Source organism: Strix aluco, chromosome 1 (genome assembly GCF_031877795.1).
Source record: "Strix aluco isolate bStrAlu1 chromosome 1, bStrAlu1.hap1, whole genome shotgun sequence".
Lineage (NCBI taxonomy): Eukaryota > Metazoa > Chordata > Aves > Strigiformes > Strigidae > Strix > Strix aluco.
In genome coordinates, this window is record NC_133931.1 from 53,658,372 (window position 1) to 53,766,690 (window position 108,319).

Here is a 108,319-nt window from a genome sequence, read left to right on the forward strand (position 1 = left end):
TCAGTTGTCCTTAACATAGTGTGTGAATAGAATTTTGTTTCAGATATTATGATAATGATGGTATTATTTAAGTTCTAACTTTCTGTTCTTTTGTTGTACTCAATAAGTTTAATTTGACAGCTACAGAAGTTTTCTGACAGGTGGGTAGTATTTCTGCTTTCTTCTGCTGTCCTCTTTCATTTTACCTTTACAAACTCTTACTTTTTCTTCTGTTAACAGCCTAGTCCTTATCAAATCTCAGTTCCTTCTCTTTAGAAGCTTTTATCTTTTGTGATCTTTCTCATGTTTTTATCTAAAACAATAGTCTTCTAATTAAGCAAAACTGTGAACCATACAGAACAATCATGTTCCTTTAAAATATGTGCTTATTTAGAGCCTACGTTTTCTCTTGGCTGCCTGAATACCTGTTTGTCTCTGCTTCTGTAACTGACTGTTCTTGTGTTTATTGGTATCTGCAGGTTCTTTACCATATGAAGCAGTTAGTTGACTGAGTAAATGGAAGCAAAATAAATGTCATTTCCAAGGACTAATACTAACCCCGTGGTAGTGAGTTAAAGAATCAAGGTCACAACAACCTTCCTTCACGTACTGGCAAATGTAATATTCAGAAAGTAAAGTAATTTAATAAACATCTACGTTTGTAATGTGCGCAACATGCTTTTGTTATTGGGCTGAACTATTGGTCTGTAAGTCAGTTAAACTGAAGTGACTAGAACCAGCTCAGGCTTCGACCTAGATTCTGTATAATACTATGGGGATTTTTATGTTGTAATATAACATAGATTAACATTGGCCAGTGCTTACTAGGTAATAGGTCTTCGCATTTTAAAATGGAGGTAATTTTTCAATGCTTCTTGAACGTGGCTCCTATGTGATATTTGAAGTCAGGTAGTCAGTTATTTTTGATTTGTATTCTGGAATATGGCTTTAAAATTTAGCCAATAGACACTAGAACACAATTACTGCTCTTGAGTTTATTTTTGTTTCTTTTTTTATGAGAATGTAAAGTTTTAATCAGAATCTACCACTGGCACCTGCACATTTCAGTAGTATGAGTTGTTTGTAAATTTTTTGGCTTTTGTATGGATACAGCTCCCTCATTGCTAGTGTATCTTGTACAGTTTACTTAATACGCCTTAAGTTTATGTATTTTTATACTTAATAAAACTTATTAAACCTGTTTCTCTGAAGGATAGATTCTTACTGCAAGTATAGAAACATGACATAAAAAGCACAATTAATTTGATTTTCCTAGAAGAACTAGAAAATTATCTTAGCAGCAGATACTGATTCCCTGACTCTCCTTGCTATTAAACATGCATTGTGTAGAAGAAAAATAAATATAGAAACACGTTTCCTATAAATTGCAAAAGAATAAAAATTGTCTTAACCTTTTTAAAAATAGATGGCTTTTTAGAAACTCTAAGCAACAGAGGTCCAAGCTACTTTGACAACTGAATTATGCGCACAGGTATCCCTTTAGCATTAATCTTCCCAACCAACCTTTTGCTATCTTAAGCATTAAAGGACTGTTTCCTTTACATGACCACTTTTCCATCTGACTTTTTTTTAACCTAGTTATAAAAAAATAACACTTGATGCTGTAGAAGCATGGTGGAGCTCTGTGTATAGCTTTGTTCTCTTCCCTGGAGTATGCTATTTTTCAAATTTTGTTGTCAGAAACTCACATCACTGTGAGTACTTCTTGAAGGCATCATAGGAGCCTGATAAGGCTTTTTTTCACTTTGTGGCTTGTTCAGCTCACATGTATGAGGCTACTCAGATCCTTCTCACTGGCAAAACCAATGTACAGTTCTGCGTGTCTGTGCAAGACTTTAGTTCCAAGCTGGATAGTAACATGTTATACTTCTAGTATTTTGTGCACTTTGGCCTTTAATGGGAGCTCTCATCCCTGCTCCACCTTTTGTGGTAGAACTGAAAGCCATGTATATATTTTTACCATCTTATTTCTGGAAAGAGTACAAAATAAGAAAAGGCCAAGAGCTGAAGGCATTCCCTCTGCAACAAGAAGGAGGAAAACTCCCTGCAGCAATGCTCTATAGTAAAAAGGAAATCCATAGTCTTTCAAGCCAAGTGACTCTATGCAACGCAATGGAGACAGTACCCTTGTCCACAGACTACTTGCCTGTCTCTATAGATTTTTTGGGATGTAGATATTCTGAGCACTGCAAAAAAACTGAGATTAAATACATTATCTTTCCACTCCTCTCTGGGGTGCACTGTTTTGTTTTAATACTGGAAACCTTAGCGTCTACTTCTGAGTCAGTTAATCTTCCTCTTTTAGCAGTAGTATAGAACAGGGAATTGACTTGTTTTTTCAACACTTGTTCTCTCCAGATTTTTGGCTGTGAAAGGGTCCTAGCATGATGAAATCATGTATTGAGGTCTTTTTCCTTGCAAAGATCTCCACCACATAGGGCTATTGTATATTCATTGGAGTTTTACATTTTAGGTTCTTTTTTAAAATTTTTAGATCGTGTCCATTCCTTTTGAAGGCATGGAAGGAGCACAGAAGACACATACAGCCCTCAGTGTCCTCACTGGATGATGGACTATTGATGCTTTAGCTAATGGCATAGCTCAGGGAAGTGCACCGACATATTCAGTCCTGTATCAGGAGAGTGGCAGAGACTGCTCAGTCAGCCCGAGAAAACTTAATTTTGCAGGCTTTTTCTGTAGAACTTGATTTGTTTACAGGATTTTTCTAGCAGATGTCAGTTTGCATCAGTATAACAGCAAGATCTGGCAGAAGAGTATCTGCATGCAGTTTCGCCATCTGTTTCTCAGATTTGCAGATTAAAAATTTACTAGAGAAATAAAAGGCAACTGTTACTTATCACAGGTCAGAGAACAGTAATGATTGCAAAGGAGAGAAAATGCTCTAGATTACTGCTCACAGTTGAGACTGTCTGTGGTACTGGTCTGTCGATAGGCTACTACATAAAACTTTACAGGTGCCAGGTCTGTTGTACTCCACTGCCCTCGGGAGAGTGGACCTTTTGTGAATCCCAGTTCATAAGGGTCTACCAGTCCCGGTATTTGTCTGAAGTAGAGAGGATCACAAGTCTGTCTACAGGATGATTGACTGTGTTGTCCCTTCATTCTAGAAGTCCTTATCAACAGCTTTGTGATAACAAGGAGTCTTTGTGATGTGTGGTCTGTATAGTGTTGGGTTGGATTTGTGTGTGACGGGGTTTTGGTAACAGGGGAAGGGGCTACAGAGGTGGCTCCTGTGAGAAGCTTCTCAAAGCTCCCCCAGCCCCAAGTCTGACCCACCTTTGGCCAAGGCTGAGCCCATTAGGGACAGTGGCTGCGCCTCTGTGAGAATCTATTCAAGAAGGGGACCTGGGAGGAGGAGAAGTTGTGAGGGAGATACCTATACAAACGCTGAGGTCAGTGGAAGAAAGTGGTGGGGGGGGGAGAGTGAGACCCCCCTGCAGCCCGTGGTGAGAGGGCAGGCTGTGCCCCTGCAGCCTATGGAGGTCACCGGTGGAGCAGATGCTGACCTGCAGGCCGTGCCGGAGCAGGTGGCTGCGCCCAAAGAAAGCCAGGACTCTGAGGGAAGCCTGCGATGAAGCAGTCTGTTGCTGGGAGGACTGCAGCCTGCAGCAGGGACCCACACTCGATCAGTTCATGGTGAGCTGCAGACTGCAGGAAGGACTCACATTGGAGGAAGTCTGTGGAGGGCTGTCTCTCATGACACTGACCTCATGCTGGAGCAGTGGAAGAATGAGAGGGGTCCTCCCCCTGAGGAGGAAGGAGCGGCAGAGACAACGGGTGATGAACTGACTGCAACCCCCATCCCCTGCCCCCTGCGCCAGCTGAGAAATCGGCAGCAAAGTTGAGCGTGGAAAGAAGGGAGGGGTGGGGGAAGGTGTTTTTAAGATGTGGTTGTATTTCTCAGTCCTACTTTGTTTGATTGGTAAATTAGGTGGCGGTGGTGGTGTTCAAAATAAATTGATGTTCTTTTTCTTCCCCGATGGAGTCTGTCTTTTGCCTGTGACTATAACTGGTGAGTCATCCCTCTCTGTCCTTGTCTTGGTCCCCAAGCCTTTTGTTGTGTTTCCTTCTCCCCATCCCTGAGTGGGAAGGAGTGAACAAGTGGCTTCGTGGTGCTCAGTTGCCCTCTGGGCTTTAACCACTACAGGTGTTTTCCCTAGCACCTCATGCATGAGATCACAATTTTAATTGGCAGTGTCTTATCTAATCAGCATTTTAGCCTTAAGAATCCTTTGCACAGGACTAAGATTTAAAAGGCACATGAAATTATCTGCTACTCCAATTTCACCTCCACTAAAATATTTACCAGTTTGGCAAGACTCCAAAGCAGAAGGAAAAACAGGTGGTGATGGAAAGTGTATAAATATTTTGAAACAAGTAAAATGTATGGAATATTGTTTCACTATTCATACACCCAGACTCATAATAGTGAATGCTTTTCTATTAGAAGAGATCACATGGCCCTTCTGAGAACACTGAACACTAGCAGAGTCACACGTGACTACTGGTGCACCCAGCGAAAGGAAAGTCCTTCACCATTCTGCCAAGAAAAGAGCATCTGGAGTTACCAGTTCTAATTATCTGGCAGGCCTTAATTAGCAACGGTCATTACATTGTATTTTAAGTGCAGGAGGACACTAAAGTAATGGGCTCTGCTTGACTAATGCTGTATAGTGACTTACTGTCCTCTCCCCCTCCCAAGAGTTTGGCCATCAGCTGTAAGAAAGTCATAAGGAAGCTACAGAATAGAGTGATGCAAGATAAGAAAGGGAAAACTTCAGCCAGAGGTTGCACTGTTCAGACAAGTGTAGGCGTTTTAAGAGGAAAACCACCAACTTGAAAGATATAAAATTGTAAAGGAATAAACAAGAAATCAGAGAATGGCAATTCAGCATTGCTGAGGATCTCTTCCAGCAACCAGCAAAGATCAACCTTTCCCATCTGACTGATTACTCAGAAAATATTCCTCAGTGTTACATCATGGATGCTGAGCACACAAATACTTAGCCTAGGAGCTCCTTAAATCCTAGCTGTCTTTTTTGTGCGCTACAACAAAAACTCTGTGATATATGCTTACAGAATCTCTGCACGGCAAAAGGTGCCCACAATGAGAAAGACAGGGCAATGTTTAGTGTGTCACCGTCCCAAAATCTGGAGTAAGGGGCAACGCCATGCAGAGACATTTAAATGACTAAGCAGTCAACCAGTCTTGCCTGGCCTTTTGGTGTGACACTCCATGGTGTGACGGTCTGATGAAACCATAATTAAATGTCTCAAACATCTGATAGAGGACTTTGGTAAAGGAAATGTTTTTTATGGAAATGCCAAGGCTGTGCAGGTAATGACAGGAACACGTGGCGAGAGGAGGGGGATCCTGCCAAGGTGGACCACACTTTTCGGAGGCAGAACTTCCCTATCTTCAGTGACTTCGTAAAGAGCCAATACAGAAGCTGTTTTCATGACACCTGTGCCAAAAGGAAAGGTGAGACAGTAGTCACACCTGCAGGGAGAGGGGAGTAACTCCCCAACAACCCTCAAGCCCACAGACCCAGAAGAATCCGAAGGTACAAACTACGCATGCACCAAAGCAAGGAGAATTGTAGAAGCATAGCCTGCACATGTTGCCTAATTAGCCAAATGAGTCCAAGTGCCCACCCAGAGGAGGGGGCAAGGAATTATAAGAGGACACGAGTCAAAGCCCCAGGTGGCTGCGCCCCACTTGAACTGGGCCCTTAGGTGAGCTGGACCAATGCTGGAACCAGGACTGGTGAAGTTTTTGGTTTGTTTTGTTTTTTAAATCCTTCTCTCTCTCTCCCTACCTCTCTTGCTCTCTTTTCCTTTCCTTTTTTCTCTCATGCTGTATCTCTGCATATAAGGCTTGTTGGGGCATGTTATAAGACCTGCCACTAGTCAGTGTGTGTTGAAAGGTCTGTGGTTTGTCAGTGTATGTTATGAGGTTTTACAGCTTGTCGCAGAGGTTGCAAGGCTTACTGACAGAGTTTCATGCCAGTATCTGTTGTGAATGAATACAAATGGAGTCTTGTGAATTGGAGAATCCCTGGTATTGTTTCACCTTAATTCTTACCTATGAGTCGGCGGATCTGAGTCGTCGCCCTGAGAAATTGGGAGCTGATATACGGTGCCGCTGCTACTGGAGCTGGTGATGAAGGCACTCCTTGATGATTCGGGAGAAAGCAGCCATTAGTCCAGGGTAAAAGGGAAGAGTGAGAAAACACTGCCAAAAGCCAAGGTGATGGGAAGAGTAAAAGGAGAAAGCAGCCTTGCATAAAGAAAAGCATATAGTAATGATGCTCAGATACAAAAAGACTGTAAGATACTCAAATAAGATCCTGTAGCAGCAATATTGGAAGAGGAGCTGCTGCAAGTATGCTTGAAATTACAAGACCAACACACCTCTCAAGACCCCCTGACTTTGCTAGTGTATAGAAACCAGTAACGTTATTTTTATTTTTGTATTTTATTGCAATGTATATAACTTCATTTACATTCTTTTCCTAGCTACCCACTGTGGTCTTACCCATTTGTAAAATATCTTGAAACCTGTAACTCCTTGCCTAGTGGAGATAAAACAGGCCTTGGACAGTCTGGTAAACTCCCTGAGTGCATCCATGATAACAGGAACCTAAAAATTCAAGATAAGCACCTGGGAAGACACCAATGTCAAGATAAGTGACTGGAAGCTGGTTAAAACTAACCACCTTGAAACAAACAGGAGCTGAAGGACGGATGAGCTAACTCCATGACCGTATATGGACACGAGAAGCCCAAAGTTCAACTAGCGGACGGTATGAGAAAGGCTATGTGGACCCCCAGGAGGAGGGGAAGACCCTCACTCTATTTTTTACTAGGCATGCTCGGACTATGTAAATGAATTCTGAGAACTCATTAGCATAAGACTACCTCTTCCAGGGAATCTGATGAATAGGTATGCTTTTTGTATATGTTAGTCAGAGCGTGTTGTTAGTAGTCGGAGCACTCGTGGTGGAGTAAACCCCAGTGCTGCCCGGCGCTGCAATAAAGAATACCTGCTTAACAGATATATTGGATTCTGACCATTGAGTGAACCTCTTTGTTTCGATATCAACTTGAACTGAAAAGTATCATGTCCCACACACGTAGTAAGACCTTTTCTGTGACAATGTTATTGATGAAGTTTTCCTGTTTCTTACACATCTTACAGCAGAGAATAATATATTTGATTCCAGTCTTTGACTTGGAGGGACTTCTTCAGACACGGTCAAAAAAAAAAAATCTTTGCGAGCACAACAGCAACGGTTCTATTAAAATATTAATGTTTGAAGACATCAATCTTACACTCTATCAGCCTTTCCACAAATTAAAAACTGTTTTCTCCCAATGTGTTTTTGTCAGATATATGTTTTCACGTACTTGTTCATTCACGTTTCTTTGTCTCGCAGAGGAAAGAAGATTTAAACATTTGGTCCATCCTCATTGATTTCCCATGAGAGGTGACAGGTACTCACAAGATGCAGTGGATTGATATCAAACTTATTTCATGACCACTAGTACTGGGTCTGGCTGAGCCGGAATTGGTTTTCCCCTGTAGCAGCCCTCATGGTGCTGTGTTTTATGTTGGGAGCTGGCAGGGTGTTGATAGCACACTGGTGTTGTGGCTACTGCTGAGTAGTGCTTACACAGCACCAAGGCTCTTTCTGACATTTCCCCCCCACAGTGGGACGGGGTGGGCAAGATCCTGGGAGGGGACACAACCAGGACAGCTGACCCAAACTGACCAAAGGGATATTCCAGACCATATGACGTCTGCTCAGTATAAAGCTGGGAGAAAGGAGGAAGAGGGTGGGGTCACCCTTGGTCCTCTGAGGCAACCACTACGTGTATTGGAGCCCTGCTTCCTGAGAAGGCCCGACATCGCCTGTTAATGGGAAGTAGAGAATAAATTTGTTTTCTTTTTTTTTGCTTCTGCGCACAGACCTTTGCTTCGCTTTGCTTATATTAAAACTGCTTTTGTTTTACCGACAAGGGTTGGCTATCTTATATTCTTTCCCCTCTTTGCCCTGTTGAGAAAAAAGGAGAAGGGGGGGAAAGTGATAGAGCGACTTGGTGGGTACCTGGCATTTAGCCAAGGTCAAACCACCACAGTCTTTTTTTGGCACCCAACGTGGGGCACGACAACAGCAGTTTTATATAAATTGTGCTATAGCTATAGCAGTTATTAAGCAACAAGCTCTTGTGCTGGTCACAGGTTTGTTTATTGTTCTGGTTATCTTTATTTTGCTAAGCTCGGGAACATGCTGGAAGAAATTGGGAACATCATGAGTGGTTTTATTCTGCAAGCTCCCGAAGTACTTATTAATCCTTATGTTAGCTCTTTGATACTGTTCATTAATGCTATTTGCCTATTGTGGGCTGTGTGGAGCTCGTTAGGTTTTTGGTGTAAGAGAAGGCAAATTTTGGGTGAGAAAATACCAAAATGTGCCCTGAGGCGGCCTGTCCCTGGGTGGCAGGGGGAGTGGAAGGATTTGGGCAGATTCCTAGGACAGTTATCACCTCCTGTAGCCTGGGATCTTACCCCTGAACAGGCAAGCAACCCCGCAAAATTGACACAACACCTGATAGAAGGGTGCCTTGTCTATCCCAATGAAAATCAGCAACTCCTAGCGTTGTACTGGGGCCTGGCCTGTGCTTACTGAGCTGCAGTTCAGTGCTCTCAAAGGACTGTGGTGGAGATGGGGACTCAAACAACAACAACAACAACAGAGATTGCCCCAGTAGTAAAAAAGAAACAGTGGACAAGGAGAACAACAGGTCCATACCCTCGGTTAATAAGGGAGGAGAAAGAAGAGGAAGAAGCAGGTCCTTCAGCAAAGGGGTCAGAAGAGGGAATAATAGAACTCAAACAGGAGGCAGAAACTACCCGGTCCCTGATGTCATCAGAACTGCGAGATCTGCGGAAAGACTATAGCCGCCAGCCGGGTGAGCGGATTGCTGCCTGGCTGCTTCGATGCTGGGATAATGGGGCTGATGCTCAACAACTGGAAGGTAAGGAAGCCCAACAGCTGGGTTCCCTTGCTAGAGATCGAGGAATTGAAAGGGGAATTGGAAAAGAAACAGGAATTTGCAGTCTGTGGTGATGGCTCCTTTCAAGTGTTAAAGCAAGATATCCTTTCAAGGAAGATCTTACGGACAACTCCCCAGGGAAGTGGACTACTGCGGATGAAGGTGTCGGTACCTGAAAGAACTAGCAGTGCTGGAAGTCATCTATAGTGATCCAGATAATGATGAAGCCCCTAAAAATCCAGAGGATGTCCTGTGCACACGGGCCATGTGGAGGAAGGTGATTAAAGGTGCGTCATCTTCATATTCTGCCAGCTTGGCTGCGATGTACTATCCAGAAATGGATTTGGGAGGACTAAGATGTACACCAACTGTGCAGGCAGTCTCTTCCTGGCTTCAGAACTTTGAAGAGAGTCTTGGTACCTCCTCATCTCTACCGGCAAGTGCCTTAGATGTCAGGAGCACCCCAAGAAATCAGTTCTCTTCCACCCCAGTCAGAGGGAAAGGGCGCATGACACGTGGCGAACTTTGGTTCTTCCTGCGTGTCCAGGGGGAGGACATGAGGAAGTGGGATGGTCAACCCACCTTCAAGTTGGAAGCTCGTGTACATGAATTGTGAGGAAAGACCCCTGCCAAGAAGACAACATCCAAGAAGGTTGTTAATGTAGCTGGTGTGAAACTGCAGTAATCAGCCATCTCCCAGATACAGGAAGACTGAGATCAACTCCCTTGGCCCTGATGAAGGAGTCTCCGGCCTGGCACGGCAAGGGTCAGACAGTGAATACTCTGACCAAGAACAGGAATAGAGGGCCCCTGCCTCCAGCCAGGAGGACGAAAGGGATGATAGGATGTATTGGACAGTGTGGATTCGATGCCTGGCACATCAAATCCACAGAAGTACCAGGCTTTAATCGACACCGGGGCACAATGTACATCAATACCATCAAGTTATAGAGGGGCAGAACCTATCTGGATCTCAGGAGTGACAGGGGGATGTCAAGAACTGTCAGTACTGGAGGCCGAGGTTAGCTTGACTGGGGACAAGTGGGAAAAACATCCCAATGTAACTGGCCCAGAAGCCCCTTGTATCTTGGGCATTGACTACCTCAAGAGGGGGTATTTCAAAGACCCAAAAGGATACCGATGGGCTTTTGGTGTGGCCAGTGTGAACACAGAGAAGGTCAAACAGTTGTCTAATCTGCCTGGCCTCTCGGAAGATCCTTTTGTTGTAGGACTGTTGCAAGTTGAAGAACAACAGATGCCAATTGCTATGAGGACCGTGCACCGACAGCAGTATCTCACAAACAGAGACTCTCTGGCTCCCATCCAAGAACTGATCCGTCAACCGGAGAGCCAAGGTGTCATCAGTAAGACACATTTGCATTTTAATAGCCCAATATGGCCAGTGTGAAAGTCTGACGGAGGGTGGAGGTTAACAGTAGACTATCGTGGCCTGAACGAAGTGACGCCACCACTGAGTGTTGTTGTACCAGATATGTTAGAGCTGCAATATGAGCTGGAGTCAAAGGCAGCCAAGTGGTACGCCACAATCAACATCGCCAATGCATTCTTTTCAATTCCTTTGGCAGAAAAGTGCAGGCCACAGTTTGCTTTCACGTGGAGGGGTGTCCAATATACCTGGAATCGACTACCCCAGGGGTGGAAGCACAGCCCCACTATTTGTCATGGACTAATTCAAACTGCACTGGAAAAGGGTGATGCCCCTGAACATCTACAGTACATCGATGACATCATTGTGTGGGGCAACAAGGCAGAAGAAGTGTTCAAGAAAGGACAAAAAGTAATTGAGATTCTTCTGAGAGCTGGGTTTGCCATAAAGAAAAGCAACGTCAAGGGACCAGCACAGGAGATTCAGTTCTTGGGAATAAAATGGCAAGATGGACACCGTCATGTGCCTATGGATGTTGTCAACAAGATAGAAACTATGTCTCCACCAACCAACAAGAAGGAAACACAAGCTTTCTTAGGACTTGTGGGATTTTGGAGGATGCATATTCCAAGTTACAGTCAGCTGGTGAGCCCTCTCTATCAAGTAACCCGAAAGAAGAACAATTTTGAGTGGGGTCTTGAGCAACAACAAGCCTTTGAGCACATCAAACAGGAGATAGCTCGGGCAGTAGCTCTTGGGCCTGTTCAGACCGGACCAGCTGTGCAAAATGTACTTTACACATCAACTGGGGAGCACGGCCTCAGATGGAGCCTCTGGCAGAAGATACCAGGTGAAACTCAGGGTCGACCATTAGGATTTTGGAGCCAGGGATATCAAGGATCAGAAGCCCACTACACTCCAACTGAAAAGGAGATACAAGCAGCATATGAGGGGCTTCGAGCTGCTTCAGAAGCTCTTGGTACAGAAGCACAGCTCCTCTTGGCGCCGCGATTGCCTGTATTACATTGGATGTTCAAAGGAAACATCCCTTCTACGCACCATGCAACCAGTGCTACCTGGAGTAAATGGGTAGCGTTAATCATGCAACGAGCTCGACTGGGAAAACCCAACCGTCCAGGAATCCTGGAAGAGATCATGGATTGGCCAGAAGGTAGAGATTTTGGAGCACTGCCTGAGGAGGTGGCTCGTGCCCAAGAGGCACTGCCATATAACGAGTTACCAGAAGATGAAAGGCGGTATGCTCTGTTTACTGATGGATCCTGTCGTGTGGTAGGAAACCATCGAAAGTGGAAAGCTGCTGTGTGTGGAGTCCCACAAGACAAGCCGTTGAGGCCACTGAAGGAGAGGATGAGTCAAGTCAGTTTGCAGAAGTAAAAGCGATCCAACTAGCCCTAAAGATTGCTGAACGAGAAAAGTGGCCAGTACTGTATCTCTACACTGACTTCTGGATGGTGGCTAACACCCTGTGGGGGTGGCTACAGGAGTGGAAGAAGACCAATTGGCACCGCAGAGGTAAACCCATCTGGGCTGCTGCATTGTGGCAGGACATCGTTGCCCAAGTGGAAAACGTGACTCTAAAGGTACGTCATGTAGATGCTCACGTGCCCAAAAGCCGTGCCACCGAAGAACATCAAAACAATGAGCAAGTAGACAAGGCTGCCAAAATTGAAGTAGCTCGGCTGGACCTGGACTGGGAGCGCAAGGGTGAGCTATTTGTAGCTCGATGGGCCCGTGACACATCCAGGCATCTCGGGAGAGATGCAACGTACAGATGGGCTCGTGATCGAGGGGTGGACCTGAGCATGGAGGCCATCTCACAGGTCACTCATGAATGTGAAACATGTGCTGCAATCAAGCAAGCCACACGAATAAAGTCTCCCTGGAACAGAGGGCGATGGCTGAGTTTTCAATATGGTGAGGCCTGGCAAATTGACTATATTGGACTATTGCCACGAACACGCCAAGGCAAGCGCTACATACTCAGCGTGGTGGAAGCAACTACTGGTTGGCTTGAAACGTACCCTGTAAATCATGCCACTGCCCGAAATACCATCTTAGGTCTTGAAAGGCAAATTTTATGGCGACATGGTACTCCTGAAAGAATCGAATCAGACAATGGGACCCATTTTCGAAATAATCTCATAAACTCCTGGGCAAAGAAACACGGCATTGAGTGGGTGTATCACATCCCTTATTACCCACAAGCGTCTGGAAAGATTGAAAGATACAATGGACTGTTGAAGACTATGTTGAGAGCATTGGACAATGGGGGATGGAAGCACTGGGTTATAAATTTAGCAGAAGCCACTTGGCTAATTAACACCAGAGGATCTGTTAACCGTCCTGGTCCTGCCCAAACCAAACCCCTTCATACTGTGGGAGGAGATAAGGTCCCTGTAGTACACACAGGGAAATGGCTGGGGAAGGCAGTGTGGATTGCTCCTCCCTTGGGAAAAGGCAAGCCCAGTCGTGGGATTGTTTTTGCTCAGGGACCTGGATGTACTTGGTGGGTAATGAGGGAGAATGGGGCTACTCAGTGTGTGCCTCAAGGAGATTTAACCTTGGGGGGAAAATAATCTGTGGGCTGAGTTGTATGTTGCAGGAAGTGATGGAGGAAGTAGGAACGACGAAGAGTGAACCAGATACATGCGATGATGACCCAAACCTAGCCGGTGCTGGAGTCCAACAGTCAAACATACTGCTCCTGTCCTGAACATACATCTTGACAGATGGGAGCCAAGTCACTGAACATCTGGAGGAGTGAAGAAAGCTTACAGAATGAATAAATGAGTGTTATGTGGGACCTGGGCATGACATATATGGTATGGAATAAGGGGTGGAGACTGTACCGGGTCTGGCTGAGCCAGAATTGGTTTTCCCCTGTAGCAGCCCTCATGGTGCTGTGTTTTATGTTGGGAGCTGGCAGGGTGTTGATAGCACTACTGCTGAGTAGTGCTTACACAGCACCAAGGCTCTTTCTGACATTTTCCCGCCCACAGTGGGACGGAGTGGGCAAGATCCTGGGAGGGGACACAACCAGGACAGCTGACCCAAACTGACCAAAGGGATATTCCAGACCATATGACGTCTGCTCAGTATAAAGCTGGGAGAAAGGAGGAAGAGGGTGGGGTCACCCTTGGTCCTCCGAGGCAACCACTACGCGTATTGGAGCCCTGCTTCCTGAGAAGGCCCGACATCGCCTGTTCATGGGAAGTAGAGGATAAATCTGTTTTCTTTTTTTTTGGTTCCGCGCACGGACCTTTGCTTTGCTTTGCTTACATTAAAACTGCTTTTGTTTTACCGACAAGGGTTGGCTATCTTATATTCTTTCCCCTCTTTGCCCTGTTGAGAAAAAAGGGGAAGGGGGGGGAAGTGATAGAGTGACTTGGTGGGTACCTGGCATTTAGCCAAGGTCAAACCACCTCACCACTGCATTTTTGGATGCAGTCATCTGTCCCTGGTAGGTGAATGGCAAGAGCTTCTTGCTAGTTCACTTCTCAGAGAGGTTCCCTGGTATTGCTATGGTTTCCCTCAAAGAGTTCCATGACAATCCTAGGAGAGCTGTCAGGCTAAATCCTACAAGTATCTACCTAGTCTGGTGTCCTCCTTCCAAACACAGCTTTGGAAAATGATGCAAAAAACTCTACAACAACGAGATAATGGGATGACTTGCTTTCCAACTTAAACTATTCCTACTCAGTAATATTTAGATATTTTACCCTAAGGACAGAGTACATGATTTGTATGTCTCCTGGCAAAAATTTCATTATTTATTTTTTCTAGTTCTTTATCTCCTTTCTATTCATATGAAGGAAAATTGTTTTAAATATCACTAAATTATTAATTCTCATTATATGAAAACATATTTTTCAGTTCAATCAAATTTTTTTTGAAAAGTATATCTTCCTATCAGTTCTACATGTTTTTTAACATTGTTTCATGTCCCTTTTTGCTTTATAAGATAGACTGGAAGTTCCTGATTATCTTTCCTGGTTTTATACTTTTAACTGTAACATTTTCTTAGTTCAGAAATCCCAGCTCTTAGGCACACTTTCCATGACTAGTTATATCCTATCAGTAGTCATCAGAGCCATTATTTCCATTGGATTTTAAATGAGCATGTCACATTGTATTCTTGTTAACGAAGTACACAATGAACAGTGAGAATTTACATGAGTTTGACTCACAAAGCCTGACTGACAGAGTTAATTTTGACCACAGGAGGGTGAACAGCTCATTGTCCCTCCCCCTCCTCCCCCATCTCCCTGTGTTGTCTTCAATTATTAAAAATATAATCTAATCTCTTATCATATCTGTCAGATATCTCAGAACTGTGGACTGTCTTTACAGTCCTCTCAACTTGACTAACTGGATTGTGTTTCAGAAATTTTTTCAATTGCTCACTCATTTTTTCAAGTTGCTGAGAAATGAAAAAAAAAAAATAGCAGATAGCACTTCAGTCACCCACTTCCCATCTACATACACATTATGATGACAATTCACTGTTTATTTCTATTCTTTGTTTTCTGTCTCTCAGACGGTTTTCTGGGTAATTACGCTGTCAGTTCAAGTAATGATGCTGTTTCTTTCACACCACAGGGGTTCTCACTAAGGTACTTTTTGTACGGGGCCATGTCAAAGGTCTGTGGAGTTCTAAACAAGATGCCACAGGCTCCTCTTCTTAGATGCAACACTTTTGTTACCTTAAAGAGCAGCACTTTCTGTTAGATAATTGGGAGTTTGTAGGTTTGTACCTGCAAAGCATACATAGGCAGTAGCATCCAGTATCGCTCAATAGACTATGCCACTGCAACAAGCCCTACTAGAGGGGCTGTGCGCTTTATTCTAGTGAAGACACGGTGATTTTCATTACATTACATGTATACAAAATACTTACTATATAAAAATGTCCAGTGCTGGAACTTGGTTCATATTCTCCCTTAATACAAAGAAATCAGATACTTATTCTTTGAATGAAAAAATTAGATACAGGAAGGATAGAATGATACATTCTCACACATACATAAAAACCACATTCCTGAGCATCATCTGAAACATCAAATGGCAAGATGAACAAATAATTGGTTACTGCTACTATTAATTTTGAAAAATAACGTGACATCTGACTTTAAAATCCAGTAGATCAGTATAAGCAATATTCCTTTTTCTAGCAAAAAAGTTCTTTTCCATGAGGACTGAAAATGATTACTTAGTTCTTAATAGAACAAAATACTTCACACAGCAGAATTAAAACTTTGCAACTGCAGGCACTCTTTAAACCAGCTTGCAGGTAGGCTGAATAATGAGGGCCTTATTTTCATGCAAGTGAAGTGGTGAAGTGCCTGCATTTCAGTTAGAACCATCCTTCTCTGCATTGGCATATTAATTTTGAAACTAGATTAAATCACCTTTTTTTTTTCCTCAAAGTAGTTAGTATTCTAAAATGGAAGTGCTATCTCAAGTCTAGAAATATTTTACAAGTATGCTGAAAACCAAAATTCTGTTTAACGAACTCATAAAGTAATGAGGTTTGTCATCAAGTCATCGTTTTGAGGGGCTCTGAGTCACATCCTATATAAAAATTCTCAAGAGACCCTTCCTCTCTTAACTGGGTAGCACAAATGCTCTTTGTTCTCGCAAAACTCCGCAGTGCTCATTTCCACTATGCAATTTGCTTTCTTGTACTGTAACTGCATGAACCTCAGTTCTTGCATGACGGGGTTTTTTTCTGTCGCCACAATCCTTTCCTTTCAAAGCTAAGAGTCCTTTAGCAGCTGCAGTTTTCTGAGCATTCCTGTTTGTACATTTTCTAGACAAGCAGGACAGAGCACGTAGAAGGAAGACTCTGTTCCTTCAGTTTTCTCTTGCAGTTCTTGTTCCTATCCTAAGAAGACTACACAGCTATACTGGGTCTCGGTGAGCCGGAATTGGTTTTCCCCTGTAGCAGCCCTCATGGTGCTGTGTTTTATGTTGGGAGCTGGCAGGGTGTTGATAGCACACTGGTGGTGTGGCTACTGCTGAGTAGTGCTTACACAGCACCAAGGCTCTTTCTGACATTTCCCCCCCCCACAGTGGGACGGGGTGGGCAAGATCTTGGGAGGGGACACAACCAGGACAGCTGACCCGAACTGACCAAAGGGATATTCCATACCATATGACGTCTGCTCAGTATAAAGCTGGGAGAAAGGAGGAAGGGGGTGGGGTCACCCTTGGTCCTCCGAGGCAACCACTACGCGTATTGGAGCCCTGCTTCCTGAGAAGGCCTGACATCGCCTGTTCATGGGAAGTAGAGAATAAATCTGTTTTCTTTTTTTTTGCTTCCGCGCGCGGATCTTTGCTTTGCTTTGCTTATATTAAAACTGCTTTTGTTTTACCCACAAGGGTTGGGGTTTTTTTCCTATCTTCTTTCCCCTCTTTGCCCTGTTGAGAAAAAAAAAAAGGGGAAGGGGGGAAGTGATAGAGTGACTTGGTGGGTACTTGGCATTTAGCCAAGATCAAACCACCACAACAGCCTACATACCCCTTGAACACTGCTAAATGAGATCAGTGAACATGCAACTTTGTTCAAGAAAGCTTGAAAGTAATTAATTTACAGGTGGGGGGGGCACAACATAATCTTTTTAGAGGGCCTGAAAGTCAAATGTCCAGCCATGTATCTTCTAGAGCTCAATCCGTACAAGCAGTTGTATCAGACAATGAAAATATCACCCTCAAATTAAAGACTGACTACAAATAATAATGATTGCACTTAGAACATCTGTGTATTCTTAGACCAGAGACTTCTCTCAGAAATGACAGCAAATACTTAGGTAACTTGTGTTATGCTCAACTGACAGTACTGAAAGGCTATACATAAACTCAGAACATAAGAACAACATGCAGCATGAAAGCATGAACCGCAAATACGAGAACACACAAAACTCAGAACACATTCAGACTTAACCTCATCAGAAGTGTAAGCTGCCCCTTCCAGAAACACGAATACATAAATTGTGATTACTGAATTTTTCTCTAAGCTCATTTATAAAGTGTATCCCAACTATGTCCTTATTGTTTACAACAGGAGGAAAACCTATTAGTTTACCCTACAATGAATGATAAAAGATCCTGAGAGTTTCCTGACAAGTATGTTTTGCTTAAAGACTGTGAAGACTGTTTTTCTTACTTGAATTATTTCCGTTATTATTCAGCTGCAGTTTTCCAGCTACTCTAGTTCCACCATTCTTCTATAATGGTATGATGCAGAAGTCATTCAGGTTCTGCATATACAAAACTCAAAAGCTTTACAGTGGTTTCAATTGAAATGCGATTTTTAAGACTGTAGGCAACACACCAACTCTTCCCTTCAGAGGATAAAAGTGTTTCAAGCATTAAACAGAATAAACAACAGCTTATGGATCTCCATTTACATCGAGGCTGGCCAACTAGGCCTTCACGCCACCTGACTGCAGCCGGACTCTGCCGCGCCAGCCCCAGGGACGAGCCTCTCCCTAACTCCACCGCTACAACCGACGGGCCGGGCCGGGCCGGGCCGGGCCGGGCCGGGTCGGGTCGGGTCGGGCCTGTGTCCGCCAGGCGGCGGGAGACCGCGGCGGCCGTGCCCACGGCGCGGGCCCCTCGCCGCCACGACCCCGCCCCCGCCCCCGCCCCCCGCGGGAGAGGCGGCGAGCGGCGGCCTCGGGCGCCTCAACCGCCAGAGCAGCTCCGGCAGCCGGGCGGAGCACGCGGCCCCGCCGCCTACGCCCCGCCCCGCCCCTCCCGGCGGCAGGGCGGCGGAGCAACGGGCGTAAACCCGTTCCGAGGTCGCAGCGCCGAGATTCGCTTTCGCTTCCAGGCCGCTCGCCGCCCCGCCCCCAGCGGCGCCACCGCCGCCCCCCTCCCCTTCGGGGCCTCCGCGGCGCTGCTGCCCCAACCTCCCGCCTGGCTCCTCCTCCTTCCCCGGCTGGGGCTTCCGGGGAAGCGCCAGGCGGGGGAGCTCGCGGGCCAGGCAACAGATACCGCCGTTGCTGCCGCTGCCGCCATCGCGGCGGGACGGTTTCCGTCTCCTCAGCTTCCCAACATGGCAGCGGCGGCGGGAGGAAGCCGTGGAGGTCGCAGGCCGGTGCTGCTGACGCCTCGCGGCAGCGGGGACCGCACTGTCTTTCTCTTTGACCGCCGCCGGGAGCAGGCGGATCCGGACGAGAAAGTGCTCAGCTACGGCAAGGACAACTACCGCGGCTTCCGCAGCGCCGTCTGCCAGGTACCGGGGGCCGGGGAGGGGGAGGGAGAGCGCGGCGGCGGGGCCAGCCGCGGCGTTCATGCCCCTCCGGCAGGGGGGGGCAGGCGCGGCCGAGGGGGCCCCGCGTGCCACCGCCGTTCCGCCCGCGCGCGCGGCCGGGCCTCGCGGCGCGGGGGGAGGGGGTGGGGGGTGGCCGGCACGTGCCGCAGCCCCACGTGCGAGGGCAGGCGCGAGGGGGGGGCGGCCCCAGCGGCGCGCGCCCAGCCGGTGGCCGCTGAGCGGCGGGGGGGGGCGTGGGGCGAGCGGTGTCCTCCGGCCGCCCGGCGGGGCGCCAGCCGCCGCGCCGACCTGCTCCCCCCAAACTTTGTTGCCGGGACAGGTTGGGCGGGCGTCCGGGGGAGTCCGGTCCCGCTCCGTGGGCGTCCCCTTCCCCCGGGCACCGGGCCTGCCACGCTAAAAACGCCCGTCCGGGGCGGCCGGCGGCGCGGCGGGAGCAGCCCCTGGCGGCGGACGGAGGGGAAGCGGGCGGCCCGGGAGCTCCCCCGCGCGGGGAACCGGCGGCGGCGGCCGGGGGGCGGCGTCCTGGGGCGCGGCGCTCGCCGAGCCGGGCCGGCGGCGTTTCTGCTGTCCAAGGTGTCGGCGTGAAGGGCCGGTGGTTTCCCGCCTTGAGGCCGGTGACCGCCTCTCCGCAGCGCGCGGTGGTGGCTGCCATTTCGGTACTTTGCCTGCGTGGTGCTTCGCTCTCTCGTGTATTCTTTCAGTTCTCTTTCCTTTCGTTATGCAAAATAAAAACTGACTTCTGCCTTCAGATCTCTTGGAGGTGGAGATTTCTTTCCACGTACGGGCTGTTTACTTTGGTTTGCTGGTGAGACCAGTAGGCAACGCCCATTTACTGTCAGTTTCGTTTCCTGAGGGAGGAATAAATGCCATGAACCTGTTAGCTGCCCACCTATGTTTTATATTGTGAAGCGTACAGGAAAGTTAGCTGTAATTTGTGCACTAATTTAGTCTGATAAAACATTCTGGTTTAGTTTCTTTATCCAGTGCAATTTGCACTGTGTTCTCTAGGATATAAATTCTTGGGGGAAATTGCTTTGTTTGTCCTATGCCTGGACAGTGTTTAAGATAATGGTTTCCTACTGCGATGGAAGCTCTGGGTTATCAAGGGCAGCAGGAATAGCTGTCACACTTGACTACTTCCTCCTTGCACAGTTCTACTTCGCTGTTCAAAATGGCATATTTATATTCTGTTAGAGGTACCGAATCTGTGCTATTACCTAAGGTCCTACTACTCAGCACTAACTTGGCTGTGGAGTGTTGGCACATCCCCTGACCTGGTCAGAGCCCCTAAAGTTCACAAGACTGAAAGAAACAAGTAACTGAATGGAATAAAGAAATCTGTACACTTTGTGTAACTTCTCAAATTACATTGTATAGTGGGGTGGATTCATGGCCTCCTTAGTGGAGCATCATTATAGGGTTCATATCTCCTGTAAGTATTACGTGATCTCCTCCAAGAGTCATCATAATGGATCCCATCTCAACAGTACCTAGCAGATGAATTTCAAGGATACTTCATATTTTTGGTATTCGTGGCAAACGTGATGATTAACCCATCTTTTTTCTTATTTTTTGTAATAAATTGGCGGGCTGAGGTTAACACTAATTTGCAACTTGTTACAAACAACAGAGTCTTTCTTTTCATAGCTTTTTTTATATGCGCTCTACACTCCAGTGACTTCTGCTTCCATGCATCCTCATGATGTTCAGTAATTCACAGAGCTTTGTATTTGCAGTCTTATACAGAAAAAAGCCATCATCAGAGGAGATGACAAATCCTGGGTACAAACAGCTTCAGGGTTTTCTTATCTCAAAAACACATTGACATTGTGGAGTCAGTACTTCAATGCCATTAGGCGGACTGCTCAGGTGTGCAACATAGTGTTTGAAAAGTCTGGTGCTGCAAAGCAGAACTTGGTGTGTTTGGATTTGGTGCCTGTGAAAGTACAATTTTCAAGTATCATTTTTTACTGTGTCAACACCATAATCCTTATCACCAATCCTGGTGGCTGTTTTGGGGCGTTAAGGATAGTAGTCAGTGCTCTTATAAACTTGTACAACAAGAACCTCAAATGATCTTTCCCTTAGAGAAAGGCCTTCTCCAATAACGTGTTGACTGTCTGTGAATTCAGTCAGGGATGCCTCTGTCACAGCTAATTTCAGTGTGGTGACTCTTTGCACCTTGGAGCTTTTGTTGCCTTAAATATGGGACATCTAACTCTGAAAGCATGCTGAGATGGCTTGGTGTGACCAGTAAATGCTGGTACAGTGAAAACTGGGCAGGCTGGGGTCCAGGAAGCTTGACATCTGATGTCTCCTATGCCAACAGTGTACGGGTTCTCGTTAGGCTTCTGCAAGAATGTTCTGGCATCTCAGTGCCTCTGGGAGTTCTGCGCAGTTTGTGTTTCTGAGGGTGCTGTACTCCAAAATGCTGGATTTCTGTCATCTTGAAAGTTGCAACTAACTGCTTTGAGGGAAAAGGTGATGAATGGGTTCACCTGATTGGGACAGACTTTCCCCACTTCATGGTGCTGAAAACGTGTCAGGGAAGTGGTGAAAGTTCAGGAAGAAATATTCTTTTGATAAGCAAGTTTTGAATTGTTGAGACAAGGACAAAGGGGAATGTTGTACTCGCTTTTCTCCAAGGAAAGCTATTAGAGACCATCTGAGTGAGTGATCAGGCAAATGCTGCATAGCTAGCAGTGTTGTTTCCACGGGTATCTCGTCCGGTGGCTCAACCTCAGTAAAGGCTCAGCTTTAAATCGACTTTCACTGGCAGTTTGTCATGCGACTGGATGATGCTATGCAGCAGTGAGGGTGCACATACACTTTACAGTCTGCCAACTGGGCTGTGGGGGTGATAATGTCTGTCATTAAATAAAGAAATATTAAGCTGTTGGAATTATTTCTGCATAAGAGAATTCCTTTGGATATAACTGGATATGTAGGAATTAAGGGAGAATGTAAATCTTGAAAAAATAATTAAATTAAACCTGATCGCAGTATATGGTGATTCTGAGTTGAAAATACTTGAATGCCTGAAGGCATGGTCTTAGGCTGCTACTTCTGAGACTTACGGTTTTTTGTAATACAGGAAAATAATCTCTCTGCTTGTGTAGCAAAATAACTGATTCTTGAGACAAAAGATTCAGCCACTGAGAGGTTGATTTAGGAGCCAATTCCTGTCCTTTCTGTCATCATATAAAATAGTCATTATTATTAATTATCTTTATTAATTTTTGAAACTTTTATTTTTTTAAGCAAATATTTGTTGTCACCTTATGATTTTCTTTTGCTGTCCCCTAACAACAAGTTAGTGCATGGCAGTGTGATTGGATGTGGCTTTCTATACTGATAAGTTAGCCTCTCCTTCTGAGTGTGTGTGTGTCAAAGATTTAAAAAAAAAATCTTACAAAAGAAGTTGGAGCATATATAGTCTGCATTCTTCCTTGCAGTGTTCAATCCTAGAGCGGAAACCTCTTAATTAAAAATGATCTGTTAGCTTGATTATTCCATTTGAGCACTGGCAAGCATATGTGGAGCAGTCATGTAGTTTCAGGCACCAGAACCATGAAGTTTTAAGGTGAATAAGTGAATTAAATACGCAGTTTTACCTTTTCTTGGGAGTACCAGTGCTTGTACACCTTCCTGTTGTCTTCTGTTAGGTATATGCCCCACTGCTTGTCCCTGATGTTTAGAATATAATTGGGACGTATTTACCTGCAATGAGCAGAATGGAGCTAAGCTTTATTGGCAGCTAATCCTAGATCCCTTGCTCACGTTTTCCGGGTACACAGTGAAGCTGGGGCACTTCAGTTTGTTGCTAAGCAGGCAGGAATCCTTCCAGGCATTTACAGAGGTCATGCTCCTTTTAAAGCAGAAAGGTATCTGTGCTGAAAACTGCCCAGAAGTTTTGCTAAGTGTGAAGAGGTTTTTGACAGGTGAAGTACCAGTCTGAAGAGAGCAAATGGTACTAAAATTAATGTTACTACTTAAATAGGAACTGAACACATCTGTAAATGCTTTTTTTAATTCTTTTGAAACTTTCCATCATCACTGTGACCTCCTTGTTTGAAGAAATATATATAGGAAGTATAGATCTGTTATCTGCATAAAAAATAAATATCTGTAATTTAACTAAATATTCAAAATTCAGACTTCACAATAAAACAAAATATTTTGGTCTTAATCTTTTTTGTCACATCTTTTGTTGAGCTTCCCATTATATTCTAACAGCCTACCTGCTATTTAAACATTATTTTGCTGGTCCACCAAAATAAATTCCAGTGTATCAATAAACTAAAAGGCAAGAAAGGATGTTCATTAAGAGGGAGTATGGAGAAGCAGCATAGCTGTGGTGAAAACTCAAGAAATAAGTGTAACTTCATTTTGTGTGTGTGAATATTTGCTTGCCAGTGCCTAATAAATAATGTATAATGAAATTGTTTGTGATCAATGAAGAAATGTTAGCAACTACTGCTGTTTGTATCACCAGAGGGTAACTCTTAAATGTATTTAAGAGGTATTTGGATTATGAACTGAGATACTGCTCTGATAAATTTGCTTAACAAAAGTACTTCCGTTCTTGATAAAATCATTCCATCTTGCAATAATTACATTTTTGTATTATAAAACCTATGTTCGCTTACTTACTTTTCAAGATTCTGTATAGCCAGAAACTAAAAATAGATCTATTTTAAACATGCTGTGCATACATGAAACAGGTTTTTCCCTGATTTTTTAAAGAAGCTGTTGGAGGTACTGTAAGGTATGTATAGGATGCAACAATATTGTGAGTTTTTTCCAAAACTATCATACTGTATTTCAGGCTTCACTGAAATGTTTGTGTTACAGCGTCTTCGTTACTGACACATTTCAGTGGGAGGAAGGATGCAGTCTGCATACCTTTGTGCACTTAAATACTACCTTACTATGTGTTGACTGATTTGGAAAGCCATGTGGTTTTTTCAGTTCCTGCTCAAATTGGAGTGCTGGGAGATGCAGTCAGATGCAGAGTATCTGCATTCCTTTAGCATTAGTTATCCAGGTAGAAGTTCTTGGATGTGATCAAATATTTTCTGTTTCTGAAGAGTGGCTTCCGAATTCTTGTTACTTTAACAAGTGATGCCATACAAAATATGTTCATGGTGGAAGCTGTATGGAGTTGATGTCAAAATTTTGGCTGATAGCTGCACTTATTAATTTTTGTGACTGTGCTTTTAGACACAATGACTTGTGAAGGTCTGGTGAAAGTTACTATATTTGTCTAGACTCTGAATAAGTCTAGTAGGCACAGTGTGATCTTTGCATAAATTCTGGGGTCCCCAGCTTCTTTCCACTTGTTAAAGCTTGCAAATCTTGAAAAGATGTCTGAGTTAGCTCATTGTTTTGGACAAAATTTCTTTGATTTATGTATGTGGCTTCTGTAGAGAGCTTCTGTCATGCAATTTCCCTCTCTTCTTTTTCTCTGTTTTTCCACCCAAATTATGATAAAGGTTTTCTTTAAGATACCACATAAGAACTTCTTCTATTACTGGATATTGTGGTATGTCGCAATGTTCTTAGTGTTTTGGTTGAACCATCTGTTCACTTCTTAACACCTTTCATTGATATCTTTTTAAGTATTTAGAAGTGTATCAATTGAACTTCTGAAAGTAGTGAAACGTTTAAGTAGACAGAGGACAACGCACTTCAAGTTCTGCAAATGTTGTCTTCTGTAATTTGCTCTTTAGATGGAGGTGACTCCATCAATAAAGGATGGTTGGGAAATCTTTCAGAATACTAGTGTTCACTGCTGGTTTTTATCTGTAGGTTGTCTCTAGTGACCATCAGCCCAGAAGATGTGGGTTACTGGACGATCCTATATTTGTGTAATAGACACTCTTTGCTTTGAGCTCCAAGAAATCCTTAGAAATAATTTCTCCTTTTTTGAATGCAACTGCTTTTTAGAGACTTTTGGATCCACTTTCTGTTGGTGTCCAAAGATTATATATGTTTGTGTCCTGACATTAGGCAAGCTCATTCAGATTATGATTAAAGATGATTGTTATCATACATGCTCTGCTACCATGAGTGCTCAGTACCAGATCCTTGCTACTAGATCCTGGCCAGGTTGTCAGGAGACCAGCTGACCTGACAGTGGACTGGAAAAGTTTATCTGATTAGCACTCTTATGAGCTACATAGAGTTCTCAGTTACCTCCAGCAAAGTCTTTGTTGCCACTTAATTTGTTTACATTTTAGTTTTTCTATTTGCTAATCTGTATGAATAATTGAGAGAGATGATGCAAATATCTCAGTATCCATAAGCACTACCGAAAGACAGTTCTTGGTTTGAAAATCCTTTTCCTTAAATGCGTTTTGTAGTTTCATCCATTTGTTGATCTAAGAGATTTCTCTCAATTTGGACTGATAATTCCCTTTACTGTAGGATAAAGCAGGATAGCTAACTGATAAACATACATCTTTCAGGTGACAAATTGACAAATAGCATGGGACATGCAGTTAATCACATGCAAAGTTACACAAGGCAGCAGGCCTCTCAGAGTTTGGATGTGGCATTTAGTTTCCTTTTTTAGATTCCTGAACAAGTTCCTGCAAAGGAGCAGCTGGATCAATGTGAAATACTCAAAATAAAGCCGTATTGCTTTTTATCACCTTAGGTAGCTGAGCTATGTAGGTAACTTTTTTGTGAAAATCAGTAGCTGTGAAGGACAGCATGGAAAATGCCATTGCCAGATCTCTTTACGTTTAATTTATACAGTTCAGGTCCCCTTTAAGAGGTTTGCATTGACAATACAATTCTACTAGCCAGAAAATTATTTCTGGCCTAGATGCCACGTGGAAGGTGGCTGCATGGCTGTTATGTCTCTGTTACCCCTTGGCTACATTGCCAAGCGCAGAGGCCAGTTCTTCACATCATTCTCATGCATCTGCCTGCTGGGAACAGTTACTGTAGGACAAGACAGAGCACTTTAAAGATATGGAAGTTGCTTATTGTAGGAAACAGTTGTTTATATTGGAAAAGTTTGTATTGCAAGGGGTTAAAGGTGTCTCTAAAGATATTGTAGTTTCGGTTTTGCCGTTTTATGTCTGTCATGTGTGAGACTGTTCCATTCCTTTAGTTTGAAAAGTCGGCACCAGAAATGATTGGTTTATGGTAATAGACTGGAGGACCACTGGAAGCAGACCAATGATTCTGTGCTTACAGTGTGTTATTTCTCCTTCACTTACCACTTCAAGCCTATCCATGTTACTGCATGCTGTGATGGTATAAACACAAAGTTGAACATTTGGTTGTTGAACATCCTTTCCAAGGCAGATGGTAAATCTAGAGGCGAAATCTATGTTGACTTCATGTTAAATGTTCTAGTTGGTCTAGAAGCCAGGTAAACCTCACAGTGAACGTTCAGATCAAATAGCATCAAAATTTGCTTTGGTGTTTATGTGTTAATATGTGAAAGAGAAAAAAAACTTGAGGCCTGTTTGAAGGAGTCTTAGCTGCTGAGGAGTTGTCTGTGATTTGTGGGCTTGTGTTTCAAAATTTTTTTTGTTTATAAAGAAAACCTGTGACTGAAGCAAGTTTATAAATTGAACTTTGCCTCTCTGATTCAGATTTAAGGGTTAGAGAGATCACAATTCATTCACACATATATCGTACCTGTAAATTGCTCTGTTGAAAGTTCCTTGGGCATTTGGCATTCGTTTGGCTGTTTCAAACCTTTTAGCATTATGTTAATCTTATGTCATAATCATCCCCCAACAAATTGGGAGCTGTTAGCTTTATTTATTTATCATGAAACATAGGCAGTGCTCCAGACTGAGCCTCCAGTTTATAAAGAATGCATTTCTTTTGTTTGAACAAAGACAGCTTTTTGGCTCACTTATCATTTCATAGGTATAATGACTGACATTCCGCTGCAGGCAAAACAGGCTCATCTCAGGGAATTTTTCTTATTTTAACATGTTGCCAATTAACACAAACATTTGATTATTGATTGGGGGGTCAATTAAACAAACACTTAAGGAAATGCCTTTCCTTCTTTTTCCCCAAGCTCATCTTCTGTCATACACCTCTCTTCCTCCATTCCTAGTCTAATCTTCCCTTGTTTTCCCCATGCACAACGCTCGGTCAATCCGAATTCCTTCTGTGAGGCAACAAGCTGTGTGAGAGGTTAGGGCCATGTGCAGGGTTTCCTTCTGTTGCTGCTCCTCCTCCATGCTCTTCACTGGTTTTCTTCTGCTCTGGTGGGTTGTCTACAGGCCACAGCCCTGTGGGAGTAGTAGAACAGAGAGGGGAGACTCCCTGCCCTGACATGGATCCGCCATGGGCCCCAGCACCTTTGGAGCCATCCCTGCTCTGGCTTAGAGCACCTCCTTTCAGTGTGTCTCCAGTGGTGTCCCTAGCAATGTCTCCTCTGATGCATCTCCTCTGTTGCTTCTTGATTGTCTCCTCTATTTCTTTGCCATTATGTTTGAACAGAAACACCATGTGCTTTTCTGGTTGAAATTTTGGTGCACAGTGGGTGGTTTCCCTCAGTTTGAGAGCCATCTGGCACTGGCTGTGACTAACTCAGGGCAATTCATAGCCTCCTCCCGCACTGGTCACCCCTATATCTCTCTGGCATCAAAATCCTGAGGTGTACACTCGGTACACCTCCAAGTGTGGCTTAGCAAACAATTTAAATGGCTCTTAGTGAACAGCTATGGTTGTTTTCCCAGAATATTCAAAATCTGGTTCATTGTTATAATTTTTTATACTTTATAAGTTCTAGGTGGCTTTTTTCTCATTTGTATGCATTTAACTGTTTATCTTTGTAACATTTTGACTTTTGCATTTGCATGTAGTGATCCTATGTAACCAATAGTGTAGGAGTCCTTGTCTCTTCGCACATCTACCTCTCTTTTTAGAGAACACACAATTACTACTTTTTTTTCCCCCCTAGATTGTGGATTAATTTGGAATTTGTCTCCTTTTTCACAAAAGTCTCTTCTTTTGTATCAGAAAACATAAAAGCTTTCTGCTTAGCTGTTTTAACATAATAACCTCCAAACATGCTTTCATTGTGAATGTACAGAGGCATTTCTGAGTGTAGTGATTCTATTGTACTCGTCAAGATTTTGATGACATCAAAAGCTATGTCATGATTGTACATTTGGACAATTTGCAAAAGAATAACCAACAGATATATAATCTGAACATACTGCTAGGTTGTCATGTGAATCTTCTGAAGTCAAGAATCGAGTACATCTTCAGTGCTTCTTTGAAAAACGGCACAATGCTAGGCTGAAAGGGGCTCAGCAGTGAAACCTGAACTTTGTATCAAGTCAACAAAAGATGCCATGGTGTCTATTACATGCGAGAATCTTAGTGAGAAATGAAACATTTGACCAAACATTGTTTATCAGAATCAAATGAAACATCATCAACTGTTCAAGTAAATTACCTAGTAGGTTCACTTTTATTCAGGGATGGCCGGCTCATCTTCCTGGAGACCACATCCACATAATGGGACAACTGTGCAGCCACCTCACTGCTACCTGGCATTAGGAGGAAGAGACAGGGTCTGGGATAACAGAGTGTAGGACAGAGGGAAGGAGGAAGTAAAACAAGTAGGTCTTATATTTATATCCAGTTTGAAACTGAGAAATTTTCTAAGTTGGCCAAAGTTTACAAAAAATGTGGCCTCTTAAATTCTGGCATGAACCAGAAAAACAGGTTATCTGCAGGTAGGACTGCCAAACTTGGTCCATGAATCTGCCTAGTAGCTTATCTCGAAATGACAGCCATTTGGAGGGAAGCAGAAGGGACCTGTTGCCAGTAGATACAGTAGTGCTGGGTTCACCCAGGAAACTCAGGCTGTTGCACTTGGCTTAGCTGAGGCTCACCCATGGAATGGGGGAGAGGACCAGAAGGAGGAGGCTGCCCCTGCTCAGTTAGCAGGCAGCTGTCTTGTGCATGCACTGCATTATCCTAACTTCTTGCTGCCTTAAAGTTAATACTGCACTCTTCATAAGGTTTTGAGAGTGGAAGAGCTTTTGGGAGGTAAAGAAAACAGGGAAGCTGTAATTATACCTGGAGGGAAAAGATGCTTATCTGTGCTTTCACATGTAAAACTCTCCAGTTCAGTTATTCTGTATTAACCATTAAACTCAAATGGCAAAGTAGGATGTTATAGTATCTCTATATTTTTTTTTTATTGCTTATTTTCCTTTCTCGGAGCAATTTTTTTTTTTTTTCCTGCACAGGTTTGCTATGTGGAAATTTGTGTAATGTGAGAAATTAAATTGAAGTGGTCTGAATGTATAAGATTTAAAAAGTAATAATTTCTCCAGGCTCTTAAATCTGAACATTAATCTCTTCATGTCATTTCCATTTGTTTCACTTGCACCAAGTGCTATGAGAAATTTGACAATTTTGCTGATGGACACTAACTGTGTCTTTAACATACTTTAACTACCATAACTAGGGAGAAGATAACTGAAAGATGGAAAGCAGACTTCTAATGAAACCTTAAGCAGTGTTTTAAAAATATTTTTGTGGCTCTTGAGTACTAGAGATGGGAAGAAAGAGGTATGGGAAATGATTAGGGCAAGCTAGGGAATGCAAGAGCTTCAGGGAAGAATCTGGCTAAAAGTGCAGAAAACACCTGTCAGAGGCGTGGCTGCAGGACTGAAGGGGTTGATAGTTAAATAAAACCAGAGTTGACTTTTACTTGAGTTTGAGACACCTGAAAAGGCAGAAGAAAATACAGATATTTATTTTATTATTTTGAGAAAGAGTCGGACATCAGGGTGTGAAAATGAGGGCAGATGTAGAGGCATATAAATGTATGTAGAAAGCATCCAAAGCTACAGAAACATGTTCAAAAGTTGGAGGCAGCAAAGTGGCAAAGAGTGTTTAGGTTCAGAAGAATATACTTCAATGTTTTAATGGTAAAGAATTTTGTAAAAGAAATTTTCATTGTTTTTTTAAGTGTATGATATAATTGAAGAACAAAGACTTTAATGTATATCCAATATTAAGAAATATTTGGTTGGTTTAATGTCTCAAAAGAGTGTAATTAAATAAGGGACACCCTCTAGATCATGACTATTGTTGTAGTTGTGTAGTGTGAAATAGAGCTGTTCAGTCTCATTCCTCAGCCCTGAAGGTATACCCATAAGACAGTTCCTCTTTCTTAAAATTCCTGTTGCTCACTAGAACATATTTTAAGCAGGTGAAAAAGAAAACTACTCTAGTACAGACAGTTGTGGCTAAGTTGAGAAAGCAAATGAAGTTAAGTTCTGGAATTAAACTGTGTTATGAGTTAATATGAGGAAAATATTTGGTCACTTCTCTGTAGTTTGTGGCAAAGTATATAGAACACTATTTTTTTAAAATTTATTTACTTTATGGAGTACTTAGTTATAATAAATAACCTCCAATTTTTTCTAGGCATTTGGCATAGCTACTGATGAAAACTTTGTTATCACCACAACAAACAGGAAGGAAATTACAGAAGATAACTTCAGTAAGTAGCTTAGATGACAAAAATACAGCTATTTCTTCTATTGATTGTAAAGACCGCATGATGATTGTTATACTCTGTGACGTGCAGTAATTAACTGGAAGTACAAATCTTTTTCAATATACTTCATATTTCATCTTCGCTCCAGGAGAACTTGTTCAGGATGGAGTTACTTTGTATCTGCTACAGTCAGTTGATCAAATGCTGCTTTCGGCAACCAAGGAGCGAATTGACTTCCTGCCCCACTATGACACACTTGTCAAAAGTGGCATGTACGAGTACTATGCCAGCGAAGGCCAAAATCCTTTGCGTAAGTACTTGTCAAAATAATCTTGTGTGAATTATGTTTATATGAATATAAATTGCTTATAACCACATCAACGTTTAGTTACATCTGGTAAAAAAATACAGTCTTAACTGTAAAAGAAAAATTAACTATGTTCTTTATAGAAATTTTTCTTTTAAAAATTACTCAAAATGGCCCTGTAATAATCCAGATTTACAGAGGTACCTCATCAAATAAATCTTAAAGTTTTAATATTTTAGAAGTAAAATGACTTTAGTCTTGATAATAATCTTGTGGATGTCACCCAGACAGGTCAGCATTTGTGTTATCATGCTTTTGTCTCCTGTACTTGGCAATAGACTTTATGTTTGAATTTGGTGAACAGTTTTTCTATGAGCTACCATAGAATTTTGTCTGTTCTCCTATTTGTCGTTCTACAAGGCTTAACTTACCACCAAGAGCAAGTATTTCTTTAAAAAGATGCTGCTCTAGATTTTATCTAACTGGTATAGTAAATATGTAATCAGCATTTTGTATTGTTTTATTAAAAAAATTAATTTCTGTTTATGGCTTCTCTGAAAATTCTCTCTGTGGCTGTGGTTACTTTTAAAGTATGTACATCTTAGCCTGTTCAGCTGACTTAAAATTGTACAAAAAAAAATGCAAACATCAATACTCAAGCATTATACCATCCCCACAGCAATTTCTGTTTCAAAACAGTCTCAGCAATGTCTGTAAATAGGAACTGTATTTTTAAGTACCATTCTCCTTTTGCCCCCTCCCTCTTTCTCCACTTCATTGATTCCCCACCCCGCCGAAGATACTGTTTTGGTTCAGTTTTGAGGACACTGTGCTTAAAGTGCACTAATAGTTTGGTCACTGATACGTGTATCTTTCTGCATAGGAATTGCTGTATTAGACCACACATTCTCTCTAGATCTGTCCTTTGTTCCTACCAGCAGCCAGTGTATTAGATACCTGGGAAATACTAGGAGAACAGAAAGGCAGTATAGAGCTGCAGCAATAGTGATTCGGGGACTTTGGAATTCATGTCTATGGACTGTTCTTTTCCATGAAGTTGTCCAGTTACTTTCTGAACAGCATAACATCTTTATCATTCACAGTATTTTGTGGTATTGAGCCCCAGCTTAATTGCCTGTGAAGTGTCATATCTTTTTGTGTATGTCAAACTTGTTACCAGTTTCTTTGCCTGGTGATCATAATTTGTATGCTGGGAGATACTATAAAACATTGCTGGCAGATTGACTGACTTAGTGAGTCACGCTTTAAACTACCAAACTTGGGGATTGGGATGCAACCAAAAAGGTGAGGACAGTCAGCAGTCCAACTGAAATGTCTCTATACCAGTGCATGCAGCATGGATAACAAAGAGGAGGAGCTGGAAGCCACTGTACAGCTGGAAAGCTACAATCTGATTACTATTGCTGAAACTTGGTGGGATGACTCACATGATTGGAACGCTGCAATCGATGGCTATAAACTGACCAGGAGGGACAGCCAAGGAAGGAAAGATGGGGGGTTTTTACACTCTACATAAAAAAAATGGATTGACTGCACAGAGCTGTCTTTGAAAAACAGCAGTGTACAAGTTGAGAGCTTATCAGTGAAAATTGAAGACCAGGCCAACAAAGGAAACCTCATGGTTCATGTTCACTACAGGCCACCTGATCAAGGGGAGGATGTCAGTGAAGCACTCTTACTTCAGCTACAGAAGGCATCACACTTGCATGCCCTGATCATGTTAGGGGACTTCAATCACCCTGACACCCACTGGAAAAGTGGCACAGCAAGCTGCAAGCAGCCTAGAAGACTCTTGACAATAACTTCCTAATCTCTAGGTGATAGAAAGCCTAACCTGAGGAGATGCATTAGTGGACCCGCTGTTCACCAATACAGAGGAACTTACTGGAAAGGTCAAGATTGGTAGTAGCCTGGGCTGTAGTGAATTCATGATGTCGAGGGATATAGGCTATAGGTGACAAGTGAGGTCAGAACTCTAAACCTTAGGAAAGTGAACTTTCAGTTGTTTAAGGAAGTGGTGGATGGGACACCCTGGGAAACAGCCCTTGGGTGTAAAGGAACAGAAGAGAGATGGTGACTATTTAAAGACTTTTTTTCTTAAAGCACAAGAACTGTTGATTCCCACATGCAAGAAATCAGTCAAGGAAGAAGGAAGACTAGCGTGACTGAGTAAGGACCTCCTGGTCAAACTAAAACATGAGGGAAATGCATGGGCAGTGGAAGCAGGGGAACACATCCTGGGAATAATAAAGGGATAATGTCTGGGAATGTAAGGATGGGATCAGGAAAACTAAGGCACAGCTGGAACTAAATTTTGCAAGGGATGTGAATAATAATAAGTGTTTCTATGGGCACTTTAGAAAACAAAGACAAGAAATTGTACACCCCCACCCTTCCCAATAAATGAAAGGAGGGTATCTAGTGACAACTGACATGGAGAAGACTGAAGTTCTAAACGGGGTTTTTTTGCCTCAGTTTTCACTGGTAATTCTTCTTCCCACATCTGTTGAGTCTCTGAATCTAAAGGCAGGGACTGGGGGAATGAAATCCCACTCATCATAGGAGAAGATCAGGTTCAAGACCATCTGAGGAACCTGAATGTACAAGTCCATGAGAGCTGATGAGATGCATCCCAGGGTCTAGAGAGAACTGGCAGATGTAGTCACTAAGCTGCGCTCCATTGTATTTGAGAAGTCGTGGCAGTCAGGCAGACTCTCCAGTGGCTGGAAGAAGGGAAACATCACACACATTTTTAAAAAGGAGGACTCAGCCTCACCTCAATGCCCAGTAAGGTCATGCAACAGATCTTCCTGGAAGCCGTGTCAAAGCATATGGATGACAGGGAGGTCATTAGAGACAGCCAACATAGCTTCACCAAGGGCAAATCGTGCCTGACTAATCCAGTGGCCTTCTACGGTGGAGTGACTGTGTTGGTGGATAAGGGAAGAGCAACTGATGTCATCTATCTTGACTTCTTTAAGGCCTTTGATATGGTCCTGTACAACATCCTTGTAGCTAAATTGGAGAGAGATGGGTTTGACGGCTGAACTGTTCAATGGGTAAGAAATTGACTGGATGACTGCATCCAAAGACTTACAGTCAATGGCTCAATGTCCAAATGGACATCAGACGTCTGAGGGACACCACTTGTTACTGTATTGGGACTGGTACCATTCAATATCTGACATAGTGGGATTGAGTGCACGCTCAGCAAGTTTGCAGATGACACCAAGCTGAGTAGTGCAGTTGATACACACTTTAGGGAAGGGATGCCACCCAAAGGGACCTTCACAGTCTTGAGAAGTGAGCCCATGTGAACCTCATGAAGTTCAACAAGGCCAAGATCATGCACCTGGGTTAGAGCAATCCCCAGTGTCAATACTAACTGGGGACTGAATGGATTGAGAGCAGCCCTGCAGAGAAAGACTTCAGGGTACTGGTCAATCAAAAATTGGACATGAGCTAGCAGTGTGCACCTGCAGCCCAGAAACCCAATCATATCCTGGGCTGCATAAGAAGTAATGTGGCCAACAGGTCAAAGGAAGTGATTCTCCTACTCTACTGCTCTTGTGAGACCCCACCTGGAGTACTGTATCGGACTCTGGGGCCCCAGCACAAGATAGACATGGACCTTTCAGAGCAAGCCTTTAAAAAGGGGCTTATAAAGATGGAGAGAGACTTTTTACCAGTGCCTGTAGTAACAGGACATGGGGTAATGGTTTTAAACTGAAAGAGGGAAGATTTAGATTGGACATAATGGAGAAGTTCTTTACTGTGAGGGTGGTGAGACACTGGAACAGGTTGCCCAGAGAAGTTGTGGCTGCCCCCTCCCTGGAAGTGTTCAAGGCCAGGTTGGACGGGGCTTTGAGTAACCTATGTAGTTGAAGATGCCCATGGCAGCAGGGTTGGTGCTACATGATCTTTGTAGGTCCCTTCTGATGTAAATCATTCCAGGATTCTGTTATCTCTTGTTCACATTTTCTGTGGCAGTCATGGATCTTGGGAGTTCATTTTTCCAGGCACGTACATTCTGTTCTGCTTAATTAAGGCTCTTGGTTTTACTTTTTGAATAAAATGAATAAAACTGAGGTACAGCAGTGCAAACTAGCCTAAGCATTCCTTGTCTATGCATAGTTTCTTAAATTGAAATTTATGCTTCTTCCTTTCTAGCTTAGCTCAAGACTTTTGTAAAGGAAGGGTAATTACTATTTCCTTCCCTTGTGACACTGAATTGATGGTGGAACCTGATATCATTGAAAATGAAGGCCTATGTATGGTCATTACCTGCAGTAGCCATCCAAGGACTTTTCAGGAAAATGTTGGGTGATCTTGGGACATGTGGAACTATTATATGGCATCCTAGAATAATTTAGGTCAGAAGGGATCGCTGGAGGTCATGTCATCTAACCCCTGCTCAAAAGCAAAGTCAATTAGGTCAGGTGGCTGGACAAGTCTGGTTGAGTTTTGAGTATCTCCAAAGAGCAAAAATTCCACAACCTGTTTCGGCAGCCTGTTCCAGTATTCAATTATAGAAGAAATACATCTTTGTCTAATGAATTTTTCATGTTCTAACTTCTGTCTGTTGCTTCCTGTTCTATCACTGTACACCTCTGAGAAGAGTCTGGCTTCATCTCTGCACCCTCCTAGCAATAAGACAGCGATATGGTCTCCCTTAGCCTTCCTTTATTAAGTCTGAACAATCCCAGTTCCCTCAGCAGCTTCTCCTTGCCTGTCTGGTGCTCAAGCCCTCTGATTATCTGGAGGACTCCTGGACTCAATTCAGTATTTCAGTGTCTTTTTCAGAGAAGCCTAAAGCTGGACACAGTACTCAGAATGCAGTCTCACAAGGACTGGATAGAGAGGAAGAATCACTTCCCTTGACTGTCTGTTTGACACTTTGTCAGTGTCTCTGTATTGCTCCCAGGTAGCCCATCCCCTCTTTAACCTCAGGCATTTGAACTTGCTCAGGAGTCTTATTCATCAGTTCTGGCTTTCTGCCACACTTGAGTTCCTGCACAGTAGCGTGAACTACTCATTCCTTGAGGAGGAAGTCCTTGGAGATCAACCAGCTGTTGTGAGCTATCCAGGACAACTATTAAAAACACTCACCAAGGGTACCAAAGGGATGTAATAAGTAAAAGAGAGAAAGGTGCAAAGGTACAGATGAATAAGGGTTGGTGGCTGGATCAGGGTGGGTTGTGTGTGTCAAACCTACATTTTTCTGTTCTTTATATGGTGAGCGTTTTTCTTCCCTCTTCATTACAGTAAGATTGTTGGTTTCATAGCAAAGAGTTGTCAACTTGGAGAATATAACTGTATGAAGCTGGCAGATATCATACCTCATCATTGTATTTGTGTCCTGGTGATAGATTTTCAAACTGAACAGTAATAGTTATTTCTGCTGAAAATGAAACACTGTAAAATCATACCCCTAGGTCCTGTGTCATGTTTCAGTGAAATGCACTGTGGATTAGTGGGAGGTACATGTTACAGATGCTGAAGCCATGCTGGGGTAGTTGGTTGGCATCTTATCTTAGGCTACTCTGATCTCTAGCTGCTTGACTCTTCTGCTAATTTTACCTGTCAGATTTTTTTTTTTATTGGCAAATGTTTTGTATTGTTTCTTCTTCCACTCTCATTTTGGGTTCAAGGGACTCAGAAGTTATTTGTTGTTAAAAGCTGTGTTTTTCCATATATGATGGAGAGTACAAGAGAAATAAGAACAAGAGTAGTAGAATTGAGGTACTTCTCTGTTGTGTTTTTTATCAGTGTTGCTGATGATGCTAAACTAGATAGTGAGGTAGACACATCAGAAGGGAGAGCCATCTTAAAGAGACCTGGACAGGCTAGAAGAGTGGGCAAGCAAGAACTGTATGAAGTTTAACAAAGACAAGTGCAAAGTCTTGCACCTGGGATGACATAACCAAAGAGCCCAGTACAGGCTCGGATCTGTGTGTCTGGGGAGGAGCCTTACTGAAAGGGACTTGGGGGTCCTGGTGGACAGCAAGCTGAACATGAATCAGTAGTGCCCTGCTGCAGCAACAGAGGCAAATTAGATCCTGGGCTGCATCTGCAGGGGCGTTACTGGCAGAGATAGAGTTGTGATCATCCCACTTAGCACTGGTCAGGCCATGCCTGGAATGCTGTGTCCAGTTCTGGTCCCCACAGTTCAAAAAAGACGTTGACAGACTGGAGAAGAGCCTAAAGGAGAACGGCAAAGATGATCCAAGGGCTGGAGAACCTGTTATGTGAAGAAAGACTGAAGGAGTTGGGTCTTTTCTGGGTGAAGAGAAGGCTCAGGAGGACCTCATCACAGTATTCCAGTACTTAAAAGGGCAGCCACCAAGGGAACGGAAGCTCTCCCTTCACAAGGAGCCACATGGAGAAGACCAGGGGCAATGGGTAGAAGTTGCACTGGGAGAGGCTTCATCTTGATGGAAGGAAGAAATTTTTTACAGTGAGAACAATTAATTGGAACAACCTCACCAGGGATGTGCTAGAGTCCCCATTGCTGGAGATTTTGAAGATGCAATTGGTGCTAGATAATCTCATCTAGGCTCCCTTTCCCATGAAAGGTTGGACTAGATGACCTTTTGAGGTCCCTTCCAACCTAAATTGTTCTATGATTCTATGACTTAATTTGAGTGTACAGACATTAATGCAGACTCATAGGGGAAAAAAGTGTGACAATAGCATTTTTGAGTAAATTTGTATATTTCAAAAGTTGCAGGTAGAGATACTGTTCTCACTGCTAGATTCATGTTAACTGGAAGCATTTCCATTCTTTCAGTCACAGAATTTGATGAGATTCAAATGAGAATTTCTGGCAGTCAAACCATAGCACATTCTTGAAACTAAAGAGCACTTCAGCCTTGATTTGAAGGAGTGCACCTTTAGCAACCACATTGGATGACTACTTTTTTTTTTAATTTTAAAAAAGAATTTATAAGAAGAGTACTTGAACATGAGGGTATAAGTAGGAAACAATATGCAGCCCATCCACTGGGACAGAAAAATAACAAACAAAAGAAAACTGTTAATTATGTGCCATGTCAAGGTGATGTGAGGTGTTGAATGCATTGGTGTGGATGCAGAACCTTCTGTTATTTGATGTTCAGCTGCAAAACCAAGGAATTTTGCTACTATCCATTCATGTTTCCCTTTTAAATATATATAACATTGCTAGACAAGGAGTTAATACTGTTTTGCTAATAGTAGCACAATAAAACTTGTGGGACAAGAAGATGATTAGAGCTGGGCATTGGGAGCAAGGGCCTGTACTGCAAGAATGGAGAGATGAAGGGTAGAAAAACTGAAAAATCTAGTTTTCAGTTATACATACACAAATACATATACAAATACAGTTATAATTACTATAACCACTGTGTTTTAGAACTGTTAAGCTTTGAAGATATATACGTAGTCTGTGGTTTCTTGTATTCATTATCCTATAACTGTTTATAAGAACTCCCAATCCCTATTCCTCTATTGAAAAAAAAAAAAGTTTCATTTGAGAAGAAAAATAGTATTTGTGGTGGTTTAGTCCCTGCCGGGGTTCGAGACCACGCGGCTGCTGCCCCTCCCCCACAAAGGGAGTGAAATACAAAGCCCCGGGGCTGAAATAAGGAGAGGTTTAATACAACAGAGCAACAGCAACACAACAAACAACAACAATAACAATAACAGTTATAAAAATAACAGTAATAACAATGAACAGAGCAAGATATCTACCGATACAGCAGTAAGGAGAGCGATGGCACAAAACACGCGTTCACCGATTCTCCCGAGCTTGGAGCTTGGGCGCCAGGATATGATGTCAGCGTGGTATTGAATAACCCGGCTAGAGCTTCCCCCCACTGCTGGGGAAACTTAACCCTATCCTAGCTAAACCAGGACAGTATTTTAGAGTCAGAGTCAAGTATCATCCCTTTAGCTTTACTTCAGGTACCATTTAAATAAACAGGTTTGTGCATTAAGAGCAACATGATGCATGGTCATCAAGTTCTGGAACAGAACTTGAAGTCCCTTCTGTTTTTATGGTTTCTTATGTCAAGAAAACAAGTGTTTAAACAAGTTTTCAGTTTAGAAAGATATACTTTTGAAGAGTTCTAGGGGTTTTTTTAAAGCAAAATTAAAACTTTAAATCAAGAAATAAAATTAATATACACTGAGGACTGTAATTCTTCTACATTGGAGAAATACCTCAGTATGTGTATAACAATCCAACTCTCACACTGTTTTCATGGTAATAAACAGCACTGCTATCAGTTAGTTTGTCAGAAAAACTATTACTTCTCATAAGATGTTTATGAATATGCAGCCATTCAATAGTGCACTTATAAGTGTTCATGTAATTTGTAGCTACCAGTCATCTCCCACGAAATGCTGAGCATTCCCTTGGTAGGAAGACCTCTTTTTCCTTCGCTCGACAGGCTTCAGAATAATAATATGAGATGGAAAAGGATAATGCATGCATATGTTCAGTTTTCCTTTCGTTCGTCACGCCCATGATTTCTTTTTCTTTTCCCTCCTTTTCTTCATAAAGGACGTTTTCCACTTCTGTCATCTCACATTATAATTTCCCTGTACATAACTCCAGTGATAGCCTCCTGTAGTCCTAACTTTAATTAGGTAAGGGTTCCAAGTGTTAATGTTTAGAAACAACAAACTTGTACAAGTAGTTTGGCTGATTATTTCTGTTGTGTATTGCCACATATCTGACATAACTTTGGTTGTATTTACCATTCACTAAATTCTTCAACCATTTTTGCAATTTCCTTAGTGTTCTTTTTATAAGCAAATAACTTTCTATTTCGTAGTTTGCGCAGCATTTCCATTCAGGTTTTTTCAGTGAGTTTATTGTTCCCTCAATATTTTAACAAGTCGAAGTCCATTTTTTAAGTACTTTGGACTTTCATATGATTCACACGGATTCATTCCTAATCATGGTAAAAGACAAGTTTGTTTTGTGATAAGAAGCCTGTTAGTTCATCACTGTTCCTAGGTACTTCCAATAATTGTGTTCTTGCCATCAACAGAGTTATAAGAGATTCAGTGATGAAACAAATAATAAAGTATATGTACAAAAGATTTTTTATTTTTAACCAAGATGTTATATAATTTTGAAGGTTCTGACAGTGCTTAGCTCTTGTCTATGTTTAGGGTGTTATCCTAATTGCTCAGAAGAAACGACTGTGAGTGTGTGTCCGTTTTCTGAGAACAAGATTTTAATAGGGTTATTTTTCTTCAATTTATTTAGCATTTGCCCTTGCTGAGTTGATTGACAATTCTCTGTCAGCTACGTCACGAAATACTGGTATTCGGAGCATACAGATAAAATTGGTAAGATAGAAATATTCTTCTTTTTTCAGGTGTAGTTTGCATTATCTTTTTTTTTTTCTGGTGCTCCTTTTTGTCGTTGTTTTTTTTTTCCTCCAAACAGTTATTTGATGACTCCCATGGAAAACCAGCTGTTGCTGTGATTGATAATGGAAGAGGAATGACTTCTAAACAACTTAACAACTGGGCTGTATATAGATTGTCAAAGTTTACAAGACAAGGTGACTTTGAGAGGTTAGAAAGTTTTAATAATTTTTACAATTAGCAGACTCTGTGAAAGTTCACAGAATATCATTTTAAGACATATCTCTATACCAACACTTAGCTAAAACCTGTCATTCTGTGGTTACGTATAGACACATACTTTTTGTAGGTAGGAAATAGAGAAGCTTCATAACACGTGTCTAATATTATGATACTGTGAGGACACTTTTTTATTCTCATGGCCTTTTCTAAGATGTCTGTGACTTGCCTATATACAGTTAGGGGCATTCTGTGTTCTGCAGAGGTTTTTTTATAGTGTGTTGTTCATCTGTTACCTGAAAGCCTTTCAGTAGTGCATTAAGCAATGCATTCAATGTCTGTTATGTTACTGGAATAACGGATACAGGGTTTTGGTTTAGTGTGGGTTTTTTGGTATTTCGTTCTTGGTTGGGTTGTTGGGGTTTTTTTGTATCTTAATGATGTACAATGTAATGCAAAATTATTCCTGAAGGTGGCTAGGAAAAATAAATGCTTTATATTTAAAAAAGATAGTAGAAGTTTATGGTGGGTTTTGCTATATATATGAATTCATTTTACAGGTTTGAATCTGTTCTCCAGAGATCTTCCAGCTGCACAGCCAGACTTAACCCTAGTGTAGAAAATTCCAGAGAAGCAGTTAGATACAGTTCTTGAGCTTTAGTCACTTTAAATACCTTAAGTCTAGGACAGTAAACGTGAAGATGAGGATCGCAGCCTCAATCATAACTAATTTGTCATATGAGAAATGTGAGTGAAAAGTGATAATATAGCTAAGGAGGGGTTTTTTTCCATTGGAAGCATCTCCAAGTAGAATGACTGATATCTATCAACCAACTGTAGATAAGTGCATAAAAAGTGATTCTGGGTCATCTAGTCATTTGTAAAGAAATCCACTGCTATTTGAAATTGCGGTATGTGAATTTAGGAACAGTAGAAATGTATAGTATTTTTAAGCTAAAGGTTTAGACTGTGGGTTGATGCCATTCAGTGGGAGCATAGCTGTAAGTTATACCAGGGTACCATCTACACCTTGTTTCCATTTGGGAATGCTATGATTTAAAAACAGATGTTTGTCCTACTATTTGCTTAAACTAGGTAAGACTGTTCATCCATCAAATGTCACATACCATGGAATGTGATGGTATGTGTAGCCTCTCCAAGACTGCGTTTAATAGTTGGTTGGCATTATTTCCCATTTTGACTCAAAAGTGAAAGTGTGAAAGGATGGTCTTGGGAAGATCAGACTTGCTTTGCAAGCCATTTTCATTTGCAGCAGCTTCACAGTTAGTGTCTTGCCATGGTCAAAGGGAGAGCATTGGGGGATTTGCCTTTTACCTTCTACCATTAAAACCGTATAATTGCTGTTGCCACAGTACCTATCACACAGACCTGTCAACCATGTCCTGTTGCAGAGTTAAGAATGCACAAAAGTTTTCAGAGTAATGGTTTCTTTTTCTATCGGATTCTTACTGCCAAATATTTTCCTCTCTTTCATCTGAACTTCATCAAGAATTTTAGGCACGTAGCTTTTAATGTTGCAATTATAGTAGGTCTAAAGTGAAGGATTTTTGAACAAAGTGACTGCAGGAAGAATTTAATACAAGCTGTTTAGATCAGAAGTTTCTTTTTTGAAATTACTTTTGTCCTGAGAAAATTTATTAAAGGCACTTTTCCTCTCAGTGATCATTCAGGATATGTACGCCCTTTGCCAGTGCCTCGTAGTTTAAATAGTGATATCTCATATTTTGGAGTTGGAGGCAAACAAGCAGTGTTCTTCGTTGGACAGTCTGCCAGAGTAAGTAAATATCAATCTTTATTTTAAAACATTTTTACATCAGATTGTTATTATCTTGGCTTTCAATCACAGCATTAAATTTTTTTATGTTCATTTTAAATCATTTTGATTTTTAAATACTGTTTCTTTAATAATATTAGATGATAAGCAAACCTGCAGATTCTCAGGATGTTCATGAACTTGTCCTTTCTAAAGAAGATTTTGAAAAGAAGGAGAAAAACAAAGAAGCAATATATAGCGGATACATTCGAAACAGAAAGGTAAATAGCCTTAATACTTTCTCTTTTTTTTTTTTTTTTTTTTTTCCAATTAAAAGCCTTTCCCAGGTTAATATGATTTCGCTATGTAATATTCTTGTAATGCTTCTCTGGGGATATCTTCATCTTATTGAATCATTTGCACCCTGGAGTATAAAAGAAAGTGATGAGAAACTTGAAGACACTATATCATAAGGCTTTATTTGTATGTGATTCTTTTTGCAGTTTAGCTTAAAGAACAGAAATGCCATACAGTTTGATGTACCAGGTTAGGAAAAATATTTTAAAATACCTTTCTAAGAACGACAATTGCTTTGTTACATAGGAAACATAAAGAAAAAAAATGCCACTTCTATGAAGTAGTAAGGAATAAATTAGGGAAACAAACTGTGCTTATGTAGAATAACTAACCTGCATATGGGAGAAAAGTCCAGCCAGATCAACAAAACCCAGTGGTTTCACAAATCTTCACTAATTTTGTAAAAGAAATGAACTACTTAGTTGAAAACTAAAATGAACGGTCCTGATGATTTTCATGAAGAAGAAAAGCTTAAGCAAAAGTTGTAAGGTAAGGAGGAAGACCGAAAACAGTTCTTTGGACATTTTTGAGCAAGGAGATAAAGACAAAGATACAGCTAAGGGTACACATGGGAGCATAAGTAGGTGCTGTGTATGACAAGGTCATCAGACCTTGATTATAGTCCATATCTTGTGAGTTATATCAGTGTTCTTGGCCTTTTGTATGGGTGAGAAAGGAACATGGAGTAAATAACATTTTTATCATACCAGTGTTGAGTCAATGACTTGTGACAAAGAATTGTCAGAAATGTGCAAGTTTTATTTTTAATCTCTGTGCAATAGAGATGAGAAGGTAGAGTCACAGAAATAGAAACTGAAAATAAAAGCAGACAAAATCTGTTTTTTGTAGAAGGCACAAATGCTTTCCAACCTCATTTGATATTAAAAAGGGAGTGTGGGGGACAGAAAAGTGGAAAATAACAGACATTAGTTGGAGGAAACTAGCTGAATGAGATGCATAGATACTATTAAAGAATTCAAGAAGTGGTGCAATCAGCTGTTTGAAAAGTTGTGATGATAATATAAAATGAACATTAAGCTGATGCAGGTAAAAAATGTAATTTGCAAGTAGAGTTCTATTAGAGGTAAAAAATAACTTGTAAATATCCAAGAGGGAAGAGATGATGTGAAGCATTCAAGTAATATAAGTGAAGTGTGTAGATAATGAATAGACAACTCAGGTCTCAGAAATTTTTACAAATCATTGAAATATCCAGGCCAGGTCATTATATTGATGTGAAATTAAATGTGTGAATTTGTCTCTCTAATGTCTTGAAAAATGGTCTGCAGTGCACATAGGTGATCAAGAGAATACTATGGCAGAAATAGAAGTTGTAATGGGTTACTGCACTGTTAGAAGAATAATTGAATCTTTGAGGCATTGAGTTGGTAAAGGAAGTTACTTTTGCAGAGAAATCAAGATGTAGTATCAAACCTAAGGCATTCTAGAACAAGACCAGAACACTGAAGAGAAATGGCACTGGTGGCACCCCCAGCCAGTCATCTTCTGTTGATGGATAATAGGCACCTGCACTCGCTTCCCTGGACCATTTAATATTGCCAACAAGTAAATACTGCTTTTCTAGTTGAGATGGATGCTGGGAATGTAGGGGAAAGTGCCGTGGTAGTTTGTCATCTGTAGTCAGAAGGCAACAAAAAAATTCGGGAAGCATTTTGAAGGCACTTTCACTCTGTTAATTGTACAGGATAGCACTTGTTCAACATCAGTGTACAGCTTCTAGGTCATTGGTCAAATCATACAGAGGTGAGGACCAAGCAACTCCAGCTTTTCTTATTATCTATGATCTCATTACTAGCTTAGAAACAACCCCTTGCTTGGATGCAATGAGCAAGACTATTAGGTTTAAAAGAGGCTGTGCTGTGAGCAGAAGACAGCATTTGAAGAATTGCAGTCTTATTTGATGAAAGTTCCCACAACTGGTTAAATTATCCTGTTGGTTAAGGAGAGCTGTTTGATTCCCTGGGGAAAGTAAGTCTCAGTAGAACACCCTTGACTAACATATTTCACCACCTACAGTTAGGTAGGATGTATCCTTTCATGACTTAGTGATGTTTCCTTTTTGCCTACTTTCCTGCAAAACAAGGCATGAAGCTGCATTTACTACAGCATGAAAAAGCATACCTTCTCAGTTTTACCAGTTGTTTGCAATTGCTATAAAGATCTCAATCTTTGTATGGAAAATAGCTTCTTTTCTGGATGAACCAAATGTAAAGGATTATCCACTGGTCCAACATGAAGCATAACATCAACTGCTGTGTTTCTATGCACCTTAGAAACCACCTATCATAAGAGTAGAGTGCATCCATGCAGGAAAAGACAATCAGGTCTTTCTGGAAGCAGGAACTTCTGTTTTCTGTGAGACTACTGGATATTTCAGCTGGAACTGAGGGTTCACCCTTCCTCTTTCACAACACAAGCATGTTTCTTCCACTTCATTTTCTGTTATAGAAAGCAGTCCATCCATTTAAAAGTAAATTTTTTTTTTTTCTGGCTTGGTTTTCTTAAAGAAGACTTAGATCTTGTACACAGTTCCATTTGATGGATGAGAACATCGATATCACATAGTGCCACATTAAACATGATTAAATGCATTTCTAGATTGAACACTTAAAATGCAGTGATGAAAGTGAGTTGAAAATGAACCAGATCAGGTATGTCAGATTCTCAGTTCGCTGACTTTAATTTGGAAGCTTTTATTTTAAGCATTAATCCTTTGTGATACTTAGCATCATGTGTTCTATATTCTTTTCCTGTTTTTTAATCCTTTTCGAAGCCGATGCAAGTTCAGAAACTGTTTACATTCCTGCTGTTATTATTTTACTCTCTTTGTAGCCATCTGACTCTACTCACATCACAAGTGATGATGAAAGATTTCTTCATAATCTAATATTAGAAGAAAGGGATAAAGAGAGTTTTACAGCAGTTGTCATTACAGGTGTACAACCAGATCATATGCAATACTTGAAAAATTACTTTCATCTTTGGACAAGGCAGCTGGCGTAAGTTTGTGATTTAAAAGTTTTGATTTAAAAGTGGACTACTAACAAAGTCAGATAATTATGAATTACTTCATTTTTTTACTTAGTCAGTGGCTTTATTTCTGTTAAGGCTGTTGATACATGTTTTGTTGATGCCACAATTAGTCTTCTTAGCTAAGTGATTTTACAGAAACTAGCATAACTGAATAGGGCCCCCGTCTAAACAAAGATGTTTACAAACATAAGTTTCAGTGTGATTTGATAAATTGATACATAATTATCCAATCAAATTATTAATAACCTTTTAAATAGTTACTAATGTAATTATTATATATCTCATTATTAACTTGATAAGTTACTGTTCTCACAGCTGTGCTCCTAACCTTGATATCTACCTTTGTGTTTAGTTTTCTGGGGTTTGGGGGTTTTTTTTTTGGGGGGGGGGGGGGGGGGGGGGTTAAAAAAAACTGCTGCTTCATCCCAGTTTAAGAGGGAGACCGATATATGATACTGTCCACTAATTACTATAGTAGCGTCATCAGTGGACCTGCAGAGCTTGGAGATCTAGCAGTCTGTGATACCTGTGAATTGTGTGGTTTTATCTGTTAAGATGATGGATCTATTTGTGAATATAAACTGAACTATGAAGCCATGGCCCAATTTTGAAATCTGGCAAACCACGGAATTTGATTTTCAAGCTATAATTTTATTTTTGTGTTACCTATAATGAATGAAACATCATTCGCTCTTGCATGTAAGAACTTGTGGCTGAAACCCTTTTTAATGTTATGAAAATGTTGGGGTACATCTACTTTGACAAGTAACTTAGGTCCCTCATTAGCTTCTAGGTGCTCTTCTGGTGAAGACCCACACTTAGGTGTGTGTTAGTTCATTCCAGCAATCTCTTGAAGTGAAAGAACTGCCTCCATTTGAGATGAAAGCCAGATGCAGTTATTCAAGTATATGCCCTGTAGCTATTACAGTGAAGCCAATCAGATTTAGCTTCCCAGTGCTACACAATCCTGCAACACTATTTTCAGCTGTAGTGGCCTTTTTCCGCTCAAACATCTCCACATACCCTCCTGCCATGCCTTTTGCCAACACATGCATGATACCAGTTTCATTCTGCTCTAATGGGCTACAGCACAGCCCTCATACTGTTTCAGATGCTTTGAAGTGGAGGGAGGAGAGATGAACCCCCAAAATAATTATGTCTTAAGGCCCATGAGAGCACCTTTTGGGGTCTGGAGGAGATGCAGACAAAATGCTAAGCAGTTTGTTAATACCGATCTACTCTAAAGTCCTGAGCAATGAGATCACAAGAAACTTTTGTCTGGGAACCAAAATTTCTCCATGGTGTCCATTTAGTGCAGTGGATGTCAGAAGCAAAGCGATTATAAACACCTGCAGGTGCATTTAACTTCATACATTCAGTCCCATTGACTTGTATAATCTCATTTTTCTGCAAATCACCACCCTGAGGTTTAAGGACTTAATCTTTGAAGTTGGAAGAATTAGCTAGCTTGCTGAAAAGTTGAAGTCAATGGGCTTAAGTTCCTCAGTTTTCTTAAACTTCGTATCTCTATGAAAATAATCTATCTGATGGTGTGGGTTTTTGGGAGTTTCTTAAATGAGCACAAGTACTGTTAGAAGATAATGTTTACAAATAGAAAAAACATTTCTAATATGCAGATCACATCCATGACTGCTGCCTCTATTCAAATAGGATATATTTACTTTTTTGTAAATAACTTAAGAATAGTGATTGTTAAATGCTTCTATTACTATTAGATCATCAATACAAAGCTGATACCAGAAACAATAGGTGCGAAGCTTTTTGGCTTTAGTTCATTTCCAGAGTGCAGAACAAATTACAGTAGTTTTATTAATTTACACTTTGATGTAAAGGATCGGTAGCCATGTAACTATCATAATTGGTTTTACTTATGTATTATTTTCCAATTCGTAAGGTTTCTCAAAATTTTATCAAAAAATTGATCCTAATATAATTGTACATGAAGGAGATAAGTCAAAAGGAGTGAAAAAGAGTCACTCTGTTTACTTAATCTTCTGTACCGCATATGCATGTTGTCATGGAGTTGATTTATAAAAATGCAATGAACTGGTTATATTTTAATCAAAATATTAATTAATTTAGGTTTTTGAAAATTATAATGTGCAATTTTAAAATTTAACTTTCTGAGATTTATTTTTCATTTCAAATGTATTTCAGACATATCTATCACTATTATGTCCATGGACCAAAAGGAAATGAAGCTAATGCTGTAACAAAAGATGTAAGCCCTTTCAACAACATTGACATTCAGGTAAGAGGTTTTATGCTTACTAGTCAGTGTTCTTCTTTGATGACAACTTATTTCATATTGTGCCTGTTTCTCTTTAATCATGCATTTTGAACTACAGCAGCATTTTAAGATATGTACGTAATTTAATTTTTTAAAAATAACACTGTTTATCGTTGCAGCATAGGAACTAATTAATTTTGCTAACAGTTAAGATAAATGTCACAAATACTAATTACTGTAGGTTTGTTGGTCTGAGGAAAATCAACTTGTTTTATTTTTTTCCAGATTTCAATGTTCGAAAAAGGAAAAGTACCAAAGATTGTCAATCTTAGGGAGATCAAAGATGACATGCAGACATTGTATATAAATACTGCAGCAGATAGTTTTGAGTTTAAGGCACATGTTGACGGAGAAGGTATAGTGGAAGGCATCATCCGATATCATCCCTTCCTGTATGATAGAGAAACATATCCTGATGATCCATGTTTTCCATCAAGTGAGTGAAATGTTTTGCTGGTTGTCACTCCTGTTATAGACAATCTTACTACTCTAAATGTTTTAATGAACTAGAAACTAGAACAATTTAAATTGAAGTGTAAATTGTTTTCTAATTTGTGTTGTGGCAGAACAGTTCATATTCTTTTGGATGAACAAATCCTGTGAACAAATTGACTGTTGTGGTAACTCATTTGTGTAAACCTGAACCTTTTGACATAATGCCTTCTGATTTCAAACTATAAACTCTTAGGGAATGCAGTCTGATTGAAACATTTCCACTTTCCTGTTAGATCTTTGCTCTGAGAAAGTAATGAAACACCAGTAATTTGATTCAAGAAATGCTAACTTCGGAATACCACAGAGGACAACATGTAGTCTTAAGTGTTTAATTTAAAATTTGTTTTATCCAGTCTTGATGAGTTCTGAGATGCTAGGGTTTAAAATAGTTTGTGTTGGTGATTTTTTTTTTGACAAAACAAATCTTGAGTTTATATGTGACAAGATTTTATGATCTTAGAAGAACATCAGTTGTAACTAAGCGGAAAAGTAATATTTATTCAAATTTTAAATTCACAAATTTGGTAGTCTTGGAAATGTTATACAATCCCTATTTAAAATTTTTCCTTAGCTTTTCTTAGTTTTTCTGCTTGATATTTCTTAAACAGAAAGAAAAATCCTAATATTGTATGTACCTAGCTTGATATCATGTGTACTGCTACTGTGCTTAACTTGTTAAGTATAGATAGTCCTTAATTTAGACTGTGCTGTTTTTTGATACTATATTAGTTTTTTAAAGAAATTTGTTCATGGAGACTGTCTTTTTTTTTAATCAAGAATTAAACGATGATGATGATGATGACGACTGCTTTATAGTAGAAAAGGGTGCCAGGGGAAAAAGGCCTATTTTTGAATGTTTTTGGAATGGAAGATTAATACCATACACAACTGTGGAAGAGTAAGTGGCAATCTGTTTCTACAATGTAAACCAGGCTGTTTCTATAAGGTAAACGTCCCTTTATAAAGAAGGGGTTTAATGTCTTTTTCCTTTTGTTTTAAGTTTCGACTGGTGTGCTCCTCCAAAGAAGAGGGGATTAGCACCTATTGAATGCTACAACAGAATTTCTGGTGCATTATTTACCAATGATAAGTTCCAGGTCAGCACAAACAAACTCACTTTCATGGATCTGGAGCTGAAGCTAAAAGATAAGAATACTTTGTTCACGAGAATCTTCAATGGACAGGTGATCATTTTATTCTGTTAAGTATTTCTTCTTGGCAAAGTTTAATGCATATATGATACAGAAATGGTTACTGGTAGTTTCTTCGTGTCACTGAATATTGCCTGGTTTCTGAAGAACTTTTACCTTGGGCACTTTTGCAGGACTTCATAGCAAACACTTCTCAGTTTTAGTGAGTAGTAAAGCTGACTTTAAATCTGAAAAAAAGATTTAGTCTTTTTCCTTCTATTTTCTTAAACAGTAACTTTGTATCTAGCTTTATATGACAGTTTTTGTGGAAAGACCCTCTTCATAGAGGAATGTGAGTGCTGGGAGAAACATTTTCTCTGACTTGAAGTATAGCTTTCCTAGAATTTTGTAGTGTTTCTAAGCTGAAGAATCTTTTTTTTTTTTTTTTGTACAATATCACTCTTCTCCTATAATTGTTTATATTTCTGAAGTTGTCAGATTTAAGTTTTGTAATATGTTAATATGTATTTCTCTTGTAATCTCTTTATAGGAGCAGCGAATGAAAATTGACAGAGAATTTGCTTTGTGGCTCAAAGACTGTCATGAAAAATATGACAAACAGATAAAATTCACAGTTTATAAAGGAGTAACTACACGTACTGATTTACCATCCAAAAGAATGCAGAGCCCTTGGACAATGTATGCTGCAATAGAGTGGGATGGGAAGACATACAGAACTGGACAGCTTGTAAGTTAGTTGCTCACTGATGTTGGCATTTTGTTTGTTTTGTAATAGAGGACTTGAACCCTGTAAAAGGCAAATACTATACATTTGATGCACAAGGAATGTATTGACGTTAATTGTCTCTTCTCTTTACAGGTGAAAACTGTTAAGACTCTTCCAATATTCTATGGAAGTATTGAGAAATTTTTTTTGTATGGAGATCATGATGGAGATATATTTGCCACTGGAGGAGAGGTTCAAATTGCTTTGGTATGACAAATATAAAAAGGATTCACACACCTAGTATGCCTGTGGAATCTTAAAACATAATCCTGGGTCAGACTTGTTTAAATGACTTTTAAATAACTGTTGAAAATTATGATTTTTTTTTTTTTAAGATTCAGCAATCTAGAAATAATCAGACTGCTTAGTTACATTAATATTAATGTAAATATATTAAATTATTAACAATTATATGATTTATTTAAATTTGCATGTGAAATAGAGTATCACAGTTGGTATCGATAGTATGTTGTGCATCCATTCTTAACCCTTGTGGTTTCAGCAAATTTTAGAACAGTGTCTTGTGGAGTCACCAGGTAGTATTTGTTCACATATCACATTATGTTTATGTCTACTTGTCTAGTCCCTTGACAGAGAGGTACTTCTCTGACATACTGTAATCTGGCTGTTTATAACTGCAACTGCGCTCAATTTTTTTCAGGAACCTCAGGCATTGTATGCTGAAATGAAAACTATTCCAATCTCAAAACTTGACAGAACAGTGTCTGACAAAGCTGTTAAAAAATACATAGAAGATGAAATGGCAAGGTAAGCTCTAAATTCTAATTATTTACTTGTGAAGTTCCTAATAACAGTTCTAGCATTTCTTCAGGAATAAAAAAAAGTTCAGTTTTATTCCCAAATAGGAAAGCAGTCAGCTGTTTCAGTAGCAACAAAAAAACCTAGAACTCTAAACCAAGAAGAAATAGTTCATTGGTTTTTTTTTCCAGAAAAAATAGATTTGCGTATATTCTAGTAAAGAGAAGTCACCCTGTTTTTTAACTCAAAAAAACCTGTTCATTCTTTTGTTTTCACTAGACTTCCTGACAAATTATCAGTAACATGGCCTGAAGGAGATGAGTTATTACCAAATGAAACAAGATTTGCTGGTACACCAATAGGTATATTTTTTTTCTTCCAAATACTAAAAAGTAAAATATCAATTTAAAATTAGGTTATGCACTTTTGTTTAAAAAATAATCTCCAATCTTCAATCACTTATAATACACAGCATGTTTTAAAAGTACTTTTTTTTTTTTTTTAAATACAGGAGCATTAAGAATAGAAATTTTGAATAAAAAAGGAGAAGCAATGCAAAAACTCCCAGGTACAAGTCACGGAGGTTCAAAGAAACTTCTTGTTGAACTCAAGGTTATTTTACATTGTAAGTATTTCAGTATATTTAAACGAGTCTTTATTAATTTAAAAATGCATAATGGATATTTCTTTGTGTATATACATATAATACACATTAGAATTTGATAGATGGATATAGCTTTTAATTTTAAGGATAATATCCCATCAGAGTATGTAGTACTTCAAAGCCATATTTCATGAAATGACAATTGCTTCAATGCCAAATGTTTAATGTCTTAATGCTATATTATGATTACATCTTCTGTCACATGTAAGAAGGACCTATCAGTTCCAGGCTGTCTACTTAATATGTATAAGAACACAGTTAAAATAGCTAATGCTTCTGTAATTAACATAGCAATTCACATGAGCTGCATAAAAGTAGTGAACAGACTTGTTTAGTATCTAACATAAAGTCACTTCAGCATTTTAAAAGATCAAGTTTCTTGTGAGTTACTATTTTGTGGTTTCCATTTTATGGGTGCTTCACTTGATAGTCATAGAATCATAGAATGGTTTGGGTTGGAAGGGACCTTAAAGATCATCTAGTTCCAACCCCCTGCCATGGGCAGGGACACCTTCCACTAGACCAGGTTGCTCAAAGCCCTGTCCAACCTGGCCTTGAACACTGCCAGGGAGGGGGCATCCACAGCTTCTCTGGGCAACCTTTCCAGTGCTCTTCACCCTCACAGTAAAGAATTTCTTCCTTATACCTAATCTAAATCTACCCTCTTTCAGTTTACAACCGTTACCCTTCATCCTATCACTACACTCGCTGATAAAAGAGTCCCTCCCCATCTTTCCTGTAGGCCCCCTTTAAGTACTGGAAGGCCTCAATAAGGTCTCCCCAGAGCCTTCTCTTCTCCAGGCTGAAAAACCCCAACTCTCTCAGCCTGTCCTCATATGGGAGGTGCTCCATCAACAATAGCAATAACCTCTAGACATATGACATATACAGTAGGAAAATCCAATTCCTTTATCTGATGAGAGTTGTAAAAATACCTTTCTGAAGCACTGAGGTTACTGTAATGATATATGTCAAAGGAAACCAGATGAAAGTAACTTAGCTTCAGTTTAGTATGTGTGTCATAAGACTACACATGGTATTTTAATGGCACTTGTATGGGGACTGTCTGCTGTGCATAGCCATTGTCCAAGGTAGTGTGCTGGGACGTAAAGGATGGAATTGAAAAAAAGCGTTCGCGTAATACGAATTATCAGATTGTATTTGCCAACAGCCTGGGAAACAAATCAGTGTTTTGTAACCTTAACTAAAGTAGACCATCATGACTTTAGGATGTATAAACTTGAAAGAGGCGTGGTGTTTTGTCAGTGTTGTTGCTAGGAGAAATAAAACTAAGTTTGCTCTTTGCCTCCGATCACTGAAAAGTCTATCTTCAGACCTTTTGTGTCTCCTGACCCCTTTGATTCATTGATGGAAATTTGTACTTACAACTTTTTACTGCTTCCTATATTAACTTTTGTTTCTAGTCAATTTAGGAATCACTAGTGTAATCCTCCTGTTCTTCACCAGAACAATGAGTTAAGTCCTGTAAGTGACAGTTTGGGCACAGCACACCTGCCAAACTCAAACCCCTAGTCTTTCTTACAATATAAAGCTCTCAGTTGTACTAAAGTGCTTACACATGCGTACAGGCCAACAGCAAACATCTTATAATGTACAAAAAGTTTCTCTTCTCTTTTGAGAATACCTGGCAAAATTTACTGCAGGCTGCCAAAAGACTTGAGCTGTGAGCAACTTCTTATCTGCTCTGTTACTGGGTAGCCATATACAAGGTTCAATTCAAGATTAGGGTTTGAATTAGGGTTGAGAGAATGAGAAAGTCAAGGGATGCAGTGGGGATAAAAGGAGCTCCTAAAGCAAAGGGTGGAATAGCAGAACTAGACTGTGAGAAACTTCCTGTCTGGACTATGGCAGAAGCACCTTGTCCAGAGTTTGGACAAGGGAAGTGAGGCTAGCAAGACGGCTAGGATATGAGAAATTTTTTATCTGGGCGCTTGTAAGGTTTGGCCAAAAAATAAGGTGGGAGTTATGGGTTAGAGATGAGAGGAAGAGAAAGCTGAAGGGTCTAGGTGGATCAGGAAGAGAAAGGCGCTACCAAATGAAAGAGTAGGATAAAGAGAAAGAGACTGCCTATGGAAAGTGTCTGCCAAAGGGAGGCATGGACTGCCAGGAGAACAGGGCTGTGAAGTTGGGTTTTTTTGGTTTTGTTTGTTTGGATGTGTCATGGTTTGATCTCAGAGGGCAACTGAGCACCATGCAGCCTCTCACTCCCCCTTCCCCCACAGCACTGGGAAGGAGAAAGTAAAGCAAAGACTCAGGAATCGAGATAAGGACAGGGAGGGATGACTCATCCATTATCATCACAGGCAAAAGACAGATTCATTGGGGGGGGGAAAAAGAATAGAAATTTAATTCAGACACTAGCAGCAATGTTTAACAGAGTTAGGACTGTGAGAAGCATTACCACATCTGAAAAACACCTTCCCCCCACCCCTCCCTTCTTTCCAGGCTCAGCTTTGCTCCCACTACCTCTACCTCCTCCTGTCCCAGTGGTGCAGGGGGCAGGGAATGGGGGTTATGGTCAGTCCTGCTGCTTCTTTCTCCTCATGGTAGGGGGGGAACTCCTCGCATTTTTCCCCTGTTCCAGCGTGGTCCCTCTCTCACAGGAGACAGTCCTCCACAAACTTTCTCCAACATGAGTTCCTCCTATGGGTTGCAGCGTTTCCGTAGCTGCTCTGGTGTAGGTCACCCCCGTGTGTTGCAATCCTCCCAGCGATGAACTACAACAGTGGGGGCTTCTCCCCACAGAGTCCCAGCCTCTTTCAGGTGCAGTCACCTGCTCTGGCGTGGGGCCCTCCACAGGCCGCAGGCCGGCATTTGCTTCACTGTAGACCTCCATGGGTGGCAGGGGTCAGCCCTGCCCTCTCACTATGGGATACAGGGGGGCTCTGCACTGGCACACCTGCCCCCCACTTCTTCTTTCTTCCACTGACCTCAGTGTTCACACAGGTGTTCTCCTCACAACTCCTCCTCACAACTCTCACTCCTCCCAGGTTTCCCTTCTTAAGTATGTTATCACAGAAGCACTGCCACCGTCACTAACTGGCCCAGCCTTGGCTAGAGGCAGGTCCGACTTAGAGCCAAGGGAACTTCAAGAAGCTTCCCACAGGCCACTGCTGTAGCCCCATCACCTGCTACCAAAAATGCCCTCCACTCACTCAAACTCAGCACAGGATATGTTGGGTTTTATTTCAGTCTGTCACAGGTTGTTTCTCTAAGGCTCACTCTAAAATTCAGGTTAGGGTTGATGAAGGGAGGCTGCTAGGAAAGCTGGGTTCCAGAAGGTTTTTTTCCAAAGTCATACGTGGGTGGTTCTTGTCTTAGATGAGGCTGAGAAACAAGCATTTCTATCTCAGAAGATTATTTTTAAATCACTCCGGATTACTCAATTAAATTGCAGGTACTTCTGTTAAAATACTGGGTGTGTGGCAATAGTGATGCATCTTTTCAGGTATTTGAGGCAATACAAGAAGAAAGGTGTGCATCTTCCAGGTGTGCATCTTGCATAATACAGAGAGACTTTCAGTTTAGCTTGGTGGCAGTTGACACTGCATTAGGAAAACTGCACTCACTTGAGAAGTTCTCTTTTCTCAGTGTTAGTAACTACCAAAGGTGGAAAAAAAAAATATAGAAAACTGAATTAGCTCTTACTACAAAACACCATCAAAATTTGTTTTAATAACGCACTACTGCCAGAATTATGCATTCAAAGATACACCCAAGAAAACTGACAGCTGTTACTTTATCTTATGTATACAATTTGGTGCAAGAACAGGATCTGAAACAGTTGTACTTAGCTATAGAACAATGTATATTTTTACTGCATTTCTTTTTATTTTGTATAGCCTTACTGCAGTTACGTTCTGTATTTGTTCTAAATTATTATTTTGAAAAACAAATATATTAATGCCTCTTGAAGTTTCAAACAATAGATCTTATGCCTGTATTTATCTTCAGTTATAGAACCAGTCACTAAGAAATTGCCTGGAAGTTTCAGTGTGTTCTCTTTTTGGATGTGTCTTAATGCTGCAAAAGTGTTTATAAAGACAGAGACAGTAATTTGAAGCAAAAAAGGAATGTTCTTTTTTCTTCATTTATACGTTTAGTCAACTGCACATTTTTACCATTACTCCTATTTAAGCTAATTTTTTATGGTCATTTGACAAGTTGATCAGTTGCCAGTGTGGAGCATGCAGCCTTCAAGTGCTCAGACTTAATGGGGAACACATAACCAAAGAACTAATAAAATTCAATTTTACAAATCTGCTGCTTTCAGTTTAATGTGTCTGAGGCTAGCAATTTTCAATTAAAATGGGATTAGGTAGGGAATTCATTTTTTTGGTTTGATCAACATGATTGTGAAGCTGAATTTATATTTATTTAGATTTAGAAGTGATAGTAGTACTTAATAATGAGTGATAGCAGTACTTGAAAAAAATGAAGAATTTTGGTGCAAGATGTAAATACATGTAGCAAATTGTTTGTTTTTCAGCACCTACTGGGAATAAAGAAATAATTTCCCATATCAGTCAGCATGGAGGCAAATGGCCATACTGGTTTAAAAAAATGGGTAAGTCCACATATGCAGTACTTTTAGTTTATTTATAATTTTACTTTTTTTTTTTTTTACTTTGTAATTTTATTTGTATTTCTGTTTAGAAAATCTTCAGAAACTTGGGAACTACACCTTGAAACTGCAAGTAGTATTGAATGAAAGTAATGCAGACACTTATGCCGGAAGGCCTCTACCATCTAAAATATTTAAATTTACTATTATAGGTAAGAATTTCAGTCATACCAATTTTCTTCTACTTTTAGTGTTCCTATTTGATTCATTGTATATCAAAATTATTCATGTGTTAGGTGAGAGATAATTTTCAGCACTGAAAAATAGCATTTGCATGTCAAACATGAAGCACTTCAAGGAAAAAATAATTTTTTGTCTAATAGGTTTTTATCTCACCTGTAATGTGTTGGCTCTGCTATACAGTTTTGCAAAAAAGTGTGGTGGAATCAAAAGCTTTCCCCTGATGTGAACTTTTCTAAATGTACTTAATAAAAATAAACTTTTACTTAATTAGAATCACCCTTTTTCCTCATGCCATTGGCATAAATATTCTTTCATAAAACTAATATTCATTAGGCCAATTTTCATGCATAAACTGCAGAGAGAAACTCATTTATAAACAGGTTAAGCATTTTAAATATGCATGTTAAGATTGAAGTGTCTTTTTTAATTAAAAGAAGAATGCTATGCAAAACTAAACTCTCATTGAGTTATAATGGGTGTGTACCTTTTGGATTAACCATATAACCAAAATATTTACTGGAATACCAGAACAGAAATAATACTGTTAAATACGTCTGATGTTACTCTGCCTTGCCATACTCTCTGGTATGCATGTGTGTGGCCTAAAATAGTATGTGACTGATTATATATTCCCAAGTCAGATAATGGGTTCTGATTTTAATGGCACTGTAGAAGACCATAAAATATACAGTGTACAGTGACATCTTGTTTTTAGTACAGCCTTGCAAGTCCTGTTTCTCTCATCCTCTAAGATGTTAATTTTATTTCCTAACTTATTTGTGTGCATTTTTACCTGTTAGTGGCTAGTTAGTTCTTGTTTATAAACCTTTCTCTGGAGAAGGTTTTTGTTAGTTTTTTTTTTTTTGCTGAAAAGACTTCATTCCCAGGGGAAATAGGCATATATTTCTGAAAAAGGCGTAAAACTGTAGACTAGTTTGAAGTTGCTCTTTCTGTCCAGAAATATGACACACAATTTTTTTAAAATTATAAAGGAGTAATATGTTGTCTGTAAAGGAGATTTCATAGGATTAAAAAAAAAAAATATCTGTGCTTTTGATTCTGTACATCATAATTCATCTTAATGAAAAACTGTAGTTATTTGCTTGCTAAATTAATTTGCAAAAATACATGCTAATTACAGATCATACATTCCCTGCTCCATCTTATCACCATGAATCATCCTTTTATGTAAGTGCGCTTATATACAATAATCAGAAAAGTTGTGGCCTACATGCATTAAAAAAATAGATCTTCTCTTGGTCTCTGGCTTTCAGTCTCCAGTTCAAAAGGAAAAGTTTTGTTCAACCCTTTTGCCATTCTGTGACTTTGCCTTTTTCTGCAGTGGCAAAAACCAGGCCAAAAATAAGCTAGGAATGACAGGGGAGGAAGAGAGTTACCAGCAGCCCTATGAGGGAGTGATGGACATGGTTGATGATCAAAAGGCCTGGAGCAATATGACAGAAAAAACACAAAATCAACAAAATGAGGCTGAAGTGAGCTCACCTCCAGCACTTGCATGTATGCAAGGAAGTGCCTACAAAGGCACCGTTAGAGAAATCGCCAAAACCCCTTTGGCGAAATCAGCATGCTTTAGTGCCTCTCTGAACTGCACGTGCGCTAGTGCATCCAGCATGGGTAATAAACATGTTGAGTTAGAGAAAACAGGGCAACGTTGTAGATCTTGCTAGAATCGTGGAGATATGGTGGGATGGCTTACGTAAGTGGAGTGTTGGAATGGATACGGGCTCTTTAGGAAAGACAGATCAGGAAGACGAGGTGAAGTTGCCTTTTGTGTACAGCTGGAATGCATGGAGCTCTGCCTGGGGATGGATAGTATGAGTGAGGGTTAAAGAGCAAACCAGTATGGATGACACTGTAGTGGGTGTCTGCTATAGGCTACCTGACCAAGAACAAGTGGATGAGGTCTTCTACAGACAGCCAGAAGCAGCATCATGTTCACAGACCCTGGTCTTCATGGGGGACTTCAACCACTCCAATATCTGCTGGAGCGACAACACAGGAGGACATAAGTGATACAGGAGGTTCCTGGAGTGCATCAATGGCAACTTCCTGACTGAAGTGATAGAACAACCAATAAGGAGAGATGCTTTGCTGGACCTCATACTCACAAGCAAGGAGGAGCTCTTCAGGGATGTGAAAGTTGAAGGCAGCCTTGGCTGCTGTGACCATGAGATAATAGAGTTCAGGATTGTGAAAGAAAGAAGGAGGGCAAAAAAGAACCCTGGATTTCAGGACAGGAGACTTTGGCCTCCTCAAAGATCTGCCTGGTGGAGTTCCATGGGATAAGGCCCTGGATGGAAAGGGGGCCCAAGAAGGCTGGTTAATGTTCACAGATTACCTCCTCCAAGCTCAAGTCTAGTCCATCCCAATGAATAGTAAGTCAGGCTTTGCCAAGAGGCCTGCATGGATGATCAAGGAGCTCCTGGCAAAAAAAAAGAAGTATATAGAAGGTGGAAGTGGGAACAGGTAGCTTGGAAGGCATACAGAGACACTATCCAAGCATGCAGGGATGGAGTTAGGAAAGCCAAAGTCCAATATGAATTGAAACTAGAATCCCTGGCAAGGGATACCAAAGGCAAGAAGATGGACTTCTCTAAACACATAGATGACAAAAGGATGACTGGGGTAAACATGGACCCACTGTTGAATGAAACAGGGAACACAGGACATGGAACAGGCTTTGATGCTGAACACTTTCTTTGCCTCCATATTTACTAGTAAGAATTCCAGGCCTGAGAGACTGGTGGAAGGTCTGGAACAAGGAAGATATACCCTTGGTGGAAGAGGATCATGTCAGGGAATACCTAAGCAAACTGGTCATACATAAGTCCATGGGCCATGATGGGTTGCATATATGAGGCAGAGAGCTGGCTCATGTCATTGCGAGGCCACTCGCAGTAATTGCACAATCATGGCAATTGGGAGAACTGCTCGATGATTGGAGGAAAGCAAATGTCACTCCTACCTTGAAAAAGGTCAAGAAGAAAGGCTTACGGAACTACAGGCCTGTCAGGTTCGTCTCGATCGCTGGGAAGGTGATGGATCGACTAATCCTGGAAACCATTTCCAGGCACGTGAAGGACATGATGATCATCAGGAGTAGTTAGCAAGGATTCACCTTCCAATCTATCAAGCTAGTCATTTCATCATAGGTGAGCAGTAGATGTTGTCTACCTAGACATCAGTAAGGCTTTTAGCAATGTCTCCCTTAAGATCCTCATACAGAAACTGATGAAGTAATGGGCTGGATGAGCAGACAGTGACGTGCATTGACAACTGACAGAATGGCTGGGTTCAGAGAGTGGTGATCAATGGCATGAAGTCTAGTTGGAGGCCAGTAAATAGAGGTTACCCCAGGAGTAAATAGAGTCAGTACTGGGTCTGATCCTGTTTAACGTCTTCATTAATGATCAGGATGATGGAGCAGCTTGTAATTTCAAGTTTGCTGATGACAAAAAGCTGGAAAGAGTGGCTGATACACTGGAGAGTTGTGCTGCCATCCAGAGGGACCTTAACAGGCTGGAGAAATGGGCTGACAGGAACTTCATGACGTAAGTCCTGCACCTGGGGAAGAACAACACCATGCACCAGTACAGGCTGGCACTTGACCGAGTGGAAAGCAGCTATGCAGAAAAGGACCTGGGGGTCCTGATGGACGCCAAGCTGAACATGAGCCAGCAATGTGACCTTGCTGCAAAGAAGAGCAACAGCATTTTGGGCTGCATTAGGAGTGTTGCCAGCAGGTTGAGGGAGTGATCCTTCCTCTACTCGGCACTAGTGAGGCCACAACTGGAGTACTGTGTCCAGTTCTGTGCACATTACAACACAGACACAGACATACTGAAGAGAGTCCAGCAAAGGGCTGTGAAGTTGGTGAAGGGACTGGAGCGTCTTGCATATGAAGAAAGGCTGGGAGAGCTGGGGTTGCTCTGCCTGGAGAAGATTCGTGGGGATCTTACCGGTGTCTATAAATACTTGAAGGGAAAGTGTAAAGAAGATGGAGCCAGGCTCTTTTCAGTGGTGCCTAGTGACAGGTCAAGAGGCAGTGAGCACACACTGAAACACAGGAGGTTCCCTCTGAACATCAGGAAACACTTTTTCACTGTGAGGATGACCGAGCACTGGCACAGGTTGCCCAAGAGGTTGTAGAGTCTCTGTTCTTGGGGATATTCAGAAGCTGTCTGGACATGGTCCTGGACAACTGGCTTTAGGTGGTCCTGCTTGAGCCAGGGGTGTTGGCTAAGATGACCTCCAGAGAACCCTTCCAACCTCAACCATTCTGTGAGCTTCATCTGCAAGGGGGACGGGGAAAGACAAAAACTACTACTTCCTTTGTGTTTAATATTAAAGTTAATATTTTCGTCACAAGTTCAGGAGGTAAAGCTAACATCTGTTTCCAGAAGATCAAGAAAAAAAATAGATACTTTCAGTAGCCTTGTGGTTTTTTTCACAAAACTAGAGGCTTTGAATGCAAATCCTTTAGGCAGAAAAGAGTTCTTTGTAGCATATTCTTCTAAAAGCTTCTGCAAAAGTATTATTGGCAGAATACAAAAAGGTATTCTTGTATGATAATACAGAAAAAAGTGCTTGGCATTACTTGAAAAGAGCTATTATTTAAACATATATCTGAAAACCTGGCATTGAAGTCTCAAGATACTTCTGTGAAGTTCCAATAAAAGAAAAAAAAATAAAATGTTTCTCTGCACGAATACATAAGTGAACCTTGTCTGCTCCTTCTCTATCTCTTTACCATAGCAAAAAGAGAATCTTAGAAGTTGCAAAGTTGCATTCTGTATTTTAAAAATTCTTTTCCAATAGTGTTGTGGCTTTCCCTAGCATGGCAGCCTTCAATTAAAGGTTGCTTTGGCCATAACAGTTGAAATGAACAAATCTCCTTGGAAAGGAATATACACTTTAAAAATCTAGTCAACTAATATTTTGGCATTTTTAACACAAGGGATACCAAAACCAGCTTTTGCTATCTGTTGCTGCTTTATTATCTAGTCAGAAGATAATTTGACACTTTTAATATCTTCAGTCTTGAAAAGTGAATATTTCAAGACTTTATTTGTGCAATGTTTTGTGTTGTCTCAGAAGCAGCCATAAATCCTCAGTGTCATTATTCAAAAATATTAACACTTGTGTGACTTTCTATGTATACAGATTCTAAAAATCAAAAAAAGAACAATTAAAATCTAAACTGAAATCAACAGCTTCTTTGAGAAACAAATTATTTCTGTAATAGTAGGTGGTTGTTCAGTGTACAGTTCTTGGTAAGGTAAAAAATTCATTGTAAATGCTGGTTAAAACTGAACTTCCTAAGTCAGTCTGTTTTGCGGTTTTAGTTCAGACACATTCTTTTGGTAGCTATTCATTTTGACAGTGCAGAAGTTGTTTTACTGTTATTTTGTCAAATCATTTTACAGTTTATCATTCACTTGTAAATAAAATTGTAATCACTGTACAGTTGAGGTCTTTTTGCTGTTGTAGCTGATAAGTAATTTTGTCCAATACAAGGTAACATTTCCCGCCCCCCATGATCTTCACATCTCTTGTGCAAAAGAAGCTCCCTGATCATGACACCTGTAGGCAGTGAAGGTAGTTGTTGAGTCCAAAATAATTAGATAGGATATTTATCTACCCTTCAGCTCAGCACTCTATTGCTTCTTTTTTCAAAGGTCACTTGGCCAAGACAGTTTGATTCCACAAAACATTACTCTGATTTGCAAGCTCCCATTTGTACTGCTCTGTTTGGTCTAATTTTTTTAGTGCCTAATTGAAGCCAGTCTAATGGGGCAGATTTCACGGGAAGGATGCACTCACATTTCTTTTTCAAATACTCATCATTACTCATCTTTATCTTTCCAATTTGTGATAGTTGTAGAATAAAATTGTTTTGTTGCATAAATGATTTTAACAGACTTAAAGCAACTAAATGTTTAAGGAAAGCTGTCCACATTCAGGTGCTGTACTGATTTTCCAAGTACTTTGGGGGTTTTGGCTGTCCTGTTATATTTCTCATACCATGGTCTACTGCTGTTAACTACTGGTTTTATGTTAGTGTAAGTTAAAAGAAGAGGATAAATCAATAAACCATGATTTTGGTTACAACAGCATTCTGAACAGCCTATTTACTTTGAGGCTGAAAACCACTTGACTTAATCACAGCCTTAATTAAGAAAAAGCCAGTGAATACACATAATTACTTCTAAAAATGTATTATTCTTTTCTCCTAGAGGGCAAACCAGAGAAGTTTTCAGTTGGTCTTTTAGAGCTTCCTTTTCGAGTTGGAGTACCTTTTAATATTCCTTTGGAACTGCAGGATGAATTTGGTCATGCAACACAGTTGGGAACTGGCATTAAACCAATTCTTGAAGCTAGGTAATTCAGCCATCTCTTTCTTTTTTCTTTTTTTTTTTTTTATATTTTTGTCCTTTCTTCATGTGACATTAATATAGTAATTCTGTGGGGTTTGTCTGAGTGATACACTGGATACTTTTCACATAAATTAACTGGCATTTTTGCTTTTATTTCCATAAGAATATCTGAAAGTATCTTGTATATTAAAACACTGTGTTGATTTTAAAATTGATTCTGTTTTGTTTTCTGTGTATTTTTCTAGTGGATTGACATTGCAGTATGAAGAAATAACTGCAGAAACAAAGTGCGTCATTAAGGGTGTCACTGCTAAAGGCAGTATAAATAGTTGCCAGGGCAAGGTAGGCTAATGAGTTTAAACTTGAAGTAACATATTCAAAAAAAAAAAAAAAAACCAAACCCAAAATGCAGAGCAAATAGTTTTTGTGTAAAATGGATTGTCACATACTGTTATCTAAGTTTGGTCTACACTAATGAATACAAGTATTTCTTGGGATATTTTCAAACCGTCTCTTACAGCTCTACCTGGAGAAATTTATCTTTCCTACAGCTGCACCCTGTTAGCTGATGCGACTGGAACTAGAGGGGCTGATCAACACATGGGCGTGTGGAAGAGTGTACCCAGCATGCTAAGTCAGCTGTCTTAGTTTAAACTGGTGCTGAAATTGGTTTAAATAATCCTGGTGACTTTCACACTGAAATAGCATAGGGAGCACTGAAATCTTTCATACTTGTAGTTGAGATGATGAGTAGTAATAGTTAATGTGAGTGGTAACTACTTGAGCTTCTCTAGACATTTCCAAAATGCTGTTTTCACTTCTGTAGTAAATACATGTCATCCACATCCAACCTGTTACTGATGGATTCTCAGCACCTAGTCAAGCTGCTAATTTACTGTAAAAACAAAAACATATGTTACATGCTGAAAAGATTTCTTTCAAGAAACAGATCTTAATGGTTCTCATAAATACAGATTTGAAGATCTTAAAAAATAATTTTAAAATCATGTATATGGCATATTTACACAGTATTCTAACCAGGTCCTAATCCTTTCATTTATTTTTGCAGCCTTGCATAGTAAAAACAAAGCTAGGAACCGAGGTGGCTGAAGATACCTCATTGTACTGTTTATATTGTTGCTTAGAAAAAAGCAAATAATGTTGCTGGTGGAAAGGTGTATAGAGAGAAGAGGGAGCATATACATGCTTGTTGAAAACTGGAGGGTGTTGAATGTAATAGATTTTGTGGGTAAAGCTCAGAATTTCAGGTGAAGGGCAAGAATAATGACAGAAGATAGAGGTGGATTATGGGAAATAAATTGTACATGGCAAGACATAAATTTGGTGAGGGGCAAGACCAAGAGTCATTCAAGGAACTTGCAGTACAGAAATAATATCCTAGCGTAATAATGGAAAAGGGCTGTTATTTTCTCACGTTGCTTAATTGCATAAAATGTTGGAGACAATACAGGAACTGGCACTGAAAGTAGCAGTTCTAATTTATATGAAAAAGGACTGTTTAAGATGGGAATGAAAAATAATGCAAAAAGCAGGATGATGGGACAACAGACTAAGAACAACAGATAATTTTAAAATGTAAATACAGTGTAATTTTCAGTGCTTAATTTAAAATAAACAGAGAAGAACATAAGAGAAATTTTCAGTACCTTGAAAGTTTATTTTTAAATGGTTGCAGAACAGCTAAGATATCTCAGAGAAACAGCTAGTAATAGGATTGAGAGAACAAAAAGGAAGAAATGGAAAGCATGGAAAAAGTTAAAGTGAATTTTTTGGGGAAAGGAGTAAGGAGAAAAATGTCAAAGGAACAATCATGCCAAATGTAGAAGAGAAACTTGATTGAGATAGGAAGAATAAAATATCTGAGTTGTCAATGAAGGAAGCACTGATAGAGAAGAAGGGGAAAGCAGACTTCATTTACTTATGTAGTCACTGATTTAATTCCACCCAAACTAGGCAAGACGTGTTTTGATTGTGGGTGGATTCAAAGAGAAAATTTTAAGACAAGTGTGTAAGCAATAGCAGCATGACTGCTCTGTTATAGGATTTCGAATACAGTCAGGAGAAGGGTGAGGAAGAGAGTTTAAAAAAGGAAAATAATATTTCTTTTTTTTTTTTCATTTTAAAGTACTGGAGTACACATAGAATCAGACTTGAAAGCAAGAGGAAACTAGATAAAGGGATCATGAAGGATAAGGGAAAAGAACTTCCCTAGAGGACACAGATGTTGAAAGATTAAAAGGAATGAAGTTAAAGACATAAACCGATTAATTAGAGGCACAAAATAGTGCAGTATTAAGAAGATGGTATTAACTTAAAATTAATATTGCAGAAAAGGGTTTGAAACTAAAAGAGGAGGAGCATGGGAGGAGTGTCTAGTGCATGAGTACAAAGCTTGATTGGATGAACTACTGAAGAATTCAACTTACTAACAGCAGCTATCAGCTATACTGGTTTCCTATGTTTTTATTTTCTACGTTATTTTTCCCTTCTTTCCTCCTGCTTTCTCTCTTTTTTTTTTTTTTTTTTTTTTTTCTTCCCCCAGTCCTCCAACACGTAATGTTAATATATTTTGCCCTCCCTTTTTCTTGTGGTTCACCATTTGGTTTAATGGGGCTCCAGCTGATAGGTGCTGCTTGCCTTGCAGGCAGACCAGTATGGCTGGCTGGTCACAGCTGGAGAGTTTTCATGCACGTGTGGCCAGCCATGTGTTTGATGTGGAGCTCACGTGTTTGATGTGGCTGCAGTTGTGATGCACCTGCCCAGGTCTCATTGCACTTTCTGCTTCTCTTGCCCAGCAAACCAAAAGAATTGCCTGATTGTTTTCATCCAGTCTACAAGGTGTTAATATTGCAGATACCCTCTCAGACATGGGAAGGGCATAAGTCAGGATTATGAAACTAAACCTTTCCAGAGGCAGCATTTCTGAACATGTAAAAATGACAATTCATGAATTGCAATTCAAGAATTGCAATATTCTCAAATATAAATATATAAAATAGGAAATACACATATCTGCAGCGCAACTAGTTTTTTAAAGTTGGAGCTTTTAAGATTATTGATTAGACTGCTTCATTCTCTGATTTTAATATGAAAATCAGTTTTAGTAATGCAGCAGTTGGTTTTTTTTATGGCCTTACTCAGCGATGGGATGGATCGTAATTGTGGTGCCTTGCTTCAGGCAATTAGCTAGGGAACAATAAACACAACTTGCAGACCCTTTCTTTAAAACTACTTTTTTTGAACTGATACATTGTTTTTCCCCACTAAAACAGCCTCTAAGCAGGAAACCACAGGTTATGATAGCTGTTTTTAATGGTTTCAGAACCATGTAGTTTAACGTGCACATCCTGGATTGAATGTCTCTGGGAGTAACAACACCAAAAAAAACAGATTTTAGTACAGTGAAAAAATCTTGGTTTATGTAGCAGTGCAAGAAAATTTGGATAGACTTCTGAAATTTACATATATATGAATTGACGTGACTATGTGAGATAATTTATGATCTGGCTTTGCTTAAGGTTAATATTTAAAATATTTTTTCATTAGAACTTTAATCTGAAGGTTACCCTTCCTGGTTTGAAAGAAGACACACAAATCTTTAAAATAAGATTGCAGCCTGGTAAGTATCCTTAAAATATGTAGTGAATTTCTGATGAATTTTATTCTGACAGTATTAATGAAATGCTTCTTATCCCAAGAAGATACAATATTTAGTGAGGCATAAAAAAGGATATTGTAGCTCATGCAAGTGATGACTGAAACTAAATAAAGCTAAGGGCATGCCATTCTGGGCAGGAGTAACATCAGACTCACAGCCCAGTCTTGTCTATTGTAGGAGCTGGAATTTGTCTGCTTACTTGAGAGTGATTTTTCACTTCTTTTTAAAATTATATCAAATATTTTTCTAATGTAGCACAACTGAATGAATGAATTTCTTATCATCTCTGTTTTCTTCAGCATTAAGCTCTTTAACCTGTACTAATCTGCATTAACCTGTTCTCCCTGTAGAAAACATCTTGTGAGTGAATAAGTGCTTGTTCAGTTTCTTACCCCAGCAAAGGGGGGATGCTTTGGTAGTTGGGATTGTGTCTGAAATTTTTAGTGTTACATGTTGACTTTACCATAATGCAAGAGAGGAATATAGAAGTCTGTAACTCCACTGCCCTTACCACAATTTTATGTTTTGTGGATGTCTTGATACTGAGAATTCCCTTGTACGATACCTGTTATCCTTTGTTACCTGGATTTTTCTGGATTTGGGAGATAAGGTATAGTTTGAAGGCTAATTTTTGGCTTCCCAGATTGCCAAACTTTAGGCTTTCCCATCTCATTTTGCAGAGAAACTGTGTACTTTAAGCGATGCACAGTTTATTCCATTATTCTTTATCTGAGGAGTTAAGGCTTCGTGTAGAAAATGGAGTGGAATGGTCTGACTTGAGACAGATTGTATTGTGTATTGCTCAGTTATTTACCTTGGACTGAAGGCAACTTCATCCTTCATTAGAATCTTTTGCTTTTGGCAATGTAGCGATGCTTCACTACCTCTTCTCATTGGACTTATCCTTGGCTTTTAAAGCTGGTTTTTGAAGAAGGAGTGAATAAAAGCTATTTCAGTCTTTCCTGTTCTTCAACCAGTGAGTTTGAAATGAAAGTTTTAATGAATGATGCATAAAGGATGTTTCTGAAAAATGGCCTTCTTTGTTCCTTCAGAACTTGTCTTTTAATAATAATCTATCGCTTCTCTTTTTAAAACTGATAAAATAATTACATGTTCCAGGGGGTAGACTTACTTGAATAGCTTCACTTTACTATCCAAGTAACGCTAACAAAGTTTTCTTTTGCATTTCTTTGCATGCGACTTGTAGCTGTGGTGGCTTTGGTAATTAAACTGCTGCACATCATGTTTGATCAGATATGTCAGCATTAATATCTTCAGCTTTAACATGTCAGGAGAAAGCTCCAAGTTTCTTTTTGATGAATGCATATCTATATTCATCAAAATGTATGTATCAGCATAAACCAATACACTCAAATTGGTGTAAATGGTTTGTTACCACAAATGTCTTGGTAGCTTGGCTTTAAAAACACTTTGAGATAGCAAAAAATAAAATCCAGTGTCTCACAAGTTATCTAAAATAGAACCAATGTTCTGCAATTGTGCATTTTTACAGGTCCTCCTCGTCAATTGAAAGTAAAACCAGATTCTGACATTCTAAAGATTGAAAATGGTACAGCTTTCCCCTTTCAGGTTGAAGTACTGGATGAATCAGGAAATATAACAGCACAGCCAAAGTTGATAGTTCATTGTAAGGTAAATGCATTTCATTATGTGTTATAAGGATTTTGATACTTGCTTCCTAAAGGGCTGGGAAGAGAGCCTATTTTGGCATCTAGATGGAATTTATTATCTTTAATAATGCTTTTGAAGTTTCTGTAGCTTGTGTCATGTTTTAAACTCAGCTGGCAGCCAAACACCACACAGCTGCTCGCTCACCCTCCCCCCACCCAGGCGATGGGGGAAAGAATTGGAGGGGTAAAGGGAGACTCGTATGTTGAGATAAAAACAATTTAATAATTGAAATAAAATAAAACAATAACAGTAATAGAAAGTACAAATGGGTAATGCACAATGCGATTGCTCACCACCTGCTGAGATACCCAGCCCGCTCCTGGCAAGTGATCCCAAAGAAAACCAAGATCCTAAAACCGCAATCCCAAAAGCGAGGGAGAACCCCCCTCCTTCCTGGCCAACCCTCCTTTAGATACTGAGCATGACATTACATGATACGGAATATTTCATTGGCTAATTTGGGTCCTATGCTCTGGCTGTGCTCCCTCACAGCTTCTTGTACACCTGCGCACGGGCAGGACACAGGGAGTTAGAAAGTGTTTGATCTCTTCATCTCTTAGCAACAACTGAAGATATCAGTGTATTATTAACATTCTTAGACCAAATCCCATAGTGAATCCAAAACACAGCACTATTCTAGCTACTAAGAAGGAAAATTAGGTATCCTAGCCGAAACCAGGACAGCTTGGTAACCATAACTTTGACTCTCTTGCCTCATCTATTATGAGTCATTCAGTAAATTTCAGAGTCAGAGGAACCTGGCCTTAGAAATGGAAGAGAAAATTATGTGAGGATATATAGCTACAATTTTAAGGTATTTTAGGTCTGTTTGCCATATACAGTGCTAAAATTTGTTCAGGAAAAATCTTCATGCAGCTTGCTTTTTTTTTAAAAGATGAAAATGCAAGTCTAGTGCCTAAAAATAATATTAGACAAGACTATTATCATAAGAACTTGTCTAAGTTCAGAAGGGAATGCAGGCATTACTGTGGCTTTTAGAAGTAAAAAATTTTTGTCCTTTTTGACCTAGTTTTTTTTTTTTGAACTAAAGAAAGTGACTTTTCCAATTCTAGTGAAATCAGTCCAGCAATAACAGGTAAACAAATCAAAATATTTTTCCCACTGCAAAATAATCTGCATTCCATTTACACTTTATATCCATACATTTTCTTCCTGTAGATGGTGTCTGCAGTAGTATGATGACATGTTGAACTTGAGATTTAAATTCTGTTTAATGTATCATTTTTAGAAAATTAATGAAAAGGAGATTTATTTAACAACTTAATTGAATGTATTGCCGTAATGGCAAAAGAGACTAGTATTTATGTGTTAATACAAAACAGTTGAATAGATACTAAATTTTACTTCCGTAACTTCTTCCTTTCTCCCACACATCTCTTATCACCTGCAAAAAAAATACAGATGTTGATCTTTCAGTCTTCTGGAAAACTGAAATCTATCAAATTTATACGTAATAATCCTATGTATATTTGAATTTGTACAAATAATCATTTCTGGAGTAATCCTAGTAGTTCTGTTAAATAAACCTGAAGTTTAATTTTACATTTTAAATAGTTTTTAGGTGCTTCAAACCTCCCTGTGTATTCTGTGGACTGCAGTAATGCAGGAACAAACATTTTAACTGGTCCAGTTATACATGTACAGAATATCAAGAAAGACCAGATACTGAAAGCAAGGATTGAAATACTTGTAAGTATTGATTGGGATGTTTGGATGAACAAAAGTTTGAAAACAATTTATTATACTGTCTCACTAGTGTACTGAAGTCTTTTATGAAGAAACTTAACCCCCAAAAGTTGCTGTTTTAGTTACCATGAGCCTGATAATCAGGTGGCTGCCTGATTCTCTCTGGGAAATCATAAAAAGGCAAAGAATTTTTTCCATTTTTTCTTCACCTCTTTATTTCTGAAATCCCTGAAGTGTTTCAGAAATATGCGTTATTTCTGAGATTTTTCTTCCCCTTTTTGCTCTCTGGATTCTTCGGACAAATTGCCTTAATTACATAAATACTTAGAGCCAGAAATGGTATGGCAACATGTTCCCCAAAACTTCAGTGAAGAAAGATACATTTTTTCAATGGTTATAAATCAATAGCTTTTTATAGCATTTCAGTCTTAAAGCTCTGAAGTTCAAACTTTTTAAATGCTGTTGAACATCCTAGTTCTCTGGTAGTCAGGAGAGCCACACTGCTGGAGAAGATAAGACTGGTGGTGTTTTACCCTGCAAATGTGTAAACAAATACTAATATGGCAAGGTGACCTTTATGAAAGGATACTTACGAGTACTCTTAAGAAGTATTTTGAAAATTCTATACTATAGTACTTTTGGAATAGAAAACATTTTCTAAATAGCTAGCATCAATTCTAGTATCTGTTAAAAGTTGTAAGTATTCTGGCATATCCTTTTGATTTTCTTTTGACAAGGCACACCTGGTAATGCAAAGTAGTACCATAGGCTATTATGGAGTTATATTTAGGCATATATGTATATTTAATATCTTAATTATATATCTTTTTTTTCCCCATGCATAGAGTTGTAAAGATGTGCCACCAGTGGAAAAGATTATTAAACTTCTTCCTAGCAGTCATGTTGCAAGACTACAGGTTTTAAGTGTGGATGGACAAAAAGCGATTCAAATTAAACATCAGGATGAAATCAACTGGGTTGCTGGCGATGTCATGCACAACCTTATATTTCAGATGTATGATGAAGGAGAAAGGGAGATACATGTAACTCCAGCTGTGGCAGAAAAAATCAAGGCAAGTACTTTTGCATGAACAGCAGCAGAATATGGAGGAGAGATACAATGCTGATTTCTCTAAAATCCATAGACATCAATCTACAAAATAATATTCCTCAAGACTGTGTTATTAAACATGGGAACTTCACTCTCTGCTTAATAAATTTTTAAAAATCATTTTATTGAAATTGTGTCCTTAATGAGATGAAGACATTTAATGAAATGTTAAGTAATGCTTCAACGTAGTGTTATGAAATGCAGCTTAGTAATTTCCAGTGCTTCTCCTAAACACAATCAAATAATTCTGACATAGTTATGATTCTTCAGATCTGGGCTTTTCCCAACATTTAGGAACCTTGAATAGGAATATTCCTTCATGAAGATTTTGCTTAGCTATCTTATCCTGCTGCCTGTGTACATATGTGGAGCCTAATACAAAGGTAGAGCCTCACCAAATATGTGACACGTTTTTTGGTGGGGTTTTTCAGAATCAAATCTTTACTAAGTCAAGATAAGTGAGAGAAACTTAATGTATGTTTTGCTTTGTTTGGGGTTTTTTTTAGAGTGGTTTTCGGTATTTGGGAAGGTAGCATTGGTTACTGTTGGGAAATGCACAGGCTTTCCATTGAAAGCTTCTATTGCCTGTTTGTTACTTCAGCATATTTAGAATGACCACAGATATATTATGTAGCTAGTCATCAATAATTTAAATTTTGATTAATTTAAGAAATTTTAATTTTAGGTTAACTGGACACCTAGAATTAACAGAGAACAGTTGATTCAGGGATTATTGCCTGATGTAAAAGTACCAACATCAGTAAAAGATGTACGTTACTGTCTAATTACTTATCTTGATGACCATGTGTCTTTGGAGAGTGCATTCACAGTCAGGTTTGTTCATTTGAAATACTTTTTTATGAATTATGTTGTTGGCAAAGAATTGTAGATTGGTTCTACAGAAGCTGAAATAATGAAAGCAGTTGAGAAATTAATGGGGGAATGTAGGGTTGGGGAGAAGGTTATGCAAATTGTTTACAGATGAGAACATTACCTGTGTGAAATACTCCATCACGATCTGTATCTAGCCCTGTAATCAGATTTGTACGTATACATACACTGAAGAAAATTATTGCTATCTTTGAAAACTTTCAGTAAACATTAGCTTATAGAATAACTAGTTTTACTGAAGAGTCACGTCACTGGTTACCAAAAAGAAATATCACTATGAAGTTAATTGTTACCCTTAGAGAAGTTATTACTCTGAAGCTAAAGACAGTATTTATGTAGCCAAGTGCTGGATACCTGCATCTGGTATCTCAGTCAAAAGTGACAGGCTGTAAATAAAACTTTAAAATTTCCTGTTTATCAGCAGTCTCAGATCAAGGAACTTTTATTTCAGTGTTATTCTATCGCAGTTGTCATAAAAATTAACTGGGGGTCATTCTAATGGAACGTTTAAAGATCTTTTAGCTTAGAACACACAAAAGGAGTTAAAAGCATTGTGTTGGATAACTCCTAAACCTTAAATAACTTACAGATGTTAGGTAATTCATAAAGATTTGAGGAACCAGCATATAACACATGTTAACCTTCATCAAGTAAGCAGAAGGAAAGTCTGAGATTGTTTTAAAAGCACCCCAGAAAGCATTTTTAAGAATCTAGTGTTAAGCATAGTTTAGGCTGATGACTTCCACTTTATCATTGCAAAAGAGGAAATGGAAATCTGATTTTTCTTTTTTTTATAGTTTTCTCCATAATTTTTGTAATGTGCTCTGGTTTTGTTTTGCCTTTAAGAAGAAACTGTGTCACTAAAATTTTAAGCTATCTTAGTTGTAATCAGGTCCTTGAGTCAGGAAATATTTTCATAGCAAGGGAGACTAATACCTTTATGTACATATCAGGATATTAGAATTGGTTTTATAGTAATAGATGTATTTTAATATGTAGACAATTGTATGTTACTTTGATTTAGAGGTGTTGGGGATGGGTTATTTCAAGATTTAAGATACTCCCAAACTTGAATTCTGCTTTGTCTGGCTAATGATCTGATCTGTGGTAAAATACTGGTAGGCAAGTTATTACAGATAAGACAAAATCCCATAACACTGTTGTGGTTTGTTATGTAAGTCGTGTCTGATAAGCTCCCTCTCATAAGATTGAGGTGAACTACTATGTAAGTTGTGTGCACACCAGGCTTGATCCTGTAAATATGTGCAAGGATAAAATTAAAAAAAAAAAATTCCAGTCAGAATTAACTGCTGTATGCTTTATCACGCCTGCTATTATAAGTGATTACCTTCATGATTATGTCAATTTTCTTTTCATATGCCGACTTAGACCACTTCCTGATGAACCCAAACACATTAAATGTAAATTAAAAGGACCAAACACACTGCAGGTGGGTGAAGAACTACAAAGTGAAATTGGTGAGTATTTGAATATTCTTTAATTTTTTAAAAGATACATTTCTTTTTATTTGCAATTTATTAACCTATTATGTATACAGTTGTCATCAAGAATGAATTCTCTTCAACTATTTTACTATAAAAAGCAGGTTTACATGCTCATTCATGAAAGGATGATCAGACTTCTCTAATTGCCATTTTACAATTCTGGAAGTTGCTCTCCAATAAAATTCACCTCTTAGTTTGTACATTGGGACATTTGTCACACTGAGTTCAAGTTGTTCATAAATTTTTGTTTAGTTCATGTGTTCTGAAATCTTACAGGGCATAACGGCATTCAGACTATTTCAAAGGCACAAACTTAAAAGTGAAACATTTTATGGTTAACTTTAACCTAAGAAGAAGGCATGTTAGAGATCAGTCTTCTCATTCTCCTTTGGTTTCTGTATGCAGTTGCCTCATGGCATAGTAAGAAATAAAAAATTCTTATATTATTTTGGGACATTAAAAACTTGTGTGTGAGTGAAGAAAAGCACATAGAACAAACTAACAGGTTGAAAAACAGCTTTCAGTTTTAAGATTTTTTTTTTTTCCTTTTAACTTCATACCAAGAAATAATCTTTTTATTCAGAAAAAGTGGGAAGCACAAATATGTGATATGACTATACAGATACTTTTTTTTAATTTAATAACCTTTTGATACCCACAAGATAGGGGGATCTTATCAATGTATACAAACATGAAGGAAGTGTGCAAAGAGGACAGAGCCAGGTTCTTTTCAGTGGTGCTCAGTGACAGGACCAGAGGCACTGGGCACAACCTCAAACACAAGAGGTTCCCTCTGAACATCAGGGAACACTGTTTCCCTGTGAGGGTGACCCAGCACTGGCACAGGTTGCCCAGAGAGGTTGTGGACTCTCCATCCTTGGAGATACTCAAAAGCCATCTGGACACATTCCTGGGCAACTGGCTCTGGGTGGCCCTGCCTGAGCAGGGAGATTGGACCAGGTGACCTCCAGAGGTCCCTTCCAACTTCAGTCACTCTGTGATTCAGTGATACTCGTAAATTTTCTCTATATTGTGTGTATGTTGTATAATGTTTCATTAAAGCAGCCGCTGAGGTAATCATCTTAATAATCATTTTAATCATCATCATTTTTTTTTTTGACAGATGTAATGATTACAGATCAGTATGGAAATCAGGTTCAGACAGTAACATCTGCATGTGTAAATTCCCTAGGAGTTTCTGGGCCTGGACTTGATAAATCAAATTTGAAAATAACTTGGCAGGTATAAATTTATAAGATGTCATATAGTTTATTTCTCTATGGCCTTTGTGTGGTAATTGTCTTAATTCTGTCACACAGAATTGAACCAAAACTGTAGAAAGGTAGTCAAATTAAACACTAGTTGGTAAGCTGTGAAAAGATAGAGACTTAAAGCATTAAAATCATATGATCCTGTTCTAAGGAATACAGCAGCATCTGTTAAAAACCTTATTACTGCTGCAGCTATACAATATGGGGGCCGGTTCACTTCATGCTTGAGTCAGGTTTGCTTTGTTTCCAGTCCATTGTTCTATATCTTCTAACTTCTTTTTAGGGTTTTCTTCTGTGTTTGTTTATGGTGGTACAGTTGATTTTATGATCTTTTGAAGAACTTTGTAGAAGGGACTAATGATATTGTCTGCCATAGTTTAATTTAAAATGTGTTCTATACCTTTTAAAATATATTGGATATAACTAAGTTGTACATGACTCTTATATGCTGAAAATCAGGTTCTCTAGAAATGCTTGAGTTTGAAATTGATCGCTTCTTACACAAGGAGTCCATTTAATTTAACAAAAGTAATAGTAGTTTAATTTTTAGTCCACTGTCTCACAGTAAAAACAGCAAATAGTGTCTAACAGGCATAAATGTTAAAATACTGTATTGAAAAAAAAATGAATAAATGATACTTCCCTTTATTTGTTCTTGATAAAATCTTCTTTTTATTTCTTAATAGGAAAGTACTCTAACAATGAGAGTAAAAGGTATTCGGTTTAAACCTTGTTTACTTGGTAGCAAAGAATTGTGCTTTGCTTGGCGTGAATTTTCTGACTTTCTCAGAGTAAACTTAACTGCAGGATCCCCTGCTAAATTGCAGTTTGTGGATTGGCCAGAGTTAGAAAAGGTAAGTTGAACAGTTTTGGTTTGGAAAAAAACAATGGGGTCAGTAGTCAGAAGGTCTTTATTTTGGAGCACAGGATGCATAGCTGAAAACCCTGATTTCTTAATATTGATACTTCTAAAAATTGTCAGAATATGACAGCTCTAGAGACGTTTTTTATTCTATACAGGACAGCATAACACAAGCAAAACAAGTATTTTGCAATCTGTCTAATGATACAGATGTGTTTTAAATGGGACTGTATATGTGAATCGTTTTTCATACAATAGCTAACTACATCAGTTTTTTAAAAGTGAACTTACTTGGGAATAATCTAAGTCATATTGTATTTACAACACTGTATTCCTTAATATCTCTTAAACTGTTTATTGTATTCCATTTGCACTTCAACGGATGATGTATTTTTCTTTTTTTTTGGTGTAGCAATTTTTCTGTAGGCTGGATCCTAACACCCATCTTCCACTGCAGTTTGCCAAAGATACTGTCCTTAATGGCTCATCTCTCCTTTATCTGTTATTGGGTTTTTTTGATGTTCAGGATGTAGGAAGGTAGTCCCAAATTTACTTAAGTTTGCAAGTGTTTATGGTCAGAAAGTGGGGAAGGGTGTACAGTACTTGTATCAAATGAAAAGGATGGATATTTTTGGTACTACCCATTTATTTGCTGGCTTTTTTTTAATCATTTTTCAATGTTTACTTTGGCTATTCAAATGGTAAAAGAAAATTGGGTCTCTGAGTAGAGAACAAGCATAAAGATTGGCATTGGAAAAATGGATAAGGAAGTTACTGAAGAAAAAAGTGAAACAAAAGGTTCAGAGAGTATCACTACTATTTTTACTCTCTAGAAGGCTGTCAAGGTGTATCAGAACATAAAAGTTTTAGGCCATTTGCTCTTTCTACAACAAGGAAACTGTTTGATAAACCTCTTCAGAAACACGTCCCTCCTTTTAGTCACATCAACACAAGTAACCCATGTGATTCAATCCAAGTGGTGTATTTTATAATTACAAGAGATTGTAAATAGGAAAACTCTAGAATTATCTTCCTGGAGTTTTACAATTCTGTCATGGTCTAGCTGTTATGGAAGACAAGTAGTATGGAAAAGGTAGACAGTATTGCTCTGGGGACTCCTGACCTACCATGGAAGTCTGATATACCTAGAACAGAATAGTATAATGCGTTTGTATCTCTTCCAGCCTGTTGCAGTGATTAATGGTAGAGAATTGCAGAAGCCCCTTATTGTTCAGCTGTGTGATCAGTGGGGAAATCCATCTCCTGAACCTAATGTCAAAATCAGCCTTACAAAGGGTAACAACTTAAAGGTAAGCATAGGCCTTATGTGAACTTTGTTTAACACAAATTTTTGTTGTCATGGCTACATTATCTTCTTAATTTTCAAGACATTTTTGGAAACATGAATAAAATATTGTAAGGGCACAAAAGAATAATTAATCTCATATAATAGTGGTGTTAATGAGTAATGTAAACAGTTCCCAGGACAGATTGCTCAACTCCCTTTCATTATAACAATCACAAATATAACAAAATTCCCATAGTATATTGTCCCAGTGTAATCAGTATATATTCTGGATCTTCTACTGAACCTTTTTCCAAATTCTGCATGCATACCACTCCACCCCATTCCACACTTTTATCTGAGGTATTTTACTGAAGAAGAATAATAATAATAATGATGAGGATGATTATATGGTCCAAACTGGCAACCAAATCACTTTTACCTGTGGTTCTTTGATTGTGGTTCCTGAATGTATGACTTACGGTCTGTATATAAGGTTAGTCAGCAGGTTTGCTCCCTGTTTGATTATCCCTGAGAAAAGCATTGGCAGTATAAACCAAATTAAAACAATGAGGATGCAAATCTAACCCAAATTTAAGCGGTTACTGTCCTTTCCATGAGTTTCAGGTGGTCTGCACATTGGTCTGTAGGAAGAAAGGAGTTTGACAGAATACCCCATTCATTAAAATTTTTGTTCTTGTTATTGGAAAAAAGAAAGAGTCAAACTGTGAAATGTTCCTAACTGTCAGTGCAGCGACTGTTATATTGAATGTGTACATTATCAATACAGGATATATTCATCCACCTCTGAACATGACATTTTTTTTCATGCAGGGCTGGTTTTGTTCCCTTTTTGTTCCTGCTTGCCATGCATTTGTATCCCTCAGTTCTCTCAGAACACACGGCAGCCAAGAACTTTATTTTGCTTGCCCCTCAAGAACTGCCACAGCCTGACCTTTCCCCCAGTTTAGCTATGCTACTATTACTTATTTTTACTGTCTTTATATCTTGAACATTTCTCTTCTGAATCTCTTGCCATAGAAGCCTGCCTCACAGTTTGGGACTTTTTTTCTTTGCCTCAACTACTGCCTTTTGTCACGTCCTGCTCAGACGAGGGAGACAAGTGACTTGGATTTGCAGATCCCCAATGGAGCAGACAACAAGTCTCCAGTCTAAACATTTATTAACTACTCACAATGTACTAATTGAACACACGATAGTTGGCTAAGTATATAGCAAGTTGTGGCAAGCAATATAATATGCCTTGCATTTCTTAATGGGAAGGGGAAAGAGGGAGATAGAGGGAATGGGGAAATACAGATCACCAGTCTGGGTTTCTGCGCTGATCCCACCGGCGAGGGTTCCAGGAGGCACAGGAGGCATCCGTCTTTTTCACTGGCATTCGTCTTCTTCGCTTCACTGCACTCTCCAGGCCCCCATTCTTGATTTATGCACACTTTCCTTGGGTCCGTCCCCTAGGTCGACCCACATACCTACGTATCCCATGTACGGGGAGGAGGAGTAAGGTGTTTCATGGGATGATGTAATTAGCATGATCATGTTAGCCCTCGTTAGCATATTGAGGGGTGTTAACTTTAATACGCATTTCGTGGATAATGAAGCAAAGGTCATTCACCAGACAGATGGCCCTTGAAGTCTGGCCAGGTGCACCAGAGCAGAGCCGTCCTGTCTTCACAGGGCTCCCTCCTCCAGCTGCATCTTGTGTTATTCGGGCAGCCTTATCAGCTTCAACCTCCACACTATCCACCCTGTGACTCATAGTTTTGTCTTGCGAGTGTTTGAGGCATTTCTTTGATCATCCTCAACTTTTGCTTTCTCAGACTGTTTTCCTTAGTTTCTCGCAGGCCTGGTTTCTCATCTCTCACACCTTTGTGAGGGCAGCTGCAGCTCTTCGGGGCTTCCACTTAAGTTCTTGAGAGAGCATACAACCTTGACAGTAACACTGTGGTTGTGCCACCTGATCAAAGAGATGTTGTGGTGGCATGCTGTGTCTTTTCAGATACTATGCCTTCCTCCAGGGAGGAGCAGCAGCATGTTTTAGAAACTCTGCATGCTCTTTATCCAAGTGCTATGTGTCCACGAGAAAGTCTTCTGAAAGCCAAGGTGGATCATTGTTATAATGTGTTTATTACAGTGTGCGCTGATGGAGCTTAACACCGGTGCCATTTCTAAGAGTTACTTTCATACATTAGCAGAGCAACCAACTGCATATTGGCTGAACATACATCAGATCAGTATTCATGAGTGTCTTGGAGAACCTCTTTAGAGAACTGTCTTGCCTTGGCATTTCAAATAGGTTGTATGCACAGTCTCCCAAAGGAAATGATGAGCTTCTCGGAACTGAAATTCTCAGATAAACTATCTGTCTATATTTCACTTCCCATCCTCTAAGTCTCCTAACCCTGATATTCTGTGGTTGCAGCATGCATTTCCTGTACTCCGTTATCTTACAGGTCCAAAACTAAATGAGCATGGCTGAACAGAAACACTCTGAACTCTTACGTGCAGCTCAGTAGTGGAAATGCACAAAGCACTGGTTCCTGTAAAAGCTAAAAATCTTTTCATTCTGTGATGTACAGTAATTGCAAATACAGACTTATTTTGTTGAATTGAATAGACTCTTCCAAAGACTTTATGAAATGTCTGGCAATTTTCTTAGTATATCTTTACAACGCTGCCTTCCATTTGAACCATTAAACACACATTTTTCTGCCATTGCTTTTCTCTAGTGATGTGGTAGGATAAATTCATGCTCCCATAGCTGATTCATTATGAATGAACTTTCACAATTTTTTTTTCCCTAAAGTAGTTTCATTCTTTTAACTTACTGACAAGACATTTGGGAAAGAAAGTAATTTTGGAAGATTGCCCACTTCAAGTTTTCCAAAAACATTGTTTTTCTGAAGTGGACACTAGACACTTAGTCTTCTGAATTTGTGCTGAAATAGCAAAGGGAAAGTATTTTAATGCCAAACACTATTCAGATAATGACAAACATTTGCACCCCATTGTTGTGTTATATCATCAATGAAAAAGTTGATTTCCCTAGTTAGAGAGGAATTTATTACAGAACTCAGAATGTATCCATGACTTCCTTTGCTCTCCTCCAAACTTTAAAGCAACTATTTAAAGTTCTTTTTGATACATTGACAAGATATTTCATAGGTAAGTCTAAGGCAGCATGCACACAAATTTGCAGAAGAAATAGCTTCTGCATACTTCGAGAGTGCATTAGCATTTAAGATTCACACCTGTTTCCATGAGAGGATAGTCATTCTCCATCTGCTACACTGTAGTCCATAGGTTCAAAAAGTTGTAGTTGATAAGGAAAATGAAGTGATAGCTTCTCTGCCATTTAATGTGTGAAGGCAAGTATGACTTAATGGTAGTGCCAGTCATAAGATTTCACTTTCAGTGCCAGGGAATTAAGTGCGCAAAGACAGGGTGCATATAGAAAACACACCTTGAAGAACACTGGTGAGTTAAAGGGGAGTTATTTTCTAACAACAGGATTCAGTGAGAATTCCTTTAAGTAAGTAGTAGAATTTCCATTGGCGTCAAAGGACTTAGAATCAGGCCTAATTAATGTGCTCAGTAAATGAGAGATGTATAAGGTATTTGTGTTGTTATCCTAAAACAACACTGACAAGAAGTTGTTATTAACGTTTGATTAAATGCCATTTCTTACGCTACAGAGGTTAGTTCTTGTTTGTCATTAAGTCTGATAAATAAGGTACTGTACTTCATCACTTGTCATGACACTTTTCTCTTGGTTATCTAGCAGTCTTACATTTCTGGCAGTGGGACTAGAATGGGGGAAGGGGAAGAGAGACACAGATGTTTTAGTTGTTTTTACTCCAGTTGTACCATTCTTTAATTTTTGCTACCCAGGAATCTTTGTTCAGACTGGAGAAAGACTGTAAAAGGGAATAAATAGTTTGTGGAAGGTTTTAGAATCTGAAAATATACTCAGATTAACTTGTGCTATGGATGACATGATAGAGTCAGTAGCAGTTAAAGAAATAACATTAATAAAATATTTGAACATATTAATAAACAAAAATATTCTAGTTCAGATAAAGTGATTATCTTCAAAAACTGGCAGAGATAATTCTGAAACCTTAATATTGTATTCATAACCATGTATCTTTCCCTAATTTAGCATGCAAAAATACAAAGCTGTTGCTCAAATGGAAAGACAGTATGCAGTCACATGAGATATACATTTTATTCTAAGACTTGATACTACTTCTGTGTCATTGAAAGAATAAAAAATATTTTTTTTTGACAGATTGTTCCTTCAAACCAGCAACATAAAACAGATGAAAATGGTAGGGCTAACCTGGGAGTTATTAGTATTCATGCACCTAGGTAAGTAGTGAAAACTATATGGAAAAAAAAGTTAATTCTGAAATGTCGCTTGCTAGATGTATTTAAGCTGCGCATTTCATAAAGTACTTACCAAGAATTAATCTAGAGCTAAGGTCAAAAATTTATTATTTATATGCCTGTGGAAGACCAGATAGTGAGCTTTTAGAAATTAAGTGCTTAACTAAATAAAATTCAATACCTGCTTCTTTTGGTCTTTTGAGAAGCTGCTACTCTAATTTTCTGAGTCCTGTTTTTTCTGGTCATGGTAAAACACAGTTTATAATGGTTCACCTATGCATGGTGCACACGATGTCATAAACCACTTAAAATATCTGAAATGTACAGCCTTTGGTGACCAGATCCAGACACTTTGCTTTCAAAGTAGGAACACATTTTAGGAGTGTTGAAACCCCACTTCCTCTGGGTGTTAGCCATTGTTTTAAAGGATCAGGTAAAGTGTCCAAAAGAATTTAAAATATATTTATTTATTCTTATTTGCAGTACAGTTAATGAAGTCTCATTTCCTGCAGATGTGTGTCCTATGGCTCCTGCTTCTTCATGTCAGTCACCCTGGCTCCTCTTACGCTCTCATGTCCCATCTGACTTTTCAAATCCATTATTTCTATATCCTACTCAGGTTCACAGTTCTGCTGCTCACTCCCTGTATCCCTGAGCTTTTCTTGCAAGACTAAGTTGGCATTAGGTAGCTTAGAAGCTAGCCATAAGTGCTTGATCTTAAACTTCTGAACTATTTCATTGCAGTTAATATTTTTGCATTCATATCTGCAGGATTTGACCCGTAGTACTATTTTGCATGTGGAAGAAAATCTATTTTAAATGTTATTGATGGTGCTCCGTGTATTTATAATGCCTGCATCTTGGTAGAAGGATGATGAATATTAGTTATCAATGTATTATTGGAGGCTAGAAACAGGTGTGCTCAGTAATAACATCATACTATTTATAGCGTAATCAGAACTGGCTGGGGAGAACAGCCTTTATGCAGTTAAATACCATATTCCCAGTTCTGTTTAAAATCTTGAATTTTAAGTTTTTAATACAGTAAAGAAACCGACTTATTCTACAGCAACGAAGTCATTATATACTTGCAGTGCACTTTGCTAGATGTGAGTTGTACACAGATTCACTCTTTGGAAACTGTCAAAGCAGAATGCTCCTCAGACAGCATTTCAATGAGCTGTGTTTGCTTTCCACCTTACTGTCTTCTGCAACTTGAAGCTGTAGATGCTAGTGTCTTACAGACAGGCAATGAAACATGATCAAACTAATGAAATAATAAAGCAAAATTAAATTTAATAGGCTAATATCTTAAACTTATTATTTTCCTTGTCTAACTTTGCATTAACACTTCCAATTTTTTTCTTTACTACTGATAACTTTTCATTTTTTTTTATCATGCCTTCATGTACATGATTCAGATTTGAAGTCTGTTGAAAATTGTCTTTTCAGAAGAGATCTGTTATAACAGTTTCTACAATTTCTATATATTTCAGGGGAGAACACACTTTACAGCTTAAGGCCTCACACGGCAAGACCACATTAGATTGTCCTATAATCACATTAAATGTCCTGCCTGATCCTGAGAAACCTGTCTGCTTGAATGTTAAATATGACAAAAATGCTTCTTTTCCAGCAGGAGGTACCTTCCCTGGTAAGTATAAGGATTCTTTGGTAGAAACCAATCACTCAGGAGCTTTGTAAACCTATGAAAAACTATTTTGATGATTCTCCTGGTGTATTTTCTTACTTTTTTTTTGTCTGTTTTGTCTCAGTTCTTTGTAACAGCCATATCAGAGATGTCTCTAACATTTGGAGAGAAAAGATATGTACATCGTCTTTCAAAAGCATTTCACTTTTATTTATTTGTTCGAAATTATTTGCTTTATCTGTCTATAAATGGTAAAACTACGGAATCTCTTCACTGTCCTTAGTGAAATACTGTTTTTCAGTTTTTGATCTTTCCAAAAGATGATCTGAGCTAGTTCATGCGTGTTTTCCCTCGTCTCATTTTCTGTGGCGTAATAACAAAGGAGGTAGCTATATAGGCCAACTGTGAGCCAAGAGGAACCAGAAATTGATCAGAAGTATGTGAGTGACAGTACAAAATTTTCTTCTCTCTTGCTGTATTCTGTCACAAAAGGATGATCTTTGTTTTCTAAGGCTGCCAAGTCATAAAAGAAAAAATCCTGTCTTATGTTTTATATCCCAGTAGTATTCACAATAAGGAAAACAGATAAAGAAGAGCAAGTTATAACCATGAGGAAACATCTTTTACTAAAAGCAAAACAGAATTTTAAACCTCTGCTTTTTCCTATAAGGAAACTGTAGCAAGAATAAGAGACCTATATTAATTCAGGAAATAGGTCTTCTTTATGATAACCATGGGAGATACGGTTCTTGAATTTTCCAGTGAAGGATACAAATTTACTAGCCCATCTCCCAGAAAATTCTCCTGTTTAATTTGCAGTAACACAATTTGCACTATGAAACCATGATACAAAGATATTCTTCAGAAAGCTGAAATCCTGTCTCAAAAAGTTAAATAGAAAGCAAGTACCATATTAAGATAGGCAGAAAAAGACTTCAGCAACAATTTAGTGGAATTGAAAAACAAAAACCATTTGAGACTTGGGAAATCTGCTATGTTTTGTCAGTGGTACCTGTGAAGGGAGAGTAAGGTAGTTTCTAAACTTAATTTATTTTTTCCCATTTAATCCCATCCTTGGTATTAGGAAAAAAAAAAATCACATTTGAATCTTCAGTAGATGACTTTTAGACCTATTTGATAAAGTAAATACTAACAAATTTCCTATACTGGATGGTATTCACTTAAAAATTATAAATTAATTTAGACACGAAATTGCAAAGTTACTAATTCTGATATGCTAATCCTATTAATTTGGCTTTTGTTTGAAAGGAATAAATTAAGGTGGCAAATCTGATGCAGTTTTCAAAAAGTTTCAGGAGAAGTCAGGGAGACTTCTGATCAGTGGATATGCTTTCAGTATTGGGCAGTTGTTGGAAGGAATATAAAGAGTTGTTGGAAGGAATATAAAGGCCAATGGCATCCTGGCTTGAATCAGAAATACCGTGGCCAGTAGGGACAGGGAAGTGATCTTACCCCTGTACTCGGCACTGGTGAGGCCGCACCTCGATTACTGTGTTCAGTTTTGGGCCCCTCACTACGAAAAGGACATTGAATTACTCGAGCGTGTCCAGAGAAGGGCAACGAAGCTGGTGAAGGGTCTGGAGCACATGTCGTACGAGGAGCGGCTGAGGGAACTGGGGTTGTTTAGTCTGGAGAAGAGGAGGCTGAGGGGAGACCTCATCGCCCTCTACAACTACCTGAAAGGAGGTTGCAGAGAGCTGGGGATGAGTCTCTTTAACCAAGTAATGAGCGATAGGACAAGAGGGAATGGCCTCAAGTTGCGCCAGGGAAGGTTTAGACTGGATATTAGGAAGCATTTCTTTACAGAACGGGTTGTTAGGCATTGGAATGGGCTGCCCAGGGAGGTGGTGGAGTCCCCATCCCTGGAGGTGTTTAAGAGTCGGGTCAACATAGCGCTGAGGGATATGGTGTAGTTGAGAACCGTCAGTGTTAGGTTAATGGTTGCACTAGATGATCTTCAAGATCCTTTCCAACCTAGATGATTCTGTGAATGTAATTAAGTCGGTACATGGATAAATGTAGAAATGGGAGCAGGTTGGAGGCTGACTTTTGTATGGGAAAGTGGTGCCTTGCTATTACGTTTGAAGGAGTTGACAACTGTGTGAATGTGAGTGATCCTGCTGATACAGAGTACTTGGTTTCTTAGAGAGCTTTTGCCAAGTTCCTTAAACAAAATAAGCTGTTACAAGACACTGTCCTTCCTATACTTCAGTCTTTCCCTTGCCTTTAGGTGGACTTAAAACCAAAAAACTGTATCAAAGGAGTGTTTTCAGTTCTGTTGCTGTTTCACAGTGTGATTTCAGCACAAGCATCTGAATTTTTCCCACCTATTCTCTGTACTCCTTTGTAAATACTTCTGGATTCCCAGATGATAAACATCTCTCAAAAGTGACCAAAAAAATCAGAAAATGTGCTTCATACAAATCCATTTGTAGTATCCCAAGCCCGTTTGAAGTAAATGAAACATCTATTCAAAATTTATGGCAAAAAGGATTTATTTGTAGTACTAGGAGTTGAGAAGCAGAATATCTCACACAAATACGAGGTCTGTGCTGTGAGGGCTTGTTTTTTGACCAAGGAAGGTGCATATTCGAAGATAACAATTATAGTAGCATAACTTGATGAGACAACATTTTTATGGAAAGAAGTTTTTGTTCTTTCAAATACTCCATACAGTGTTATGAATTTGACTAAATTCACAAGGTATTTTAGTTTTGCCTAGAGGAAGCATACTATAAAATCATAGAATCACAGAGTGGTTTGGGTTGGAAGGGACCTGTAAAGATCATCTAGCTCCAACCTCTGTGCCAAATAGTCCTTTTTCAAATGTGGTGTGTAGTATAAATCAAGCAGGTTTTGAGAGACGAAGAGAATTAAACAGCTTCTTGAGGAGGTAACATAGTATATATGACATTAAATGTTGATAATAATTAGATATTAAATTCGTAATTAACATCCTAATTATTGGATTTACTGGTGAACTTGGGTACACCTGAGGGCAGGCACTGTAATCTTGGAGGAAATCATGCCTTACTTTTTCATACACATCAAAGCACAGTCCTTCCTTAAAGTGCAAAATTCTGTTCTACGTGAGCAGCACAGCTTCAATTACATGCATGAAATCCACCTGTAACCATAGTGTCAAAGTGCTTAGTTCACATCTTCAAGTCAAAGGGTAACTTTGTTCTAGTTTGGATTCCACTTCCTTCAGACCACTAAACTTTCTATGGAATATACAGGAAAAGCTAAATTTTTCAGGTTGGTATATAAAATGCCAAGTATTATGACTGCAGAACCAGTCAACAGCAAATGGAAGAGTGAAACATGTCCCTATATCCTACTTCTAACAGATTTAAGTATGTGGTATTAGTCTGTAAGACGCAGCCAAACTCAGCTTCAGATTCATAGCCTGAGTCCTCCTTTTTATTATAGTGTGGCTGATAGATAGGGAAAACAGTAGTGGTGTTGGTACAGGCTCTTTACAACTACTGTGGCTTTCTATCCAGTAGTTCACCGGCTAAAGCACTTGTGAAGAAAGAGGGAGATCTGGATTTCCTGTCCTTGAAGGAAGAAATAAGCTACTTAACTAGCTAATGATTGTTCTTTCCTGAGAGCAAAAAGAAACCTGGCTTTCTATTTTGATAAGGATGATAATCTGGGAAAGGCAGACTTGAAATTTGAGGGAGTTTTTTAAAGCAGTCATTGGATAAAATAGATGGGATTTTTTTCTAAGGATTGTTACCTGGTCTAATTTACAGCGCTAGGGAGAGAAGGTTTTCCATGTCTGATTTTGAATTTTTTTGTTGTTTGGGTTCTGTTTGGAATACAAGTTTTGTGTTTTTCTTCTAGGTATGAGGGAGGCACAGAATTTCATGAAGTTTGGTCTTAATTCTGAATAAAAATAATCTTGAAAAAATATTGTCTTTCATTCTACAGATTTTATGGTTAGTGTTCTTTCTGAAGATGACAACATTATTAAAAATATTAATCCAGCACGGATTTCTATGAAAATGTGGGAAGCACAGAGCAGCGGAACTAGGACACCAATTGATGTAAGTCATCAAAATGTGTTTTTAAAATGGGTATCAAAATGTCAGCATAGGACAAACATATCTGTAGTAGAAACTTTTCTACATTTAATTCAAATCAATATCCTCTTCTAGATTTTAAATAGCAAGTATTACGTATCAGTCATATTTGTTTATTGATATCTGTCCTGTTACAAATTGTCAGACTGTTCAAATGTCAAGACTATAATAAGGACAAAAATGCTACTGCTCTGCAGAAGGTAACTCATAGCTGGGACACTGTTAAAAGTTGCCACCCTGAATTTTGCAGATAAAAGACTCCAAGAATTAAAAAGATGAAACTAGCATCTAAATTGTAGTTGATCTCATTGAATTACTGTATGCTATCAGTCCTGCAAATCATTAAGACTTGATAGCATATTACAAGTAAGGTACTTAACTTTCTGTATATTGCATTAAATTTTTTGCATCTTTTTTTTCAGGTTACAACATTTAGCTGTAGTAAAGTGAAGGATGACAAGGAAGATGGCTTCTTCTACTTCAGGTATAGCAGCATTTATTTTATAACTACTGATGCAACTTACTGTACAAAATACATAGTTTGAAATAGAAACAAGAGTTTTAGGTTTTGATAATAACAATAGAATTAGTATGATGCAGTGCTACGAAATGGTAAAAGATATTAGCAAAAAGCAATGGGCATGAGGATTGAATTCTTCTCTAGATACATTTGACATTTGTTTTATCTGAGAGTAGAGAAGAGTCTTAAGATAATATATTAGAATACATGATGAGAAACACTAGCAGTGAAGAAACTATGTCATCTGCTTGTTACTTGTCTAGTAATGTTCCTTAATTCTCTTCAATGTTACATTCAGCTGCTGTAGAATTGCAAGCTGGACAAAGTAGACTTAACTCTGATTTAATACTTTCTGTAGCTGTGTGTTAATCCTGATCCATGGCCTTGGCCCTGTCAGTTTAGTGGTCTTTCCTTGGGTTACTTATTCAGAGATGGTGTCTTAGATGACAGGCAGCACAACTAGAGCTCATTGTAAGCTGCTGCCTGACTGCCACATATTTTCTACATCTATTCCTGGCAGTCACACTGTGGGATCAGTTAAATAGTTGTGGTACTGGCTGTTGATTCAAGCTCTTGCCTTCTAGAAAGAGTCTTTCCTTCTGCTTTTAGAAAGCAGATTTTAGGATCACCTTAATGCAGCAGATACCACTGTTACCCAGCTGGTCGTGGTTCCTGCATCAGAGCAACAGAGGGTGCAGCAGCTCAGCTGTGTCAGGATTCCAGGAACATCTGAGTGGCAGCACTTCAGGAGGTGATAGGAAGTTTCTGAACTTGCCTCTCAGCTGTGGCTCTTCTCCCTTTCAAGGCGTGTAATAGAATTCAGGAAGCCAGGCATCCAATCTGTAATCCTTGGGAATCTATGTGCTTTCTGTGTGTTACTTTTTTTCCCCTGGGGAGCTGAGGCTCAAATCCTGGGTTCTGACCCAGCCTGATATGCAATGCAAATGCACCTCCATCTGTAATTCCCTTAGTCATATCCAGCCAAGAAACTATTAATCTGGAAAGGCAGTTGATAGGACCCTGGTTTATTCAGTCTTTGTAGCTTCTCAGATGGTGTACAGCAATGTAATATATTTGTATATGAAGGCTTTTTCATTTAAGAGATTACAACTAATTCAAAAAGCTATTTAAGGATGGCTTTTTGTATCATTACCAAGATCTGTCTTTACCTTGAAGGCACTCACAGTTCCAAAGCCTTCTAAGGCTGAATTTGGCAGCTATAGCAAAAGAAGACTCCCAAATAAGGGTGCAGTTTTGCTTTAACAGAGCAGAGCTTTTTGTGTGGCCAGTCCAAGGTTATGGAATGAAATTCTCGACAAACCAAGGATCACTGCAGACTTGCACTAAGTATGAGGTGCATTTCTATGACCTTGGCCATTTTTACAAATTCTTAGTTACAGGTATAGTTAAGAACACCCTAAAACATTGTCAAAACAAGGCACTCTGCATCATATATTTGTACCTCCAGAAAAAGAAAACTAGAATAAATGTGCCAATGTGTAGTCATGCTGATAAACGTTCTCCTGTGAAAAGCACTATAGTGGACAGTGTGATATAAGCTAACCTATATAGAGTTGCATATGGAAATTATGAAAATCTTGACATTGGTACCTGTAGTTTACTAGTTGTCCACAAATGTCCAGAATTAAAACTGCCAGCCTTTTTGAAAAATTTGAAAGAATAGACAGCAGAGACTAGCCGTTAGCAGCCCTTGTAGGAAAGTACATATTACTCATTGCTGCCTGTGGCATCATTGTCTACCACCCAGTTTCTCTCAAGTTTTCCTGTCCTTGGCACAGTCACAGATTATTTTCATCTATTTAACACTGGTCAGTAACATGGATGCTATTACGCAGTCTTACAACTTTCATAAGAGTTTTGCAGTTTGATTATTTTCTAAGCATATGTCTGATTAGATGGTGTTCAGCCACAAGATCCTTAGCAGATTATTTACAACTCAGTTTTTTAATGTATCCCAACAAGGCAGATGCTACTTTCAATCTTAACCTAGATAAAATGCAGAAAATATAGTAGAATTGTTCCTTCTCTATGTGAAATACAAAAAGGAAAAGTCATGGCCCGTTTTAGAAATAGGTAAAACTTCGGGATTTTGGTTTTTTACAAGTTAAGCATTCCAGGGAATCTTGCATCTTACTCCTTCCCAAGCAAAGTAAGAGGAAACAAATTGCTTAATGTTATTGACAAAACAGATGAAATGCTGTATGTTGAAAACAAAAATCTAATTAACCAATTCAAGAGTGCCACAAGTTATCCTCTCAAGAGAAATGTCTGAATCTTGGTTAGAGACTGTCTACATCTCCTCAGAAGTTTCTGAGCATTCATAAGTCACTGCTATCCCTAGTTAAACACTCCAGCAGTCTTCTGGATGCTGTGTAGCCTTCCTTGAGTAGGTGAAGTCTGTTTATAGCAGCAGAAGCCCAGGTGTCTTGTCTTCCCTTCATATTTTGATGTTAGGGGTTCTTTGCCAGTAGTCTGCACTCTGGAACGCTGTAAGGTTGAATGAGAACTCTTTTCTCTCTCACTGTACTCAACCTTGGCCACTGGTCCAAGTTACCCAACTTCGTACACCTTCTGAGTAAGAGAACAAAATAGCTACGCAGATTTTGTGTAAATTCAAGCCACCTGTTTCAGTAGCTGTATGAAAATTCATTGAATGGGACGTGAAATGAGATAGACTTGCAGATTTCTTAAAAATAAGGCCACGGCAAACTTCCTGTCAGCTAGTAGAGACAAACTCTTGGAGGAGACTTTCCTCATCCAAGTTTCCAAAAGCCTTATTCCAGTTGTTAAGAAACTCATGGCATTCTTCCTGAAGTAGCATTATTATGGAGGAGTACTAAAATATGTCATGCCTTAACAGGCCTTTCTGACTAGTTTGGAGGACTACTCAGAATTTGAAGTGCTTGCATACTTACATCTTGTCACTTCAATATTGACTTGCTTTTGCTTGGTTTTTGTTTTTGATTTATTTAGGGATAAAGTGATTCCAGAGAGAGTGGGCACTTACAGTATCCAGTTTACCTTTGCAATGGATAAGACAAATATGCTCAGCAGTGACCAGGTTTGAATCTATAATTAATTACATGTAGCCAAGAACATATAATACAGAATCATCTGGGAGAAATACTATTTTTTATAGTTACTGATTTCAAACTATTGATTATCAAAACATGTTTTCATTAGCTTTTATAATTAAGAAATTTTGTGGAATAAGAGAGCTACATAATTTGCAACCTAGTAGAACTGGTTTATTGTCATGCTAATCTATTTCAAGATTGTCAGTAAATATCAGATGCATTTCTTTCAGTATTTTTCTGAGCAACCCATGTGTGCAGGTAAATTGCAGTGAATTATATCAGTCTTAATTTTCTTTTGTTTTGTTCTTCCTCTTTTTTCTCCTAGATTATAGTTGAAGTTGTACCTAATGACCCTGTACGCTTGTTACCTGATTCTTTACCAGCTACTCCAGCAGTTTCCAATGTTCGAACTCTTAATAGCCGTACACTGGTCAAGGATTTATACCTCCATGTAATGGTAACTATACTTTAATACAAAATCAGAATTAGGGAAATACATAAGACTGCTAAAAATATGTTGAATTTTGCTGTAAGGTATTGCTGCTATCTCTTTATAGATTAACTTAACAAAGAAGATGTAAATCAGTGATTTCCAGTGTATGACAGGTGCATCTTGTTTTATTTACATACAGATGACCAAAACTAAAACATGCAATCCTTGCTGTCAGGCATCTCTATTGAAATCCATTTCTTGTTGCCACAGGAAAAAAATGTTTCAAGAATAGATTTTAGTGGGAAGACACTTACATATACAGCAGATGTTTCTTTCCATGGCTTTTCTTCCAGGAGACCGTTTCTCTTAGAAATCTTGTGTTATGAAGAATAAGGTCTCCTGAACTTTGAACATTGACAGGAGTACAGGGGGATCACTTATGAGTTACCACCATGGGCAAAACACCCCTGACTTGTGGAAAATTAATTTAGTTTATCACCAATTAAAATAGATTTGAGTAGTGAGAAACAAAGACAAAAAAAGTAAAGCAACACCTCTGCCCCACCCTTTCCCAGGCTCAGCTGTGCTCCAGACTCCTCTACCCTTCCCCAGTCGGCACAGGGGGATGGGGAATGAGGGTCACGGTCAGTCCATAACAGCTCCTCTCTGCTGCTCCTTCTTCCTCACAGTTTCCCTACTCTAATGTGCGTCCTTCCATGGACTGCAGTCCTTCCTGAACTGCTCCAGCGTGAGCCCTCTCCACAGGCTGCAGTCCTTCAGGAAATATCCACCTGCTATAGTGTGGGGCCCTCCATGGGCTGCTGTGTGGATGTCTGCTCCACCGTGGTCCTTCATGGGCTGCAGGGAAATACCTGCTCCACCGTGGTCTCCCCACAGGCTGCAGGCAAATCTGCTCTGGCGCCTGGAGCCCCTCCTCACCCTCCTTCTTCACCGACCTTGGTGTTCCGTCTGCTGTTTTTGTTTTTTTCCTCCTTCTCCTCTGCCTGTGCATTTTTGCCCTTTCTTAAATACAGTTTCCCAGAGGAACCACCATTTTGGCTGAGGAGCTCAGCTGTGCCCTGTGGCAGGTCGGTTGGAACCGGCCCTGTCTGGCAGGGGGCAGCCTCGGCCTCCCCTCACAGAGGCCGCCCTGAGCCCCCGCTGTCAGCACCTTGCTACATAAACCAAATGCAGTATATAAATGGATTACTTATTTCGGTTCATGTTCCAAACTAACTTTTTTTTGTCATTTTTACTTACAGGATGAATACAACAACCATACTGGAATTGATCTAGTTGGCAGAATAATAGCAAAAATTAAGAGCCCCAATGAAGATGATATAGAGATTCCACAGTTTCAGGGGAAAGTCAGTACAGTTGAGTTTCCATTTGACAGAGGATCAGCTGAAATTGTAAGTGTGACTGAAATACACAGTTAACTCCATGAGCAATGGACCTAATGAGGCCAATTTTTCTACAGTTTCAAAGCTGATCTTACACCTCATGGTGTTTTGTGGAGGATTAGCATGTATTGTAGCCTTCCCTTACAGATAAGTAGATACATTATTTCTTCTCTGTTTGGTTGCTGGTTTTCAGAAAACCTGAAGGAAAGACATTCTTTAAACTGTTTATCCTTGCCAAGCGAGGGAAGGTTACAATTACATTCAGTCAGGGACTGGGATATACAGGTGGGATCCAGGATAAGTCTTTTCCTCATTTGAATTTCACATGTAAATAACACTTAACCAATTTGTAGTTAAACCATTAATATTAGCAGTGTTTTACATTTTTATTTATAATTCTATCTGGCTGTAATATCTTAAGATCATTTAGTCTGACCTCTTCATATATATGTAATTAAATTTTACCAGGTTCTCTTTACATTTTGTCAAGCTAACTGAGTTTTATGTACTTTGCAGAAAGGCATCCTATCCATATTTTCAGAAGTAAAGACGAAACTACCACTTCTCTCTACACTTTATTTCACTCATTAGTGCCCTTGACTGTTAAAAATGCTTGCCTTATTTCAGTTCGAATCTCTGGCTGTAGCATCATGCATACCTCTGAAAGCACTGCATATTGTCACATCATCACAGTCACTTTTTTCTTCAACAAATACAGATTGAACCTTTAAAACCTATGAGTTCAATTTGTAACAGTTGTTACAAAGTGTAATATAAAAGACACAAGTTAAAATGTGTACATGCACAAAACCAGAAACTGTTGAAAACACCAAAAACCCATCTGAGTGTAGAGCTGCACATTTGTTCTGTGTGGAACAGTCACAATATCTGTCTTAAAAGCCTACAGAGAACTTCACTCAATAGGACTATTCACATAGTGAAACAGATATATATAGTTGTTTTTTTAAAAGTTGTTGAAGAGCAAAAGTATACCCCTACTTCATTTGGCTCCTCTGGTTGTCACATGTTTTACTAGCCTGAAGTCTGTGGAAGTCTTCAGTTGGTGTACTAAAGGAGGATCCAACTTGTTAAAGAAATTTTCTCAACCACCTTTTTTAACTTGTTTATTGGAAGCAGCTTCCCAGCAGACCAGCATCAGTGTGTGCCAGGTGAAGGCAGACACTGCTATAGCAACAAATACAAAATCTGCCAATACAACTTGGAAATTGCCACAATAAAAATAAAAAAATTTAGTAGAATCACTAAAATCTACATACCCTACATCCAAGCTTCTTCATAATATATTTTATTCGGTACATAACTTTTATGGAACTAAATAGATGAAACTTAATGACACAGCATAAATGTCTCCTGTCAAGGATAGAAACATTCAGTTAACATGGGCAAACATTTATAACTGAACAATCTGTCAAACTCTGGTCTACTCTGATCCGTAAGGAAAAGTGACAAAATATGTATGAAAAACAAAACGTATGGACTAAATAGAGGTATCAGCTAAAATTAATATACTTTAAGATTGATTTATGGTGCACTCCGAGTTTCTCTTGTTCCCCAACCATGTTTCAGGAGTAATAAATTAATTGGTTTGTGAACACATTTTTCTTGGGCAGGTGGGGTGGGAAAAAGGGCAAAAGTATAGGTAAGGGGTCAGCTGTAACCACTCGTCTAACACAGTAGCACTTTTCTCTGCAAATCTTGCATTTACACCTGTGGTAGAAATTTGAACAGATGTTTAAAACATACTGTTGAGGGGAATAATAACCCCATAGATTGGACTCTCATAGTTCAGATAAAGTTACTGGATAATTTCTCAGACTACTCACTAATGCAGAAGTAACTTTTTTTTATCTCCATGTACTAATAACCTGCTGTTGAGCCATTGTGATGTAAATACTCCTGTCTTGCTTCAGTGGCTAAGCTAACAACCTATGTAATGGGGGTGGGGGGGATGTTTTCGGGGTGGGTTTTTTTTTGTTTGGCTTGTTTTGGATTTTTTCTAAGCAGATTCTTTTTCTTTCTACTTATATATTCCTGGTTTGTTGGTGGGCAGGTGGGTTGCGTTCTGCTTTCTCATCACTGTGATCTGATAAAATCCTACTGCTCTTGACAGTTACTTGTGTTCCCTAGTCTTCCATCAGGAGTAATTCTGTTTCAGTGAATCCTGTACCTCTTTGCCTCTTCAGGCAGTTTTCAGTTTATACTGAGTTCTGTGACTTCAGACAACTCACAAAGCCAATATGGAAAGGATTTGTTGGTTGTGATGCAATGTACTTTTCATATGACTAGTAATGGGGAGGGGACACACTAGTGTTTTTTGAAGTATCTTTAAATTGTTCCATCTTGTTCATAAATATAATTATGTGCAATTAGCATCAATGTAATGAAGCTGATAATCTGACATGTTTACCCTTACACTGAGATTCAGGAATACTAAAGTTGTTTAATGAAGGAAAATGTTTAGATTTTTATTAGTATAAATTTTCTAAGGAAAATATATTTCCACTACAGACTTCTCCTGATTAAATATGTAGCTGCAATATTTTTGAAAGCCATGAAGACTATCTTTGAAGGTTATATATCTATCTCTTCTTTTAGGCTGCAACCACCTCTCTTGATTTGGCCAGTTGAGTAGCAATTTCTACATGTTAAAGGTGGAAACAGTATGAGTTTTATTATAAGCATTTTTCATTTTATGCATGATACCTTTCCCAAAGTAACAGCACATTTAGATATTACCTATACTAATTTTATTTCTGTTTACCATTTTTTATGGTTTTATATTTCCTGTGTTTGTAAAGAAAGGTGAAGGATTTAGTTTGTCTTTTCAATAAGGAATTGATAAGAAATGGGATGTTCATGTTCGTGTTTGGATATATATTGTTCATTCATTTGGGACCTGCTGTCTACTTCCATGGTAACAGCAGTAACTTTAACTCAGCACTGGGAATAGTTTATTTTTCCTTCTCTGTGTTTATGCTTTGGGTCTTTCTTTTTAATGTTCCGTTTGCATTTGTTCACATGCTGAATGAAGTACATCCAAGGAAATCTTGCTTATGGGACAGTGCAGAGTATATTTTTTCTGAGCATATGTCTCTTAAATATATAGCCAGAAATAGTAAGACTTTAAACAGGTAAAATGACAATCTTAATTCTTAAATAATAAAATAGTTACTGCTAAATCTTTGTCTTTTACTTCTTTTTATTAGGTGTAAAAGGCATTTCTAAGCTGATACTTAAAACTATAGTGATACTGTATAGACATCGTGTTAGGTAACTTATAAAATTTAGTATTTGAAGAATGTTTATTTTACTTTGTGTATTATCTCAAATGTGAATATAAACTTATGTATGTTTGTTTGTTTGTTTTATTAGAATCTAGTGCTGGCTGAAAACAGTCCTGGAAGAGATAGCACTGAATATATCCTTGTATTTGAGCCAGATCTGCCAGCTTTGAAAAAACCTTTGGAACCATATCGTTTGTCATTTATGTTTTACAATGGTATGTCTCAATTACTCTAAAATGCTCGCATTTCCTTAGAACCAACTGTTCTTAGGTCCGTAATACTTCTTCAGAACTGTGTAATAGCTTAATAGGTTTTTACTGATGTTTGAAGTATGTAACAACTAAGTATGTTACTGTATTTTCTTCTAAAAATATATGTATTTATTTCTGTAGATTTCAAGAAACAGCAACAGATGGCAACACTTACAAGGGAGAGAGACCAATTATCTCAGTCCATAGGTGTTTACAGAAATTGGTTTGATACTACTAATCAGCTTGTAACTGAAATGAAATGTAAGTTCAATCAAATATATAAAAAAATTTCCTGGGAATTAAACTTTTTTTTCCTTTAATAACTTTGAGAATATAGAGAGGGGGAGAAAATTCAATATTGAAATCATGAGATACAGTAATTAGAGGGGAGCAGAAGGGAGTATATCTTTGCATTAGCAGGGAAGCATCTAGTTATTTGGATGGATCTACCTATAAAGGGTCTTGATTTGAGGTAGAACATCTTATGTCAGAACTGTCAAAAAGAGGAATAAAACATTGAAGTCGGTGGTCTGATTTTTTTTTTTTTTCCATGACTGCCTTGCACTTCCATCTTTGCAATGAACGTGTGAATGCTCATCCATCTGGAAATTCAACAGTTGCCTAAAAACAGTTTTAGGGAATGAACTACAGATAATCCTCCTTCAAAAAGTTAGTCTTATATTTTCAAAACGTTACTTTTTCCCCCCACATTTGACCCTATGTACATTATTCACATTATTCAAAAGTATTGTGTAGCTATTCATTGTTTATCTCTGTTCTTCAGCAAATGTAATCCTTTATAAAGTGTGTTAAACAGCAGAGCAGTGTGAGGGCGGTGGTTTATGGGAATAGGAGAGATGAAGGAAATGTTTTCTTTGCATTATTCTTTTCTTTAAATTATCCTGTCTGTTGATCAGGAGGTTTGTTTTAATAGATACATTTTTAATTTTTTTTTTTTTTTTAAGTAATCACTAAATGTAAATAAAGCATGCTGGAATTAGAAGATACTGCTGTTTCCTGTAATTTTAGTACAGGGGTATGTTTTTATTACTTGCTTACTGCATGTTTCTGTTATGGATGCAAATTCCCGAATTCCAGTGTGAAAGGCAAAAAGTTTTGGTTTTGTATTTGCAGATTTTTGCACATTTCTAGGAGTAAGTCAGAGCACAACATCATGCTTAAATAACATTTCCAAATATAAACCTGTTCGAATAGAGAGACTGGAAAGCAACTCACTTGTTCAGTCATTTGTTTTCAAAATTGCTTCAGCTCAGATATGAGAGTTGAGGAAATAGTGTCTGGAAAGTGGTGTCCCATATAAAAGACAAAAGAGGGCAGTGCCAGCTACCACTCTTCCCTTCCCTCTTGCCATTTTGCCTGTTGGAGAACCGTTTGGAAGGATAATTGAGGATGAAAAGAAAAAAGGGCTTACATTCACAAGCTGATCTAAGGACTGCACTGTGGCTTCCTGAAGCTGAAGGAGATGGCAGCTGCTGAAATTGCTTAGAAGCTGGACAGATCACAAGATCTTTGTGGACAAATCCTGATATTCTGTGCTGAAATTAAGAAGGAGATAGGATCAGCTGTGGGTGGCATAATTCTGAAAGTTTTAAGAAATTCTGTGAGAAGTGTTCCATTGCTTTTTAATATTTCTTTACTCTCTGTTAATTTTATTGGTTTCAGGTCAGGTTAAAGAAGCTGAAACAAGAGAAACTCACCTGAAGAATGAACTGAAAAAACACCAAATTGAATTACCACAGACAAACACAGTATGGCTTATTTCTTACTAAACTCCATAACATCTTAAAAATAAATCTAATCTTAATATGAAATTGATATCATTATATAACATTGTTGAATCACACTGACATATACACAAGCACCTGTTACCAAAACCCTGAAAATTTATACCATGAGGAAATTTTGTGGATCAATACCAAACTTAATTTTTTTTTTTTTTTACTGTTCTGCTAATGTGACTATCTCTTAAAGAAACTGCGAGAGAATTAAGAAACCTTCTCTTTTATATCCTGATCTTGGTTTGGTCTTTCTGCTAAGGTTACCAGTTGTGTTACTGGTACTGCTAGTTTTCATAATGGGTTTTTTCAGGCTGGTCAATATACACTGGATGTATTCTGGAGTAAGTAGACCAAAGGAGAACACTTCTTTTCAGAGAATTAGAGAGTTTCATATGTTACTGCCAAAGCTGATGTAAAAGTAAGTTTGAAGGATTCAGGGCAATGTACCCCATAGCTAATTTCTCATGAAGATACAATTATATTTTAAAGGAACTTTTTAAAGAAAGTTTCCAAACTACTTACATCTTGGAAAAAAAAAAGTAAACAATTAGTTTTCTTTAGATCAAATAAAAACAAGTGTTACAGTCATTAATCACAAATCACTAGAATTAAATTTTACACATTCTGCAATCATGATACCCAAGATCCCCCTGCTGGCTAAATTTTTCGGCCCTGGACATAGTTCCCTTCTTTTTGATTTCTTTTTATATATTTGTGGTTGGCTCTTCCAGCTGATTTAAACTTTCTTCAGTTTTAGCTCTAATTAAGCTCTGGTAGCTCTTTGTGAAAAGCTCCCTGAAGTCTTTAAAAAAAAAGGTGATAAAAAAGTTCATAGTCACAACTGCAGTGTGCCTCTTTTTGCTGTCCTCTGAGATTATATGCAGTGGTCCCCTAGATATCAAGTGTCTGTTTCAGATTGTTAATGTTTTTTGTTAGGAACTTGATTGACAACAGGTAAAGTAACTACTTCTGCAGCTCAGCCCAATGGTATGTGCTTGCTAACTTTAAATTTTAATTCTCAGCTTCAGTATGTGGATTCTCTTATAAAACAAAAGATGTTGGATCAAGAAGGAGTAATGAAACAGCCAAGGCGAACTTGTACTCTCCCAAACTATCCAAAAGGCAACCAGGATATTTTAGGCAAGGTGAGTTTTCTCTCAAAGAGCCTTCAAATGAGTTTTGTTAGTTCCAGTAAGTGGTACTGGTGGAAAATTAGCTAACCAAATATGCAAGTAATTTCTGAGGGGTATTATAAAGAAGGTAGCGTTCTCAACAGGGGAATTAAATGTCTGATTGAAGCTGCAGGATGATTGTGATAAGTATGAAAAGGGGAGGAGGTCTCGACTTCTATTTTGACTGTTCTAACTTCTGTGGTACAGATTGCACATTTAGCTCAAATTGAGGACAATGAAGCAGCAAAAGTCATCTCTTGGCATTTGGCAAGCGACATGGACTGCGTAGTCACGCTGACTACTGAAGCCGCTCGTTCTATTTTTGATGAAACTCAAGGCCGACAACAAGTGTTACCTCTTGATTCTATTTACAAGAAGACACTGCCTGATTGGAACAGGTAGAGAAAAAAAATGAAACTTCTGCACTTGTATTACATACTACTTCAACTTTTTTTTTGTCTAATTTGGTTTTTAAACTTCTATTAAAGATTTGAACTATAAAATTTCTGGCTTCATAATTATAGGAACAGTAATGTCACTTAATGTTAGCTGAAATTGTAGCTTTATATCTTTAAGTGCTGTGCATTGTTCTTTATAGGGTGTTTCTATTAAAAAGAGAAGACAGTCTACCATTTTTTCTTCACTTCTATATGTTTTCTAGTGCTTCAAATCAAATTCTGACTTTTTTAAAAATCCAATTTTGGAGTACATTCCCTAAAATCATCTGTAGTAATAGAAATTCATTCTGCAGTTTTGGTTTCCTGGAAGATAAAGGAAAATATAATTCCATGCCTGAAAATAATTTGCTTATGAAGATAACTGCTAAAATCATAAAGAATGCCTTTTAGAAAAGATCTGATGTGCAGATATATTTATAAGGTCCAAAATCTCAGTTTTAATAAAATAGTGTATTAAAACTTGTCCATAAAAATAGTCATATGAATTTGTTGGCTATATGTCTCATTACAAATTAGTGTTTTACAGAGCATCTTTAATACTGGCATTTCAGATAACGTTGGGCTCGCTTTGTGCCTAATGTGGAAGTGTTAAGATGCATTCAATTCAGTTTGAGATTTCTGACTGGATTGTCAGCAGCAATAATGAACTAAGTACAAATGACTTTTTTCTCTTCTTTTCTCCCTCATTCTCTGCTTTCTTTAACTAGACCGTTACCTCACCTAAGAAACGGAAAAATCTTCTTCAGACCTATTGGAAATCCTGTGTTTGCCAGAGATCTGTTAACATTTCCAGACAATGTAGAGCATTGTCAAACAGGTAAATTATATTAAAGAAATTGTTCGTAACATTTCTTTTTAATAAATTAAATACAGAAACATCACAAATCATAATCCATTCAGTAATCTAATGAGACATTTGCAAATACCAGTGTTCTTTCCTCGTGAGGTCTGCTGGTATAAAGAGGATGACATTAGCATAAAGTATTTGCAAACAACAGTTGTGAAAATTTCAGCAGTGACCACTGTCTTCTGCTTATTGTCTTCTTTTTTCTCTACTATATATACTTGAAGTTTTTAGGTGTTTTAATTACTGCAGCATTATCTTATTCCCAAGCTCCTGTGAGCAGAAACTGACAATCATGATACTAGTTTTATATTTTCATATTGCAGAAGTTACTGCTTTTGTCAGGCTGTTTTTCCAGTCCTGTTCCTCTCAAAAATGTGTAATGCATAGGTTTATGTACATCAGACCGAACTGTAAATGACTATATATATTATGCTTTAAATAGGTAGAGTAAGAAGAAGCTTTCCATTTTTATGTAAACTTCAGTTTAGGGAACCATCATCCTCTTGCTCTTTCTAACAACGCAACGATACCTACTTTTTCCTACACTTTTTTTTCTTAAGTAGACCTACTCATTTAAATGGAGAGTTGGAATCTGTAATTAGTTCAATAAGTTTTTCATTTTACTTCACAATTCCCAGTATCACAATATACCTCTCTAGTGTTAATAACAAACAATTTCTAGCCGGTTTATTTTCAGAAAGTTAGATATTGTCAGAGGCTTTAACTATAAATTCTTCTTTGTGTCCCTTGGGGTAATTTAAAAAAAACCCCTTGCTTGGCACACCTTGTGCAGGGCCACATCAAGTTAGACTTTGTATAGAACAGTCTGTTTTTAGCAGAAGAAAAGTCTTCAACTCAGTTGGATCATCAGTCTGTGAATGTTTTTTTCTTCGATAACCCACTGAATGTTAGGAAACATATTAGGGAACTGAGAACACAATTCAAGGAGGACTTAGAAAAATAATTTATATAATTTCCTAAAACTTTGGATTTTCTTATGTGGTCTTCATAAGTGTAAATGTAAGATACCAAGGGAGTACTTTGGTGGAAAATACAGTAAATTATGCCATAAGGCAATTAAACATACTAAATTTTTTTCTTTATGAATTATTTGATGAAAACAGAAGATTGAATATTTTTCTCAATCTCAGAATAAAATTTCATTGAAAAAAGATCATCCACATGCTATTTTCCTTGCACTTATCTGAAAAGCTGTAATAATAATGCCTCATAATCAAGAATTGATTTTTCAAAACTCAAGTTATTTTGTTGCGGAAAAAGTTCATGGTTCAAAAAATTACATTTTTCAGTGTTTGGGATGCTCTTGGGTGACACTATCATTATAGATAACTTGGATGCTGCCAACCATTACAGAAAAGAGGTATGTTTCAATAATTCTTGGGGTTTTTTTAAAACAAATGTATTGCATAGCTACATATTTAATACATTACAAACTTAGAATAATTGCTAAGTTTAATGCTGCTTTAGCTGTAAGTCTGCTTGACTGTAGGTCTTGATGCACTTAACAGTGAATGAAATCTTTAATATTGGCACTGACAAAATTACCTCCATTCAACAAATTCCATTATGTGAATGTTGCTGTGAAGTACAGGACCGTGTTTTTAAAGATACACATTTTTAATTTTGCTGTTATTGTTAAATGCAAGCTTTTCAGTACTTTCCTAGTCCCTGTATGTATAATAAAACACGGGAGTCTGACACACATGAGGACATTTCACAAAGATTTTAGTTATTTTAGTGGATCTGAAACTTACTAGATCTTTTTCTGACCCATTTTATTTAGGTTTAATGGGACACATTTTAGGAGACAGAAGTCTCTGAGGAAGTCCTGACACTAGGCACTTTCTGTTTCAGCTTATGAGTTTGCTAAAATTGAAATAATGATTCAGCATAAGAACATAGAACTGTACTGATTAAACATTAAGCTCTTGGAGCAGGATATTCTTTTTTTTTTTCCTCTCCAGAAGTATACAAAATTGTACTGTAGGGTTGTTCTTAAGAGAACATCAAGTTAATATGGAAACTGTGGTGACATCTAAAATTGGTTGCCTGTTTTGATCTTTCACAGTCAGTGCAGCACAGATTTCCCGCTCTGTGCTCTGGGCCTGACCAGCTCTTTTACTCTGTGATTCCATTCCCTTTTTGCTGGCTACCACTAGCTGGTAACCTGGGAAGAAAGACTGTCTTGAATGTTTCCAAAGAGTGTCTCAGAAATACAGATAGAGTAAAAAACAGATGATTGTCGTTAATATTTTAATTTTCATCGTGTGGTATAACCATCTCAGTGTCCATCACATGAACAGATAGCTACCATTTTTCAACTGTAAAGACTGTATGTACTTCTTTCATCGAAGAGTATATATATTTTTACTGCAAAATCAAACAGAAGAGACAGGAAAGTCAGATCTCAGTTGTTAATCAGTGTCAGGAGACTGACCATCTGTGTCTGTTCAGGAAAAGGAGTTACTATATGTGGTCATTTCTCAAAATGAGGCCTGGGTCATTTCACTTGGTTAGTCTGTCACCCCATTTGTTTCAGTCACCCACCACAGGTAAATTTCATCCACTATATGGAAGTTCTATTGGATACATTATAAGAAGTAAATCTCTTGGAATTCAGATGCTTTAAATCTTGTGCATTTGAAAAAAATATAAAGCCATCTTCATCAAATAATTGAGCAAATGCTCACATTTTTTATCAACACTAATGTTTATTGCCATGACTTCATAGTATAAGTTGACAATTAGCTTTTTTCCAGTACAGATCTAAATACTGCCTCCAGAGTTCTGTTAAAATCGAAGGACACACAAAAAAAAAAATAGTCTTTATAAATATCAACATCAATATATGCATTCTATTACTTGGAAGCAAAAGTCATGAGATGTAATTTCATAAAATATGTTCTCATTAGAGAACAAGCTGCATTGTAGTTGAAAGATCGCAACAGCATTGCTGAAAACTTAGATTTTCCATGAAGTTACTAATTTAGTATCACTTTTTATACCTGTGTAGGTTGTAAAAATTACACATTGCCCTACTTTGCTGACTAGGGAAGGAGACAGGATTCGCAGCAATGGAAAATTTGGAGGCCTCCAGAATAAAGCTCCTCCAATGGACAAACTCAGAGGAATGGTATTTGGAGCACCCATGCCAAAACTTTACTCTACTTTATCTGGACAGATAGGTGGGTTAATGAAGTAATGAAAATACAGAACTTACAAAATTGTATTGCTTGCCTACATTGGTTATTCTCTTATGTAAAATAGAAAGAAAAACTTCAATTTAGCATGAAGTTATTTTGAGAAATATGACCTGTACAATGTCCTATTTATGAATTTCCCTTTTCTTAAGAGTTTATAACTATTAAATTTCCTGAAAGAATAAATAATAATTGTCAGATATTCCCCCTTTTTCTTAGTCTTATTAAAGAAAGAGTATAAGCAGTGGTAATCATTCAAACAGCATGCAGGAGAAGCTTGAGCTGATTGAATTCCAGCGTCCTTAAAAAACAAGTTTCAGGTCTTTCTCCTCCAGAAACACCATGCATCAATTTAGAATTTCTTACTGTGCAAGTAAGCTCTATGAAGCAGTAGTAGAAAAATTCCTGTCCCCATCAGAGTCATGCACAACATTATCTACATTATTTCTGTAACAAGAAGATACTTTAGATTTCCTGTGGGATCGCTTACATTTCATTATGTGCTTGGATTCTTCCTTTCAGAATAAAGGTTATAAATTAAAAGATGGCAGCTTCTGACATGTAACATGATTTGTAAAACATCGAAAAGTCTTATTCTCAAATAAGGTTGTTCTTAAATACTTAATTTTCAAAAGTTTTGAAAAAGACTTGAAGTTTTTCCATTACAGTATTCCTAGAAATGTGCAATGAAGAGGGGTGGAGGGAGAGCGAGAGAGAGAACACGTGTACTTATTGGAGTAGCCTTATATATGAGCAAACTACTTAACATTGACCAGTTGAGGGAGAAAAAAGACTAAAAATGTCTTTCCTAGGCATTTCAGTAAAAATACATTACATGTAGGAAAAATACAGTAAGCATTTCAGCTACACACTGAAATATGCTGGTTTTAACACACTTTATATTTGTCTATCATCACATTTTCAATTGTTGAATTCAGTTATTACCCAATGTGAATTAAATTGCAATTGTCTATAATTTAGTACAGGAACAATTATGGTAGAAGAAAAGGGCATGTTTTAATTGCACTTGGATAGCTACTAGACATTTAAAGGAAAATAATAGTGAAATTCCATATAAAGGACAGCACTTATTACACAAGACTTCTTTTGAACTAAATTTCAGCCTTAACATTAGTTCTGGCTTGCCGCACTTCTGTGTTTGTAGCATAAAAGATAGTAGTTACTTAAACTGTGATTACACTGACAAGGTACTTCTAAAATAAACCATACTAAGAATTTACAGTGCCTTCTGCCAGCCTGCAGTAACTATCTATGTGAACGCTTTCACCCTGTGGCAGATGGAATGTAATTTACTGTTCAGTTAAGCTTTGTGCAAGCTACCTCATATTCACCACAAAGTAAAATGAATGAGCCTGGGCTAACATGCTTGAACCCTTTCTTTATTACCAGACATATTTATTCAATGCCTGGACAAAAAAAAATTCTTCATCTCATATGTTAAGAGGAACAACGATTGTCAGCAAAATATGCCCTTGTTTAGCTGAGTCTACTGCTGTTTCCTTGTTTAAATTTCCATAGGTGGGAAAAAGTGAAACTCGGTAAATGTTCTCTTGTTCCACAAGGTGGACTAGAATTCAAGTCAGTAATACAAGCTTCAGCTGTGTAGCACTAAAAGCAAAACATACTGCAAGCACATTTAACAGCATCAAAGGTAGAGAATTCAGCTTGGAGCACACAAGCGACAAGATGTGTAAATAAATACCTGTCTGCCATGTCATTTTCAGAGTTCACTGGTACTTTACTGTGATCTAAGGTGGTCTCAAAGATAAGAGGAATCAAAATATCGGATGTGAATTATTTTTTTTTTTTCCCAGTTTGTCTTTACAGTATTTTAAGAACAGCCACTGGTCCACTGTAACTTTGGGTGGGGTTTTTTTAAGTAGTGCTTTTGAAAGATATGTTTTCTTGTGAATCTTATAAGTTGTCTGGATTGTATCTGTAGTCTTCTAAATCAAAATGACCACTTATTTACTGGTCTGTGTTTTATTATTTTATTCTTCAATTAGATCTTCTTCAGCAGTACCGTGCAGCAGTAGTGAAACTTGATAAAGTGAATAAGGACCTTGATTTACATTTGCAGTCACTTAACACTCCAGAAATGCAAAAGAAAAAACAAGAACTTGCCGAACAAGAGAAAAACCTCAAGCTAATAGAACAAAAATTGGGTAGGTTATTGTATTGTATTCTTGGTGTCCTAAAGGAGGTGAACTGTTAACTGCATCCAGATGTATTCTACTCTTACAAACTAACAAGTTCAAACTATGAAGGAAGATTGTGGAAATTAATTAAGACCTTAGAGATGTCTCATTTTAGGGAAAGAATAGAAAAACTGTATGTAGTATGATGCTGTGGATATTGCCTAGACCAGCACTGCCCTGTAATGTGTTCAAATAACAAAAATGGTCAGTTAGTGTCTTGTGAACGTGAAAGTATGATCTCACTAATACGAGATTATATAACTAATAGTCAGGCTGGCCCAGTGGTAGAGAACATTGACATTCCTTTTGAAATGACTCTGAAGAGCTGAATTGCTTTTGCTAGGGAAACACAATCAAAACATTATACTATAAAAAGAAACACCCCTAATTCTGCAAGGATAGTATTTCTTAGTCAATCTCAAATAATTTATGATACTTCAAAATATATTTAAAAAAACATTTACTCTGTGACAACTAGAAATAAAGCAAATGTTTTTGCCTGTCATCTTTGAACTTAGTTTCAGACATAAGGTAACTAAAATTTATGACATGTCTAAAGCCTTACTTCAGAGTTTTAACACTACTGTTACAGGGCCCATTTATAACCAATAGGATCAATATTTTTTTTAATTTGTTCTTACTTGCAACTTTTTCATAGGTATGACTCCATCAGATAAAGTCACTGAATCATTACTTCAGCCTATACTGTTGGATATGTCTGACACCCCCATCCCTCCCAAAAGAATGCGAAGAGAAACAGTAAAAAAATTGTATAGGTAAGTCTCTATTCTTAATTTAGTCATTACTTTGCCATATCCTGAATTCAAACCTAAAACTAGTTTGCTTTTTTTCCATGGGAGATTTTTTTTTTTCATTTTGTATTTGTGTACAATAACCAACAATGAGTAGAGTTTGCGTAAGGCTGATTTTCAAGGTAATTTTTATTTCCTCTAAAGTTTCTGCTGTCATTTAAGCTTGATATAAAGATTTTGTTGCTAATTCTTACTCTGTTTCTCTTTATGAACTGACTGATTGGCATCTTTATGCATTCACATTCCCCATATTTTCTGGTATATTCAACTCTGTTATATGCCCAAAATATTGAGACAACTTGGTCTGTAAACTCTTAAGGTTCAATGTCAAATACTGGACAGGTGAACAGACAAAGAATTATTCTTACAGAACAGAGAAAGAATCATTCTTACCTAATTTTTCTAAGTAACTATCTGAGGGGGTACAGTATTTAACACAGTTATCTCTTCACCTGTGTATCTACTTCTACATTGCCCCTGTGGCTAATAAGCATTTGTACACACAGGAAAAACAATCAGGGAGATCTGTAAGTCTGTATCTTTAAAATGACATGGAACTGATTTTATCATTTCTTACGTCTCCTCCTGACTGCATCATTGTCTTTGCTGAACTATGGTCATATTTTTGAGATTATTTAAATCTTAGTTGTGTTCTGTAAATCTCAGAATGAGTTTTCACTATATTACTATGTCTCTTTATTATTTCTGTTTATTTTAATTCTTTTATCCACATGTAGAACTTCAGTGGTTGTGTATTTAAACTAGTATTAGTCTTATGCTATTCCCCATTTTAACAAAATGATTCAAAGAATAATCAGCTGTGCACAAATGGGAGCTCTGTGCTTTTGCATCTGTTACAGCAAATATATATAAATAAAAAAGACATACATATATAGAAAAAAGGGCTTGTTTATAAGCTACTCTGCTATGTTTTTGTTTAGCTCAGAAGAATGGATCTCCTCTCCCACAAAGAAGCAACAGCAGCAGCAGCAACAGCAACTGCTGCAAATACCCGCTTCAGAACTTAATGGAACTCCACGAAAGAGAAAGGCATAGACTGATGAGACTTGCTGGAAATAGCTATGTATTGAAAATGTGAATACATTCAGTTAAAGGAAATATTCATGTTGTATTACTCATTACTATGAAGATTTTTATACTGATAGAAGATATAAATGTATTTCAGTTAGTAGTAACAGAAACTTAAGTATTTAACATTGATAGCCTAATTTTTGTATAGTTAATTTTCATTTCTAAAAGCTTTCAGAGTTTTTATGTTCATGTGTGAAAAAAGTTTAAAATATATCCTTTTTTATTTATGAAAAAATCAATCTTTTCAATAAAATTGCTTCAATACAAAGCACTGCTAATATAATTGATTGTAATAATTAAGTCAACAGATTGTGCCATGAAATTAGATTTTAATTTTAAAAGCATCCCAGGCTGTCTTGGGGAAGAGAACCTTCTGGGCTGCTCTTCTTTGATGGATGAGCTGTTGAGCTAATAGCAATTCAAAAGGGAGGGTTTGAGCGGCGATATACTGGGATTTAACCACAGCTGCTTGTAGAGTCTTTAGACAGTTAACAACAAGCCAGTATCTAAGGCTATGCCCAGGGTGTTGACATGGGAATTCATATCTCCTTCAGACAGTGCCAGTGGAAAAAATAAAGTAGTAACTTGTGAGTATGAAAGGTGTAACAGGATTACAGGGGGGCTATTTTATGGATTAAGAGAGTGGTGAGTAGGGATACTTCATGGGTGCAAATGAGATAAAATACTGTACCAATGCTAACCACTTCTCAAAATCTGTTTTGCCACAACCCTCATAAAAACCTCACTGCTTAAGGAGATCAAAAATTGGCCCT

The 108,319-nt window shown here is 38.7% G+C and overlaps 1 protein-coding gene across 3 annotated transcripts; it reads left to right on the forward strand.

Annotated features, from left to right (window-relative positions):
- The first annotated feature begins 18,348 nt into the window (after nt 1-18,348).
- On the forward strand, nt 18,349-107,814 carry SMCHD1 (structural maintenance of chromosomes flexible hinge domain containing 1). 3 transcript variants are annotated; one of them, XM_074821312.1, is made up of 48 exons: nt 18,413-18,728; nt 30,204-30,279; nt 30,425-30,586; nt 39,864-39,946; nt 40,047-40,177; nt 41,867-41,981; nt 42,122-42,241; nt 45,171-45,337; nt 47,550-47,643; nt 47,908-48,118; nt 48,955-49,075; nt 49,178-49,361; nt 49,858-50,055; nt 50,188-50,301; nt 50,756-50,862; nt 51,133-51,215; nt 51,365-51,478; nt 56,028-56,105; nt 56,195-56,314; nt 62,603-62,747; nt 62,989-63,085; nt 66,311-66,383; nt 67,936-68,075; nt 69,690-69,824; nt 70,667-70,894; nt 71,618-71,766; nt 73,213-73,301; nt 74,452-74,570; nt 75,286-75,453; nt 76,646-76,771; nt 81,059-81,138; nt 82,653-82,810; nt 86,765-86,880; nt 87,339-87,400; nt 90,431-90,518; nt 90,860-90,991; nt 92,230-92,379; nt 95,764-95,890; nt 96,068-96,187; nt 97,610-97,695; nt 98,748-98,870; nt 99,105-99,295; nt 100,063-100,172; nt 101,513-101,583; nt 103,237-103,408; nt 105,451-105,609; nt 106,301-106,418; nt 107,396-107,814. In XM_074821312.1, the coding sequence occupies exons 1-48, from the start codon at nt 18,549-18,551 to the stop codon at nt 107,508-107,510; spliced, it is 6,105 nt and encodes a 2,034-aa protein (XP_074677413.1). In that variant the 5' UTR covers nt 18,413-18,548; the 3' UTR covers nt 107,511-107,814. The 3 variants fall into 3 exon arrangements, 2 of the variants coding, with proteins under 2 accessions (XP_074677426.1, XP_074677413.1); XR_012622898.1 differs by lacking the exons at nt 106,301-106,418; nt 107,396-107,814 and having other exon boundaries at nt 18,349-18,728; nt 103,275-103,408; nt 105,451-105,595; XM_074821325.1 differs by lacking the exons at nt 101,513-101,583; nt 105,451-105,609; nt 106,301-106,418; nt 107,396-107,814 and having other exon boundaries at nt 18,349-18,728; nt 103,237-103,402.
- The last annotated feature ends 505 nt before the right edge of the window (nt 107,815-108,319 follow it).

Bases quoted from the DNA above. Each gene is read 5' to 3' on its own strand.
- SMCHD1 (XM_074821312.1), top strand. From the start codon at position 18,549: ATGGCAGCGGCGGCGGGAGGAAGCCGTGGAGGTCGCAGGCCGGTGCTG. The intron at 50,056-50,187 runs GTAAGTTAGTTG...TTCTCTTTACAG, and splicing joins CATACAGAACTGGACAGCTT to GTGAAAACTGTTAAGACTCT. The intron at 76,772-81,058 runs GTAAGCATAGGC...TTTTTTTGACAG, and splicing joins CAAAGGGTAACAACTTAAAG to ATTGTTCCTTCAAACCAGCA.